This window comes from Saccoglossus kowalevskii, chromosome 15, assembly GCF_978046115.1.
Source record: "Saccoglossus kowalevskii chromosome 15, keSacKowa6.1, whole genome shotgun sequence".
NCBI lineage: Eukaryota > Metazoa > Hemichordata > Enteropneusta > Harrimaniidae > Saccoglossus > Saccoglossus kowalevskii.
The window spans coordinates 34,452,452-34,572,960 of record NC_140655.1 but is presented as its reverse complement, the minus strand read 5'-3'; the positions used below and the strand labels follow the sequence as shown (position 1 = coordinate 34,572,960).

At 39.1% G+C, this 120,509-nt stretch overlaps 4 protein-coding genes across 4 annotated transcripts; 1 reads left to right on the top strand and 3 right to left on the bottom strand.

Annotated features, from left to right (window-relative positions):
• Window positions 1-2,310: 2,310 nt before the first annotated feature.
• Window positions 2,311-3,447, bottom strand: LOC100377369 (tripartite motif-containing protein 2-like). Its single transcript, XM_002733110.2, has one exon. It carries the CDS (start codon window positions 3,445-3,447, stop codon window positions 2,311-2,313), a length of 1,137 nt encoding a protein of 378 aa, XP_002733156.2.
• A 20,244-nt stretch (window positions 3,448-23,691) lies between these two features.
• On the bottom strand, window positions 23,692-24,216 carry LOC144351344 (uncharacterized). The gene has a single exon (XM_078009060.2). It carries the CDS (start codon window positions 24,214-24,216, stop codon window positions 23,692-23,694), a length of 525 nt encoding a protein of 174 aa, XP_077865186.2.
• A 922-nt stretch (window positions 24,217-25,138) lies between these two features.
• LOC146734337 (uncharacterized) lies at window positions 25,139-26,473 on the bottom strand. Its single transcript, XM_085508582.1, has one exon. The coding sequence runs from the start codon at window positions 26,471-26,473 to the stop codon at window positions 25,139-25,141; it is 1,335 nt and encodes a 444-aa protein (XP_085364708.1).
• A 14,269-nt stretch (window positions 26,474-40,742) lies between these two features.
• Window positions 40,743-63,404, top strand: LOC144349047 (uncharacterized). Its single transcript, XM_085508581.1, has 25 exons — window positions 40,743-41,106; window positions 46,798-46,920; window positions 47,257-47,382; window positions 47,928-48,053; window positions 48,142-48,192; window positions 48,577-48,723; window positions 49,175-49,309; window positions 50,514-50,636; window positions 51,010-51,147; window positions 51,553-51,669; window positions 51,906-52,031; window positions 54,923-55,036; window positions 55,163-55,285; window positions 55,504-55,620; window positions 55,798-55,938; window positions 56,374-56,668; window positions 58,941-59,047; window positions 59,296-59,459; window positions 59,761-59,847; window positions 59,935-60,040; window positions 60,790-60,862; window positions 61,361-61,418; window positions 61,861-61,928; window positions 62,069-62,144; window positions 62,982-63,404. The coding sequence occupies exons 1-25, from the start codon at window positions 40,743-40,745 to the stop codon at window positions 63,162-63,164; spliced, it is 3,288 nt and encodes a 1,095-aa protein (XP_085364707.1). The 3' UTR covers window positions 63,165-63,404.
• The last annotated feature ends 57,105 nt before the right edge of the window (window positions 63,405-120,509 follow it).

The window sequence follows — 120,509 nt, the reverse complement described above, 5'->3', positions numbered from 1 at the left end:
GTTTGGTGGCAGATGAATTACATCTGACAGTAATGTTGTTTTTGCCTCTGGATCGGAGACGCGGTGATCCGGTATCAACTTATGAGCCCTACAAAGCAATTGAGCTGGTAGTTGTCAAGATGCAATTGTTGACAGGCAGCAACGGACAATTACCTATATGAAAAGCTCCTTTCTGTCATCTACAAAGACAGTACAGTGGGGTTAAAAATGAGGTTGACGTGTAAGAAAGTATGTACTCAATACACATGCGTATGCCAGTGTAAGCTTCCCAATTCCCAGCTAAAAGACTATAAATGGAAGGAGCACAAATAATAATCCTAGGCCTAACAGGTCCACCGTCACAGATGACATCGTTACCATATGCATGCAAGGCATACAACACAGTGAAGACAAGCAGAGTGTATAAATCAACAGGTTTAATATTGAGTAACATATCAGTCAAAATACACTTTATGCTTTACTCACATTACAACACTAGAGGGCGCACACACTTGAACCATGGAGGTAAAAAATGCTTGAACTGAGTTACCAAGGTGGCCGTCAAACACATGTTTGTTGTTTTGTTCTTTCAACCAAAAATCTCTCTCGCTCAACTGGCCACGCCTCCAACTGTGCCGAGCATTCCGTTGACCATTAGAATATTCGTAAATGGAGTCAATTTGTGTAGTTTTCTTGATTTATTATGCAGATATAGGTAAAATATAGATAAAGCTTTGGTTAAATTTGAAAGAGCAACTAATATTCTTCAAGCCGGTATTTTTTTTAGATTTTAGTTTTCATTTTTTCGTATGTTTTTTTCCAGTTTAAAAAATATTGGCTCACGGGAGCCTTCATCCCTTGTCTATTTCTTACACTGGATACCAGCCGTACCACCACCACCCCCCCCCCCCCCGCTCATAGAGACTGCGTACTACAGTTGATTATAGTTCCAGGGCTAGCTCTCTGTGCGTATACTAAGTCAAATAACGTCACATATGGCAGACGACGCTTCGTTGGTTTCAAATTTGAAGCGTTCACCTCAACTGGGAATTCGTGGCTATCGCAGTCAGCTCTTCGTCATCGAAGACCCAAAATGCCCGGAAAGTCTCCCTGTGCCTTTACCAACAAATAGCAGAACTGTTCTGTCAATGACTCGCGATTAAAAGCAAATTCATCGTAACTTTCTGAGCACCGTCCAAAACCATGTAACAGTCCCAAGCATGTCGATCTCTTCCTTCTGCGCATGCCCACTCAATCACGTTCCCGTAACGCGGGAAAGACAATTCCTCCCTCAAAGTACAGCTGACAGAATTCAAATAAAACACACTCAAATGTGAAAGTTTTTAAAAAATAAAAATTCCAGTAAAGGAACGATACTGTCTATAGCAAAATACAATACATAAAAATGTACGTCCAGACAATGACGTCATAGTTATTCTTAGAAACTCTCGCGCAGAAGCAAGGGTTGTACCAGTGTTTCAATCGGGGTAAAGAACGTACTCAGTACCTGGTTACACAAGCAATAACCGAGCTGCGCGAATATTTAATAAAACTGCCTAATTGTGTTTTAAGGTGAACATCGTCACCATGACAACGCACGTAGGTCTCAGGGCTACTATGGTTGCAGAACCCAAACAATATTGGGTTGGTTATATTATTATTTGTTTGACAACTTTAACAACCGTTTGCCTGAATAATATTATTGTCGCCATTTGGCGAACCGTCACGAGTAAATTGATTCATTAATCCCGATACACCGCTCGGTAAGGCCAACAAAAAAATTATGTTGCCCTTAAGTCAAAAATTTTAAAATTGGGTCGGTCGAAGAGTATCGTAAATAGCCAAGGTATATGGGCTTCATAGTATTCGGAACATGTCAGAGAAATACAGTTCAACCCGAGGTTCAAAGCCGCCACTTACGTGGACTCTGGGGATCAAACAACAGTCCGGAATACTTAATTTTTAGAGGAGACCATTTTTTACTGCTTAAAATGGTGAGTTTCTAATATTTGGGCCTATTAAAAAAAAATACGCGACGCGATATTTCATATTTTTCGGTCGGTCGCTGAGGGCAACAAAACATTTTTGTTTGGCCTAATGTAGACAATACCGAGATAATGAGCAATTAAAGATAAATTAATATATACTGACAGAATGAAACTATTTTGAATTTGTCTAATGAAATGTAATAATAATTATAATACTAAGATTTTAGGAAAAGTGTGGATGAAAAAAAAAAACAATGGAAAAAACAGAAATGATTAAAATATAAAGAATGTTGTCTCATACACATTATGTCGTGTAAAATACATTAAGAATATTCGATTTTCTTCAGGAAATAGTAGTAAAAAGGTTATCTACATCTATTTTTCCAATCATATTTTCAGATGCGCTAATGACGTTATGTACTAAAGCCACGTGCCCTAAAACTTTTAGCTCGTTGTCTTGATCAGCTAGGGGAGTCCTTTCCAATTCTTGCATCCGACTTGCAAGTTGCTTGTGTAATGACACTACTTCCCACTCAGTACCGACTTCCAATATATTCTCGGCTAACTCACATGCACTGTTCATTTTACACAATTCCATCTGAAGATGGTCGCCGATTGCTTGTAATTGTTTGTCTTTAATGTTGGCACTGTCTTCGAGTTGGCGTAGCAATTCGGCTTGGTTATTGTCTATTTTCTCTTTGATTTCAGCTGCTATTATTTCAATATCCTCCTTGCTTTTCTGACGATTTTCAGCAAGATGGTTGACAGCCTTCTCTACTTTCACCAAAGCTTCATCGAATGCTTTCACTTTCGTACTTGTTGACCCTAGTAATGCTTTGAGATCACTACGATGCTTTTCAACAGCGTCCTTGAGATTGATGAATGGGTGGTCTGGTTTCGGGTGATCCAGGACAGTACAATCACGGCAGATTGGCACCTCACACTTGGAACAGTAGAAGCGTAATATTTCTCCCTCATGTAGCTCGCACTTGAGGGGTTCCAGCTTAACTCGCAGCGAATCAACATGCTCACCAGCACGGATCTGTTCCAATGTCACAACCATATGATTACGGAACACTCGGAGTTGTTTATGAAGTGCCACACAGTTGTCACATAGAAAATCCAGGCATGTTAAACACCGAGAATTTGCGGCGTCTCTGGAACAACACCCAGAACAGACTGGCTGGTTGTTCTCATCCTCCACACTCTTCCAAGTTGACATGGATTCGGCTAGATCGGATATGAAAAAATTATCTTGCAGACCATGAATTCCGTTTTCCGGAAGTATCTCTTCTTGTCTGCATTTTGGACACTCGACAGTCTTACTCCCGTCTTTCACCAGTTTTTCCAGGCATTTCATACAGAATGAGTGTAGACATGGTAACACTTTGGGTTTCTCGCAGTGATCGAAACAAACTGGACATTTCAGAAATTCGTCGTTTATCTGGGAGAGAAATGCAGACGTACTAGAACCGGCCATTGTAGGAAATTCAATACGCCCAAGAGCCTTTGATGACCTTTGGCCAATGACGTCATAGTTATTCTTAGGAACTCTTGCTCAGAAGCAAGGGTTGTACCAGTGCAGTGTTTCAATCGGGGCAAGGACGTACTAAATACCTGGTTACACAAGCAATGACCGAGCTGCGCGAATATTTAATCAAACTGCCTAATTGTGTTTTAAGGTAAACATTGCCACCAGTACAGTGTGCGGTGTATATTTTCAAATAGCGTTGTCAAATTTTACTGTTGTACCGACGTGGTTTTGGTATCGTTGTTTTTGGAATTAATCATTAATATTCTCCTCGTTTTTCAGCTCTGTCAAAGGGAGTTAGCTATGGTTTGTTTTCACGCAACTGTCTCATTAAATTAAAATAAAAAATAATTACATTTAGGACAAACACCCAAATCACATAACAGGAGGTTCCAGTTCAGTTGCTTTCTCGAACGATACAAGAGTCACACAACTATAAATTTGAAGTGTCGTTCGGAATTTAACAATATACTACATCAGTTGTTTTTAATGGTTGTATAAACAAATGAAAAAAATAAGAACAAATAAGAGCAAGAGTAAACTAGAAACGTATACACAAAAATATATTACTTAAAGGACGAATAATAGCTACTATAAAGCACTAATACTACTTAGCTTGGTGGCGCTGTTACATGTATAATTCATCTCTGATTTTCATACCTGACTGGATAAATTGTGCAACATTGATAGAGCACTTCTTCATAATTTCAATAAATTGAACTTCAGAGGGCAATGTGTCGAATTATTCAATTTTGTTTTTACTCTGTAATATAAGTCTTTTACGACATTCAATATAATTACTACATTCCATCATGAAATGATATTCACTCTCAATTACATTACAGGTTTTGCATTTACGTTCTGCCCTTGGTATCCGCCTATGTCTGCCAGTCTCCATTAGCAACTTATGATCTGAGATACCGAATTTGCATAAAAGTTGTCCCAGTTTAATATTGTTGATCTCTGTTAAATAATTTTCTATTTTAAATTCAATTTTAAATTTTCTGTATGTGGCTAAATTAATTTGTCTCACCATTTATTCTAATTTCTTACGTCATTAAATAGTTCACATTTCCACTGTTCTGTGTACCTTTCTTTAAGTAAGACATTAAGTTTTTTTATTCAATAGATCTTTATCAGACTTTTCTCGTTGTCTGATATAACTATTTAAATTATTATTATCTGCAATGATTTTTTTTACTTTACAACCAAGTTTGCGTACTTGTGGAGTAGGATTCTTCGGATAATGACAAGATTATGGAAAGCCGTAGGGGACCCCCGATAAATATTTTTATTCAATTGAAAGGACACATATAAAGCAAAACTAACGACAGTCACCATTTGTCGAGAAAACTTCGTTTTTTTCAACATCCGATAAAAATTAATTTGTTCCCGGTAGCAGAAAATAAAAGCCGGAATTTCTTTTTCGGAGAAAGATCCATCGCCGAGAATATTATTTCACTAATGTGATTGTGACGAGATTTTATTTTTGTATGCCGAGATTTTACTCTTCCGTATCGGCCGAGCCGAGTTTATTTTCAAACAAATTCCCGTAATATAAACGTATTCATTCTGACCAATTGCCGAGATTTTATTTTTCAGCTATGCCGAAAAAAAAATATGCTAGCACGCTGTTGACGGCGCACGCGCAGTCACACTGATCATAAGCCGAGAAGTTTTTTTTTAGTCGTGCCGAGAAATTTTATTTTGCCGAGATTTTGTCCCCTAACGCATGCGCAATACAGCTGCGCGCGAGAACGCATGCGTCGTATTTATTATAGCGCGCGAGATCTAGAGTTATTTATAGTTATTTATAGTTATTTAGTTATTTAATTATTTAATAGTATTTTAAACACAAGACTAGTTTCATATCTAGAAAAAAATAATATCCTCTCGAATAAACAATTTGGATTCAGGAAAGACTGTCGGACAACAGACAATCTGTTTATCCTGCAAACTATTATTAATAAATACCTCCATCAGGACAAGGAGATCATCCATCAAGCAAATGATAAAAATAAATCGAAAACATCAAATAAAATTTATGCCTGCTTTGTAGACCTCAAAAAAGCCTTTGATAGTGTTTGGCATGAAGGTCTTTTTTATAAATTGTTGAAAAATGGTGTAAACGGTAATATGTATAAAATTATAAAAGATATGTATGGTGATATGAAATATAAGGTAAAAACAAGAAATGGTTTAACAGAATCATTTTGTTCAAATATCGGAGTAAAACAAGGATGCAACCTTAGCCCAAGTCTGTTTAATTTATTTATTAATGACCTGCCTGATATTTTTGATAATGATCATTGTGACCCTACACTGCTACACAACACACCCATTAATTGCCTTCTTTATGCAGATGATATTGTGATTCTTTCAAAATCCAAAAAGGGATTACAAAACTGTTTGGATAAATTATCAGCCTACACATCAAAATGGCAGTTGTCTGTCAACACAGATAAAACAAAAATAATGATATTCAATAAGTGTAACAGACTCCTTAACAAGGAAATATTCTTTTATGAAGGAAAAGAAATCAATATAGTTAAAGATTTCAATTATCTTGGCTTAACTATGAGCCCAAATGGTAAATTTAAAGATGCCATGAAAAACCTGAAAAGAAAAGGAATAAAAGCTTTATTCTCATTAAAGACCAAAATTGGATCTGGTAATCTGGACGTGTCCATACTACTGTCACTATTTGATAAACTTATCAGACCAGTTATTGTGTATGGGAGTGACATTTGGGGAGAAGAAAGTTCTACAAAATCAATTGTAGAGGATGTCCAGCTTACATACTATCGGTACATTCTTGGTATCTCAAAAAATACACCAATCATGGCAATATATAGTGAATTGGGAAAATTACCACTTGACTCTTTTATTAAGAAACAAATGATAAAATATGCCAATCGTATTGCAAATTCCACAAATACTCTACTTCAAGAAGCATACTATATATACAATAAAATTATTAAAAGTAAATGGTTTAAAAGACTTGATTTGATATTAAAAAATATAAACCATTCTTATCTTTTAAATGAAACAAATACTATCTCATTATCAAAACTAAAAACAATTGATGAGAAATTAAAAGAAGAGTTTACAACTGAGTGGAAAAATGAAATAAATAATGACAATAGGAAAAAAAATCAAATTCTAAAAATAAACTAAGAACCTACAAACTTTTTAAAACCAAAATTGAACAAGAAAACTACTTAACAATTATGAAAAACAATGAACTTCGCAAATCCTTAACAAAATTTAGACTTGGCAACCACCGTCTGAAAATTGAAACAGGCCGGCATATAGGTTTGGATTTTAAAGACAGAGTCTGCAATATGTGCGACAATGACCATGTTGAAGATGAACAACATTTTGTCATAAATTGTCCTCATTACAACGAAATAAGATCAAAACTTTACATTGTAGCTAATAAATGTATACCAAATTTTGACAAATTTAGTAATGAAAAAAAATACATATCATTACTAAGTAACGAGAAAATGTCAATTCCTTTAGCACAATATTTAAAAAACTGTTTTAATACAAGACAGCAGCACCTAAATAAACTAAGCCAGTAACACATTCCTCGTATACAAATTTATCTTTTTTTTTTTTAATGCTTTTTTGTTCCCTTACTTTTTATGTAGTTATTTTTCTTTTACTAATATTTGATTTGTAACCCTTTTCATCCCCTCCGGGGATGTTGTGTGTTAATAAATAAATAAATAAAATAGAGTTGCAGTGAAGTCCAGGCCGTCTTTGATACTCGTCAACGAATTCAGTCACTAGTCGATATCACGGTATTCTTCACAAAAAGAAAGGTAAGTTTCTTGAATATTGCTTTGAGTCATGTTGTTACAACAATATCGTTAACATAAACACGTATGGGGTGGCGATTGGTGAACATCTGACGTGTTGGACGGCGGGGGGGGGGCATTTTTTCACCTTGTAATCCAGATGACTACACAGCGGTCATGTTTTTGTTGACGTTATGACAACTACAATTGATATGACGATGATGTGCTGAGTTTAATACTGAAAACATAGCATATGCACTCAGCCTTGAGTCTCTGGCAGGCTATGCATGAAAGATTGATCTTGATATTTGAAGTACTTTTCCATTTATGTTAATGAGGTTCTTTCAATTCACTCTTGTCAGTTACATTTATATGCTGTACAATGGTAAATAGGCCTGATTTGTTTTGAGTATTACCAGTGTCTGATTTACTTAAAGTGTAACTGAATTGGGCCAATTGACTTTTTTGTGTGCAAAATTTATTTATGAACAACATTATGAAAAAAAATCAAGTGAAATGGGTATATAAATGGGACTGAAAATCGTCGACCTCAGTCTGGTTTACCTTATTTACCAACTTGCAAAACTGATTTGTATCTCAACCCTGTTTTTTTCTTTTTTTTAAACTGAGGTAAAATCCCATCCGTTTGTCAAAATATGTCGATGTTTTTCAGTGAATAATTGTGAAGCCTGTCGCAGCACAAAAAACTAAGTTAATCGACGCCGGGGATTGGATGGTACGACGACCCTTTAATTTGCATCAAATATGCTTTGTTACATCATCATTGATTGGCTGAGAGTCACCTGATCGGGGCACGACCTGGGTTACAGAACCACACAGAACCAAAGTTCCAACAGAACTTTGTGAGACAACCACACCCACATTTTTATCCATTTTTAGAGCGGAAGTTGCCAACAAATGTCGAAAAACTCGTGAATTTTATAGATTCGAATAAAATAAAGCTAGTGATTGGTGAGACTGGTAAATAATATATCCCCCAATGCTCTTCGCTTTTTTTTTATTTCAAGGTGAGAAATGGCTAGTTGAAATTCCATTGATTTCAAGGCGACTGTTCCACCGCGATAACTCTACGCACTGTTGTAGTTTCGCGAGGTAAAAAAAATATATAATATAGTACTTGTTCATTATTTGGTTTTACAGCCCGCAAATTACAGGACATGATCCTGGTGAATTGCTATAAATAAATGCTGATTGTGTTGAATGACGGACGTCGAGACCGTTTGGAGAAACCAACGGGGATCGATATTCCAAACAAATTATTGGGACACAGTCGGTGGACCTTTCAAACAAATGAAAATATCAACGAAAGACGATATTTTTCTAGATATTTACGAACAAATATATACCAAATATATGCAAAATTGACAAATACACAAAGAGGTGTAATATTAGGTTTTATTTTAGCCTTTATTTAATATTTTATTTCACTCAGTCCATGCGTGGGAGTTCTATTTAGCTTCATTGTCCTTCGGCTTGTCTTCTTTGGGGAAAACAACAATAATTCGAATTTACGACATCTGTCAGGAATCCAAAGTTTAATTTATTTCCAAGTATTACGCCCTCCCTGTTAGGCTTATAAGCTTTTAAATGCATACATGATTTACATAGAAAGGGGAATACTTTGTGACTTATTATAGGTGGAGAAATAAAGAAATACTTAATACATATATTGCATGCACGAATTGTTACATTCTTCGCAAGGGGAGCAGCCTGATTGGACGACAAAGAATTTACCTGGGGTGAGATTTGTCTCCAAATACTATGGTACCGAAGACTTGATTCCCGAGAATCAGAATGAATTTGAGGTCAATAAACTTTGGTGAATTTGGTTAGCCGTGTCAACAAACTCGGTTTTGCATTTCTGTCAGTTTGCATGACATTCCTGTCGCACCTGATGTGGTAGTTTCTCGCAATTCTTCTGGTTTCGACCAATTAGAAATGAGCAGTGTAAACAAAGGGGTGTCATCTTGATTTACATATGGGGCACAATAAATTGAACAAGAAAGCGTGCCTTGGTTGGCGTGTTGGACGATCCACCAGAAGTACGGTATAACACAGATAACGTCACCATTGAACTCCGGATTGAGAATTCACTCTCTGGTCGTCCTGGTGTCAGCTATAGTACTGTACAGCGTCCTCGTGATGTGAGCCACCCCTGGAAACCAAGCCATCTGAAGTTTGTCGCCACGTTTGTTGCTGCAGTTCGACATCGTTACGTCCGGTATAGTACATCTGCCTTACACGCACAAACAGCCAGGTTTCAGTTTCCCCTTGCCTTACCTGCATATTTCGACCGCGGTTACGTTATCGGAACCGTCTAAAATATTTAGGCAATGCAGTAATATTTAATTAGCAGATTTTGTGAAGCTATTTGTGTATTTACTGTCAAACTTTTGCTCTTTGTATTAAAGTGTGCGTACGCACATTGCAGTTAATTCAAATTTGGTGTCATTTAGTGCTGTGCGTGTATGATGAATGTGTTCGTTCCCTTATTTATAAATTCTCTATGGTTCTTATGTAATGCAGAAAATATGACACCAGGCAGATGTGAAGTCACCATGCGTTCTTTTAATTTCCAATATGAGCAACTATAAAAGTTAACACAACTGAAACCTACATAAATACAATAAATAGTCAAGATTAATACAATGTCATTGGAGGTATGGAGATCATAATTCCAAGTAGAAACCATGATATGTAAATGGAATAGTTTAGCTAATATGTAAGTACTGAATGTACGAAATACACAATAAACTGAATCATGTCTCTCAATAGACTTAAGTCGACGCATAGAGACTTCCTTTTTTCCATGAATATAAATAAATAACATAATGCGAGTCAAAGAAATAATATTGCACTCGAGTAGCGTATATAAACTCACCCCAACCAGTACAATTCAGTGACGCCCTATATGATTACATAGTTTCTTTTTACACGCAAACACACCTACAATAATTTATAACAAATAAACGAGTCGTGATAACTGCTAAACTTAAATCCTAACAATTCGCACATTTAAACAGTGCCACAAACTCGGACAGTTCTCATTTTAAAAAAAACTACAATTCCACAAATATATACATAAATATTACATAAATGTTACGCAAATACAATAAGAAAAATGAACAATTCATAATGAGTTTATGTATCCCGAATAACTAATTACCACTATGAACAAATGTAATGGGCTTTCAACGTTGTTCCGTACAAGCAATGGGTACACGTGGCGTACACGCTCCTACTCGTGTTTTACAAGTTAGCGAAATATACAATGTTTACACTAAATTTGCTACAAAATACGTTTGAAATATTAGCTATCCTCTTACCGAAAGTGAATTCATAAACGTGGAAAGTAGATGGGGAAGTACTGCACGGGTTGTCGTCCCTCAGTGGTTTCAAAGCGATGTTCACGCCGCAAATCTCAGTGACCAACTGACTGGATGTCAAGTTGAGCACCACTGCGCATGCGCAAAGTAAATTACAAGGCTAATTAGAATGTGAATACATTTGACCTGTCACACTTAGATGTCCAATTGTTATTGGCCTGAGATCATTGTCGTCTTGTAACGATAACCATCTTAATGATTTCCAATGACTTTATGGCCCGTGAAAAGAACCCACAACAAGTGTGATCTATATAGTTTAAGTTATACGAATCATCGTTTGGCATTCCCATTCGCTTCGTATGAATTCTTTCAGATTTAATACAAACATATATATAGACCTCTTGACAACATCAGTGGACCAAAGCCGTCAAGAACACCAGGAAATATTGGGATGGACCTTCTCCTTATAACGTTATCTGCAGTGCCAATTTTACACCCGAATCATTTATCAGTACAATTTCATTTGTTTCGATCTTGCAGTTGTAGGTATTCGTCCTACCGGAAATAGAACAGGCGATCTATCGGACGCACAAAAATGTACATGTTTAGATGGAGTTTAATAAAAATAACAACGTTAAGATTTTCGGTCACGATGTTCAAACATGTGCCTGTGCCTGAATCGTCATGGTCATTTTTGGGAGGTACACGGTCACCCACATCGCATACTTTTCTCGCAGGTTCAAACCTGTATGCGCCACTTTGTCCCTGGCACTCTAAAACAAAATCGTGACATCTCCCGTTGTCATCATATTCCTCAATCATACAACTCTCGTCAGACGATGATAAGATAGATTCCGTGTCTCTTTCCGAGCACTGCATGCATATAGCGGCCATTGTGAAACGATGACAAGTTCACCGCGCGACGTCACAAATCACCCTTGTATGCTAATTAGGTTCTCTAGCTGAAACCTCGTTCTGAGTCGGCCAAGAAATTGACGTGGATGTTTCCTTATCCAGAACATTATTATTGATAGTTTATTTAATTTATGTACATTTTTCACTTGATTTTTTTTTCATAATGTTGTTTATAAATAAATTTTGCACACAAAAAAAGTCAATTGTCCCAATTCAGTTACACTTTAACTTTAATACAATGTATATAATTTACTGTTATATAAAATATACACAATATTTGCTCTTTTAGAAGTGTATCTCATGTGAATGTACAGCAACATTTGCTTGTATCATTTGGTGATATTTGTCATAATGTCCAACAAAGACAAGACCTAATTTAAGGCCATATATTTCTGTTAAAAGACAGGGACTATGATTTTTTTTTTCATCTCCAGTATTAACAGATGTAGTACATATTGAGGCCTGTCTATGTATTTGTATGGGTATGTGCATGTATGTATGTCAGTGCCATAATGTATCACTGATATCTGGTCCAGTTAGAATTCAAGTTAAGAATATTACTCTATTTTCAGTGAACCTGGTTTGTATTTAGTGACATCTTTCTCTAAATTCAATAAACTTAATTTGTCTTCAAATATTTTGAATATTTAATACTACCCTCTGGTGGACCAAATTAAACATTTAATTTTCATTGTGTATGTGTTTTTTTCGATGGAGTCGTCAGTAATAGATACATCCCCACTTACTAGTTGGTAAGTATGAATGCCTTTATTTCATCTCATTTAGTAGTATTCAATATAAGAGCACAGTACTGTACTGGTCTAAGTACCACCAATTATTTCTGGTAAGTTTGGCAGCCTACATGGAAGCTGATCTAACTGGAATATTTACTATTATAAGACATGGTAAGAGCACAGTACTGTACTGGTCAAAGTGGCACCAATTATTTCTGGTAAGTTTGGCAGGCTACATCGAAGCTGATCTAACTGGAATATTTACTATTATAAGACATGGTAAGAGCACAGTAGTGTACTGGTCTAAGTACCACCAATTATTTCTGGTAAGTTTGGCAGGCTACATCGAAGCTGATCTAACTGGAATATTTACTATTATAAGACATGGTAAGAGCACACTACTGTACTGGTCTAAGTGGCACCAATTATTTCTGGTAAGTTTGGCAGTCTACATGGAAGCTGATCTAACTGGAATATTTACTATTATAAGACATGGTAAGAGCACAGTACTGCACTGGTCTAAGTACCACCAATTATTTCTGTTAAGTTTAGCAGTCTACATGGAAGCTGATCTAACTGGAATATTTACTATTATAAGACATGGTAAGAGCACAGTAGTGTACTGGTCTAAGTACCACCAATTATTTCTGTTAAGTTTGGCAGTCTACATGGAAGCTGATCTAACTGGAATATTTACTATTATAAGACATGGTAAGAGCACATTAGTGTACTGGTCTAAGTACCACCAATTATTTCTGGTAAGTTTGGCAGTCTACATGGAAGCTGATCTAACTGGAATATTTACTATTATAAGACATGGTAAGAGCACAGTACTGTACTGGTCTAAGTACCACCAATTATTTCTGGTAAGTTTGGCAGTCTACATGGAAGCTGATCTAACTGGAATATTTACTATTATAAGACATGGTAAGAGCACAGTAGTGTACTGGTCTAAGTACCACCAATTATTTCTGGTAAGTTTGGCAGGCTATATGGAAGCTGATCTAACTGGAATATTTACTATTATAAGACATGGTAAGAGCACAGTACTGTACTGGTCTAAGTACCACCAATTATTTCTGGTAAGTTTGGCAGTCTACATGGAAGCTGATCTAACTGGAATATTTACTATTATAAGACATGGTAAGAGCACAGTAGTGTACTGGTCTAAGTACCACCAATTATTTCTGGTAAGTTTGGCAGGCTATATGGAAGCTGATCTAACTGGAATATTTACTATTATAAGACATGGTAAGAGCACAGTACTGTACTGGTCTAAGTACCACCAATTATTTCTGGAAAGTTTGGCAGTCTACATGGAAGCTGATATAACTGGAATATTTATTATTATAAGACATGGTAAGAGCACACTACTGTACTGGTCTAAGTGGCACCAATTATTTCTGGTAAGTTTGGCAGTCTACATGGAAGCTGATCTAACTGGAATATTTACTATTATAAGACATGGTAAGAGCACAGTGCTCAATCTGATTAAAATCTGATGTAATGTACGGGCTTTAATTATTTTGGCTATAAACTTATTTTAATTTTATTTTTTTATTACATTTGTTATTAATGCCTTTTTATTTTATTATTTTACTTTGATTTTGATTTTGTGATTTTTTTTTTAATTTCGCCCTGCCTACATCTGATCCAACGCCTATGTAAGTCCCGTTCAAATCTCGCGTAAGTAACAGCCAATCACTGCCCCCCTTTTATACAGGCTGTCGGTTGTTTATTTTTCAGTGTATACGGGCAATCTTTCTGTACATTATATTTTGCCCACTTGAATAAACCATTAATAGAAAATTGCTAGTATATTTTTATTTACAAAAGAAACTCCACAGCATTTTACAATTTTTGTCATTACATTGAATATTTTTTTTCACTTCCAACAAATGTGTACACTTCCAGATACATAAGTATGTTAGTGACTTTGTTAATATGAGATTTCCAGTTCAAAGACGAATTTATATTGACACCCAAGTAAGATACTGATGTTACGCCCTCTAACGGTACATTATCAATTTCTAGGTATCCATTAATATGAACTTGTTTTTGTGGAGTTTTAATTACCATATAATTTGTTTTGTTGGCATTAATTGTTAGTTTGTTAGCTTTACACCAGTCAACGACTTTTTTAAATTCTGTATTAATAGTATTAAGATTAATTTGGTTAGATTTATGTGAGTTGAATAGGTTAGTGTCATCTGCAAATAAACGAAAATCAAAGGCATTGGTACTGGAGTTAATATGTAGAAGAAATAATAGAGGGCCAAGTATTGAACCCTGGGGAATTCCACATTTAACTTGGTTTGGGGGTGATACGGTACCATTGACATCCACTGTCTGGAGACGATTTTCTAGATAACTGTGAAACCATTTAAGTGGCAGGCCCCGAATCCCATAATGCTCTAATTTTTGTAATAACATAGTTGAACTCTGGTGACCTTGCCCTTTGTTATATAATATAATTCCTTTTATCATAGTTTGTTTCAATATAAATATGCATTGTCATAATTAATTTTGAATACAAACAAGTTTTGGGGTTGAACCAACAGTGGGGAATCAGTCTACAGAATGTCCTTAAAAGATGTAAATATCTTACAAAAACATTGGTGCCTTATTTGTTTAATTATTTTAAGGAACATAATTTCCAGCTTTATTGAAAGTAATTGAGATATTTAGAATAAAAACAAATGTCTCGTTGCAAAAAAAAGTGCTGCATTTAGATGTGAATAGATTCATAAAACATGCAAGATAACAGAAAAATTTAGCTGGCTTTAGTTCAAGTATTTTGTACAGGTGTCTGTCAAAAATGAATGATTCACTGAGACAAATATGAACTGCCTCATTGTGTGACTACTGTATTATATGAAAAGTAAAAAAACACCTTTTATGAATAGCTATCATGTTGCAAGCTCTGCTTTGTATGCAAATCAACTTAAATAGTTGGTGTCCAGTGGAGGGAAAAGTCAACAGTACTGTTGCCTCCTGAGAAACTACATCTTCAAACACTGCAATCTCTGAAGTGCGTTTTTAAACTAGTATTATAAAAACTCTATCATTCTGTTCTAATAGCTGAAACATATTCCTGTGAGTTTTCATTTGTCGAATGAACTGTTTGTCAAATACAGAATACATATATTTTAGAATAATTTTCTTTTTAAAATGCGAATGAAATGTTTTGCTTTTAATGTATTTTTTATGTATTGTTTTTGATTTGATAACTTTTGACTAAACAGATTTTCTATTAGCTTCAGATCTTGATCAAAGTTTGGCACCCAGTTCATAGCAGTGCTTATATTGATTTTCTGACATCTTGTTTTCTGTAAAGATTTTATTGGTAGGTTTGCAAATGTGTATCCGACTGTGCAATCTCTCCATGAGTTGGTTTTGAAACCCAGTATGGGATTCTGAGATACATTACCAAGGATATTATTACAAGATAAATCATTTGCTTCATTGAACACATACAACAATGCATATTTCCACTGAGATCAGTGACCTTTGATGTGTATCACCAGTGATCAGTCAAGTAGAAACAGTCAAAATATTTTATCAGATTTTCTCAATTTTTGCATGATATTTTCATACAGGACATCTGTTGTTCAAACTCAGGGAAGACATTATACTGATGAATAAGGTGACCAAGTTTGATAAAGTTTGGAATAGAATTAGTAAAGTTATTATGCACACAATAACAATTATTAACGACGACGACAACAACAACGACGACGACAACGCCGGACAAAATTTTTCCCTTAATATACCTTTCCCTTCCATCTTTGATGGTACGGGCAAGGTAAAAATGTGGTGGTCAATTGTATCGAATGCTTTCTTTAAATCTATAAATATACCAAATGTGATGTAACCTGCGTCCATTTTGTCTGTGATGTCAGTAATTAGATCTACAAGTGCATGTCGTGAACCGCTGTGAACCGCTCGTGCAAACTGTTCGTTTGCGTAAACTAGTAGTGAACATGTCGTGAACTACTCGAGAACTCGACGTGAGGTGTTCGTTAACTACTCGTGGCTGTTCGTGACAGTCGTGACATGGCGCGCTCTGGCACGCATCGCCCCCGACGAGTTCACGAACTGGTCGCTAAATTTCAAAATTCTCATCCCGGCATGGCACGCAGTCACGACGGGTTTACACACATTTCACGCCAGTTTACGACTTGTTATGCGCACTGGCACGACTCAACTCGTGCCAATGCGTGCCACAGAATCGTGCAAGTGTCAGCCTTGCTTAACTAGTGACTTGTGTCGTGCGCACACTCAATCAATAATTGAATTTTACTATTGGGAGTTTGTGTACATGTGGCATATTCGTTAACAACAACTTGATCCGAATGATGTCTTTTTAGATTTTCTTTGGAAAGAAGGGAATCGGAAGTTATATTAATCAAACGTGTGATTGATAGTGCCAGAGTCGACAGTTGTGTACTACATAAATATTTGAAGAGGTCTTCATCCATTATGTGCGGAACAACTGATTAAACTCAATTTCATGCATTCGAAGAACAAGAGAATTCCATATTGCATAACGTCTTTGCCGACATCCCCCAGATATATGATCTGAGCTACCAAATAAAATCATAGAATTTAACAGAAAACGTTCAATTCGTATTAATGGTGGGGTTATATTTTCGTTTTCACATTACAAGCGCGTTAGTTTATGAGAACAATAATATTTTACATTGCATATTTCTGATTCAAATATCACATTGCTTGATATTGATAATTAATTAAACATTACTCACTGGATTTCGATAATTTTATACTTTTCAGATTTCACGAGAAACAATCGGAGCGGACAAGACGATACTGCTAATATTCTGAATTATTTTTCCCTGTCAATATGGGTTATTGTTAGTTACTGTCCTCGCCAGAAGAACTTTGGTTAGGTAAATATATATGGATGTAGTGCATATATGTAGATTCGAGGATTGAATGTGGATGGGATCGAAATAAATGATATTAATGATTTTTTATTTGTCTCACTATTTTCCCCGGAAATTTGATGTGCCCAGAGAGACTGCATTCGAGACAACAAGGTTTGAATTTCAGTAAACACACTTTTTCAGCTGCACATAAGTCAAGAACTTAGGTCTGTTTTTTTAAATGTTACTCTCGAGTTGACTTATTAATGTTTATATTTTGGAATAAATACTTGATTATGTGATTTGTTTATCGTTTGTTATGATTACTGTACAATAGTGCAAAGTGCCTCATCATGACACGCATCATTTGATATATTTTGTTTTCCAAAATAATAATGCTAATGATTTTTTACAATGTATCAGTGTAAATACATTTTAAAACGTGTCGCTAATATGAGCACTTGTTAATATTCAATTTGAATTTTGTGTGAAAATACTTTTCAAAGTGTTTCGATGATAAACACTTTTTCAAAACATGTTTCTGGTGGAAACACTTTACAGAATGTGTATCTAGTATGTAATAATAACAGAACCCCACACCATCCCCGTGACTTCGCTCGTGAAAGTACGGCAGCAGGATACACCGCATCACTCGTGAAAATAACTTCCATACGTAATGAAAGCCACGGGGAGGGTATGGGGTTCTGTCATAATACTTCATTATCACTGAAAACATTTTCCCCCTGAAATAAATTCCAGTGAAAATGCCATTTCCCTCACACTCTATTGAGACACAGCACAATGAAAATTGGATTCACATGTAATGCTTGAAAACATGTCAGCAAAAATAAATTAAGTGAAATTCTACGTGACTTCATAAGAGTTGGAAATGAACAAATTACATCCGACCCTACCACTCCATACACAATGTAAACTACACCCCAAAACATCCTTTCGCCCATGGGTACTATTGTGCTTCACCTGTGTATTCTATTTGACTTCAGGAGAAATTGAAATAAACAAATTAATTATAATTTCAGTCTCTAGTTGAGCACTGATTAAATAAACTACCTGGTCTTTATGCCAATTTGAAGTTATTCATTGTCTACATCAGTGACTTCAAAATCTATGTTTCAATCCTAGGAATTTCACCCACTGTTAATTGCATGGGAGTGCCAGTCTTTCGTGAATTTATATTGTCATGTCAATTTCTTGCGATTACTCGGAACATGAAGCTGTAACCACAGACCGTCTAGGTGCTGTAACTAAATCATTGTATAAGCACTGGCTAGGCAGGCTTGAACTATGCATTTGAAGCCAGCTGAGAGGTATATTCAATCCTATAGATTTCTCGTTGTTTGGTAACTATTTGCTGCAAATGCAACAAAAATCAATATAAAAATATTACCCGCACAGCATTCTACAGGTTACTTGTTTCGAGTAGTAGTTGACCTAAGTATTCAATTGAATATTTTAATTAATTATTTGTTGATGACTGATATTTTTATCCATTAAACACATGTCCCCCTGGGAGTGTACATATAAAAATTGTAATTAATTTATCAATAAATGATAACGTTCTATATTTGTACACATTTTTGATTGGCTGAAGCTACAATTACCCCTTCCACGCATGACTATATCATGTAACATGTACTAAATTAAAAAAATATATATTATAAAACGAGTATATAGAATATATAATAAATATTGTCGAATTATAGGCTCACCTTCCTTGGAAGTTTTACGAACTTGTTTGAAGAAAGATTTGCTTAAGATAGAACTGGAGTTAGAACTCCACCCGCAAATATAACAGTGAGCGTTATAGTATTACATTTGTACTAGCGCGAAAGTAAAACCATACGATTGTTTTACAATTGTAACATGTATTACACAATATAGTCAAAGCAATGAGAAAGATACGGATTTTTTAAATAATCAGACAGTTCAGATGGTGATGTTCATCTTGCAATATGAAGTATTTGAGTATATGAGAAAAAGTTTCACATCTTTATGTACGTAGTCTACTGTGATACAATAGAAGCATGTGACATCTGTACTGTAGCAATCATCTCTACAGATGCATCTATGTTACGATATGTATTTATAATATCATTACCAAAATATATATGTTACGATATGTATTTATAATATCATTACCAAAATATATATGTTACGATATGTATTTATAATATCATTACCAAAATATATACATGTATGTTACGATATGTATTTATAATATCATTACCAAAATATATATGTTACGATATGTATTTATAATATCATTACCAAAATATATATGTTACGATATGTATTTATAATATCATTACCAAAATATATATGTTACGATATGTATTTATAATACCATTACCAAAATATATATGTTACGATATGTATTTATAATATCATTACCAACATATATATGTTACGATATGTATTTATAATATCATTACCAAAATATATATGTTACGATATGTATTTATAATATCATTACCAAAATATATAAGTTACGATATGTATTTATAATATCATTACCAAAATATATATGTTACGATATGTATTTATAATATCATTACCAAAATATATATGTTACGATATGTATTTATAATATCATTACCAAAATATATAAGTTACGATATGTATTTATAATATCATTACCAAAATATATATGTTACGATATGTATTTATAATACCATTACCAAAATATATATGTTACGATATGTATTTATAATATCATTACCAAAATATATAAGTTACGATATGTATTTATAATATCATTACCAAAATATATATGTTACGATATGTATTTATAATATCATTACCAAAATATATATGTTACGATATGTATTTATAATATCATTACCAAAATATATATGTTACGATATGTATTTATAATATCATTACCAAAATATATATGTTACGATATGTATTTATAATATCATTACCAAAATATATAAGTTACGATATGTATTTATAATATCATTGCCAAAATATATATGTTACGATATGTATTTATAATATCATTGCCAAAATATATATGTTACGATATGTATTTATAATATCATTACCAAAATATATATGTTACGATATGTATTTATAATATCATTGCCAAAATATATATGTTCAAAAACGTGCCTAATAAGATCCAATAAACAGTATGTTACAACAAACAATGGATAATTGTTATACTGCTTGTACCAAATTTAGAAGTATACATTATGTACTGTAGTTAACATATCAGTTTATATCGTGGTTGTTCAGTTATTCCCTTCTTCCACCAATACATTATTATTTATTTATTATAGTCAAATAGATGCGTGTATAACCCACAGTCACCCGTACTCCAGAAACATAGTTGTTGCTGCCACGGTTTGTTCATACAACTTAAACAATGGTATTACACGATGGCATGCAAATAAATACTACGTGCCTGTCACCGTAACACCACAAGTTATAACTATAACATGTCGTAATTTTGCGGTATTGCACTGGGAATTTCATCCTACCATATTAGGAAACGCGAATTCCAAATATGAAACGATTACGCGCATAAGCGTCCTCTAATAATAACAAACAAACATGGCTGCCCCCAGGGTTTGACCGGACCCCACACAAAGAAGATCGCTGAATCTGTTTTAAACGTTTTGGGTTTCGGCATTCCCATGATGTATTCCTGGCAGGAAAAGATTATCACGAGAATACTGCAAAGTATGCACTCAGACAGTACGCGATGACATAGACACCCGCTGCATGTCGGTCGATACTCCAACTGTACTGTCTTCGTGCATGCTTTGCAGTATACTGTAACGTCTGTATTGATAAATCGAGAAGCTCTGTTTTGGATAGACGTATATTTATTGACAACTGATGCGGCCTTGCAGTTCAGGTATCCCATAATGCTACAGAGTCATCACTATAGTAACATATCGTGTGATGTCAAAGGTCATGCATAAATAATGATATAGGACATTACATATACCTCATAATATCATGTATCATGCACTTTCGGTGTAATAACACCCGGGTGATATTTTTGGTATTACACACTTTGAAAGTGTCGTCACATTTTAAGTCTGTGATGTGATTGGCCAATACAGCTAATTTCACCATTGACCTAATCAGCAAAGTTAGTACTAAATTATGCAACACTTGTGATGAGGCAAATTTTAATGACAAATTATGTAGAAATTATTACATATTTACAGATTTTTAAATGCTATATAATCTCTGACTTTATCGCTGTTAAATAAACAAAATATTAAAGATATTAATCACAGTCTCAATTATCCCAACCCGAAAATAGTTCGGGCATGATAATGTTTCGTCTGCTGTCAAACGTACAAATTTGCATCTCAAAGTAAACAAACCTTCAGCTGATCGAACGTTCGAAATCACGATACATATGGGCGACTTAGTCAATACTTTTGATATAGACGTGACAGAATTTATGAATGATGAGCAAGAAAGACCGAGTGAAGGTACGTTTACGTTTTTTTTTTCGTCAGAACTGAGATCATGATCACTCGGCGTATTGTATGATCGCATATTGCACTGGGTAAAAATACATCACAATACTGCGAGTACTAAATAAAATGATTTCACAACATGAATTTATTTTTATATTTATAATAACAAATGTAACATTTCTTTTTGTCACAGAAAATGCTTCCTTGGGTGAAGCGACAGCACAGACCAATGACAGCGACGGCGCCGAGGCCGGGCCTTCACGACCATGTAGATTTGTGCCAGTCACTGATGACGATGTCAGAAGAACAATCGAAACTCAACAAAACAAAAACACAGCCAAGAAAACGCTATATGATATGAGATTACTGGGCCAATTTTTGAAGACACCAGAAATAAACGAAGCTAGAGAAATCCACGAAATACCTCCAAATGAACTGAAAACAATTCTATGCAAATTCTTTATCAGTGTCCGTAAACCAAGCGGTGATGACTACGAGCCTACTTCCTTACGATCTATGCTTTCTAGCTTTGAACGTCATCTGAAACGACACAAATACATGTATTCACTGATCAGTTGTATTGGGGGGGGGAACAATAAAAGCAAAACAGAAGAAATTAAAGAAAGATGGTAAGGGCAACCTACCGCGAACAGCTGAGGCGGCTACAGATGAGGAAATCGAAATTCTGTGGGAATCGGGACAGTTTGGGTCCCACAGTCCTGAAGCCATACAAAATACCATGTGGTTTTATAACACAGTACATTTTGGTCTGAGGGGTAATACCGAGCACCGTAACATGTGTTGGAGAGATGTGAGCCTATGTACTGATAGTAGCGGTCGTGAATATCTTGAGTTCTCTGAACGGCAAACTAAAACTCGGACTGGAGAAAATCCAAGGGATACCAGAAGAGTGAAGCCAAAGATGTGGGATCTCCCTGCGAATCCCAGAAGATGTCCAGTTGCTATTTTCAAAAAATACCTCAGTCTACGACCAGCGGGTTACACAAATAGTGACAACCCATACTACATCGCCATGCATTCTCGCGGACTGCCCAGACCGGGTGTAATGGCTACAGATGAACTTCTAACTTCTGATCTTTATTAGTCCATATATGGAGAATGATTAACTAAAATAAAGAAAATACAAACAATATAGGTATAGTCAAATAGAGCTATGAAAAGCCCTAACCCTACTTACAGTAAATATACAAAAAATAAAACCCTACATAACTTCTAATAAGCTGACTTAAAGCAACTAAATGAATGGTACAGTACATCGATAAATTACGAAATAAATGTATTAATATATGCAGTAAGATAGTCAGTATGATATCAGAAAATCAAATTGCACATGGAGTGACATACAGTAACGATGATAACTTGATGTCCGTAACAGGCAGGAATAGTCTGATTTTCAAAAGTACAACATTCATCATAAAAACTATTCAATGGAAGTAATGTACAATATTCTTATGTAATGACAATTTTCAGAGTTACTATTGAATAGACTGCTACACACGACGTACCAATAAATCGACCTTGTCAGAAACACAAAACACATGTGTCTAATTTTCCGACGGTCAGTAGATAGCATAAAACTAGAAATACACAAGTAAATAGATTCCTACCGTGATTTTAGACGACTCAAGCAGACCAGGCGCTATTTATCTACTGCTCTCTACTATTATAGTGTGTGGTAACTAACACAATTACCAAAACAAACACGTATTTGACCTTCCGGTCCCTAAAGCTCTGCAGCAGCCGCCATGTTTCGTCGGAGGGCCAAAAAACCTAACCAAAACCTGTCAATAGGTGGCCTATAACCAAAAGAGGCTATAATAAGTGTTTTTGGCCGTAACACTCCGGCCCTCTAATAGAGAGAAAACTTCTTTCGAACTATTACAAATAACTTATACATGTGAAGGACAAAAACCTACAAATATCTGATTAACCAAAGATGGTAATAAGAGTTCACTGTGCTCTATCTGAATCGGCCTCGAGTATCAGGCACAGCTTGTCCACTGGGCGTGTTAAAATGTTCACAGAAGAGTGCTTGAAGAAGAGTGTTCGAAGAAGAGTGTTCGAAGTGATTCATCAGATAGGTGGATAACCTGTTCCTTAAGAAGTGAGAAGAGGACTTTCCTAATTGTACGGATTTGCCGCTCCCACACTCCTCCAAAATGAGAAGCTGCTGGTGGGTTGAACTTCCAGGTTATTTCTTTCTGCTGTAGTGCTTTATCAATTTTTTTCTGATTCCATCTTTCGATTTCTTGACGTAGTTCTCGTTGAGCTCCTATGAAATTGGTGCCATTGTCAGATCTGATTACTTTCACCTGACCTCTCCTTGCTATGAATCTACGAAGACTGTTAATGAAAGAATCAGTGTCAAGTGAATTTGACATCTCTAGATGTATGACACGGGTAGCAAGACACGTGAAGATAGCACCATAACGCTCAACTGTAGTGCGTCCACGTTTAACTTCTAAGGGACCAAAATAGTCTACGCCGGTACGCATGAAGGGTGGTTCCTCGGGTGTAAGACGATCTACAGGAAGACTCGCCATCTTCTGTTCTCCAACTTGTGAGCGATACCGACAACATGTTACACAATTATTTATAATGCGTCTTATGGCTGCATTCACTCGTAGTATCCAGTATTTACTCCTTACTGTGGACAGCATTGTACCCCTACCTAGATGTCCAACGACCATATGAACATCTTCTAAGATTAATTTGGATACAAATGAGTCCTTGGGCAGGACTATCGGGTGCTTCTTTGGGATTGGCAGTGACGCACGCTCAAGACGCCCACCAACCCATGGTAGACCATCTTTCAGGATTGGATCTAATTTATACAGTGAGCTGGCTCTCTTCATCATTTTTTCCTTTATCAGAATGATAACTCTTCAACACTTCAAGTTCACTTGGGAAGTGTTGCTGCTGAACATGCCTCAATATTGACGTTTCTGCTGACCGCAACATTTCAAGGCTTAGGGTTACACGTTTGCCATTCCGAACTGACTTAAATTTCATCTTGTTCATCTTCTCCTGCACAAGTATATCTCTTTTTTGTTGGTTTACCTCTACTTCCATAAGTTTTTCTTGGAGGTCTTTACGATGCTTTACCCACTGCTGTAAAGTTACTCTGTAAGCTTCAAACCGAGCAACTGCCCTCTTTAGCTTTGACCATGAGGAGAAGTGTGTTAACAGCTTGTTCATCACCACTGATGCATCACTCACAACCATAGTGTGCACTTCCCTTTTCACCTCTGGATCTCCATCTGGAATAACTGTGGCCATTCACTCTCTATTTGCCATAAGAAACCAGGTCCTTCTAGCCATCTTTTGTTGCAGAGAATCTTATCAGCAGTCATTCGCTGGATTCTGACTTGTATCTATATACCTCCACTGCTGTGCTGTTGAACCTCCTAAGATGATGTTGACACGATTGGCCACGAAAGTGTGGAATCGTGCTGTCTGGTTAGATCAGTATCTCAAGACAGACATACTATCTGTCCAAAAGTAGCTGTTATGTATCTTGTAGTCAAGCTCCTTTTGTAGCATTTTATGCATGCGAACTGACATGGTTGCTGCTGTTAGTTCCATTCTAGGCATAGTAATCTTCTTTAAAGGTGCAACTCTTGACTTAGCTATCAACAAGGAACAAGGAATTTTCCCTAATTGATGGATGATACGAAGATAGGAAGCTGTTCCATAGCCTACTTCACTAGCGTCAGAGAAGTTGTGGATTTTACACAAACCAACATCTCCAGATCCTTCTGGCCTATAACATCTGGAAACAGCCAGTCTTTCTAGTGGTGGCAAGTCTGTCTGCCACCTTCTCCATCTTATTAAGTCTTTAGCTCCAATCTCCTGATTCCATCCAATAGTGCGACGACACATATCCTGAAGCAGGTTCTTTGCTGGCAATATAAACGGAGCAGCGAAACCTAGGGGGTCATAAACAGAGCTAACTGTTGACAGTATTCCCCTCCTAGTTGGGGGACGATCTTTATGAGTTATCTGGAATCCTAGTGTATCTGCATCTATTGACCAACCTACACCAAGCATTCGCTCATTTGGCAGATCCTCGCAGTCTAGCTGTACAGCTCTTACTCCCTTTGCCCTTTCTTCTTCCGGAATGGTCTGCATCAGTGCACGACTATTGCTTGCCCATTTAGTTAGGTGGAATCCACCCACATGGCAAATCTCTGTCAGATCTCTAACTAGCATTATAGCCCTTTCTTCATTGTCTTTGGATGCCAGACAATCATCCACATAAAATTTTCTCAGAATCGTGTCAACTATCTCAGGTCTGAACTTATCTTGATTATCAATAGCTGTCTTCCGCAAGGCAGTGTTGGAACAGCTAGGCGATGACACAGATCCAAACAAGTGAACTGTCATTCGATATGTCTCTGGAGCTTTATCTAATTCTCCATCTGTCCACCAGTAAAAACGTAAATGGTCACGATCCTCTGGAGGAACTTTAACCTGATAGAACATGGCTTCTATATCTCCCATTATTGCTACAGGTTTCTGTCTGAAACTGAGCAAGACACCCACTAAATTATTAGTCAAGTCTGGCCCTTGTAAAAGCAAATCATTAAGAGCCATTCCTTGACACCTAGCAGAGCAGTCAAACACTATCCTTATCTTCTGAGGCTTTTTCGGATGGTAGACCCCATGGTGTGGTATGTACCAGATTCTACCATTGTCTTTATCAGCCTCTTCCTTTGTAACCTTTTCTGCGTATCCTTTACCAATGATATCAGACATGAATGACTTGTAATCTTCAAAGAAGGAAGGATTCCTACGCATTTTGCGTTCTAAGGACTTGAGGCGATTCATTGCTTGTTGCCGATTATTGGATAGGTGTATATTCTCACTACGAAATGGTAGACCTATCTGGTAGTGACCCTCTGAGAATGATGTTGACTTATTTACCTTTTCTATGAACCTTCTATCTTCCTGAGAAGGCTCCCTTTTGTCATCTATGATATTTTCATTGGTTGGCTTGTCTACTTCTCTATGTTCCAAGGTATCCAACCAAGGCGTGTTCTTGAGGCATGTGGAGTACCACGAAGACCTGTTATGGTTTGTAGAGGGGTATAAGCATCTGGAACATTATTCCCGATTAACAATCCCACTTCTGCCTTGATCTCTGGCAGTTTAATATCTTGTAGGTGAGGCCACTGGGAAATATCTCCTTGTTTAGGAATATGATGCAATGAGACTGGTATAGACTCTTTTGTGTACACCTTCGGGAGAGTAATGACATCTCTGTTCTCAAGATCACAAACCTGCAAACCACTGATGATTGAGGTCTTCATAAAATAAGGAGTTTCCATTGTATCCAAGACTATTTCTGCTTGCTTTCCGTGGAGACCAAGTTTATTCACCAAACTTTCTCTGAAAAAGGTAACACTACTGCCTGAATCCAGAAATGCATAAGTCTCTACTGCAATATTCTTCGCTTTCACCATTACTGGTATGATAGCCAAAGTGCATTCCCCATCTCCGGCCCCCAAATGACACGAAACCTGCTCAGTGAGACTTGCACAAGCAGACAATGCACTTTGTCTGTCCCTTGGTATACCTTTAACTTTGTCTTCCTCACTTTTCAAAGGATTATAATTGTCATCATGTATGACTGTAGGGTGCTTTCGTTCACACTTTGTGCATGATGCCTTTATACGACAGTCTCTTCTCTGGTGACCTGCTTTTAGACACCCAAAACAGAAGCCATGGCTCTTCAAGAAATCCAATCTCTTGCTGATTAACTGCTGAGAAAATCCTCCACAAGCATCCATAGAATGATTATTTTTTCAACAGACAAGGCAGGGCCTGGTGGTTGCATTTTTAGCACACTGGTTATCAAGGGTGTAGCTATTTGCAGTGTTTTTATTATAATTAGTAGTTGGTTTGCTATGAGCTGCTGCCCCATCTTCTGGTTGCCAATGTGGCTGTGTAGTAGCGTAACTTCCCCTAGATCGGCTGGACTCTGTATTCTGTCGGCTATTTTTTCCGAAATTATCATCTCGGTCAGCATTCATTGCATCTTTACCATACACTGGGTCGTTAGCTTTCTTAGCTTCTAACTTTACCATATTCACCAAGTCACTAAATTCTACTACATCGTTTCTTTCTTTGATTGACAGAATTCTAGATCTCCACCTTTCATGAAGCTGGTATGGCAATTTACTGATAAGCTTTTTTATTGTATCAGGATAATCTAGAATCTTCATAGCCTCAATGCTTTTTACTGCATTTTCACATTCTGAGAGAAACATTGCATACTCATCCAGTCCCTTTGCATTACTTGCTGTGATAGAAGGCCACTTCATAGCCCTTTTAATATAGGCAACGGCTATTATTTCACTATTGCCATAGCGATCTTCTAATTCCTTTAATGCAGCTGGGTAGCCTCTACTTGCATCTAGATAACCAAATCCACTGACAATTTTATTTGTAGTATACTGTTTGAGATAGTTCATCCGTTCGTCATCAGTATCTGTATTTGCTACTTCTCTGGATTTAAACTGACGCATGAACTTTGTGTATTCCATGATGTCGCCACCAAAACATTTAATATCAGACTGCGGCTTTTTCAGCTCTCTCACTACGGATAGTATGGTTTCATTATGCGGTCTTCTGTCAGTAACTGAGCTCTCATTCTTATGAAGCATGTGTTGGTTATTGCCACCTGTCTGACCCCTTTGAAACCCACTTTGTTCAACACTTGGGGTAAACTCGGCCATGGAAGGGTTTAATACTGGCTCTGAATGTGGGTTACAGTGTGGTGCACTTGTTGAAGTAGGGTGACCAATACCATCAATAATATTTGCTGTTTCAGGCACAGTAAACTCATGAAGAGAACGGATAATATTCATATCATTCCCTAGCTGCTGATAGTGTTCATCACTCATATCTGCCAGCTGCTCGTCGATAACTTATTGCATCTGATACTGATATTTCTGTTGACAATTTCAACTGTTCTTCTTTTTGGTTCAGGGGCAGCTCCTTTTCCTCTATTTCTCTTTTTAACTGAAGTTTAGCATGTTGTATAAGCTGTTGTTGTTTCAGAGCAGCGGCCCTGGCTATTAACTCAGCCTTCTTCTGTTTTCTTTTGCCTTTGCTACAGAAAAGGAGCTGGCATGTGAATGAGTGGAACTGCACTGTGATTTACTTGACCTCTTTGAACTACTGGACACACTATCTTCCGGCTTTATTTGTGAATCAAAAAAGGTTGGATGTCTTATTTGTAGTTCAGCTCTCTGTATCCACTGATCTAGTCTGTCTTTAAAGTGAAGGAATGATTCATTGTTATCTTTGAACCAATCTGTATTATCTGTCTCTTGTTGTGTGATTGGAAGCAGTCTATTGGATGCATAATGTGCCTCACAGAACTGGTCATAAATAAACTTCCAGTCTGAATATCTCTGTATTATAATGTTCAACTCTCTACCATGTCCCACAAGCTCATCAATTTCTTGTGTCTTAGCGTTGAGATGGGTGCACACTGTATTACAGTTCTTTTGTTTAATTTCGAGTGTATATTCTAAACCTTTCTCTGTCATTTTTCGACTTCGTATATCAGGGTTTAGATCTGCTTTAGTCTAATTCGTTTCTGTCTTACTAGTTTCAGTATCTTGTACTTTATCTGCCATCTTGTTGTAACCAATATGTACAATCACGTTAATGTAATGTAATGGCTACAGATGAACTTCTAATCTTTATTAGTCCAAAAGTAACTATTTGCCCACTCAACGTGAGTCAATACATATGGAGAATGATTAACTAAAATAAAGAAAATACAAACAATATAGGTATAGTCAAATAGAGCTATGAAAAGCCCTAACCCTACTTATAGTACATATACAAAAAATAAAACCCTACATAACTTCTAATAAGCTGACTAAAAGCAACTAAATGAATGGCACAGTACATCGATAAATTACGAAATAAATGTATTAATATACGCAGTAAGATAGTCAGTACGATATCAGAAAATCAAAATGCACATGGAGTGCCATACAGTAACTTGATGCCCGTAACAGGCAGGAATAGTCTGATTTTCAAAAGTATAACATTCATCATAAAAACTATTCAATGGAAGTAATGTACAATACTCGTATGTAATAACAATTTTCAGTGTTACTATTGAATAGACTGCAACACACGAGGTACCAATAAATCGACGTTGTCAGAAACACAAAACACCTGTGTCTAATTTTCCGACGGTCAGTAGATAGCATAAAACTAGAAATACACAAGTAAATAGATTCCTGCCGTGATTTTAGAAGACTCAAGCAGACCAGGCGCTATTTATCTACTGCTCTCTACTATTATAGTGTGTGGTAACCACAGTCAGCTGGCGCACACATGATAATAAAATAAATACGATATTTAAGATATGGGGGCCGCTATCTTGAATGACGCATAAAACTAAATAAGAGACAAGTTGTGAAACGCGTTTTTCAGATTACTACAAATCAGGACAAAAATACCAATCTTTCACAAAAATACGGTCCGTTGGGGTTATATTAAGCCAACCGATAACAAAATTCGGCCGAATTCGTCGTTTTTGTGTGGAAAAATACCTAACTATAGCACATCAAACCCGTGCCAAACATCAATACCTTCTGTTATGCAACCTCAACCACAAAGTAACATCGCGTCCCAGTTGACATCAAGTGAACCAATATCAGCCATTATGCCTCGACCTAGCCCTGCGTACAGTGCTGTGTGTACGGGAACGCGTTCGGTTGATAGATGTCTCCACCACAGCCCTGCGAACTTCCATAGACAAAGTCCGGGACTTTGAAAAATATAACTTTTTTAATGAAATAACATGCCCAGCTACCAAAAATGATGATCGATTACCAGATATATCCAGAACTCCCAGTTCGGAGTCCAATTGTGGTTGAAATCGGCTACTTTGCCCTAAAAACAAACGCATTCTCTCGCGTGAATGAAATTAAAAATGGCGGCGTTTGGTGAATAATTCCTCCAGTACCTGCGCGTTTACAAGTTGTCCGTCTTTACTAGTCGCTTTTTAAAGACATTTCAGTTTCAGATAACTTTGTAATGGTTGTTACGGATAACTATCGTCATTTCAAAAGATTTCGACTGGGAAACTACTTATTTTTAACTTGCGCACCAATTACGGTGCGCTCCCGGACTTTGCCTATGGAGGTACGCAGGGCTGTGGTGGGGACATCTATCAACCGAACGCGTCCCCGTACACACAGCACTGTACGCAGGGCTAGCCTCGACCTTGAGTTAACAATCAACACCGATATTTGGTGGCCCCATTTCCGGCGGAGTATTTAATGTACACGTACATTACAACATTGCCAACAATGATGGTTCAACAATTCCACCGAAAAGCCGTCGGATATATGTGATTGATTTCTCTCAGTCATCAGATGAGAACTAAATAATAACTTTCAATCGACGCAGCGTTGACTTCCGTGTTTGATCTCGTGGACCATGTCAATGACGTCACGGAGTGACGGGGAAACCCCCGATAAATACTTGTAGTTCCTACAGCTTTTTGATGTATTTAATAGTTTTTACTGCTTTCGTTTTTCGCTTTAAGTGTTTAAGTTAAAAATAATGTAATTTGTTTATTTGTATTCTAACTAGTTTGGTGTTTGGACTTTTATTAAAGTTCTTTTTGATCGCTTTTGTCTCCTCAATGACTCTTCACTTTTACTTGTTCGACCGAATCAATGCGCTCAGTGTTTGCTTTGTCGATTTCGGCTGCCGACGACAGTGGAAACATTTGGCTTTGAATTACAACAAAAAAGAATACATGTGATAAATAGGATCACAAATTCGTGACCGTGTAATATCGGATTTATTAAACTCGCCAAAGGCTCGGAACATATGAAAATTACTACACTCGTTTAATAAATCCGATATTACACGGTCACTCATTGGAGATCCTCTATGTATTTTATACCTAAGGGGGGGGTCCCTCGTTACTACCCCATGTGCGTTCCAAATTTAGCGGGAAAGGGCGGTGTTTTCACCTTCTAAAGCAAGGCCCGTGTGGGAGGTAAATAGGCCCCCTTTAAAATGCTAATGTCTGCAATAGGCCCCAGGGAATAAACTCACAGGATTCATATGTGCCCGCTGCAGGTCCCCTCTTGCAACAAACACTCCCAGCCACCGCCCTAGGCCCCGAATTAGCGGACCCATAAAACAACGAATGACACCAACCGGAGTTGCATACACAGCAACCATAAGTAGCTTGATTGAGTTGATCACACTCCACTTGAGTGCAAAAAACGGCAGAGAATAATAATAATAATTTTATTCAACACGAAAATCTACTAAAGATAGTAAATTTATGGTTGTAAAACAAAAACAGAAATAATACTTCACACAACTAATATTACAAATAGCACATTAAACACATATAATTACAGAACGAGGAAAAAAACATAAGTACAGTTCACTTCACTAAAATCACGAATAAAACATTGAATAAATGTAATTAAGAGTGGAAGAAGAAAAAACATGAAAATTAGTATAACAATAAAACTACTAAATATGCCATTGCATTAAATCTACCTGCAGACTAATTTGATGGAGTTGCTATTTTTCATCTCTTAAGTTCATACTTGTATGTATGAATTGTGCAGTTTCTAATCATGCAAAGCTTGTCATAATTATTCGGAATTTTTCGTCTTCATTCATTTTCAAGAAGTCAGATTTTTTGCCCTGTATATATTTAAATAATTTATTTCGGGGTATGTCATATTTACTGCATCCTATTACGAAATGGTACTCGTCTTCAATTTTATCATCTGTGCAGAGTTTACATATTCTTTCGTTTCTAGGAATTTTCTTTTTTATATCATTTAAATATTTCTCCATATTTAAGGTAGTTTTTCTGTATGAAGTTAGTTTGTTTGTTGCTCCATTCATTCTGCTGTCATTAAATAATTCCCTTCTCCATATTTTTACGTAATTTTATCTGAGTACCTCCCCTATCTGTTTTTCATGTTGTTTTGATAATTCTGAAAGATTGTTGTTTTTAGTTATCTTTTCTATTCTTTCTACCCATCCTGGGGTATTTTTTGCTTCAAGATGTCTGGTTTAGGGGGTACTAAATTTACATTGAGTCCGCAATAGGGGTTCGGTATGGTTTGCCAATGTGCTGCCAGCCTTAGGGGCCTATTTTTATTTTATTTTTTAGCAAGAATGCACATGGTGTAAGGTTTTAATATAGGGTGACCCCCTGGGATTCCATATCCTATTCAATACGAATGGTCAATCAAGTGTACCATGTACAGATATTATTGTGCAAATTAGTAATTAATTAGTATGCGAAGTCAAACACACCCGACCAGTCAACTTGATCAACCAGAAGGAAGTACTAGTAATTATCAATTTAAAGGTTCGATATTCCAAGTGTTAGATATAAAAACGATATTCATGCCATACTATTATCGTTTACTACGAGGTGAAGTAAAGAATGCGTCGTGAGTTTATATGTTCGTATAGATGCCTGCAAATCCGATTTAAACAACGTTACTTATATGCACGTAATATGTTGGGAAGAAATGCTACAAATAGCGTGTCATTGTTTACAAACAGGCATCTACCCATGAGCCTTTGCGTTTTAGTGACGACCTTGCGACTTGCAAGTATCCGATATATTGGATCCTGAGTCGATGTTTGAAAACTACAATTGTTGTTACTTAACAAATTCTCCTCCTCAAACTAATTATGTTTAGGGCAGATTATATAATATCCCAATTACATTTATTACAGTTAAATTATCCATATAATTTTCGCACCGACGATAATCTATCGCGCCAGCCACCCAGCCACTATCACAGTTATTACAACTAATGCAAAACTTGAAGAGAGCAATAAATATTCATACTTAATAATTCATAGTCATTATTAGTTAATGAGGAATAAAACAATTGTTGGAACCAATTAAACTAAATATTCCCTTGTCTCGCAGAGTTTTCATCGCTGCCATACGAAATAAAAACAATTACTCACATGGTTACTAGTATTTTCAACACTACGATACGAGATAAAAACGATTACTAACATGGTTACTAGTATTTTCAACACTACGATACGAGATAAAAACGATTACTAACATGGTTACTAGTATTTTCAACACTACGATACGAGATAAAAACGATTACTAACATGGTTACTAGTATTTTCAACACAACGATACGAGATAAAAACGATTACTAACATGGTTACTAGTATTTTCAACACTACGATACGAGATAAAAACGATTACTAACATGGTTACTAGTATTTTCAACACAACGATACGAGATAAAAACGATTACTAACATGGTTACTAGTATTTTCAACACTACGATACGAGATAAAAACGATTACTAACATGGTTACTAGTATTTTCAACACTACGATACGAGATAAAAACGATTACTAACATGGTTACTAGTATTTTCAACACAACGATACGAGATAAAAACGATTACTAACATGGTTACTAGTATTTTCAACACTACGATACGAGATAAAAACGATTACTAACATGGTTACTAGTATTTTCAACACTGAGATACGAGATAAAAACGATTACTACCATGGTTACTATTGTTTTCAACACTGAGATACGAGATAAAAACGATTACTCACATGGTTACTATTGTTTTCAACACTGCGATACGAAAAAAAAATTACTCACGTGGTTACTAGTGTTTTCATCTCAGCGATACGAGATCAAAATGATTACTCACATGGTTACTATTGTTTTCAACACTGCGATACGAGATAAAAACGATTACTAACATGGTTACTAGTATTTTCAACACAACGATACGAGATAAAAACGATTACTAACATGGTTACTAGTATTTTCAACACTACGATACGAGATAAAAACGATTACTAACATGGTTACTAGTATTTTCAACACTACGATACGAGATAAAAACGATTACTAACATGGTTACTAGTATTTTCAACACAACGATACGAGATAAAAACGATTACTAACATGGTTACTAGTATTTTCAACACTACGATACGAGATAAAAACGATTACTAACATGGTTACTAGTATTTTCAACACTGAGATACGAGATAAAAACGATTACTACCATGGTTACTATTGTTTTCAACACTGAGATACGAGATAAAAACGATTACTCACATGGTTACTATTGTTTTCAACACTGCGATACGAAAAAAAAATTACTCACGTGGTTACTAGTGTTTTCATCTCAGCGATACGAGATCAAAATGATTACTCACATGGTTACTATTGTTTTCAACACTGCGATACGAGATAAAAACGATTACTAACATGGTTACTATTGTTTTCAACACTGCGATACGAAAAAAAATTACTCACATGGTGACTAGTGTTTTCATCACTGCGATACGAGATAAAAACGATTACTAACATGGTTACTGTTGTTTTCAACACTGCGATACGAGATAAAAACGATTACTAACATGGTTACTAGTATTTTCAATACTACGATACGAGATAAAAACGATTACTAACATGGTTACTAGTATTTTCAACACTACGATACGAGATAAAAACGATTACTACCATGGTTACTAGTATTTTCAACACTACGATACGAGATAAAAACGATTACTCACATGGTTACTATTGTTTTCAACACTGCGATACGAGATAAAAACGATTACTCACATGGTTACTATTGTTTTCAACACTGCGATACGAAAAAAAATTACTCACATGGTGACTAGTGTTTTCATCACTGCGATACGAGATAAAAACGATTACTCACATGGTTACTATTGTTTTCAACACTGCGATACCATAAAACGATTACTCACATGGTTACTATTGTTTTCATCACTGCGATACGAGATATCAACGATTACGCACATGGTTACTAGTGTTTTCATCACTGCAATACGCGATATCAACGATTACTCACATGGTTACTATTGTTTTCAACACTGCGATACCAAAAAAAATTACTCACATGGTGACTAGTGTTTTCATCACTGCGATACGAGATAAAAACGATTACTCACTTAGTGACTAGTGTTTTCATCGATGTGATACGAGATAAAAAAGGATTACTCACATGGTGACTAGTGTTTTCGTCACTGCGATACGAAATAAAAAAACATTTACTCACATGGTGACTAGTTTATCATCGATACGGTACGAAATAAAAACGATTACTCACAGAGTGACTAGTGTTTTTATCGCTGCAATACGAGTTAAAACGATTACTCACATGGTGACTAGTGTTTTCGTCGCTGCAAAACGAAATAAGAACAATACTAACGTGGTTACTAGTGTTTTTCATCACTACGATAGGAAATAAAAATAATTACTCGCATGGTGAATAGTGTTTTCATCGCTGCGCTAACGTTTTTACTCACATGGTGACTAGTGTATTCGTCGCTGCGATACGAGATAAAAACATTTACTCACATGGTGACTAGTGTTTTCTTCGCTACGATACGAGATAATAACGGTTACTCACATGGTGACTAGTGTTTTCATCACTGCGAGGTAAAAACAATTACTCGCAGGGTGACTAGTGTTTTCATCGTTGTGATACGAGATAAAAACAATTACTCACATGGTGACAAGTGTTTTCATCACTGCAATATGAGATAATAACGATTACTCAAATGGTGACTAGTGTTTTCCTCGCTACGATACAAGATAAAAACGATTACTCACATGGTTACTAGTGTTTTCATCGCTACGATACGAGATAAAAACGATTACTCACATGGTTACTAGTGTTTTCATCACTGCGAGGTAAAAACAATTACTCGCATGGTGACTAGTGTTTTCATCACTGCGAGGTAAAAACAATTACTCGCATGGTGACTAGTGTTTTCATCGTTGTGATACGAGATAATAACAATTACTCACATGGTGACAAGTGTTTTCATCACTGCAATATGAGATAATAACGATTACTCAAATGGTGACTAGTGTTTTCCTCGCTACGATACAAGATAAAAACGATTACTCACATGGTTACTAGTGTTTTCATCGCTACGATACGAAATAAAAACGATTACTCACATGGTTACTAGTGTTTTCATCGCTACGATATGAGATAAAACGATTATTCATATAGTGACTAGTGTTTTCATCACTGCAATACGAGACAAAAACGATTACTCACATGGTTACTAGTGTTTTCATCGCTGCGATACGAGATAAAAACGATTACTAACATGGTTACTAGTGTTTTCATCGCTACAATACGAGATAAAAACGATTACTCACATTGTGACTAGTGTTTTCATCACTGCAATACGAGATAAAAACGATTACTCACATGGTTACTAGTGTTTTCATCTCTGCGATACAAGATAAAAACGATTACTCACATGGTTACTAGTGTTTTCATCGCTACGATACGAGATAAAAACGATTACTCACAGAGTGACTAGTGTTTTCATCACTGCAATACGATAAAAAAACGATTACTAACATGGTTACTAGTGTTTTCATCGCTGCAATACAAGATAAAAACGATTACTAACATGGTTACTAGTGTTTTCATCGCTACGATACGAGATAAAACGATTACTCATATAGTGACTAGTGTTTTCATCACTGCAATACGAGATAAAAACGATTACTCACATGGTTACTAGTGTTTTCATCGCTGCGATACGAGATAAAAACGATTACTAACATGGTTACTAGTGTTTTCATCGCTACGATACGAGATAAGAACGATTACTCACAATGTGACTATGTTTTCATCGCAGCGATACAAGATAAAAACGATTACTCACATGGTTACTAGTGTTTTCATCGCTACGATACGAGATAAAAACGATTACTCACATAGTGACTAGTGTTTTCATCACTGCAATACGAGATAAAAACGATTACTCACATGGTTACTAGTGTTTTCATCTCTGCGATACAAGATAAAAACGATTACTCAAATGGTTACTAGTGTTTTCATCGCTACGATACGAGATAAAAACGATTACTCACAGAGTGACTAGTGTTTTCATAACTGCAATACGAGATAAAAACGAGTACTCACATGGTTACTAGTGTTTTCATCGCTGCGATACAAGATAAAAACGATTACTAACATGGTGATTAGTGTTTTCATCGCTACGATACAAGATAAAAATGATTACTCATAGAGTGACTAGTGTTTTCATCACTGCAATACGAGATAAAAACGATTACTCACATGGTGACGAGTTATTTCAACACTATGATACGAGATAAAACCGATTACTCATGGTTACTAATGTTTTCATCGCTACGATACGAGATAAAAACTATTACTCACAGAGTGACTAGTGTTTTCATCACTGCAATACGAGATAAAAACGATTACTCACATGGTTACTAGTGTTTTCATCGCTGCGATACAAGACAAAAACGATTACTAACATGGTTACTAGTGTTTTCATCGCTACGATACGAGATAAAAACGATTACTAACATGGTTACTAGTATTGTCAACACTACGATACGAGATAAAAACTATTACTAACATGGTTACTAGTATTTTCAACACTACGATACGAGATAAAAACGAATACTAACATGGTTACTGTTGTTTTCAACACTACGATACGAGATAAAAACGATTACTAACATGGTTACTGTTGTTTTCAACACTACGATACGAGATAAAAACGATTACTAACATGGTTACTAGTATTTTCAACACTACGATACGAGATAAAAACGAATACTAACATGGTTACTAGTATTTTCAACACTACGATCCGAGATAAAAACTAATACTAACATGGTTACTGTTGTTTTCAACACTACGATACGAGATAAAAACGAATACTAACATGGTTACTGTTGTTTTCAACACTACGATACGAGATAAAAACGATTACTAACATGGTTACTAGTATTTTCAACACTACGATACGAGATAAAAACGAATACTGACATGGTTACTAGTATTTTCAACACTACGATACGAGATAAAAACGAATACTAACATGGTTACTGTTGTTTTCAACACTACGATACGAGATAAAAACGAATACTAACATGGTTACTGTTGTTTTCAACACTACGATACGAGATAAAAACGATTACTAACATGGTTACTAGTATTTTCAACACTACGATACGAGATAAAAACGATTACTAACATGGTTACTAGTATTTTCAACACTACGATACGAGATAAAAACGATTACTCACATAGTGACTGGTGTTTTCATCACTGCGAGGTAAAAACAATTACTCGCATGGTGACTAGTGTTTTCATCACTGCGATACGAGATAAAAACAATTACTCACACGGTGACTAGTGTTTTCATCACTGCGATACGAGATAAAAACAATTACTCACATGGTGACTCGTGTTTTCATTGTTGTGATACGAGATAAAAACAATTACTCACATGGTGACTAGTGTTTTCATCGCGGCAATACGAGATAAAAAACGATTGCTCACATAGTGACTAGTGTTTTCATCTCTGCGATACGAGATAAAAACGATTACTCACATTGGCGACTAGTGTTTTCATCACTGCGAGGTAAAAACGAGTACTCACATGGTGACTAGTGTTTTCATCGTTGTGATACGAGATACAAACAATTACTCACATAGTGACGAGTGTTTTCATCACTGCGATACGAGATAAAAACGAATACTAACATGGTTACTGTTGTTTTCAACACTACGATACGAGATAAAAACGATTACTAACATGGTTACTAGTATTTTCAACACTACGATACGAGATAAAAACGAATACTGACATGGTTACTAGTATTTTCAACACTACGATACGAGATAAAAACGAATACTAACATGGTTACTGTTGTTTTCAACACTACGATACGAGATAAAAACGAATACTAACATGGTTACTGTTGTTTTCAACACTACGATACGAGATAAAAACGATTACTAACATGGTTACTAGTATTTTCAACACTACGATACGAGATAAAAACGATTACTAACATGGTTACTAGTATTTTCAACACTACGATACGAGATAAAAACGATTACTCACATAGTGACTGGTGTTTTCATCACTGCGAGGTAAAAACAATTACTCGCATGGTGACTAGTGTTTTCATCACTGCGATACGAGATAAAAACAATTACTCACACGGTGACTAGTGTTTTCATCACTGCGATACGAGATAAAAACAATTACTCACATGGTGACTCGTGTTTTCATTGTTGTGATACGAGATAAAAACAATTACTCACATGGTGACTAGTGTTTTCATCGCGGCAATACGAGATAAAAAACGATTGCTCACATAGTGACTAGTGTTTTCATCTCTGCGATACGAGATAAAAACGATTACTCACATTGGCGACTAGTGTTTTCATCACTGCGAGGTAAAAACGAGTACTCACATGGTGACTAGTGTTTTCATCGTTGTGATACGAGATACAAACAATTACTCACATAGTGACGAGTGTTTTCATCACTGCGATACGAGATAAAAACGATTACTCACATGGCGACGAGTGTCATCATCACTGCGAGGTAAAAACGATTACTCACATGGTGAAAATAACCATAACTCGGCTGAAGATTGAGTCCGCAAACCTCAGGCATAAATTGTGTATCTTCACTAATACCTCTGTCATATTGTACACCTTTAGCATACACACGTAAGTTTCCAAACACTTTTGAAAACCAAAGTGTGCCTAAAATAGTTTTGGCTACTCATGGAATTGACCCTATCAAATGATTGGTAAAAACTATATCTAGATTTTGAGGTATAAATAAAGTTATGGCAGCTACAAAAATACAATTGACTGGTACAAGTTTCGAAGGAAACCATCGTTAATAATTTACTGGGAGTCAATCAATAACAAGTTTTACTTCATTTGGCCAGTTGCATTGAATATGCATATTATCTACTCGTACTATCATTTCCTGTCAACAAATTTATGGCCCATTCAAGAACAAATGAGAGACAGACGAATTCAACCGTGGCTTTTGTACTCAACAAGACTGTTTAATTAGGTCGAACATGCATATTTAATTAAATACAAGTGATATAAAAAGGATAAGTGAGGTAATAATCGTAGCAGACCGATGTAAATTTGTCTGTGATATTGGTGCCATAGAAAACATGGCTAAAAAGAAGAGAAAAGGCGGGATAAAAGTTAGTGATCTGCTGAATGATTTCGCACAGCGGACGACAACTCACGGAGTAGCTCGAATCGCTGCGTCGAATACGTGCTTTCGACGAACAGCCTGGATTGTTGTAGTACTTGGCGCTTTTACTGGCTACAGTCTCCATGCAGGCTCTCTGATCGCGAGATTCCTACGATACGAAGTCGCTATAAAGATGGAAGTTGTATCTGAAGATTCGATCTATTTCCCAGCTGTCACTGTGTGCAATTCAAACAAGTTAAGATTGTCTGCTATTTTGAACAGTACGTACAAAGATCTTGCGCAAGTAAACGAACCACATTTCTCTTTCACGTATCGCGGTAAGTAGCGCTTGTAAACGTGTTATTTTATTAGTGAAATAATGCATTGCCTTAGTTTGTAATCCTACGAAATCACGGATGAAATGTAACAATATGCGCGTACACAAGCAATAAACTAACTTGAATTGTTTTTTGGGTAATAACGATCATCGGTAAAAGCCGTTAACCAGACTACACACATCCGTGTTATCGTTTATTCTGGCGTTCATTTTATTGTGAGTAATAGTGAAAATTGATTTAATTAAACCATAAATAAATGCCGAGTAATGGCAAATTAGACTGCTGACGATTGGAGTAATCTTTACACCTTTTTATTTCCACCATTAAACAACCTGCGTATTTATAATTGCACGTTTCGGTTTATCTATGTACAGTAGGTTGATTGAAATGGTGTGAAAACGACGCCAGGACATTTTCTTTATCGATTAAGAGTTCACATCTATGTATGTTCATTAGGCTATACCGATTTAATTTTATGGATGACATCCGCGCGCGCATTAGTTTTCGCCTGTTCTCAAAAAAAAAAAAAAATCTCCTACGACGAGTCTCCACAGATCGGTTTTCTGTCCGGAACTTGCCGACTCATATTGTCGCAAAGCGCCGACTTGTCGTAAAACTCGTTTTGGACTACCTCAAAACTTCGCTGGTTCCCGGCGTCCTTTGCGAATGGTAGGTAGGACGCAGGTAACTAGCAATCGCCATATTGTTCCATTTGGGCCGGTTTTCCGGCCGGAAGGCACGTGACTGGGTGACGTAATTTGAAAACATTCCAAGTTCCGTTCTGCGTAAATATGTCTATAATACTACAATAAAGTCATGCTCAAACATACTGCCTGCTTAGATTTACACATTTGAGATGTTTCTGACATTCCTCGCTGTTTCTGTGAAAATTTATAACAAAAGAAACAGTTTTTTATTCACCCAACTTTCGAAAGTAAAAGGAAACCCCTGAACGGCCACGAGCGTAAGCGCAGACGTCAGGTAACCAAGGGAAATAGAACAAGCAACAAGTAAGTGACGGACCAATCAGAATGCCGGATTCATTACTAGTTACCGACCTCTTGTGGCTTGGTACGCCATGACACTTGGGGCGGGAACCAGCTAACCTCAAAACCAAACTCCGCACAGTTAGATGCGCGTTACGTAAAGCGCAAAGACCTACGGGAAAGAGATTGCCCCAAAACATGCAAATTTTGCCATAAATGATCCAACATGGCGACCACACCACCAAAATACGTGAGCATAAAAGTTCAGAGGTGAAACGGAGGGATTGTTGTAGACTGGTACGCAATTGACATTGGCCAGGGAGACGTTTTTACAGCTATACGAGAGGTCGGTAGCGGCAAGCGAGTTTCGCCTAGACAACTTTGAGAACATATTGTCCAGAGTGGCTGTCCCGCGTTTTTTCTGCAATGATGAGAGAAATGGGAGAGGAGTGGAGGTGTATGGTGGCCTAAAAGTCGGTCAGGCGACAAATCAGTTCGGTTGCTTTGTCCGCATTGAAGTCGACAAAACTGCAACGAAAGCAGCAGAAGCTCCTTGGCCGAAGTCCCCTTACGGGGTGAAGAAAATTTCCTTCTTATTTTTTTTTCATTTTCTGATTCGGATAATTTGCTTGCACACACATTCAGAAATATTTTGATCATATGACGCATTTTCATCAAGATACATGTACATAATTTTCTGCATCCAAATTTCTGTTGACTCTCTGTTGGTGTTTTTTTTCAATATCGAGCCTCTTATAATTTGTTACATAGTTGAAGTAGTTCTTGAGCATTTGTGTTTACACTTAGTCGATCTGAAGTGTCACTTTAAAAGCTGTAGTTTGAATGTCAAAGAAGTTAATTTCCAGGTTGCTGTTGACAAACTTATTGTTCATTTTTAATTATTTTTTTTCAATACAACACAGTAAGTTTTTCTTTATTATTGAGTTGATGTATATGCCTTTGGCAAAGCTAACATGTGCCTTACCCTATTGCCTTTTCAAAATCAAAGGTGATGATACCTGTGACAGTAATACAGTACATCAGCATGTGCCTCCTACAAATAAAGACTTGTTGTTTTTTTGATACACTGTGGTTAAATTCGTAATAATAGCTCCGTAGTCCTGTGGTTTTAGCAGCATTTTTTTTTTTTTTTGCCGAAGTTTTTTTTCGCCCTCTCGCATTAGTTTTGGGGTCTTCAGAGGATGTCATCCATAAAATTAAATCAGTGTGGCCTTACCCTTTCTAACCTAATTCGGAACATTTATTGAAGCGTGGTGATAGTGTCTGGTGAATGTGTGTGTTCACCAACTCACTGCTAAACTCCAAAGGCATAACTAATTAAGTTGATAACAGCGATAATATGCCATTAATTATTAAATAATAAGTTTACACATGAATAGCTCGCTTGAAATTTAATTATTTGTAATTAGAAAGAAAATTCTCTTGAGAAATAATTGTTAACATCGCACAAGAAATTGATTACAAGGAATTTTAAGAATGTAGTAGAGGTTTTCGGGAATTAATATTCACACTAATTATTTTTATAGAAGAATTGTTTTAAATCATAGCTATATATTCTACAAATCACAGCAGTTAAAAATCGATGTTACCTTAAACGAAAATATGACGTGACTGCAAAGTCTATGTTGTTAGATAGTTTGCATTTACTTACAAGGTCGCCATAGAAGTCGATTGGTATTGGAGAAACAGCTTTTAATTGTAATGGATTTGTTTTTCATTTGGTAAACCTTGTGTTTAATATTCCATTGTAATTCCCAACTTTACAAGATTTATAATTCACTATTTTGTCAGATTTGTAATTCTATTTTGAAGCAAGTTCACTGATCATGTGACCGTGGTTGATTAGCAAACACCAACACATTTTCAGCAAAGATGAAGATGATACTGTGATATGATAAAACACTGTATTGTCATCATTGATGAAAAACCATAGAAAGTGCCGTACAGGAGCGTACCACAGCACCAATGTGGAGAGGTAAGGGATTACCTTCAGAAAGCCCTACAGCAGATAGTTTTCTAGGATCCTTCAAGCCCATATGCCACGCCAGTAGTGCTTGTGAAAAAGAAGATGGTAAGCTCAGACTCTGCGTCAATTACCATGCCCTGAATACGTACAAAGATGCCTACCCTCTACCAAGAGTGAATGAAGCACTGGATGTTCTGAAAGGTGCTAAATATTTTGTAGTTTAGAATTGGCACATGGCTATCACCAACTTCTTATGGGGGAGAGTGATATCCCAAAAACAGCATTTAGAACAGAGACTTCACTGACTTCATTCGTATGCCGTTTGGCTTATGTAATGCAAGTAGCACGTTTATGCGCCGTACGGACGATGCCACCGGGGACCTTAAGTCTTTTAGTATATCTAGTATATCAACATTCGATGAAACATTATCCAGATTGGATGTTGTGCTTTCTCTTTCAAGTTGTCTTAATCTAAAGGTCAAACCTGAGAAATATCAGAAAGAAACGAGATACTGAGGCATATTGTTTCTAGAGATGGAACCTCTACTGACCCAGAGAAGCTCTGTGCAGTCCGTGGATGGACTCTTCCTGAGACAGAGGAGTGCACTTAAAGGGTTTCCGGGTGTCTTTAGTTATTATACAACATTTGTGTCAAGATTGCTGCCCCTTACACAACCTGCTGAAGAGAGAGAAAAGTAGTATAAGAGGGAAATCAACTAAGGAGAATATCAGTTATGTATACAGACAACAACCCGCTAAAGTTGTCTTCAGGCCTTAGTTAAGTTGAAAGCAACAGAAATAAGTTGGGCTGCAGAACTAGCACAGTTCTGGTAAAAGCAACCGGAATGTAGATGCATTGAGTAGGAAGGGAACACATGGTAAGGGACCTAGAACAGTCAGATTCGAAGAGACGAGTTGCTGTGTATTTTGTGAAGTTGTAACTAATAACTTTACATCTGTCCAACTACCGAAAACCATTAGTGCAACAGTTAATCAGGTAATGAGTAGTACACATGTCAGTGAGGTGAGGACAAGGTCAAGTTGAGTCGTACCATACTCATTGACTACCTATCCCTGAAGTAAAGCAACTTTTTCTACCAGTCTAATTGAAGTATACAAACTGCATCAGCCGACTAACAAATAATAGCGGACATTATAAAATCAAATACGTTGTTTATGCAGTTTTTTGCCAAGGAAAACTAATAATGGTTAAAGTTGTTATTGTAATGAGACATATCCAGCTTATTGAGTTCACTTATGTTAACATGGTTGTTGGGGAGTGTGTAACATGTGGAAATACTGATTTGATTACTGTATTGCCGTTTAATAATACATTACTCTCAACATTGCAAAGCTTCTACTTCCTATAAGTCTATATAATTATTGAGTAATTTGTATGTAGTTAGACAGTATGTAGTTAGATATCCTCGTGTTGGGGGTGAGTTCTAAGTTAAAACTTTCCCCATTCACATACTTTGCAATGAGTGAATGAGCCTACATCATTGTAATGTAATGTAATGTAATGCAATGTAATGTAATGTAATGTAATTTACCGGTAATGAATGTAATTTAATTCGAAAATGAAATGAAGTCTTGTTTGCATTTATACTCCATCACGGGTATTTCTGGCGGACGAGTACTTGTATCAAATGTTTTTCATGGCCTTCTTGGATTACAAAGAACTTTGTAGATTTCAACTATTAGTCTGGTGGCCTGTTTTTGTTTTGGTAGATATTATTAAATTTAAGGATATTGTACTATGTGTTTGTTTGTTTTTTAAATCCAGATAGTGGAATCTTTAGAATGCGTCAATTTAATAGCAATCGGTGATTAGGTATTGTTCATATATATAATTTTACAATATCAAAAACATAGTGAACAAATCTGATTCTACGGAATAGTATTCATTTGATTGATCATTTTAATATCAGAATTAAAAATATACACTAATTACTGCATTGAAATTTACTGTGATCAATATATTGATATACAGTAAAATGTAGATGATTGGAAAGCATCTAAACATGTTTCAAAATTATATTCATTATGTGATTTATTAATCAATTTATAATACCTGCGAATATGCACATTTATTCATTACGACAATGCGAGTTGTTAATTTTGACCAATGTTTTATGTAGATTTTATTTATGATAGAGCTCTGAAATATTCATAGAATATAAATAGACATGTGCAAAGAAAACTCTACTACATACTCAGTCATGCGATAATACTAACACATTGGTCATACTATCAAGACAATATCACACATGATACAAATATTTATATCCAGATTTTTGTACTATGAATGTTCGGAACTTTTGAACACCTTTTTTCTCATAATTGTTCTAAATTATAAATTAATAAAATTAATCAATTATAAAGTTTTAAACAGTTCACGTGACATCGGATGATATTGTGTATTATTCGTGAATATTCATGAGTGGATCATTATGTAATATTCTGTATACGAACAAACTGCCTTACTCGTTACTCCGGATCCCAACACTAGACATCTATGGGAAATTCCATATTTTTTAAAGCGAGGTTTCAGGTCAAATTGCGTGATCAGTGATAAGGCAATTAATAAAACTGAATAAATCAATGCATTGAGATGGTATGTATATTAACAAGATGTAAGCCATCATCCAGTCACTGCTTTGAGTTTCTAATTGTTATAACACTTGCGATGTTTGTTTTTGTTATTCGGAATTACAGGACCGTGTATGCCAGGTGACATGTCATGTGATGAAGAGAATACACTATGTATAAAACAATACATGTGGTGTAACGGTGAGGTTGACTGTCCCAATGCTGTTGATGAACTCCACTGTCAGCAAGGTAAATCCCTTACTATGTTAGTCATCTATATATTATGAGTATTTTTACTACGTTACATATTACGATGATGTTTTGATGGAAAAGCGTACGGGCAGATGGACATACAGTGTTTATACCCCGAGTTAATAGTTGTAGTTAATAGTATTTTTCTGTGTGAACCACCAAATTCAATAGCCTATGGCTTATTTGTATATTTTATTTTTAAACGGGCCAGGGGCTTCAAGATGACGCAGCTAAATGTTTTAGGTTACAACTTGTAAGTAACATTAGGGGATTTAGAAGATATTCTGTGTTTTTTGTAAAACATTGACAATTTTATGCTAACTTGTCATTTAGGAAACTGTTTATCAAATCAATTCAAGTGTAAAAACGGGAAGTGTCTTCCTTTGTCACTGAATTGTAACTACAGAGATGACTGTGGCGATAACAGTGACGAACTCGATGAGGGCGCCTGTCAAATTAGTAAGTAGTAGTGTTTCGCGCACAATCATTAATCATAGTGTACATAAGTATAACTCCTCTTTATATTCATTGATCGTTCTAGCTCACATTGAATATCATCGTTATTTAACATTAATTATAACAATTATGTTATTCTTTATGAATTCATATTAGAAAATTATAACATAACCAATTGGTTATTGTTGTCATAATTACTTATGTAACGAAACTTGTCTCAGAAAATATGAAGACTTATTAACGACTATTCTTCACTTTCGTATTTGTTTACGGTGATGTGACATCACTGATAACACTACACGACAGGTTAATTTCTCTATATACCTTGGTGTAGTTGGTGGGACTGTAATCACTGACTTAATAAAATAGTTTACTAGCGTGTCCGCCATTCATCAGGGAGATTGGTGAGTCAGACGAGAACACCCTTCATTTCCCTTAAAAAGTCATAGGCAGGTCGAAATGAACCGAAATGTTCGTCGAATCAAAAAGAGAATCCATTAAACACAGAATCCATATATTATATAACAATATTGTTTTTATTTACTCAGGATCCTGTGTTATTGGTGAATTCATGTGTGCTTCACATGAATGTATACCTATATATCAGTTGTGCGATGACAAACCAGATTGTGCTGATGGCACAGATGAAATGTTTATGTGCGAGAAGTACAAAGGTGAGCTTTATCTTAAATATGTATAAGTGTCTACTCAATATATCATAATTAACATTATCAATTACTTGTGTATAATTTGTTTTTGCAGCTGGTTTTTGTTATTATGACGTCAGAGTTCAGAATTGGGGATGTACAGGGCGTGAGTAAAAAACATTATTATGTGTAACTTTATTCTAAGATTATTTTATGGGTTGTTTACATGGCTAGTTTGTATGTTTAAATTGGCAAAATCTAAAACATTTCTCACACAAACGTAGATTTGTTAATTCCTTCACTGAATGTTTTTTTAATTGTGCCGAATATATTATCCGTTTACGTTATTAATCAGCCATATATGTAGAATATGACTTGGTAAACATGTAATTCTAATGTATTATACCACAGTGTAACTACAATGTGTTTTTGATTTTATATTTGTTGTTGTGGTATTTTGGTCATAGCTAAAAGAGTAGTTTTGATTCTAAGTCACTACTACTTTCAATCGATTAATGTACGTACGAATACAATGTTTCCATATCTTTAGCACCACTTATACGTATGGCCTGTGATGGCGGGCTCATATCATCGTGTCAGTACGGCAGCAATCAGGACGAGTGTATACACCCAACTGATAAATGCAATGGTGCAGTGGATTGTTTTGATGGATTTGACGAATTAAACTGCGAAACACGTGAGTAATACGTTTTTGTTTTCAATACAGATGCGAAAATGATCAATTATAACCATTGTATTTAGTAAGTATTACAATCTAATTAGGTACACAAAATAATTATGCAAACAATCTGTTGTGTGTTTTCAACTACGCAAAAACAATGTACAATTGCGACACTGTTTTAATACAAAAAACGAATTTTGATGAGTAACTTTAAAGCCATTTGTGTTCCTTCTAGTTCTTTGTTCAAATTATTGAGACATATGTAGCTTAGAGTGCCTAAATATGTCTTGAAAAGTCTTTCTCATAGATTCAGTTATTCGTGATTATTCCATTAACACAATAAAATATTCTCAGCAGCCACGTTTCTTAATTAATTCTGTGTTTATCAACCATTTTCAGATATGCACGAATTTGAAGAAGTACAACAAATATTTAATATTGAATCTAATTCTATTTAATTCTTCAGATTATTGGAAATGCCCTTACGGTCAGTTCAAATGTGGAACTGGCCATTGTATCTTGCATGAATTGAAATGTAATGGAATAATGGATTGCAAAGACGGAAGTGACGAAATGGAGTGCGGTGATAATACGCTCGCAGGTATATCAAAACACATTGCAACATTTGACAAATTGACGGGACAACGCATCTGAGCGTGGGCAATGGCGATAAAGCTATTTCACCTACATAATGAAATCAATATAGCGTGATACATACGGGCGAAGCGTTTTCCAAATGTATCATTTTGTAATTTAACGATATATAATTTTTGTATTTTGGCCAATGTATTTCAAAATTTGTGGGGATTTTGAGTTTTAAATACATTATACGAAAGTCCGACATAACATTAATTTGACAAATCGAAATGTAGCAATGTTACACACAAATAACACCGTGATGTGGACTGTGTATTGAAATGATCGTGTAACATAATTTCATGTCACTGACGACTGGTGCAACAAATACGCAATATGTGAATCGTGGGGAGGGGGGTTGGTTGGTCATATATACGAATAAGCATTCTGATTTTCACGGCGTGTTTTTGTTAACATGTCGACGCAAAGCATAACATTTTTAAATTCCATTGGAGTGTGTAAATGAGTGCGAATTTAAAAAAAAATACAAATGTCTACATACTGTTCGTGGTGGCGCCCTTTCATGCGCGTTTTTCGTATAGAGTCAATTCTGGTCCTCAAAATACGAAATATTTAATCACAGATATACGATGCGAAAATATTTAACCGCCATTTTCTATTGTGGAGTTCCATCAACATATACACCGCAAATGACACATTTTACCTGCTATTGAATATTTAAAATAAATACAACTAAATTTCGAAATTGAGGTTATTAGGTTGACGATCAAATTGACAATCCTGAAATACCTAAATAAATAATATAAAAATAATAAAAACACTGAATAAGAACATAAGAATATGCTAGCATGTTGAATCGCAATTATCCATTAATGCCTAGTCGTCATTTACCACGGAATAAGAACACGTGAATGTAGTAAGTTGCCACTGCATGTGTCAATACTACAAACTAATCTGGTTAAATAGCGTATATATAAAGACACTATTGACGCACCATTTTAAAAAAACGCACTAGACTTATGTTAAAGTTTTATACTTAATAGTTTCAAATAAAAAAAAACAGTTATTGACATTTTCCAGTCCGGTCTAAAGACGGTGTACATCATCGACCATATACAGTGTATCTGTGAGTGTTATGAAACAATGCCTTGTCTGCACTGTGAACACATTTGTCATTTATGCAGAATTGTTCATCTATGTTCATGTAGGTCTATTCTCCTTCGAAAATATGTGGACATGTAATGATGGTAGTATGGAGATTCCGAGTCAATTAAGATGTAATGGTTATCTCAACTGTGTAGATGAAAGTGACGAACTTGACTGCAAAAAATGTACGTTTTACAATAAAGTGTGATTTTTTCACAATAGAATTTAAATGAAAATATTATGTTAACTGGTGCTGTTTGATATTGCAGCATATTTGATTATGAGTTACATTATTTAATCGAACATACTAGTATATGAAGCTATGTACTTTAATACATCGTTTCATAAAACGAATTGCAGTATTTAATCGAACGAATAGTAAGTTGTGTTTAGTTTACGGTGAATAACAAAAATAATTCAATGTGTTCATCAACATGCAGTATGGAGCCTTATATGGTTCTTATCTATATGTACATATACTGCAGTAATACAAAAAATAATAAAGTGAAAGAATCAGACATTTTTAGGGTTGTTGTATGTTTTTTCTAAATTTTGCAGACCAATGTCCAAAGACCATGGTGAAATGTGCAGAAACACATTTTTGCATTGACCAATCAAAGACATGCGATGGGTCATATGACTGCACATCAAATGATATGGGACAAGACCTTACGGATGAAAAGAGTTGTGAAGAAAGTACGTTACTCTTTATATTCACTTTAAAGGGGCACTGTGGGTGCTATATGACGTCCATTAAAAACATGCTTGTAAAGTTATTCTATATCACACAAAGTAAGAGTGTTATCATCAAAATCCTTGAACTATGATCAAGTTCCACACATAATTGGTTTTAGTAAGACTAGTAGTTTGTATTTACTAGCTTGACTAGTTTTATCCGTTCGCTGGAAACTGATCGTCACCCTTGTACTGTATCCCCCTTCTCACTAGCGCACATTCTCGCTGACGACAGTGTCTCCATAACATGTCAAGTTGTTTTTTGCTAAATCCTCTATATCTAAAATAAATGTACATAATATTAAAAGTAGCAATGTAATTTCACATTTAAACTAAATTATTCCTGTTTTATTTTGTCTATTGCAGGTGTGTGTCCCCCTGATCGATTCCGGTGTGGAAACGGACAATGTATAGATATGAAACATAGATGTGATTATCATTATCATTGTCTAGACCGTAGTGATGAAATGAACTGTACACTAGGTACGTCAAGAAAATACTTCAGAATTCCGATTGATAGAAGTGTATTACGGATGTTGAATTATCGTATTCAATTATACAGATTAAAATGAAGACAATACTCGAGACGATTTCTTTACTCTGAAAAACATAACTTTGTGTTGACGGGCGACCTCCGATCAAAAACAACATCGGTGATTCGAGGCTCCAGTAAGGCACGTATAGGAGCATTATATTATCTTTATCATTTGTGCCTTTAGATGAGTGTGCCCCGAATGAAAAGCTGTGTTCGATAAATAAGGAAGACTATTACTGTATGGATGACACCCAATGGTGCGACGTTCACGTGGATTGTTATCATAAAGAAGACGATGAATGTGATGCATGTACGTATCATACAAATATAGTACTATTTTACCCAGGGGTAATTGGTGCAGTTACCATGCCTATGTTTGTATATATATATATATATATATATATATATATATATATATATATATATATATATATATATCAGTAATTTTAATGAAAAAAAAGTACATTTATCTTAGTAATAGTGACACCTGTTGTTTAGTGTGATGAACCCCCACGGTTGGGTACAGGAGCATAAAAGTTTTTAATTAAAATTGTTTTCCATAAGAAAAATGAAACCATCATACATGGCCTTATAAACAGCCTTTTAGTTCATAGTGGGGTGGGTGGAGTAAAGCTGTGATTATTTTTATTACTTTCTGACCATCTAGTTTGCCATTTACCATGTCCATATAAACTAAAGCTCCAGCCAATATCAGATTTGACTACTTGTTTCAAGCTATGGCACTTGGAAATGAGTGTTGTGACATGTGGCAAATGTCCAACTGTCTTGGTTAATAAGATTGGCTATATTTCAACTAATAATAATAATAATGTTTATTTGCCATAGATTACATAAAAAATAACAATACAGCAATAAATAATAACTAATAAATATTGATAAATAATAATAATATTAATCTATGGCTGGGAAACAGAAATTAGCTCATGCAGAGCTAGTCTAGTCTATTTCCCATCAAAATATATTTGTAAATAGCTATTTATTAAAAAGGGCAATCAAGTAGACAGAAAAAACTTATTTACAATGGTTTGCTTACACACCGATACATGTTTGTATGCATCTATATATACATATTGGAATATAACTATGAATGATTACAGTGGATTAAATAGTCTTTCACTTCTTTTTTAAAATTTGCTCGAATACGAATCAATTGGATATCCAGGGGTAAGCTATTCCAAATTTTAGTTCCCTGGTAATCGACTGAAAACTGACCCAAATTTGTCTTTTTCATTGGTAGAAGAAAGTTTGAATTATCCCTTGACCTAGTGTGATAATGGTGAGTATGGAAATTGAAATAGTAATTAAGGTCACGTGGCAATCTGTGAAATTGTAGGTCATGTATAAATGTACATAGCTGATACTTAAATTGGTCATATATATTGAGAATACGTAGTGACTGAAAAAGAGGTTTACTATGTGCACAGTAGTCTTTAAATAGCATGATACGAACAAGCTTTTTTTGTTGTTTATATATAGGGTCCAGAAATGTGCGATACGTACTACCCCATACTTCTAAACCATAGGAGATATGAGGAAGAATTAGAGAATTATACAGAAGGATAAGAACGTATTTGGGAAGTGTATGTCTGAGTTTAGCAATTAAGCCAATTAAAGGAGTTATCTTTGCTAAAACTCTATTAATATGCGGCTTCCATGTGAGATGTTTATCTATCACCACACCAAGATAAGTAGTAGTATCGACTTCCTGGAGAACTGCATTGTTTAAATGTATGTTTTGTTTGTTTACCAGCTGTTTCTTAGAGGAAAACAGCGTGTAATTAGTTTTGTTGGTATTAATTGTAAGTTTATTAGTGTTGCACCATGTGTTCACCATATCTAAATGTAAATCAACTTCAGCGCTGGGTATATTGTTACTGGAAAATGAATGAAAAAGATTTGAGTCATCAGCAAATAATTTAATTTGGAAGTAAGTTGATGATGCAGGAATATCGTTTATATAAATTAGAAAAAGTAACGGTCCAAGGATGGAACCTTGTGGCACACCATAATTAATTGAAACAGGTAAACCAGTATACCTGTATGTACGAAGCCAGTGAATGTTATTCAAGCCAAAGAAACTGCACCTATTTATATAAATACACATGGACAGAGAATATTTTCTTGGAGCACTAAATGTGACAATTGCCCTACTGTCTGTGATAAATATACCACACCAGCTACATAGTGCCCGACGAGGAGTTGGGTAGGTAGTGAAGAAAAACATTGATTGAAGCCTGGCAGAGGACTGAATTGTTGTCAACAGCAACAAACATACTGGGAAAGTCAAAGACAGTGAAAAAACAAACAAAAAAAAACACACAGGCATATAAATACTAACTTTCTAGGATCTTTATTGACTCCAAGTAATCCAGAGTAGAACGAGATGAATCAACGCTATACTCCGCCATCTTTATTTTAATATTAGATGCAACCATTATTCTGTAGGGGACAACGGGTCATAACTTGAGGGGAGTTAACACCCATGATTTTTAAAATGCCTTGATCAATAAGAGTCTAAGTTACAGGGAACATTATTTTCATTTTTCAGTGGACCAATAAATGCATTTGACAGGAAAATAGAAAAACTCTACCACAACAGCAATTAGAACAGCTTGCTGCATTATAAGTATCACTTCCCTGTCAAATTAGTGGTTCATGCTTATTTGAATCTGAACATAACAGGCCAATTCTATCACACCTTGCTAGGCTTGAACTTCCATCCAATCAGAGCATTCCAAATGAACATGATTCTCCACAAAACTAGAGGGCGCTCTGACCAAAAAATTGCCATGATCTAAATAAAAAGAACTGATATATATATATATATATATATATATATATATATATATATATATATATATATATATATATATATATATATATATATATATATATTTATACATTTTCGTGAGTTTCAGTGTTTCCACATTGGGTAAACCCATACTCTCAACTACAGTTGTCGGATGAAGGTGGCGTGTTTGAATTTTGGGTTATATTAGCAAATATAAATACTCTAGTAAAAGCATGAGTATATTACCGTTAGTTTAAACATATTTTGTTCAGAAGAATCACACCTTGATCTACGACTAAATTAAGGTGGTCCCGAACTATCAATTGGGAAACCAAATTTAAAATTAACTTGCTGAATTTATTTTGTTAATAATATTAATTTATTCATAGATACATGTCCATCTCATATGATTGTTTGTGGTCTACGCTGTGCTGGAATAGAAGAACGGTGTGATCTAAGTGCGAACTGTGCTGGGGGTAACGATGAAGTTGACTGTGAAAATCGTAACTATACAAATGACTTTCCTCCTCTAACACTACTGTGGTTCGAAATGTTTTATACTCGTCTTCATTAGCACTGTAAACTTACATCTCTAAAAAACAGTCAAAATATTATGCTTATATCTGTAGACATGTGCCCTGATGATAGTTATTTCCGATGTCGTAATGGTCAGTGTATACCTTGGTATCTGTACTGCGATGAACCAATACGACCTGACTGTGCTGATGGCAGTGACGAACTTTTCTGTAACAGTGAGTAAAATAAACTGTCCAGCAAACAAACTGTCCGTTGATAATGTGGTATGCATAATTCCAATCAACATGTGTATATAATATGACATTAATATTCCCACACTTTACTATACTTCCTGTAATTTGTGACATGACCAATTATATATAACAGTGTATTAATTGTGCGTAGAACAAAAATCAATCATGTAAACAGAAAACAACCTTTCCATTACAAACAGATATCTGTGCTGATAGTGAATTTCAGTGTGTCAGTGGTTGGTGTATCAATGCTACATATACGTGCGATGGTGTCAATGATTGCGGTGATAACAGTGATGAAGACAACTGCCCTCAATGTACGTAAATTATGTCCATAATTTAAGATGTTCACACTTTGTGGTACTTTTGAGTAACACTAAGAAAGTACTATAGTTCAAATAAAATATACAACATACCACATGCTTTTGTCAAATTAAAATCAGTGACACAAAGCAAAAAAACTACGTTCAAATAAAATATATATTATATTACAGATTGTGGGGAAGACGAATATGAGTGCAATGGTCTCATAGATGGCGGTGTTCGCATAACTTCAAAATGTATCAAATGGGACCGTCGGTGTGATCGATTTGTGAACTGTTACCAAGGAGACGACGAAGCTGATTGCCAGTATAGTAAGTACCAGTAATTACCACATTAAAGGGCGGTAGTCGTCATGCCGCGTCTTTTTCGATATGGGACTCATAGCGACGTATACAACGCGTGTAAAATACATTGTTTATATACATGAAATTCGAACACGCGCTACGCGACGACCACCGCGCTTTACAATTATGCCCTGTGTATAATAATGAGTTTAATTTTGTCCCATATTTTGATTCATGGATATGAAATTGATATGATAATGTTAGGTGGGAGTATCGTCCAACGCATAGCAAAGTTTGGTGTGACAAACACATAGCAAAGTTTGGTGTAACCAACACATAGCAAAGTTTGGTGTAACCGACACATAGAAAAGTTTATTTATTTATTTATTTATTTATTTATTTATTTATTTATAATATTTATTCATTTATTTATTTATTTAAATGTCTTGGCTTATTTCACAGAGGTTCATGACGTCACCGCAGAAGAAAATTGGTATGATCAATATATTGATTTATCTGGCGACAAAACCCTGTATGAGGAATTCCGTCAGGATGTCTTCGTAAATCGTCCAATTGACTTCATCCCCAGAGAACACCCTCCATTATGGGAGCACTTTCTTGTGTCTAGTAACACGCCGGATTTCAGTGATCTTAAACATGTGCTTCATCTTAATCAAGGTGAGATTAGAGAGCTTGGACACCAGGGCGAAGATTTGATCTTACAGTGCACTTATGACCAACGAGAATGTGGAATCTCGTAAGTAATATTTGTAGAAATCTCGCACAGTGATTTGAGTAAAATTAGATTGAAGAACACCCATATAACACCATACAGTGATTTGAGTAAAATTAGATTGAAGAACACCCATATAACACCATACAGTGATTTGAGTAAAGTTAGATTGAAGAACACCCATATAACACCATACAGTGATTTGAGTAAAATTAGATTGAAGAACACCCATATAACACCATACAGTGATTTGAGTAAAGTTAGATTGAAGAACACCCATATAACACCATACAGTGATTTGAGTAAAGTTAGATTGAAGAACACCCATATAACACCATACAGTGATTTGAGTAAAATTAGATTGAAGAACACCCATATAACACCATACAGTGATTTGAGTAAAATTAGATTGAAGAACACCCATATAACACCATACAGTGGTTTGAGTAAAATTAGATTGAAGAACACCCATATAACACCATACAGTGATTTGAGTAAAGTTAGATTGAAGAACACCCATATAACACCATACAGTGATTTGAGTAAAATTAGATTGAAGAACACCCATATAACACCATACAGTGATTTGAGTAAAATTAGATTGAAGAACACCCATATAACACCATACAGTGATTGGAGTAAAATTAGATTGAAGAACACCCATATAACACCATACAGTGATTTGAGTAAAATTAGATTGAAGAACACCCATATAACACCATACAGTGATTTGAGTAAAATTAGATTGAAGAACACCCATATAACACCATACAGTGATTTGAGTAAAATTAGATTGAAGAACACCCATATAACACCATACAGTGATTTGAGTAAAGTTAGATTGAAGAACACCCATATAACACCATACAGTGATTTGAGTAAAATTAGATTGAAGAACACCCATATAACACCATACAGTGATTTGAGTAAAGTTAGATTGAAGAACACCCATATAACACCATACAGCGATTTGAGTAAAATTAGATTGAAGAACACCCATATAACACCATACAGTGATTTGAGTAAAATTAGATTGAAGAACACCCATATAACACCATACAGTGATTTGAGTAAAATTAGATTGAAGAACACCCATATAACACCATACAGTGATTTGAGTAAAATTAGATTGAAGAACACCCATATAACACCATACAGTGATTTGAGTAAAATTAGATTGAAGAACACCCACATAACACCATACAGTGATTTGAGTAAAATTAGATTGAAGAACACCCATATAACACCATACAGTGATTTGAGTAAAGTTAGATTGAAGAACACCCATATAACACCATACAGTGATTTGAGTAAAATTAGATTGAAGAACACCCATATAACACCATACAGTGATTTGAGTAAAATTAGATTGAAGAACACCCATATAACACCATACAGTGATTTGAGTAAAATTAGATTGAAGAACACCCATATAACACCATACAGTGATTTGAGTAACATTTGATTGTCGAACAAAGTAAACTTTGGTGTAAATACAGTGATTTGAGTGAGACTTGATTGTAGTATACTCAGATTCGAGTAATCTTTGTTGTAGGAAACTAATATAGTGATTCTAGAAACACGATTTCAGAACACCATACATTGATCCGAGTAACATTTTATTGTACAACACCCATTCAGTGATTCGAGTAGCATTTGAATTTAGAACACCCATATAGTGATTTGAGTTAATATTTGATTGTAGCGTACTCAGATTTCAATAATATTGTATTGTCGAACACCATATAGTTATTCGAGTGAGATTTGATTATAGAACATCCCTACAGTGATTCGAATAAAATGTGATCGTAGCATAGCTAGATTCGAGTAATGCTTGATTGTAAAGCATCCATACAGTGATTCGAGTAACAAGATTTTAGAACACTCATACACTGATTAGAGTAACAGTTGATCGTCGCATACCCACATTCGAGTAATGCTTGATTGTAGAACACTCTTACTCAGATTCGATTAACATTTGATTGTCGATTCTATTGATTGGAACATTAACAAACACATTATTAGTTACGACACTTTGTATCAAGTCAACAAGAGTACATATTATTTATTCCGTATATCTTTCTCTCACTGACTAGACGAGTTATCTCACTTCGCGGAGTATGAGTCTCGGTCACATGTGGTGTAATTTACGCATTTCTTGTTGAAATCGTACCTCAACATTTTGTATTTGAATTAAACTAAACTATTTTGTAGCAATATTGATCTACTTTATCATTCGTGCATTATTATTGCCACTATACCAGAGAATAAAACAAATTGTATATCATAATTTCAGAGATTTTCACCAATTTCAAGATGATGTATATGGCAACTGTTATACTTTCAATCATGGGCTAGATCAAAACGCCTTAAAAACAGCCTCCAATACCGGGTCAGAATTTGGTAAAAGACATTATTATCATTATATTATTTACCATCAATCATATTATTATAATAATATTATTATAGCAATGGTTGTATATCAAATGTGCTAGTTATTATTTTTGTATTAAAACATTACTGTATGCCATCTATGCAATTGATTGAAATCTTCTACGACTACAACAATTCATAATTTATATGATGCTGTTACACTAACACGTGTATATTAAAAGTATATGCACGTCGTAATTTATATTGTGTTTTTGTAGGACTGAAATTAACACTGTTCACAGAACAATCTGAATATATTAGCATTTTTGGTCAGGAGTCCGGTGTGAGGTTCATGGTGCATGATCCCTTCACACCTCCGTTTTTAGAAGACGAGGGGATTGACGCAAAGACCGGGACAGCAACTTCAGTCATACTTAAACAGGTAAGTTTGAGTGTTTAGTTTTTAAATCTGTTATAAATATGTTCAGTAGTCATCGCTATTTATAACTATATATATCAATGACACTCACTCACTGTATGTATGTGTGCATGTGATTGTGTTATTTAACGATGCGGACGTGAAATACACTTTACCGACGACGAAAATGTTGAATGAATACAGTTTTTGGAACATAGTTGTGGTGTGTTTACCACCATGTTGATTACACTTATGCATACGCTCAATTACGCCCTATTAATAGAGCTATAATTTAAAAATTAATGCTATTGTACGTGTTTTTCAGAGAGAAGAAAAACGAACCTCTCCACCATGGGGCAATTGCACCGATGACGAATATGTTGATTCTGGTGAATATCGTTACTCGCTTATTGTAAGTACGCTCCTATGAGTAAATTTATCAAATGCATTATAATGATGTCAGTGGATATTTTCACCTGCATACGTATTTTTCTTACAGGCATGTCAGAAAGACTGTTTACACTCGCGTATGTATGAATATTGTGGATGTGTCGACACGTTTTACCAGAATAAACGTCAGTGTGATGTCTTTAATAAAACACAAGGTGAGCAAAACGATATTAAACATCTGTATGCAAGATTTTCGTGCATGTATATCATTGACAGGCAGGTGTCATACGATTTTTAAAGAAAAAGTAATGACCCCTCAAGAAGAGGCTCCACAAATCTAGGAGAATAAAATTTACACTTGTTTAACACTTTTCATTCTCCACATATTAAACTTTTCATCAGTATTATGTAGTCAGCCATCTTGATTCTCAAGCAAAGGATTATGGGTAAAGTATGACATCATATGAAATCATTTTCTCAATTTTCTCAGTAAATTCTTGAAAAGTTGAATATCTAGGGAATGAAAAGCGATATAAAAAAAATAATGTGAATTGCATTTTTTTACATTTGCCGAGTTCTTTTAACTGGGAATATTAGATTGTTAGCCTTGACTTTTTTTTTAATTTGTCATTGTATAGCTTGCAAATCTGTACGGATAAATATACATAGCAACATTGATTGACGAGGTACCTGCTTTCACACTCAGGAACAACTCGCAAAGTATTATATTATTGTTAAAATTGCATCTTTATTACAACATATTAAGGAAGTATGTTTCTGCGTAACTGTTAATATAATTAAAATTGCTCCGACATGTTACGTCCAATATGTCACATTTATTCGTCAAACAAAACCCATACATAATTATTTGGTTTAAACCTGGTTACATATGTGTGCTCAATATATATCCAGGTTAGCGGAATAAAAGAATTGGTGCAATGATAATTTTCATTTCACATTACAGATGTCTGTGCTCAACTAATGTATTTTTTCTACCAGAAAGGAAAGCTTGGGTGTATGTGTCAACAACCATGCAGGTATATATACATATACTTTACTAGACCAAGTAGTTATCATCTATCGGCACACATTATCATATCATTTACGTGTTATCGTTGTTAGTTATAGTGAACCACGTATTAAGTTGTTATTCCATTCACTATACTAAATCCCGTCATGCATTGCTGTTTCCCGTTTTGCTATGATGCACACTGAATACAACTAACCTAGGAAGTACGTAATGTTCGGTATTCAAATTCCTTTTGTAATGGCAACATAAGTAAAATTGACACCCTTAAATTCTCAAGGGTGGGTGTTAATGGTGCATCTCTGACCAATGACAATCTGTCACTGAACACTGAATTAATCCTCAGTCATTCACAAAGACTCTCCTAACCCGGACATCTTGTCTATTTTATTTAATTTACCATGTGACACAAACATGCATTGCAGGTACAAAAATAAAAACGTAATACAGCCTTACCATTCAGATTTAAACACCTGAAACTGCATTCTTTTCACTTTCATTTTATCAGTGTTACCCAATACCAGAAAATGTTGTCGTTGACTTCATGGCCATCTAGTACGTTTTCGGTAAGATACAGATTACAGATTTACAGATTTGTATATCATGAACACATCTACGTTTACCCATACGATACACTTTGGGAGTTACCAGTAACTCTGAAGACATGATTGCTCCCAGACTGAATTAGTTATTCAACGACTCGTTGTATTTGAAGAAAAAGGCGTGTAACTATGTTTGCAAAGATCATGTCTTAGACTAAGTTCTTATCATCAAAATATTTTCGATTCCCCAATGATAAGTAGCACGTACATTTACAGTCTATGTATCTGAATACGACTATACCATCCTAAAACAAATGCGATCCAGATATTCCAAGCTTCCATGTAAGGTGTAGTTATTGCTTTCTGTCGATATACACCTCTAAAACAGAACAGAAGTATTATTAAACTTTCAAACGAGAGTTTTACTGCTTTTTAACATAAATTCATCTTTGACTCGTGATTTCAGCCTCGTTTACTCAGTAGCCTAATGGCTGTTAATCCAAAGATTCGAACACTATCTGGATATGATGTGAGGTAATCAACAATTTTATCAATCATGCTACACTGTTTACTGTAATTGAACTACTAAACATAATTCAACACATGCATGTAACTGTCATCTCACCGGCCATTAACACATGTTCTCGGAATTGTCTATGCGTCCAATTTTTCAGCATGAACCTGGCACGTATTAAGATTTATTTTGAGTCTCTGAATTTTGAACGAGTATTAGAAGTAGAAGATTACCCGGTAAGTTTGCTTTATTGTTTAAATTCATTCCTTTTAGTGAGAAAAATTATCACAAAAAATAAAACTGACAATGTTCCTTGACCTGTTATCCTCATGGCGTTGGGTTGTAACTTTATTGGCCACCTTCAGTTTCACCTTCATGTCGCTCATTGGTATTACAATATTACAGCTCAAGGGTTCTTTTAGGGTACCCTGCCAATCATGACGGTTCATGTTATAAATGAAAATCTTTGCGGTTCTATAATCCTTACAAGGATATAGATTATGCATCCTGCTATCTGATTGGTGGAAACAGCTTATTCATGTTAACATTGCCTCATGTTCTCGTTTGTTTCGTGATAACATGGCGAACAATACACGAAGTGTTGTTTTACGACTCTGTTCTACGTTGATAACCTGGTAGACTTGGGGTAGACTGGCGCAGCCCTGACAGCTGTATTGTTATGTATGATAGTTCTTGATTAACAATTATTTTGAAAAGATACTGTTGGCTTTATTGTGTAAATTCATTCTTTTTAGTGAAGGGAATTATCACAAAAAAATAAAATTGACAATGTTTCTTGACCTGTTATTCTCATGGCGTTGGATTGTAACTGCATTGGCCACCTTCAGTTTCACTTTCACGTCGCTCAGTAGTGTTACAATATTACAGCTCATTGCCCAATTTCAAGTTTTAGGGTACCCTGCCAATCATGACGGTCCATGTAATAAATGAAAATCTTTGCGGTTATATAATCTTTACGAGAATATAGATTATGAATCCTGCTATCTGATTGGTGGAAACAGCTTAGTCATGTTAATATTGCCTCATGTTTTCGTTTGTTTGTTTCGTGACAGTACACTCAACTCATGGCGGACATAGGTGGCGCTCTCGGGCTCTGGGTTGGTCTGTCTATAATCACCGTAGTGGAGTTTGCCGAATTTATATATGAAATAATATTGTCACTCATTAAGAAACGTTCTAAAAGGGAAGATGTGAGCAACGACGTCACCGGGTTATCTGAATGTGTTAGTTTATAAAATAGCGTAGCATTGTATTAAAGAAGAAACAAGTGTAAACTGTTAAGCATTGATATGTAAATCAGATATTCTTTAAATGTTAAACATGCTACTGCAACAACCTATAAATCAATACTTTAACATTAGCTTATATTCTCATTGGTTATCATATCAATTCATTATCTGTGTTATTTTGTATCAACATTTTTAGAACATTAGTTTATGTTTCATAGAAAGTGTTATTGAAATGATTCTACTAACATTGTGCTTGCGTCATAGTGGTGTAATGTGTATAAGGGTAATGTCAATTTCCTTAATTGTGTTATAAATCCGCCAACAAGAATTCATGAACAAATATTATGCAATCAATTTCTCATGGGCAAGGCATTCATATTTGTGCTGTGTTTTGATTTTGTATTAGGCCAAGGGAAAAAAAGTAAATGTGTTTTGGGGCGAAATTATGCAAATCGTCCATGTTCCAGCGAAATTATTTTGTTCTCTACTTCCATTGATAAGGATTAAATTACTGTTTAGAAAATCAACTATTATGACTAACTGCAATCAGTGGTCATTTTTACTTAATCTTAAATCTGTGCATAATTAATTAATGCATAATTGTGATAGAAATAACCTGTAAAAATAAACTATATCTGAAATAAACAACCCGAAATGCCTACTCAATATTTTGCCCGTCATTGAAAACACAACTGGAACTTGTTTTCTTCATTATTAAATATTGAATCTTTTTGTCATTGTTTTTGCTACTTATACAAAAATACTTTTTCAAATAGTAATATATCTTGGTAATTCAGTTCTTACATACTAGTATATAAACATAACATCATTTTGGTGTGTAATACAGTACCTATAGAGATTTATATCTTCTTAATAACGCATTAAAATGTTGACACATGCGCAATTATTCATTATAAATTTAGCATACATTGTGATGTCCATAATTGTCGAGTATTGAGCCCCCAACATTGACATATTTTCTGGATTTCACGCCAGAATTTGACTATACGCCTTTGTTTTAGAGCATGATATAGTCTGGTTTATTCTACATGCATCTGGCAATTATAGGAAAAATTAAAGCATGTTTCTTGTATTTTCAGTATTTTCTATATAACACCAACAGACAAATACAATTTTGGTTGATGTTTTAAAATTATTTGTTTATGTTGCAAATAAAAAGAAAATATCATTAAACCTATGAAGATAACATTTGATTTGAAGCCATTCGACAAATTAGTCCAGAACTACATCTACGAGTAGGTTCTATGCCTTTCAAGCCAAGAAATTCGAACACAAAATATAGAACTCCCATTGTACGGTTCAAATTGCTAAAACGATGTATTTGAACTCTTGTGTATCATAATATATTTGAAAACGTGGTATTCCGTTATTTCTGTTATTTCAATGATAATTCTTTGCAGCACCTCGTGTGACAGTAATGTAATCTAAGAAAATATTTTAGAACGACAACACGCACGTTTTGTTGCATATTTCATACAACCTCTAAATAATGTTTATTGGCGCAAATTGAAGTGACCTAGTCATTCTATTAGTATGCATTTGTTTACTAATTTTTAATTCATTACATTGTATTATTCATGTATTATAATAGTCCTAACAGCCAATCAGATTCGCGCATTGGCGGTCGATATATTCAAAGACGTAATTTTTCGCTTTCTGTGCCTGTGCAGACGTTACGATCTAAAAAACGCTGATTCATCGTTGTGGTTTGTCGGCGTTTTCTCGGAAAATCGAACCACTATATCATTTTCGGCACTACAAGGTATCTTATATTACTTGAGCCAATTCAGTGTGAATACACTAGTAACCGGGAGATAATCTTCGAACAACACGTTTATATCGGTTGATCCGACCATAGTAGCCGCACAGTTTACGTAGCTAGCGCTGATTACTTGAATTTCGCCCGACATTCCTGGATTTGTTGACGTCGTATACCAACGTTTAGTGTTTCTATTTATTTCATCAATGTAATTTTATTACCCGTTGTGTGTCGTACATGCATGTAGGTTTCATTAAATTGTTCATTTAAACGGAAATATGTTGTTATAGTGCGTTTATTTAGGTCCGATCGGGGTCACAGTGTAGTTCGCTGTTTTTGTTTGTGTGCGCGCGTCTTGTATAAACATCTTCAGAAATGTCAGACAGTCGTCCGTATGTAGTTGATACCTACAACAATTCTAAATGTGACAGTAATTTCGGAAGAGATTACGTAATATCAATACATACGAACCATGTGAAGCGTGATGAAACACCTACTTGCCAATGGAAACATTGATGTTGTCATTAAAAACTTGGGCAGGACAGGTACTCGCATCACAGATTAAAACCGTGGCGGCGTGTAGGCTTTGCGCTGATTCACCCAGAATCAAGAAGAGAAGGTCTATATTCGTTGACACGTTTCCAAAATTTCTTATTCCGACGTTGAAAATTGTTTATGAAAAAGTGAGTGAGGACGATGAAATGTATAAATATTTGTGCAAACTGTGTTTTAGTAAACTGTCGAAACTGATAAAATATCGACTTGCCCGATTCGGTCTTCGTTGCAACACAGTCGAGGGACTGTGTTTGCAAAAACACGTCATTTTCCTCAGACATAGCACTTTCTTTTGATGATAAGTAAGCTCGTTCAGAGAAAAAGCTAGCAATTCCGCCATTTTAATTTTACCAAGTAATGTGTAGTTTCTTTAGCTAGTTCTGATTGGGTGATGCAAATGAGTCGAAGTGAATTTTATAATCGTTTGAGGGCGTGCGACATACAGTAAATCGCGGTGAAATCCGCCAAGGGTTAATGTTGAGGCTACAACCGAATAAATGTCCTCGGCTGGCGAAGATGACTATACCACTATCTTGCAAAGTTCCATGCCACCATACGCCATCGAATGAATACACATTTATGAGTTATTGAGAACAAAAAACAAGGAGAATAAAAATACATTTAACTGTGAAACAAAAATGAAGGCTATTATATTTTAACGTAATTACTATTCAATCATAAAATAACAAGACAACTTATACTGTACCGAATACTGACATCATTGTTATACATATATTACTATGGAGAAAGATGTCTCTATTATTCGATGTGTTCAACAGCAGGCCGTGTTCACGTTCCAGTACATCAACCAACATCTATAAAAACAGATATTCATCAACGTCAATTATGTACCTATAATTCACGGTCTTTAACTTGAGCAATGCATCACAATGTCAGACAGCTTCCTTACATCAGTGTTACATTCATTCATTATTATTTAAATATGTTAAATATCAGCCGTAAATCACCAATTGTATAATGAAGAGTTAAAATGTCTCGCAAAAAATGGTATATTACGCTTTTGAATTGATGGTACGTACCAATAAGCCAATGCGCATGGGCAATTGCACAGTGTATTATTTTATGAAACTACTACTATTTGGGTTGATTGTAACAATGTTTCACGATACATCGAAAACAGATTATAAATAGCAAGTCCATATTATCATTTGATAGTATAAGTGTTTTAATACAGATGAACAGGGTGACAGTTTATTTATAGTTATTTTATTATAGTTTATAATCATACATACATACATATATATTGGATTGTATACTTTGCCTCAGTTGAAAGACAAGAACAGTCGTCCTGACAAATATCTGCTACATCAACACATTCATCATCACAAAGGATTGTAACATCAGAACAAACTGAAATATAATCATTGACGTGTCCTGTCACAGAAGCTACACACTGTTAAAATATTTATGAACGCATTTTTTTCAAATGAAACCACATCAAATAAAGCAAGACAGAATAAATTCTGTGATTATTTGTCATCTTGCATCGGAATTGAAACAATTATGTGTGCAGAATCAACCATAATACAAGAAAATGTAAATTTAGTTGTATGAAACGAATGGTATTTTGTGCCATTATATTTCTCATGATATATTGAATAAAAACAATGACAAGCACATCCACATAACACCGTGTAATTACGATATTAATTATAACTTACATAACACCAACCAACACCAAGTAACACCAAACTCTATCAATAAATACGTCCTTCTAATATTTTCTGGTAATGTTAAGTGTTACTTTGTTCTATAATCTTTCTGATAGACCCATAAAGGGAACAGTGAATGTCTACATATTTGTCCATCCTCGCATTCCAATTACCAGATGACAAACACTCAATTTTAAACAAACATCTTTGTAACAAGATACAATATCGACACAAGTATTATTATAATTGGCAATCTCGGCACAGTTTTCAAACTTGTAACCACACTTCAGTCGATAGGGTGGGCAATCGTCTACAGAACATACAAGCACACATGTTTGTGTAAATAAATATGATGAGCTATCAGTAGTCTCTCTAAATACATAGCACACAGATCAAGTCAGAAATTTACATTTGTTTCTCTCGAGTCCTATGGAGCAATTTTGTCATCGGCATACACGTGCAAATTCCAAGATCAAAAATATTACCTGTAGCCTCTCTTGGTACAAAAGCCTGCATGAACATTATCTCAAACACAGTTTCATCGTCAACTGGAAACAATTCCTGTAATGTGAAAATTAATTTAAATATGTTTCCTTAGTGTCAGATAGCATTCGCTTATAAACTAAGATACATATGACCACGTGCAGCCTGCTATCAGACGACAACCAGACGATACGTGAGGTCAATACACAACGTATATATTCATTAATTGATTTACGATTTAACGGATTAAAAATGAATTTACCCATTTATACTATCTATAATTTCTTGTCGACATGTTCGGGGTCCAAATAAGGACCCGGAACTGAGAGCAGCACATATTATACAAGTGGCCGCGGCATTACGTGCACACTACTGTGTGTGTAGCTGACCATACGAGTACACACTACTGTGTATGTAGCTGACCATAAGAGTGCACACTACTGTGTGTGTAGCTGACCTTAAGAGTGCACACTACTGTGTGTGTAGCTGACCATAAGAGTACACACTACTGTGTATGTAGCTGACCATAAGAGTACACACTACTGTGTGTGTAGCTGACCATACGAGTACACACTACTGTGTATGTAGCTGACCATAAGAGTGCACACTACTGTGTGTGTAGCTGACCTTAAGAGTGCACACTACTGTGTGTGTAGCTGACCATAAGAGTGCATACTACTGTGTATGTAGCTGACCATAAGAGTGCACACTACTGTGTATGTAGCTGACCATAAGAGTGCACACTACTGTGTATGTAGCTGACCATAAGAGTGCACACTACTGTGTATGTAGCTGACCATAAGAGTGTACACTACTGTGTATGTAGCTGACCATAAGAGTGCACACTACTGTGTGTGTAGCTGACCATAAGAGTGCACACTACTGTGTGTGTAGCTGACCATAAGAGTGCACACTACTGTGTATGCAGTTGACCATAAGAGTGCACACTACTGTGTGTGTAGCTGACCATAAGAGTGCACACTACTGGGTGTGTAACTGACCATAGGAATGCACACTACTGTGCGTGTAGCTGATTATAAGAGTACACACTACTGTGTATGTAGCTGACCATAAGAGTGCACACTACTGTGTGTGTAGCTGACTATAAGAGTGCACACTACTGTGTATGTAGCTGACCATAAGAGTGCACACTACTGTGTGTGTAGCTGACCATAAGAGTGCACACTACTGTGTGTGTAACTGACCATAGGAATGCACACTACTGTGCGTGTAGCTGATTATAAGAGTACACACTACTGTGTATGTAGCTGACCATAAGAGTAAACACTACTGTGTGTGTAGCTGACCATAAGAGTGCACACTACTGTGAATGTAGCTGACCATAAGAGTGCACACTACTGTGTGTGTAGCTGACCATAAGAGTGCACACTACTGTGTGTGTAGCTGACCATAAGAGTGCACACTACTGTGTGTGCAGCTGACCATAAGAGTGCACACTACTGTGTATGTAGCTGACCATAAGAGTGCACACTACTGTGTATTTAGCTGACCATAAGAGTGCACACTACTGTGTGTGTAGCTGACCATAAGAGTGCACACTACTGTGTGTGTAGCTGACCATAAGAGTGCACACTACTGTGAATGTAGCTGACCATAAGAGTGCACACTACTGTGTGTGTAGCTGACCATAAGAGTGCACACTACTGTGTGTGTAGCTGACCATAAGAGTGCACACTACTGTGTGTGCAGCTGACCATAAGAGTGCACACTACTGTGTATGTAGCTGACCATAAGAGTGCACACTACTGTGTATTTAGCTGACCATAAGAGTGCACACTACTGTGTGTGTAGCTGACCATAAGAGTGCACACTACTGTGTGTGTAGCTGACCATAAGAGTGCACACTACTGTGTATTTAGCTGACCATAAGAGTGAACACTACTGTGTGTGTAGCTGACAATAAGAGTGCACACTACTGTGTATGTAGCTGACCATAAGAGTGCACACTACCGTGTGTGTAGCTAACCATAAGAGTGCACACTACTGTGTATGTAGCTGACCATAAGAGTGCACACTACTGTGTGTGTAGCTGATCATAAGAGTGCACACCACTGTGTGTGTAGCTAACCATAAGAGTAAACACTACTGTGTATTTAGCTGACCATAAGAGTGCACACTACTGTGAATGTAGCTGACCATAAGAGTGCACACTACTGTGTATTTAGCTGACTATAAGAGTGTACACTACTGTGAATGTAGCTGACCATAAGAGTGCACACTACTGTGTGTGTAGCTGACCATAAGAGTGCACACTACTGTGTGTGTAGCTGACCATAAGAGTGCACACTACTGTGTGTGTAGCTGACCATAAGAGTGCACACTACTGTGTGTGCAGCTGACCATAAGAGTGCACACTACTGTGTATTTAGCTGACCATAAGAGTGCACACTACTGTGTGTGTAGCTGACCATAAGAGTGCACACTACTGTGTATGTAGCTGACCATAAGAGTGCACACTACTGTGAATGTAGCTGACCATAAGAGTGCACACTACTGTGTGTGTAGCTGACCATAAGAGTGCACACTACTGTGTGTGTAGCTGACCATAAGAGTGCACACTACTGTGTGTGTAGCTAACCATAAGAGTGCACACTACTGTGTATGTAGCTAACCATAAGAGTGCACACTACTGTGTATGTAGCTGACCATAAGAGTGCACACTACTGTGTATGTAGCTGACCATAAGTGTGCACACTACTGTGTATTTAGCTGACCATAAGAGTGCACACTACTGTGTGTGTAGCTGACCATAAGAGTGCACACTACTGTGTGTGTAGCTGACCATAAGAGTGCACACTACTGTGTATTTAGCTGACCATAAGAGTGCACACTACTGTGTGTGTAGCTGACCATAAGAGTGCACACTACTGTGTATGTAGCTGACCATAAGAGTGCACACTACTGTGTGTAGCTAACCATAAGAGTGCACACCACTGTGAATGTAGCTGACCATAAGAGTGCACACCACTGTGTGTGTAGCTGACCATAAGAGTGCACACTACTGTGTATTTAGCTGACTATAAGAGTGCACACTACTGTGAATGTAGCTGACCATAAGAGTGCACACTACTGTGTGTGTAGCTGACCATAAGAGTGCACACTACTGTGTGTGTAGCTGACCATAAGAGTGCACACTACTGTGTGTGTAGCTGACCATAAGAGTGCACACTACTGTGTGTGCAGCTGACCATAAGAGTGCACACTACTGTGTATTTAGCTGACCATAAGAGTGCACACTACTGTGTGTGTAGCTGACCATAAAAGTGCACACTACTGTGTATGTAGCTGACCATAAGAGTACACACTACTGTGTGTGTAGCTGACCATAAGAGTGCACACTACTGTGAATGTAGCTGACCATAAGAGTGCACACTACTGTGTGTGTAGCTGACCATAAGAGTGCACACTACTGTGTGTGTAGCTGACCATAAGAGTGCACACTACTGTGTGTGCAGCTGACCATAAGAGTGCACACTACTGTGTATGTAGCTGACCATAAGAGTGCACACTACTGTGTATTTAGCTGACCATAAGAGTGCACACTACTGTGTGTGTAGCTGACCATAAGAGTGCACACTACTGTGTGTGTAGCTGACCATAAGAGTGCACACTACTGTGTATTTAGCTGACCATAAGAGTGAACACTACTGTGTGTGTAGCTGACAATAAGAGTGCACACTACTGTGTATGTAGCTGACCATAAGAGTGCACACTACCGTGTGTGTAGCTAACCATAAGAGTGCACACTACTGTGTATGTAGCTGACCATAATAGTGCACACTACTGTGTATGTAGCTGACCATAAGAGTGCACACTACTGTGTGTGTAGCTGACCATAAGAGTGCACACCACTGTGTGTGTAGCTAACCATAAGAGTGCACACTACTGTGAATGTAGCTGACCATAAGAGTGCACACCACTGTGTGTGTAGCTGACCATAAGAGTGCACACTACTGTGTATTTAGCTGACTATAAGAGTGTACACTACTGTGAATGTAGCTGACCATAAGAGTGCACACTACTGTGTGTGTAGCTGACCATAAGAGTGCACACTACTGTGTGTGTAGCTGACCATAAGAGTGCACACTACTGTGTGTGTAGCTGACCATAAGAGTGCACACTACTGTGTGTGCAGCTGACCATAAGAGTGCACACTACTGTGTATTTAGCTGACCATAAGAGTGCACACTACTGTGTGTGTAGCTGACCATAAGAGTGCACACTACTGTGTATGTAGCTGACCATAAGAGTGCACACTACTGTGAATGTAGCTGACCATAAGAGTGCACACTACTGTGTGTGTAGCTGACCATAAGAGTGCACACTACTGTGTGTGTAGCTGACCATAAGAGTGCACACTACTGTGTGTGTAGCTAACCATAAGAGTGCACACTACTGTGTATGTAGCTGACCATAAGAGTGCACACTACTGTGTATGTAGCTGACCATAAGAGTACACACTACTGTGAATGTAGCTGACCATAAGAGTGCACACTACTGTGTATGTAGCTGACCATAAGAGTGCACACTACTGTGTATGTAGCTGACCATAAGAGTGCACACTACTGTGTGTGTAGCTGACCATAAGAGTGCACACGACTGTGTGTGTAGCTAACCATAAGAGTGCACACTACTGTGTGTGTAGCTAACCATAAGAGTGCACACTACTGTGTATGTAGCTAACCATAAGAGTGCACACTACTGTGTGTAGCTGACCATAAGAGTGCACAATACTGTGTATGTAGCTGACCATAAGAGTGCACACTACTGTGTATGTAGCTAACCATAAGAGTGCACACTACTGTGTATGTAGCTGACCATAAGAGTGCACACTACTGTGTGTGTAGCTGACCATAAGAGTGCACACTACTGTGTATTTAGCTGACCATAAGAGTGCACACTACTGTGTATGTAGCTGACCATAAATGTGCACACTACTGTGAATGTAGCTTACCATAAGTGTGCACACTACTGTGTGTGTAGCTGACCATAAGAGTGCACACTACTGTGTGTGTAGCTGACCATAAGAGTGCACACTACTGTGTGTAGCTGACCATAAGAGTGCACACTACTGTGTGTGTAGCTGACCATAAGAGTGCACACTACTGTGTGTGTAGCTGACCATAAGAGTGCACACTACTGTGTGTGTAGCTGACCATAAGAGTGCACACTACTGTGTATGTAGCTGACCATAAGTATGCACACTACTGTGTGTGTAGCTAACCATAAGAGTGCACACTACTGTGTATGTAGCTGACCATAAGAGTGCACACTACTGTGTATGTAGCTGACCATAAGTGTGCACACTACTGTGTATTTAGCTGACCATAAGAGTGCACACTACTGTGTGTGTAGCTGACCATAAGAGTGCACACTACTGTGTGTGTAGCTGACCATAAGAGTGCACACTACTGTGTATTTAGCTGACCATAAGAGTGCACACTACTGTGTGTGTAGCTGACCATAAGAGTGCACACTACTGTGTATGTAGCTGACCATAAGAGTGCACACTACTGTGTGTAGCTAACCATAAGAGTGCACACCACTGTGAATGTAGCTGACCATAAGAGTGCACACCACTGTGTGTGTAGCTGACCATAAGAGTGCACACTACTGTGTATTTAGCTGACTATAAGAGTGCACACTACTGTGAATGTAGCTGACCATAAGAGTGCACACTACTGTGTGTGTAGCTGACCATAAGAGTGCACACTACTGTGTGTGTAGCTGACCATAAGAGTGCACACTACTGTGTGTGTAGCTGACCATAAGAGTGCACACTACTGTGTGTGCAGCTGACCATAAGAGTGCACACTACTGTGTATTTAGCTGACCATAAGAGTGCACACTACTGTGTGTGTAGCTGACCCTAAAAGTGCACACTACTGTGTATGTAGCTGACCATAAGAGTACACACTACTGTGAATGTAGCTGACCATAAGAGTGCACACTACTGTGTGTGTAGCTGACCATAAGTGTGCACACTACTGTGTGTAGCTGACCATAAGAGTGCACACTACTGTGTGTGTAGCTAACCATAAGAGTGCACACTACTGTGTATGTAGCTGACCATAAGAGTGCACACGACTGTGTGTGTAGCTGACCATAAGAGTGCACACTACTGTGTATTTAGCTGACCATAAGAGTGCACACTACTGTGTATGTAGCTGACCATAAAAGTGCACGCTACTGTGAATGTAGCTGACCATAAGAGTGCACACTACTGTGTGTGTAGCTGACCATAAGAGTGCACACTACTGTGTATTTAGCTGACCATAAGAGTGCACACTACTGTGTGTGTAGCTGACCATAAGAGTGCACACTACTGTGTATTTAGCTGACCATAAGAGTGCACACTACTGTGTGTGTAGCTAACCATAAGAGTGCACACTACTGTGTGTGTAGCTGACCATAAGAGTGCACACTACTGTGTGTGTAGCTGACCATAAGAGTGCACACTACTGTGTATGTAGCTGACCATAAGAGTGCACACTACTGTGTGTAGCTAACCATAAGAGTGCACACCACTGTGAATGTAGCTGACCATAAGAGTGCACACCACTGTGTGTGTAGCTGACCATAAGAGTGCACACTACTGTGTATTTAGCTGACTATAAGAGTGCACACTACTGTGAATGTAGCTGACCATAAGAGTGCACACTACTGTGTATGTAGCTGACCATAAGAGTGCACACTACTGTGTGTGTAGCTGACTATAAGAGTGCACACTACTGTGTGTGTAGCTGACCATAAGAGTGCACACTACTTTGTGTGCAGCTGACCATAAGAGTGCACACTACTGTGTATTTAGCTGACCATAAGAGTGCACACTACTGTGTGTGTAGCTGACCATAAAAGTGCACACTACTGTGTATGTAGCTGACCATAAGAGTACACACTACTGTGAATGTAGCTGACCATAAGAGTGCACACTACTGTGTGTGTAGCTGACCATAAGAGTGCACACTACTGTGTGTGTAGCTGACCATAAGAGTGCACACTACTGTCTGTGTAGCTAACCATAAGAGTGCACACTACTGTGTATGTAGCTGACCATAAGAGTGCACACTACTGTGTGTGTAGCTGACCATAAGAGTGCACACTACTGTGTATTTAGCTGACCATAAGAGTGCACACTACTGTGTATGTAGCTGACCATAAAAGTGCACACTACTGTGAATGTAGCTGACCATAAGAGTGCACACTACTGTGTGTGTAGCTGACCATAAGAGTGCACACTACTGTGTATTTAGCTGACCATAAGAGTGCACACTACTGTGTGTGTAGCTGACCATAAGAGTGCACACTACTGTGTGTAGCTAACCATAAGAGTGCACACTACTGTGTGTGTAGCTGACCATAAGAGTGCACAATACTGTGTGTGTAGCTAACCATAAGAGTGCACACTACTGTGTGTGTAGCTGACCATAAGAGTGCACAATACTGTGTATGTAGCTGACCATAAGAGTGCACACTACTGTGTGTGTAGCTAACCATAAAAGTGCACACTACTGTGTGTGTAGCTGACCGTAAGAGTGCACACTACTGTGTGTGTAGCTGACCAAAAGTGTGCACACTACTGTGTGTGTAGCTGATCATAAGAGTGCACACTACTGTGTATGTAGCTGACCATAAGAGTAAACACTACTGTGTATGTAGCTGACCATAAGAGTGCACACTACTGTGTATGTAGCTGACCATAAGAGTGCACACTACTGTGTGTGTAGCTGACCATAAGAGTGCACACTACTGTGTGTGTAGCTAACCATAAGAGTGCACACTACTGTGTGTGTAGCTAACCATAAGAGTGCACACTACTGTGTATGTAGCTGACCATAAGAGTGCACACTACTGTGTGTGTAGCTGACCATAAGAGTGCACACTACTGTGTATTTAGCTGACCATAAGAGTGCACACTACTGTGTATGTAGCTGACCATAAAAGTGCACACTACTGTGAATGTAGCTGACCATAAGAGTGCACACTACTGTGTGTGTAGCTGACCATAAGAGTGCACACTACTGTGTATTTAGCTGACCATAAGAGTGCACACCACTGTTTGTGTAGCTGACCATAAGAGTGCACACTACTGTGTGTAGCTAACCATAAGAGTGCACACTACTGTGTGTGTAGCTGACCATAAGAGTGCACAATACTGTGTATGTAGCTGACCATAAGAGTGCACACTACTGTGTGTGTAGCTGACCATAAGAGTGCACAATACTGTGTATGTAGCTGACCATAAGAGTACACACTATTGTGTATGTAGCTGACCATACGAGTGCACACTACTGTGTGTGTAGCTGACCATAAGAGTGCACAGTACTGTGTGTGTAGCTGACCATAAGAGTACACACTATTGTGTATGTAGCTGACCATAAGAGTGCACACTACTGTGTGTGTAGCTGACCATAAGAGTGCACACTACTGTGTGTGTAGCTGACCATAAGAGTACACACTATTGTGTATGTAGCTGACCATACGAGTGCACACTACTGTGTGTGTAGCTAACCATAAGAGTGCACACTACTGTGTGTGTAGCTGACTGTAAGAGTGCACACTACTGTGAATGTAGCTGACCATAAGAGTGCACACTACTGTGTGTGTAGCTGGCCATAAGAGTGCACACTACTGTGTTTGTAGCTGACCATATGTGTGCACACTACTGTGTGTGTAGCTGACCATAAGAGTGCACACTACTGTGTGTGTAGCTGACCATAAGAGTGCACACTACTGTGTATGTAGCTGACCATAATTATGCACACTACTGTGTGTGTAGCTAACCATAAGAGTGCACACTACTGTGTATGTAGCTGACCATAAGTGTGCACACTACTGTGTATGTAGCTGACCATAAGTGTGCACACTACTGTGTGTGTAGCTGACCATAAGTGTGCACACTACTGTGTGTGTAGCTAACCATAAGAGTGCACACTACTGTGTGTGTAGCTGACCATAAGAGTGCACACTACTGTGTGTGTAGCTGACCATAAGAGTGTACACTACTGTGTGTGTAGCTCACCATAAGAGTGCACACTACTGTGTGTGTAGCTGACCATAAGAGTGCACACTACTGTGTGTGTAGCTAACCATAAGAGTGCACACTACTGTGTGTAGCTGACCATCAGACTGCACACTACTGTGTGTGTAGCTGACCATAAGTGTGTACACTACTGTGTGTGTAGCTGACCATAAGAGTGCACACTACTGTGTATGTAGCTGGCCATAAGAGTGCACACTACTGTGTGTGTAGCTGACCATAAGAGTGCACACTACTGTGTGTGTAGCTGACCATAAGTGTGCACACTACTGTGTGTGTAGCTGACCATAAGTGTGCACACTACTGTGTGTGTAGCTGACCATAAGTGTGCACACTACTGTGTGTGTGGCTGACCATAAGAGTGCACACTACTGTGTGTGTAGCTAATCATAAGAGTGCACACTACTGTGTGTGTAGCTGACCATAAGAGTGCACACTACTGTGTGTGTAGCTGACCATAAGAGTGCACACTACTGTGTATGTAGCTGACCATAAGAGTGCACACTACTGTGTATGTAGCTGACCATAAGAGTGCACACTACTGTGTGTGTAGCTGACCATAAGAGTGCACACTACTGTGTGTGTAGCTGACCATAAGAGTGCACACTACTGTGTGTGTAGCTGACCATAAGAGTGCACACTACTGTGTGTGTAGCTGACCATAAGAGTGCACAATACTGTGTATGTAGCTGACCATAAGAGTGCACACCACTGCGTGTGTAGCTGACCATAAGAGTAAACACTACTGTGTGTAGCTGACCACAAGAGTGCACACTACTGTGTGTGCAGCTGACCATAAGTGTGCACACTACTGTGTGTGTAGCTGACCATAAGAATGCACACCACTGTGAGTGTAGCTGACCATAAGTGTGCACACTACTGTGTGTGTAGCTGACCATAAGTGTGCACACTACTGTGTGTGTTGCTGACCATAAGAGTGCACACTACTGTGTGTGTAGCTGACCATCAGAGTGCACACTACTGTGCGTGTAGCTGACCATAAGAGTGCACAATACTGTGTATGTAGCTGACCATAAGAGTGCACACTACTGTGTGTGTAGCTGACCATAAGAGTGCACACTACTGTGTATGTAGCCGACCATAAGAGTGCACACTACTGTGTGTGTAGCTGACCATAAGAGTACACACTACTGTGTATGTAGCTGACCATAAGAATGCACACTACTGTGTGTGTAGCTGACCATAAGAATGCACACTACTGTGAGTGTAGCTGACCATAAGTGTGCACACTACTGTGTGTGTAGCTGACCATAAGTGTGCACACTACTGTGTGTGTAGCTGACCATAATAGTGTACACTACTGTGTGTGTAGCTGACCATAAGAGTACACACTACTGTGTGTGTAGCTGACCATAAGAGTACACACTACTGTGCATGTAGCTGACCATAATAGTGTACACTACTGTGTATGTAGCTGACCATAAGAGTGCACACTACTGTGTGTGTAGCTGACCATAAGAGTACACACTATTGTGTATGTAGCTGACCATAAGAGTGCACACTACTATGTATGTAGCTGACCATAAGAGTACACACTACTGTGTATGTAGCTGACCATAAGAGTGCACACTACTGTGTGTGTAGCTGACCATAAGAGTGCACACTACTGTGTATGTAGCTGACCATAAGAGTGCACACTACTGTGTATGTAGCTGACTATAAGAGTGCACACTACTGTGAATGTAGCTGACCATAAGAGTGCACACTACTGTGTGTGTAGCTGACCATAAGAGTGCACACTACTGTGTGTGTAGCTAACCACAAAAGTGCACACTACTGTGTGTGTAGCTGACCATAAGAATGCACACTACTGTGTATGTAGCTGACCATAAGAGTGCACACTACTGTGTGTGTAGCTGACCATCAGAGTGCACACTACTGTGCGTGTAGCTGACCATAAGAGTGCACAATACTGTGTATGTAGCTGACCATAAGAGTGCACACTACTGTGTGTGTAGCTGACCATAAGAGTGCACACTACTGTGTATGTAGCCGACCATAAGAGTGCACACTACTGTGTGTGTAGCTGACCATAAGAGTACACACTACTGTGTATGTAGCTGACCATAAGAATGCACACTACTGTGTGTGTAGCTGACCATAAGAATGCACACTACTGTGAGTGTAGCTGACCATAAGTGTGCACACTACTGTGTGTGTAGCTGACCATAAGTGTGCACACTACTGTGTGTGTAGCTGACCATAATAGTGTACACTACTGTGTGTGTAGCTGACCATAAGAGTACACACTACTGTGTGTGTAGCTGACCATAAGAGTACACACTACTGTGCATGTAGCTGACCATAATAGTGTACACTACTGTGTATGTAGCTGACCATAAGAGTGCACACTACTGTGTGTGTAGCTGACCATAAGAGTACACACTATTGTGTATGTAGCTGACCATAAGAGTGCACACTACTATGTATGTAGCTGGCCATAAGAGTGCACACTACTGTGTGTGTAGCTGACCATAAGAGTACACACTATTGTGTATGTAGCTGACCATAAGAGTACACACTACTGTGTATGTAGCTGACCATAAGAGTGCACACTACTGTGTGTGTAGCTGACCATAAGAGTGCACACTACTGTGTATGTAGCTGACCATAAGAGTGCACACTACTGTGTATGTAGCTGACTATAAGAGTGCACACTACTGTGAATGTAGCTGACCATAAGAGTGCACACTACTGTGTGTGTAGCTGACCATAAGAGTGCACACTACTGTGTGTGTAGCTAACCATAAAAGTGCACACTACTGTGTGTGTAGCTGACCATAAGAATGCACACTACTGTGTATGTAGCTGACCATAAGAGTGCACACTACTGTGTGTGTAGCTGACCATCAGAGTGCACACTACTGTGCGTGTAGCTGACCATAAGAGTGCACAATACTGTGTATGTAGCTGACCATAAGAGTGCACACTACTGTGTGTGTAGCTGACCATAAGAGTGCACACTACTGTGTATGTAGCCGACCATAAGAGTGCACACTACTGTGTGTGTAGCTGACCATAAGAGTACACACTACTGTGTATGTAGCTGACCATAAGAATGCACACTACTGTGTGTGTAGCTGACCATAAGAGTACACACTACTGTGTATGTAGCTGATTATAAGAGTGCACACTACTGTGTTTGTAGCTGACCATAAGAGTGTACACTACTGTGTATGTAGCTGACCATAACAGTGCACACTACTGTGTATGTAGCTGACCATAAGAGTACACACTACTGTGTATGTAGCTGACCATAAGAGTGCATACTACTGTGTGTGTAGCTGACCATAAGAGTGCACACTACTGTGTATGTAGCTGACCATAAGAGTGCACAGTACTCTGTATGTTGCTGACCATAAGAGTGCACACTACCGTGTGTGTAGCTGACCATAAGAGTGCACACTACTGTGTGTGTAGCTGACCATAAGTGTGCACACTACTGTGTGTGTAACTGACCATAAGAATGCACACTACTGTGCGTGTAGCTGATTATAAGAGTACACACTACTGTGCATGTAGCTGACCATAATAGTGTACACTACTGTGTGTGTAGCTGACCATAAGAGTACACACTATTGTGTATGTAGCTGACCATAAGAGTGCACACTACTATGTATGTAGCTGACCATAAGAGTGCACACTACTGTGTGTGTAGCTGACCATAAGAGTACACACTATTGTGTATGTAGCTGACCATAAGAGTGCACACTACTGTGTATGTAGCTGACCATATGAGTGCACACTATTGTGTATGTAGCTGACCATAAGAGTGCACACAACTATGTATGTAGCTGACCATAAGAGTGCACACTACTGTGTGTGTAGCTGACCATAAGAGTACACACTATTGTGTATGTAGCTGACCATAAGAGTGCACACTACTGTGTATGTAGCTGACCATAAGAGTGCACACTACTCTGTATGTTGCTGACCATAAGAGTGCACACTACCGTGTGTGTAGCTGACCATAAGAGTGCACACTACTGTGTGTGTAGCTGACCATAAGTGTGCACACTACTGTGTGTGTAACTGACCATAAGAATGCACACTACTGTGCGTGTAGCTGATTATAAGAGTACACACTACTGTGCATGTAGCTGACCATAATAGTGTACACTACTGTGTGTGTAGCTGACCATAAGAGTACACACTATTGTGTATGTAGCTGACCATAAGAGTGCACACTACTATGTATGTAGCTGACCATAAGAGTGCACACTACTGTGTGTGTAGCTGACCATAAGAGTACACACTATTGTGTATGTAGCTGACCATAAGAGTACACACTACTGTGTATGTAGCTGACCATAAGAGTGCACACTACTGTGTGTGTAGCTGACCATAAGAGTGCACACTACTGTGTATGTAGCTGACCATAAGAGTGCACACTACTGTGTATGTAGCTGACTATAAGAGTGCACACTACTGTGAATGTAGCTGACCATAAGAGTGCACACTACTGTGTGTGTAGCTGACCATAAGAGTGCACACTACTGTGTGTGTAGCTAACCATAAAAGTGCACACTACTGTGTGTGTAGCTGACCATAAGAATGCACACTACTGTGTATGTAGCTGACCATAAGAGTGCACACTACTGTGTGTGTAGCTGATCATAAGAGTACACACTACTGTGTGTGTAGCTGGCCATAAGAATGCACACTACTGTGTATGTAGCTGACCATAAGAGTGCACACTACTGTGTGTGTAGCTGATCATAAGAGTGCACACTACTGTGTGTAGCTGACCATAAGAGTGCACACTACTGTGTGTGTAGCTGATCATAAGAGTGCACACCACTGTGTGTAGCTGATCATAAGAGTGCACACTACTGTGTGTGTAGCTGGCCATAAGAGTGCACACTACTGTGTATTTAGCTGACCATAAGAGTGCACACTACTGTGTATGTAGCTGACCATAAAAGTGCACACTACTGTGAATGTAGCTGACCATAAGAGTGCACACTACTGTGTGTGTAGCTGACCATAAGAGTGCACACTACTGTGTATTTAGCTGACCATAAGAGTGCACACTACTGTCTGTGTAGCTGACCATAAGAGTGCACACTACTGTGTGTAGCTAACCATAAGAGTGCACACTACTGTGTGTGTAGCTGACAATAAGAGTGCACAATACTGTGTATGTAGCTGACCATAAGAGTGCACACTACTGTGTGTGTAGCTAACCATAAAAGTGCACACTACTGTGTGTGTAGCTGACCGTAAGAGTGCACACTACTGTGTGTGTAGCTGACCGTAAGAGTGCACACTACTGTGAATGTAGCTGACCATAAGAGTGCACACTTCTGTGTGTGTAGCTGACCAAAAGTGTGCACACTACTGTGTGTGTAGCTGATCATAAGAGTGCACACTACTGTGTATGTAGCTGACCATAAGAGTAAACACTACTGTGTATGTATCTGACCATAAGAGTGCACACTACTGTGTATGTAGCTGACCATAAGAGTGCACACTACTGTGTGTGTAGCTGACCATAAGAGTGCACACTACTGTGTGTGTAGCTAACCATAAGAGTGCACACTACTTTGTGTGTAGCTAACCATAAGAGTGCACACTACTGTGTATGTAGCTGACCATAAGAGTGCACACTACTGTGTGTGTAGCTGACCATAAGAGTGCACACTACTGTGTATTTAGCTGACCATAAGAGTGCACACTACTGTGTATGTAGCTGACCATAAAAGTGCACACTACTGTGAATGTAGCTGACCATAAGAGTGCACACTACTGTGTGTGTAGCTGACCATAAGAGTGCACACTACTGTGTATTTAGCTGACCATAAGAGTGCACACCACTGTGTGTGTAGCTGACCATAAGAGTGCACACTACTGTGTGTAGCTAACCATAAGAGTGCACACTACTGTGTGTGTAGCTGACCATAAGAGTGCACAATACTGTGTATGTAGCTGACCATAAGAGTGCACACTACTGTGTGTGTAGCTGACAATAAGAGTGCACACTACTGTGTGTGTAGCTGACCGTAAGAGTGCACACTACTGTGAATGTAGCCGACCATAAGAGTGCACACTACTGTGTTTGTAGCTGACCATATGTGTGCACACTACTGTGTGTGTAGCTGACCATAAGAGTGCACACTACTGTGTGTGTAGCTGACCATACGAGTGCACACTACTGTGTGTGTAGCTAACCATAAGAGTGCACACTACTGTGTGTGTAGCTGACTGTAAGAGTGCACACTACTGTGTGTGTAGCTGACCATAAGAGTGCACACTACTGTGTGTGTAGCTGACCATACGAGTGCACACTACTGTGTGTGTAGCTAACCATAAGAGTGCACACTACTGTGTGTGTAGCTGACTGTAAGAGTGCACACTACTGTGTGTGTAGCTGACTGTAAGAGTGCACACTACTGTGTGTGTAGCTGACCGTAAGAGTGCACACTACTGTGAATGTAGCTGACCATAAGAGTGCACACTACTGTGTTTGTAGCTGACCATATGTGTGCACACTACTGTGTGTGTAGCTGACCATAAGAGTGCACACTACTGTGTGTGTAGCTGACCATAAAACTGCACACTACTGTGTATGTAGCTGACCATAAGTATGCACACTACTGTGTGTGTAGCTAACCATAAGAGTGCACACTACTGTGTATGTAGCTGACCATAAGTGTGCACACTACTGTGTATGTAGCTGACCATAAGTGTGCACACTACTGTGTGTGTAGCTGACCATAAGTGTGCACACTACTGTGTGTGTAGCTAACCATAAGAGTGCACACTACTGTGTGTGTAGCTGACCATAAGAGTGCACACTACTGTGTGTGTAGCTGACCTTAAGAGTATACACTACTGTGTGTGTAGCTCACCATAAGAGTGCACACTACTGTGTGTGTAGCTGACCATAAGAGTGCACACTACTGTGTGTGTAGCTAACCATAAGAGTGCACACTACTGTGTGTAGCTCACCATAAGTGTGCACACTACTGTGTGTGTAGCTGACCATAAGAGTGTACACTACTGTGTGTGTAGCTGACCATAAGAGTGCACTACTGTGTATGTAGCTGACCATAAGAGTGCACACTACTGTGTGTGTAGCTGACCATAAGAGTGCACACTACTGTGTGTGTAGCTGACCTTAAGAGTGCACACTACTGTGAATGTAGCTGACGTAAGAGTGCACACTACTGTGTGTGTAGCTGACCATAAGTGTGCACACTACTGTGTGTGTAGCTGACCATAAGTGTGCACACTACTGTGTGTGTAGCTGACCATAAGTGTGCACACTACTGTGTGTGTAGCTGACCATAAGAGTGCACACTACTGTGTGTGTAGCTAACCATAAGAGTGCACACTACTGTGTGTGTAGCTGACCATAAGAGTGCACACTACTGTGTGTGTAGCTGACCATAAGAGTGCACACTACTGTGTATGTAGCTGACCATAAGAGTGCACACTACTGTGTATGTAGCTGACCATAAGAGTGCACACTACTGTGTGTGTAGCTGACCATAAGAGTGCACACTACTGTGTGTGTAGCTGACCATAAGAGTGCACACTACTGTGTGTGTAGCTGACCATAAGAGTGCACACTACTGTGTGTGTAGCTGACCATAAGAGTGCACAATACTGTGTATGTAGCTGACCATAAGAGTGCACACCACTGCGTGTGTAGCTGACCATAAGAGTAAACACTACTGTGTGTAGCTGACCACAAGAGTGCACACTACTGTGTGTGCAGCTGACCATAAGTGTGCACACTACTGTGTGTGTAGCTGACCATAAGAATGCACACTACTGTGACTGTAGCTGACCATAAGTGTGCACACTACTGTGTGTGTAGCTGACCATAAGTGTGCACACTACTGTGTGTGTTGCTGACCATAAGAGTGCACACTACTGTGTGTGTAGCTGACCATAAGAGTGCACACTACTGTGTGTGTAGCTGACCATAAGAGTGCACAATACTGTGTATGTAGCTGACCATAAGAGTGCACACTACTGTGTGTGTAGCTGACCATAAGAGTGCACACTACTGTGTATGTAGCCGACCATAAGAGTGCACACTACTGTGTGTGTAGCTGACCATAAGAGTACACACTACTGTGTATGTAGCTGACCATAAGAATGCACACTACTGTGTGTGTAGCTGACCATAAGAGTACACACTACTGTGTATGTAGCTGATTATAAGAGTGCACACTACTGTGTTTGTAGCTGACCATAAGAGTGTACACTACTGTGTATGTAGCTGACCATAAGAGTGCACACTACTGTGTATGTAGCTGACCATAAGAGTACACACTACTGTGTATGTAGCTGACCATAAGAGTGCATACTACTGTGTGTGTAGCTGACCATAAGAGTGCACACTACTGTGTATGTAGCTGACCATAAGAGTGCACACTACTGTGTATGTTGCTGACCATAAGAGTGCAAACTACCGTGTGTGTAGCTGACCATAAGAGTGCACACTACTGTGTGTGTAGCTGACCATAAGAGTGCACACTACTGTGTGTGTAACTGACCATAAGAATGCACACTACTGTGCGTGTAGCTGATTATAAGAGTACACACTACTGTGCATGTAGCTGACCATAATAGTGTACACTACTGTGTGTGTAGCTGACCATAAGAGTACACACTATTGTGTATGTAGCTGACCATAAGAGTGCACACTACTGTGTATGTAGCTGACCATAAGAGTACACACTACTGTGTATGTAGCTGACCATAAGAGTGCACACTACTGTGTGTGTAGCTGACCATAAGAGTACACACTATTGTGTATGTAGCTGACCATAAGAGTGCACACTACTGTGTATGTAGCTGACCATAAGAGTGCACACTACTGTGTGTGTAGCTGACCATAAGAGTGCACACTACTGTGTGTGTAACTGACCATAAGAATGCACACTACTGTGCGTGTAGCTGATTATAAGAGTACACACTACTGTGCATGTAGCTGACCATAATAGTGTACACTACTGTGTGTGTAGCTGACCATAAGAGTACACACTATTGTGTATGTAGCTGACCATAAGAGTGCACACTACTGTGTATGTAGCTGACCATAATAGTGTACACTACTGTGTGTGTAGCTGACCATAAGAGTACACACTATTGTGTATGTAGCTGACCATAAGAGTGCACACTACTGTGTATGTAGCTGACCATAAGAGTGCACACTACTGTGTGTGTAGCTGACCATAAGAGTACACACTATTGTGTATGTAGCTGACCATAAGAGTACACACTACTGTGTATGTAGCTGACCATAAGAGTGCACACTACTGTGTGTGTAGCTGACCATAAGAGTGCACACTACTGTGTATGTAGCTGACCATAAGAGTGCACACTACTGTGTATGTAGCTGACTATAAGAGTGCACACTACTGTGAATGTAGCTGACCATAAGAGTGCACACTACTGTGTGTGTAGCTGACCATAAGAGTGCACACTACTGTGTGTGTAGCTAACCATAAGAGTGCACACTACTGTGTGTGTAGCTGACCATAAGAATGCACACTACTGTGTATGTAGCTGACCATAAGAGTGCACACTACTGTGTGTGTAGCTGATCATAAGAGTGCACACTACTGTGTGTGTAGCTGGCCATAAGAATGCACACTACTGTGTATGTAGCTGACCATAAGAGTGCACACTACTGTGTGTGTAGCTGATCATAAGAGTGCACACTACTGTGTGTAGCTGACCATAAGAGTGCACACTACTGTGTGTGTAGCTGATCATAAGAGTGCACACCACTGTGTGTAGCTGATCATAAGAGTGCACACTACTGTGTGTGTAGCTGGCCATAAGAGTGCACACTACTGTGTATGTGGCTGACTATAAGAGTATACACTACTGTGAATGTAGCTGACCATAAGAGTGCACACTACTGTGTGTGTAGCTGACCGTAAGAGTGCACACTACTGTGTATGTAGCTGACCATAAGAGTGCACACTACTGTGTGTGTAGCTGACCATAAGAATGCACACTACTGTGTATGTAGCTGACCATAAGAGTACACACTACTGTGTATGTAGCTGACCATAAGAGTGCACACTACTGTGTGTGTAGCTGACCATAAGAATGCACACTACTGTGTATGTAGCTGACCATAAGAGTGCACACTACTGTTTGTGTAGCTGATCATAAGAGTGCACACTACTGTGTGTAGCTGACCATAAGAGTGCACACTACTGTGTGTGTAGCTGATCATAAGAGTGTACACCACTGTGTGTAGCTGACCATAAGAAAGCACACTACTGTGTGTGTAGCTGACCATAAGAGTGCACACTACTGTGTGTGTAGCTGATCATAAGAGTGCACACCACTGTGTGTAGCTGACCATAAGAATGCACACTACTGTGTGTGTAGCTGACCATAAGAGTGCACACTACTGTGTGTGTAGCTGACCATAAGTGTGCACACTACTGTGTGTATAGCTGACCATAAGAGTGCACACTACTGTGTGTGTAGCTGACCATAAGAGTGCACACTACTGTGTGTGTAGCTGACCATAGGAGTGCACAATACTGTGTATGTAGCTGACCATAAGAGTGCACACTACTGTGTGTGTAGCTGACCATAAGAGTGCACACTACTGTGTATGTAGCTGACCATAAGAGTGCACACTACTGTGTATGTAACTGACCATAAGAGTGCACACTACTGTGTGTGTAGCTGACCATAAGAGTGCACACTACTGTGTGTGTAGCTGACCATAAGAGTGCACACTACTGTGTGTGTAGCTGACCATAAGAGTGCACACTACTGTGTGTGTAGCTGACCATAAGAGTGCACAATACTGTGTATGTAGCTGACCATAAGAGTGCACACCACTGCGTGTGTAGCTGACCATAAGAGTAAACACTACTGTGTGTAGCTGACCACAAGAGTGCACACTACTGTGTGTGCAGCTGACCATAAGTGTGCACACTACTGTGTGTGTAGCTGACCATAAGAATGCACACTACTGTGAGTGTAGCTGACCATAAGTGTGCACACTACTGTGTGTGTAGCTGACCATAAGTGTGCACACTACTGTGTGTGTTGCTGACCATAAGAGTGCACACTACTGTGTGTGTAGCTGACCATAAGAGTGCACACTACTGTGTGTGTAGCTGACCATAAGAGTGCACAATACTGTGTATGTAGCTGACCATAAGAGGGCACACTACTGTGTGTGTAGCTGACCATAAGAGTGCACACTACTGTGTATGTAGCCGACCATAAGAGTGCACACTACTGTGTGTGTAGCTGACCATAAGAGTACACACTACTGTGTATGTAGCTGACCATAAGAATGCACACTACTGTGTGTGTAGCTGACCATAAGAGTACACACTACTGTGTATGTAGCTGATTATAAGAGTGCACACTACTGTGTTTGTAGCTGACCGTAAGAGTGTACACTACTGTGTATGTAGCTGACCATAAGAGTGCACACTACTGTGTATGTAGCTGACCATAAGAGTACACACTACTGTGTATGTAGCTGACCATAAGAGTGCACACTACTGTGTGTGTAGCTGACCATAAGAGTGCACATTACTGTGTATGTAGCTGACCATAAGAGTGCACACTACTGTGTATGTAGCTGACTATAAGAGTGCACACTACTGTGAATGTAGCTGACCATAAGAGTGCACACTACTGTGTGTGTAGCTGACAATAAGAGTGCACACTACTGTGTGTGTAGCTAACCATAAGAGTGCACACTACTGTGTGTGTAGCTGACCATAAGAATGCACACTACTGTGTATGTAGCTGACCATAAGAGTGCACACTACTGTGTGTGTAGCTGATCATAAGAGTGCACACTACTGTGTGTGTAGCTGGCCATAAGAATGCACACTACTGTGTATGTAGCTGACCATAAGAGTGCACACTACTGTGTGTGTAGCTGATCATAAGAGTGCACACTACTGTGTGTAGCTGACCATAAGAGTGCACACTACTGTGTGTGTAGCTGACCATAAGAGTGCACACCACTGTGTGTAGCTGATCATAAGAGTGCACACTACTGTGTGTGTAGCTGGCCATAAGAGTGCACACTACTGTGTATGTAGCTGACTATAAGAGTATACACTACTGTGAATGTAGCTGACCATAAGAGTGCACACTACTGTGTGTGTAGCTGACCGTAAGAGTGCACACTACTGTGTATGTAACTGACCATAAGAGTGCACACTACTGTGTGTGTAGCTGACCATAAGAATGCACACTACTGTGTATGTAGCTGACCATAAGAGTACACACTACTGTGTATGTAGCTGACCATATGAGTGCACACTACTGTGTGTGTAGCTGACCATAAGAATGCACACTGCTGTGTATGTAGCTGACCATAAGAGTGCACACTACTGTTTGTGTAGCTGATCATAAGAGTGCACACTACTGTGTGTAGCTGACCATAAGTGTGCACACTACTGTGTGTGTAGCTGATCATAAGAGTGCACACCACTGTGTGTAGCTGACCATAAGAAAGCACACTACTGTGTGTGTAGCTGACCATAAGAGTGCACACTACTGTGTGTGTAGCTGATCATAAGAGTGCACACCACTGTGTGTAGCTGACCATAAGAATGCACACTACTGTGTGTGTAGCTGACCATAAGAGTGCACACTACTGTGTGTGTAGCTGACCATCAGTGTGCACACTACTGTGTGTGTAGCTGACCATAAGAGTGCACACTACTGTGTGTGTAGCTGACCATAAGAGTGCACACTACTGTGTGTGTAGCTGACCATAGGAGTGCACAATACTGTGTATGTAGCTGACCATAAGAGTGCACACTACTGTGTATGTAGCTGACCATAAGAATGCACACCACTATGCGTGTAGCTGACCATAAGAGTACACACTATTGTGTATGTAGCTGACCATAAGAGTGCACACTACTGTGTATGTAGCTGACCATAAGAGTAAACACTACTGTGTGTGTAGCTGACCATAAGAGTGCACACTACTGTGTGTGCAGCTGACCATATGTGTGCACACTACTGTGTGTGTAGCTGACCATAAGAGTGCACACTACTGTGAGTGTAGCTGACCATAAGTGTGCACACTACTGTGTGTGTAGCTGACCATAAGTGTGCACACTACTGTGTGTGTAGCTGACCATAAGAGTGCACACTACTGTGTGTGTAGCTGACCATAAGAGTGCACACTACTGTGTGTGTAGCTGACTATAAGAGTGCACACTACTGTGTGTGTAGCTGACCATAAGAGTGCACAATACTGTGTATGTAGCTGACCATAAGAGTGAACACTACTGTGTGTGTAGCTGACCGTAAGAGTGCACACTACTGTGTATGTAGCCGACCATAAGAATGCACACTACTGTGTGTGTAGCTGACCATAAGAGTACACACTACTGTGTATGTAGCTGACCATAAGAATGCACACTACTGTGTGTGTAGCTGACCATAAGAGTACACACTACTGTGTATGTAGCTGATTATAAGAGTGCACACTACTGGTGTGTAGCTGACCATAAGAGTGCACACTACTGTGTGTGTAGCTGACCATAAGAGTGTACACTACTGTGTATGTAGCTGACCATAAGAGTAAACACTACTGTGTATGTAGCTGACCATAAGAGTGCACACTACTGTGTATGTAGCTGACCATAAGAGTAAACACTACTGTGTATGTAGCTGACCATAAGAGTGCACACTACTGTGTTTGTAGCTGACCATAAGAATGCACACTACTGTGTATGTAGCTGACCATAAGAGTGCACACTACTGTTTGTGTAGCTGATCATAAGAGTGCACACTATTGTGTGTAGCTGACCATAAGAGTGCACACTACTGTGTGTGTAGCTGATCATAAGAGTGCACACCACTGTGTGTAGCTGACCATAAGAATGCACACTACTGTGTGTGTAGCTGACCATAAGAGTGCACACTACTGTGTGTGTAGCTGACCATAAGTGTGCACACTACTGTGTGTGTAGCTGACCATAAGAGTGCACACTAATGTGTGTGTAGCTGACCATAAGAGGCAAACTACTGTGTATGTAGCTGACCATAAGAATGCACACTACTATGCGTGTAGCTGACCATAAGAGTACACACTATTGTGTATGTAGCTGACCATAAGAGTGCACACTACTGTGTATGTAGCTGACCATAAGAGTAAACTCTACTGTGAGTGTAGCTGACCATAAGAGTGCACACTACTGTGTGTGCAGCTGACCATAAGTGTGCACACTACTGTGTGTGTAGCTGACCATAAGAGTTCACACTACTGTGAGTGTAGCTGACCATAAGTGTGCACACTACTGTGTGTGTAGCTGACCATAAGTGTGCACACTACTGTGTGTGTAGCTGACCATAAGAGTGCACACTACTGTGTGTGTAGCTGACCATAAGAGTGCACACTACTGTGTGTGTAGCTGACCATAAGAGTGCACACTACTGTGTGTGTAGCTGACCATAAGAGTGCACAATACTGTGTATGTAGCTGACCATATGAGTGCACACTACTGTGTGTGTAGCTGACCAAAAGAGTGCACACTACTGTGTATGTAGCCGACCATAAGAATGCACACTACTGTGTGTGTAGCTGACCATAAGAGTACACACTACTGTGTATGTAGCTGACCATAAGAATGCATACTACTGTGTGTGTAGCTGACCATAAGAGTACACACTTCTGTGTATGTAGCTGATTATAAGAGTGCACACTACTGGTGTGTAGCTGACCATAAGAGTGCACACTACTGTGTGTGTAGCTGACCATAAGAGTGTACACTACTGTGTATGTAGCTGACCATAAGAGTAAACACTACTGTGTATTTAGCTGACCATAAGAGTGCACACTACTGTGTATGTAGCAGACCATAAGAGTGAACACTACTGTGTATGTAGCTGACAATAAGATTGCACACTACTGTGAATGTAGCTGACTATAAGAGTGCACACTACTGTGTGTGTAGCTGACCATAAGAGTGCACACTACTGTGTGTGCAGCTGACCATAAGTGTGCACACTACTGTGTGTGTAGCTGACCATAAGAGTGCACACTACTGTGAGTGTAGCTGACCATAAGTGTGCACACTACTGTGTGTGTAGCTGACCATAAGTGTGCACACTACTGTGTGTGTAGCTGACCATAAGAGTGCACACTACTGTGTGTGTAGCTGACCATAAGAATGCACACTACTGTGTATGTAGCTGACCATAAGAGTGCACACTACTGTGTGTGTAGCTTATCATAAGAGTGCACACTACTGTGTGTGTAGCTGGCCATAAGAATGCACACTACTGTGTATGTAGCTGACCATAAGAGTGCACACTACTGTGTGTGTAGCTGATCATAAGAGTGCACACTACTGTGTGTAGCTGACCATAAGAGTGCACACTACTGTGTGTGTAGCTGATCATAAGAGTACACACCACTGTGTGTAGCTGATCATAAGTGTGCACACTACTGTGTGTGTAGCTGGCCATAAGAGTGCACACTACTGTGTATGTAGCTGACTATAAGAGTGTACACTACTGTGAATGTAGCTGACCATAAGAGTGCACACTACTGTGTGTGTAGCTGACCGTAAGAGTGCACACTACTGTGTATGTAGCTGACCATAAGAGTGCACACTACTGTGTGTGTAGCTGACCATAAGAATGCACACTACTGTGTATGTAGCTGACCATAAGAGTACACACTACTGTGTATGTAGCTGACCATAAGAGTGCACACTACTGTGTGTGTAGCTGACCATAAGAATGCACACTACTGTGTATGTAGCTGACCATAAGAGTGCACACTACTGTTTGTGTAGCTGATCATAAGAGTGCACACTACTGTGTGTAGCTGACCATAAGAGTGCACACTACTGTGTGTGTAGCTGAACATAAGAGTGCACACCACTGTGTGTAGCTGGCCATAAGAAAGCACACTACTGTGTGTGTAGCTGACCATAAGAGTGCACACTACTGTGTGTGTAGCTGATCATAAGAGTGCACACCACTGTGTGTAGCTGACCATAAGAATGCACACTACTGTGTGTGTAGCTGACCATAAGAGTGCACACTACTGTGTGTGTAGCTGACCATAAGTGTGCACACTCCTGTGTGTGTAGCTGACCATAAGAGTGCACACTACTGTGTGTGTAGCTGACCATAAGAGTGCACACTACTGTGTGTGTAGCTGACCATAGGAGTGCACAATACTGTGTATGTAGCTGACCATAAGAGTGCACACGACTGTGTATGTAGCTGACCATAAGAATGCACACCACTATGCGTGTAGCTGACCATAAGAGTACACACTATTGTGTATGTAGCTGACCATAAGAGTGCACACTACTGTGTATGTAGCTGACCATAAGAGTAAACACTACTGTGTGTGTAGCTGACCATAAGAGTGCACACTACTGTGTGTGCAGCTGACCATATGTGTGCACACTACTGTGTGTGTAGCTGACCATAAGAGAGCACACTACTGTGAGTGTAGCTGACCATAAGTGTGCACACTACTGTGTGTGTAGCTGACCATAAGTGTGCACACTACTGTGTGTGTGTAGCTGACCATAAGAGTGCACACTACTGTGTGTGTAGCTGACCATAAGAGTGCACACTACTGTGTGTGTAGCTGACCATAAGAGTGCACACTACTGTGTGTGTAGCTGACCATAAGAGTGCACAATACTGTGTATGTAGCTGACCATAAGAGTGAACACTACTGTGTGTGTAGCTGACCATAAGAGTGCACACTACTGTGTATGTAGCCGACCATAAGAATGCACACTACTGTGTGTGTAGCTGACCATAAGAGTACACACTACTGTGTATGTAGCTGACCATAAGAATGCACACTACTGTGTGTGTAGCTGACCATAAGAGTACACACTACTGTATATGTAGCTGATTATAAGAGTGCACACTACTGGTGTGTAGCTGACCATAAGAGTGCACACTACTGTGTGTGTAGCTGACCATAAGAGTGTACACTACTGTGTATGTAGCTGACCATAAGAGTAAACACTACTGTGTATGTAGCTGACCATAAGAGTGCACACTACTGTGTATGTAGCTGACCATAAGAGTGCACACTACTGTGTATGTAGCTGACCATAAGAGTAAACACTACTGTGTATGTAGCTGACCATAAGAGTGCACACTACTGTGTTTGTAGCTGACCATAAGACTGCACACTACTGTGTATGTAGCTGACCATAAGAGTGCACACTACTGTTTGTGTAGCTGATCATAAGAGTGCACACTACTGTGTGTAGCTGACCATAAGAGTGTACACTACTGTGTGTGTAGCTGATCATAAGAGTGCACACCACTGTGTGTAGCTGACCATAAGAATGCACACTACTGTGTGTGTAGCTGACCATAAGAGTGCACACTACTGTGTGTGTAGCTGACCATAAGTGTGCACACTACTGTGTGTGTAGCTGACCATAAAAGTGCACACTACTGTGTGTGTAGCTGACCATAATAGTGCAAACTACTGTGTATGTAGCTGACCATAAGAATGCACACTACTATGCGTGTTGCTGACAATAAGAGTACACACTATTGTGTATGTAGCTGACCATAAGAGTGCACACTACTGTGTATGTAGCTGACCATAAGAGTAAACACTACTGTGTGTGTAGCTGACCATTAGAGTGCACACTACTGTGTGTGCAGCTGACCATAAGTGTGCACACTACTGTGTGTGTAGCTGACCATAAGAGTGCACACTACTGTGAGTGTAGCTGACCATAAGTGTGCACACTACTGTGTGTGTAGCTGACCATAAGTGTGCACACTACTGTGTGTGTAGCTGACCATAAGAGTGCACACTACTGTGTGTAGCTGACCATAAGTGTGCACACTACTGTGTGTGTAGCTGACCATAAGAGTGCACACTACTGTGTGTGTAGCTGACCATAAGAGTGCACAATACTGTGTATGTAGCTGACCATATGAGTGCACACTACTGTGTGTGTAGCTGACCATATGCGTGCACACTACTGTGTATGTAGCCGACCATAAGAATGCACACTACTGTGTGCGTAGCTGACCATAAGAGTACACACTACTGTGTATGTAGCTGACCATAAGAATGCACACTACTGTGTGTGTAGCTGACCATAAGAGTGCATACTACTGTGTATGTAGCTGATTATAAGAGTGCACACTACTGGTGTGTAGCTGACCATAAGAGTGCACACTACTGTGTGTGTAGCTGACCATAAGAGTGTACACTACTGTGTATGTAGCTGACCATAAGAGTAAACACTACTGTGTATGTAGCTGACCATAAGAGTGCACACTACTGTGTATGTAGCAGACCATAAGAGTAAACACTACTGTGTATGTAGCTGACCATAAGAGTGCACACTACTGTGTGTGTAGCTGACCATAACAATGCACACTACTGTGTATGTAGCTGACCATAAGGAGTGCACACTACTGTTTGTGTAGCTGATCATAAGAGTGCACACTACTGTGTGTAGCTGACCATAAGAGTGCACACTACTGTGTGTGTAGCTGATCATAAGAGTGCACACCACTGTGTGTAGCTGACCATAAGAATGCACACTACTGTGTGTGTAGCTGACCATAAAAGTGCACACTACTGTGTGTGTAGCTGACCATAAGTGTGCGCACTACTGTGTGTGTAGCTGACCATAAGAGTGCACACTACTGTGTGTGTAGCTGACCATAAGAGTGCACACTACTGTGTGTGTAGCTGACCATAAGAGTGCACAATACTGTGTATGTAGCTGACCATAAGAGTGGACACTACTGTGTATGTAGCTGACCATAAGAATGCACACTACTATGCGTGTAGCTGACCATAAGAGTACACACTATTGTGTATGTAGCTGACCATAAGAGTGCACACTACTGTGTATGTAGCTGACCATAAGAGTAAACACTACTGTGTGTGAAGCTGACCATAAGAGTGCACACTACTGTGTGTGCAGATGACCATATGTGTGCACACTACTGTGTGTGTAGCTGACCATAAGAGTGCACACTACTGTGAGTGTTGCTGACCATAAGTGTGCACACTACTGTGTGTGTAGCTGACCATAAGTGTGCACACAACTGTGTGTGTAGCTGACCATAAGAGTGCACACTACTGTGTGTGTAGCTGACAATAAGAGTGCCACACTACTGTGTGTGTAGCTGACCATAAGAGTGCACACTACTGTGTGTGTAGCTGACCATAAGAGTGCACAATACTGTGTATGTAGCTGACCATAAGAGTGCACACTACTGTGTGTGTAGCTGACCATAAGAGTGCACACTACTGTGTATGTAGCCGACCATAAGAATGCACACTACTGTGTGTGTGTAGCTGACCATAAGAGTACACACTACTGTGTATGTAGCTGATTATAAGAGTGCACACTACTGGTGTGTAGCTGACCATAAGAGTGCACACTACTGTGTGTGTAGCTGACCATAAGAGTGTACACTACTGTGTATGTAGCTGACCATAAGAGTAAACACTACTGTGTATGTAGCTGACCATAAGAATGCACACAACTGTGTATGTAACTGACCATAAGAGTAAACACTACTGTGTATGTAGCTGACCATAAGAGTAAACACTACTGTGTATGTAGCTGACCATAAGAGTGCACACTACTGTGCGTGTAGCTGACCATAAGAGTGCACATTACTGTGTTTGTAGCTGACCATAAGAGTAAACACTACTGTGTATGTAGCTGACCATAAGAGTGCACACTACTGTGTATGTAGCTGGCCATAAGAGTAAACACTACTGTGTATGTAGCTGACCATAAGAGTAAACACTACTGTGTATGTAGCTGACCATAAGAGTGCACACTACTGTGTATGTAGCTGACCATAAGAGTAAACACTACTGTGTATGTAGCTGACCATAAGAGTAAACACTACTGTGTATGTAGCTGACCATAAGAGTGCACACTACTGTGTATGTAGCTGACCATAAGAGTAAACACTACTGTGTATGAAGCCGACCATAAGAGTGCACACTACTGTGTGTGTAGCTGATTATAAAAGTGCACACTACTGTGTGTGTAGCTGACCATAAGAGTGCACACTCCTGTGTGTGTAGCTGACCATAAGAGTGCACACTACTGTGTGGGTAGCTGATCATAAAAGTGCACACTACTGTGTATGTAGCTGACCATAAGAGTGCACACTACTGTGTGTGTAGCTGATCATAAAAGTGCACACTACTGTGTGTGTAGCTGACCATAAGAGTGCACACTACTGTGTGTGTAGCTGATCATAAAGGTGCACACTACTGTGTGTGTAGCTGACCATAAGAGTGCACACTACTGTGTGTGTAGCTGACCATAAGAAAGCACACTACTGTGTATGTAGCTGAATATAAGAATGCACACTGCTGTGTATGTAGCTGACCATAAGAATGCATAATACTGTGTGTGTAGCTGACCATAAGAGTGCACACTACTGTGTATGTAGCTGACCATAAGAGTGCACACTGCTGTGTATGTAGCTGACCATAAGAGTGCACACAACCGTGTGTGTAGCTGACCATAAGAGTGCACACTACTGTGTGTGTAGCTGACCATAAGAGTGCACACTACTGTGTGTGTAGCTGACCATAAGTGTGCACACTACTGTGTTTGTAACTGACCATAAGTATGCACACTTCTGTGCGTGTAGCTGATTATAAGAGTACACACTACTGTGCATGTAGCTGACCATAATAGTGTACACTACTGTGTGTGTAGCTAACCATAATAGTACACACTATTGTGTATGTAGCTGACCATAAGAATGCACACTACTGTGTGTGTAGCTGACCATAAGAGTGCACACTACTGTGTTTGTAACTGACCATAAGTATGCACACTACTGTGCGTGTAGCTGATTATAAGAGTACACACTACTGTGCATGTAGCTGACCATAATAGTGTACACTACTGTGTGTGTAGCTGACCATAAGAGTACACACTACTGTGTATGTAGCTGACCATAATAGTGCACACTACTGTGTGTGTAGCTGACCATAAGAGTACACACTACTGTGTATGTAGCTGACCATAAGAATGCACACTACTGTGTGTGTAGCTGACCATAAGAGTACACACTACTGTGTATGTAGCTGACCTTAAGAGTGCACACTACTGTGTATGTAGCTGACCATAAGAGTAAACACTACTGTGTATGTAGCTGACCTTAAGAGTGCACACTACTGTGTATGTAGCTGACCATAAGAGTAAACACTACTGTGTATGTAGCTGACCATAAGAGTAAACACTACTGTGTATGTAGCTGACCATAAGAGTGCACACTACTGTGCGTGTAGCTGACCATAAGAGTGCACATTACTGTGTATGTAGCTGACCATAAGAGTGCACACTACTGTGTATGTAGCTGACCATAAGAGTGCACACTACTGTGTATGTAGCTGACCATAAGAGTAAACACTACTGTGTATGTAGCTGACCATAAGAGTAAACACTACTGTGTATGTAGCTGACCATAAGAGTGCACACTACTGTGTGTGTAGCTGACCATAAGAGTGCACAATACTGTGTATGTAGCTGACCATAAGAGTGGACACTACTGTGTATGTAGCTGACCATAAGAATGCACACTACTATGCGTGTAGCTGACCATAAGAGTACACACTATTGTGTATGTAGCTGACCATAAGAGTGCACACTACTGTGTATGTAGCTGACCATAAGAGTAAAGACTACTGTGTGTGAAGCTGACCATAAGAGTGCACACTACTGTGTGTGCAGATGACCATATGTGTGCACACTACTGTGTGTGTAGCTGACCATAAGAGTGCACACTACTGTGAGTGTTGCTGACCATAAGTGTGCACACTACTGTGTGTGTAGCTGACCATAAGTGTGCACACAACTGTGTGTGTATCTGACCATAAGAGTGCACACTACTGTGTGTGTAGCTGACAATAAGAGTGCACACTACTGTGTGTGTAGCTGACCATAAGAGTGCACACTACTGTGTGTGTAGCTGACCATAAGAGTGCACAATACTGTGTATATAGCTGACCATAAGAGTGCACACTACTGTGTGTGTAGCTGACCATAAGAGTGCACACTACTGTGTATGTAGCCGACCATAAGAATGCACACTACTGTGTGTGTGTAGCTGACCATAAGAGTACACACTACTGTGTATGTAGCTGATTATAAGAGTGCACACTACTGGTGTGTAGCTGACCATAAGAGTGCACACTACTGTGTGTGTAGCTGACCATAAGAGTGTACACTACTGTGTATGTAGCTGACCATAAGAGTAAACACTACTGTGTATGTAGCTGACCATAAGAATGCACACAACTGTGTATGTAACTGACCATAAGAGTAAACACTACTGTGTATGTAGCTGACCATAAGAGTAAACACTACTGTGTATGTATCTGACCATAAGAGTGCACACTACTGTGCGTGTAGCTGACCATAAGAGTGCACATTACTGTGTATGTAGCTGACCATAAGAGTAAACACTACTGTGTATGTAGCTGACCATAAGAGTGCACACTACTGTGTATGTAGCTGGCCATAAGAGTAAACACTACTGTGTATGTAGCTGACCATAAGAGTAAACAAAACTGTGTATGTAGCTGACCATAAGAGTGCACACTACTGTGTATGTAGCTGACCATAAGAGTAAACACTACTGTGTATGTAGCTGACCATAAGAGTAAACACTACTGTGTATGTAGCTGACCATAAGAGTGCACACTACTGTGTATGTAGCTGACCATAAGAGTAAACACTACTGTGTATGAAGCCGACCATAAGAGTGCACACTACTGTGTGTGTAGCTGATCATAAAAGTGCACACTACTGTGTGTGTAGCTGACCATAAGAGTGCACACTCCTGTGTGTGTAGCTGACCATAAGAGTGCACACTACTGTGTGGGTAGCTGATCATAAAAGTGCACACTACTGTGTGTGTAGCTGACCCTAAGAGTGCACACAACTGTGTGTGTAGCTGATCATAAAAGTGCACACTACTGTGTGTGTAGCTGACCATAAGAGTGCACACTACTGTGTGTGTAGCTGATCATAAAAGTGCACACTACTGTGTGTGTAGCTGACCATAAGAGTGCACACTACTGTGTGTGTAGCTGACCATAAGAAAGCACACTACTGTGTATGTAGCTGAATATAAGAATGCACACTGCTGTGTATGTAGCTGACCATAAGAGTGCATAATACTGTGTGTGTAGCTGACCATAAGAGTGCACACTACTGTGTATGTAGCTGACCATAAGAGTGCACACTACTGTGTATGTAGCTGACCATAAGAGTGCACACAACCGTGTGTGTAGCTGACCATAAGAGTGCACACTACTGTGTGTGTAGCTGACCATAAGAGTGCACACTACTGTGTGTGTAGCTGACCATAAGTGTGCACACTACTGTGTTTGTAACTGACCATAAGTATGCACACTACTGTGCGTGTAGCTGATTATAAGAGTACACACTACTGTGCATGTAGCTGACCATAATAGTGTACACTACTGTGTGTGTAGCTGACCATAATAGTACACACTGTTGTGTATGTAGCTGACCATAAGAATGCACACTACTGTGTGTGTAGCTGACCATAAGAGTGCACACTACTGTGTTTGTAACTGACCATAAGTATGCACACTACTGTGCGTGTAGCTGATTATAAGAGTACACACTACTGTGCATGTAGCTGACCATAATAGTGTACACTACTGTGTGTGTAGCTGACCATAAGAGTACACACTACTGTGTATGTAGCTGACCATAATAGTGCACACTACTGTGTGTGTAGCTGACCATAAGAGTACACACTACTGTGTATGTAGCTGACCATAAGAATGCACACTACTGTGTGTGTAGCTGACCATAAGAGTACACACTACTGTGTATGTAGCTGACCTTAAGAGTGCACACTACTGTGTATGTAGCTGACCATAAGAGTAAACACTACTGTGTATGTAGCTGACCTTAAGAGTGCACACTACTGTGTATGTAGCTGACCATAAGAGTAAACACTACTGTGTATGTAGCTGACCATAAGAGTAAACACTACTGTGTATGTAGCTGACCATAAGAGTGCACGCTACTGTGCGTGTAGCTGACCATAAGAGTGCACATTACTGTGTATGTAGCTGACCATAAGAGTGCACACTACTGTGTATGTAGCTGACCATAAGAGTACACACTACTGTGTATGTAGCTGACCATAAGAATGCACACTACTGTGTGTGTAGCTGACCATAAGAGTACACACTACTGTATATGTAGCTGATTATAAGAGTGCACACTACTGGTGTGTAGCTGACCATAAGAGTGCACACTACTGTGTGTGTAGCTGACCATAAGAGTGTACACTACTGTGTATGTAGCTGACCATAAGAGTAAACACTACTGTGTATGTAGCTGACCATAAGAGTGCACACTACTGTGTATGTAGCTGACCATAAGAGTGCACACTACTGTGTATGTAGCTGACCATAAGAGTAAACACTACTGTGTATGTAGCTGACCATAAGAGTGCACACTACTGTGTTTGTAGCTGACCATAAGAATGCACACTACTGTGTATGTAGCTAACCATAAGAGTGCACACTACTGTTTGTGTAGCTGATCATAAGAGTGCACACTACTGTGTGTAGCTGACCATAAGAGTGCACACTACTGTGTGTGTAGCTGATCATAATAGTGCACACCACTGTGTGTAGCTGACCATAAGAATGCACACTACTGTGTGTGTAGCTGACCATAAGAGTGCACACTACTGTGTGTGTAGCTGACCATAAGTGTGCACACTACTGTGTGTGTAGCTGACCATAAAAGTGCACACTACTGTGTGTGTAGCTGACCATAAGAGTGCAAACTACTGTGTATGTAGCTGACCATAAGAATGCACACTACTATGCGTGTTGCTGACAATAAGAGTACACACTATTGTGTATGTAGCTGACCATAAGAGTGCACACTACTGTGTATGTAGCTGACCATAAGAGTAAACACTACTGTGTGTGTAGCTGACCATTAGAGTGCACACTACTGTGTGTGCAGCTGACCATAAGTGTGCACACTACTATGTGTGTAGCTGACCATAAGAGTGCACACTACTGTGAGTGTAGCTGACCATAAGTGTGCACACTACTGTGTGTGTAGCTGACCATAAGTGTGCACACTACTGTGTGTGTAGCTGACCATAAGAGTGCACACTACTGTGTTTGTAGCTGACCATAAGAGTGCACACTACTGTGTGTGTAGCTGACCATAAGAGTGCACACTACTGTGTGTGTAGCTGACCATAAGAGTGCACAATACTGTGTATGTAGCTGACCATATGAGTGCACACTACTGTGTGTGTAGCTGACCATATGAGTGCACACTACTGTGTATGTAGCCGACCATAAGAATGCACACTACTGTGTGTGTAGCTGACCATAAGAGTACACACTACTGTGTATGTAGCTGACCATAAGAATGCACACTACTGTGTGTGTAGCTGACCATAAGAGTACACACTACTGTGTATGTAGCTGATTATAAGAGTGCACACTACTGGTGTGTAGCTGACCATAAGAGTGCACACTACTGTGTGTGTAGCTGACCATAAGAGTGTACACTACTGTGTATGTAGCTGACCATAAGAGTAAACACTACTGTGTATGTAGCTGACCATAAGAGTGCACACTACTGTGTATGTAGCTTACCATAAGTGTGCACACTACTGTGTTTGTAACTGACCATAAGTATGCACACTACTGTGCGTGTAGCTGATTATAAGAGTACACACTACTGTGCATGTAGCTGACCATAATAGTGTACACTACTGTGTGTGTAGCTGACCATAAGAGTACACACTACTGTGTATGTAGCTGACCATAATAGTGCAAACTACTGTGTGTGTAGCTGACCATAAGAGTACACACTACTGTGTATGTAGCTGACCATAAGAATGCACACTACTGTGTGTGTAGCTGACCATAAGAGTACACACTACTGTGTATGTAGCTGACCTTAAGAGTGCACACTACTGTGTATGTAGCTGACCATAAGAGTAAACACTACTGTGTATGTAGCTGACCTTAAGAGTGCACACTACTGTGTATGTAGCTGACCATAAGAGTAAACACTACTGTGTATGTAGCTGACCATAAGAGTAAACACTACTGTGTATGTAGCTGACCATAAGAGTGCACACTACTGTGCGTGTAGCTGACAATAAGAGTGCACATTACTGTGTATGTAGCTGACCATAAGAGTGCACACTACTGTGTGTGTAGCTGACCATAAGAGTGCACAATACTGTGTATGTAGCTGACCATAAGAGTGGACACTACTGTGTATGTAGCTGACCATAAGAATGCACACTACTATGCGTGTAGCAGACCATAAGAGTACACACTATTGTGTATGTAGCTGACCATAAGAGTGCACACTACTGTGTATGTAGCTGACCATAAGAGTAAACACTACTGTGTGTGAAGCTGACCATAAGAGTGCACACTACTGTGTGTGCAGATGACCATATGTGTGCACACTACTGTGTGTGTAGCTGACCATAAGAGTGCACACTACTGTGAGTGTTGCTGACCATAAGTGTGCACACTACTGTGTGTGTAGCTGACCATAAGTGTGCACACAACTGTGTGTGTATCTGACCATAAGAGTGCACACTACTGTGTGTGTAGCTGACAATAAGAGTGCACACTACTGTGTGTGTAGCTGACCATAAGAGTGCACACTACTGTGTGTGTAGCTGACCATAAGAGTGCACACTACTGTGTGTGTAGCTGACCATAAGAGTGCACAATACTGTGTATGTAGCTGACCATAAGAGTGCACACTACTGTGTGTGTAGCTGACCATAAGAGTGCACACTACTGTGTATGTAGCCGACCATAAGAATGCACACTACTGTGTGTGTGTAGCTGACCATAAGAGTACACACTACTGTGTATGTAGCTGATTATAAGAGTGCACACTACTGGTGTGTAGCTGACCATAAGAGTGCACACTACTGTGTGTGTAGCTGACCATAAGAGTGTACACTACTGTGTATGTAGCTGACCATAAGAATGCACACAACTGTGTATGTAACTGACCATAAGAGTAAACACTACTGTGTATGTAGCTGACCATAAGAGTAAACACTACTGTGTATGTAGCTGACCATAAGAGTGCACACTACTGTGCGTGTAGCTGACCATAAGAGTGCACATTACTGTGTATGTAGCTGACCATAAGAGTAAACACTACTGTGTATGTAGCTGACCATAAGAGTGCACACTACTGTGTATGTAGCTGGCCATAAGAGTAAACACTACTGTGTATGTAGCTGACCATAAGAGTAAACACTACTGTGTATGTAGCTGACCATAAGAGTGCACACTACTGTGTATGTAGCTGACCATAAGAGTAAACACTACTGTGTGTGTAGCTGACAATAAGAGTGCACACTACTGTGTGTGTAGCTGACCATAAGAGTGCACACTACTGTGTGTGTAGCTGACCATAAGAGTGCACACTACTGTGTGTGTAGCTGACCATAAGAGTGCACAATACTGTGTATGTAGCTGACCATAAGAGTGCACACTACTGTGTGTGTAGCTGACCATAAGAGTGCACACTACTGTGTATGTAGCCGACCATAAGAATGCACACTACTGTGTGTGTGTAGCTGACCATAAGAGTACACACTACTGTGTATGTAGCTGATTATAAGAGTGCACACTACTGGTGTGTAGCTGACCATAAGAGTGCACACTACTGTGTGTGTAGCTGACCATAAGAGTGTACACTACTGTGTATGTAGCTGACCATAAGAATGCACACAACTGTGTATGTAACTGACCATAAGAGTAAACACTACTGTGTATGTAGCTGACCATAAGAGTAAACACTACTGTGTATGTAGCTGACCATAAGAGTGCACACTACTGTGCGTGTAGCTGACCATAAGAGTGCACATTACTGTGTATGTAGCTGACCATAAGAGTAAACACTACTGTGTATGTAGCTGACCATAAGAGTGCACACTACTGTGTATGTAGCTGGCCATAAGAGTAAACACTACTGTGTATGTAGCTGACCATAAGAGTAAACACTACTGTGTATGTAGCTGACCATAAGAGTGCACACTACTGTGTATGTAGCTGACCATAAGAGTAAACACTACTGTGTATGTAGCTGACCATAAGAGTAAACACTACTGTGTATGTAGCTGACCATAAGAGTGCACACTACTGTGTATGTAGCTGACCATAAGAGTAAACACTACTGTGTATGAAGCCGACCATAAGAGTGCACACTACTGTGTGTGTAGCTGATCATAAAAGTGCACACTACTGTGTGTGTAGCTGACCATAAGAGTGCACACTCCTGTGTGTGTAGCTGACCATAAGAGTGCACACTACTGTGTGGGTAGCTGATCATAAAAGTGCACACTACTGTGTGTGTAGCTGACCATAAGAGTGCACACTACTGTGTGTGTAGCTGATCATAAAAGTGCACACTACTGTGTGTGTAGCTGACCATAAGAGTGCACACTACTGTGTGTGTAGCTGATCATAAAAGTGCACACTACTGTGTGTGTAGCTGACCATAAGAGTGCACACTACTGTGTGTGTAGCTGACCATAAGAAAGCACACTACTGTGTATGTAGCTGAATATAAGAATGCACACTGCTGTGTATGTAGCTGACCATAAGAGTGCATAATACTGTGTGTGTAGCTGACCATAAGAGTGCACACTACTGTGTATGTAGCTGACCATAAGAGTGCACACTACTGTGTATGTAGCTGACCATAAGAGTGCACACAACCGTGTGTGTAGCTGACCATAAGAGTGCACACTACTGTGTGTGTAGCTGACCATAAGAGTGCACACTACTGTGTGTGTAGCTGACCATAAGTGTGCACACTACTGTGTTTGTAACTGACCATAAGTATGCACACTACTGTGCGTGTAGCTGATTATAAGAGTACACACTACTGTGCATGTAGCTGACCATAATAGTGTACACTACTGTGTGTGTAGCTGACCATAATAGTGCACACTATTGTGTATGTAGCTGACCATAAGAATGCACACTACTGTGTGTGTAGCTGACCATAAGAGTGCACACTACTGTGTTTGTAACTGACCATAAGTATGCACACTACTGTGCGTGTAGCTGATTATAAGAGTACACACTACTGTGCATGTAGCTGACCATAATAGTGTACACTACTGTGTGTGTAGCTGACCATAAGAGTACACACTACTGTGTATGTAGCTGACCATAATAGTGCACACTACTGTGTGTGTAGCTGACCATAAGAGTACACACTACTGTGTATGTAGCTGACCATAAGAATGCACACTACTGTGTGTGTAGCTGACCATAAGAGTACACACTACTGTGTATGTAGCTGACCTTAAGAGTGCACACTACTGTGTATGTAGCTGACCATAAGAGTAAACACTACTGTGTATGTAGCTGACCTTAAGAGTGCACACTACTGTGTATGTAGCTGACCATAAGAGTAAACACTACTGTGTATGTAGCTGACCATAAGAGTAAACACTACTGTGTATGTAGCTGACCATAAGAGTGCACACTACTGTGCGTGTAGCTGACCATAAGAGTGCACATTACTGTGTATGTAGCTGACCATAAGAGTGCACACTACTGTGTATGTAGCTGACCATAAGAGTACACACTACTGTGTATGTAGCTGACCATAAGAATGCACACTACTGTGTGTGTAGCTGACCATAAGAGTACACACTACTGTATATGTAGCTGATTATAAGAGTGCACACTACTGGTGTGTAGCTGACCATAAGAGTGCACACTACTGTGTGTGTAGCTGACCATAAGAGTGTACACTACTGTGTATGTAGCTGACCATAAGAGTAAACACTACTGTGTATGTAGCTGACCATAAGAGTGCACACTACTGTGTATGTAGCTGACCATAAGAGTGCACACTACTGTGTATGTAGCTGACCATAAGAGTAAACACTACTGTGTGTGTAGCTGACCATAAGAGTGCACACTACTGTGTGTGTAGCTGACCATAAGTGTGCACACTACTGTGTTTGTAACTGACCATAAGTATGCACACTACTGTGCGTGTAGCTGATTATAAGAGTACACACTACTGTGCATGTAGCTGACCATAATAGTGTACACTACTGTGTGTGTAGCTGACCATAATAGTGCACACTATTGTGTATGTAGCTGACCATAAGAGTAAACACTACTGTGTATGTAGCTGACCATAAGAGTGCACACTACTGTGTTTGTAGCTGACCATAAGAATGCACACTACTGTGTATGTAGCTGACCATAAGAGTGCACACTACTGTCTGTGTAGCTGATCATAAGAGTGCACACTACTGTGTGTAGCTGACCATAAGAGTGCACACTACTGTGTGTGTAGCTGATCATAAAAGTGCACACCACTGTGTGTAGCTGACCATAAGAATGCACACTACTGTGTGTGTAGCTGACCATAAGAGTGCACACTACTGTGTGTGTAGCTGACCATAAGTGTGCACACTACTGTGTGTGTAGCTGACCATAAAAGTGCACACTACTGTGTGTGTAGCTGACCATAAGAGTGCAAACTACTGTGTATGTAGCTGACCATAAGAATGCACACTACTATGCGTGTTGCTGACAATAAGAGTACACACTATTGTGTATGTAGCTGACCATAAGAGTGCACACTACTGTGTATGTAGCTGACCATAAGAGTAAACACTACTGTGTGTGTAGCTGACCATTAGAGTGCACACTACTGTGTGTGCAGCTGACCATAAGTGTGCACACTACTGTGTGTGTAGCTGACCATAAGAGTGCACACTACTGTGAGTGTAGCTGACCATAAGTGTGCACACTACTGTGTGTGTAGCTGACCATAAGTGTGCACACTACTGTGTGTGTAGCTGACCATAAGAGTGCACACTACTGTGTGTGTAGCTGACCATAAGAGTGCACACTACTGTGTGTGTAGCTGACCATAAGAGTGCACACTACTGTGTGTGTAGCTGACCATAAGAGTGCACAATACTGTGTATGTAGCTGACCATATGAGTGCACACTACTGTGTGTGTAGCTGACCATATGAGTGCACACTACTGTGTATGTAGCCGACCATAAGAATGCACACTACTGTGTGTGTAGCTGACCATAAGAGTACACACTACTGTGTATGTAGCTGACCATAAGAATGCACACTACTGTGTGTGTAGCTGACCATAAGAGTACACACTACTGTGTATGTAGCTGATTATAAGAGTGCACACTACTGGTGTGTAGCTGACCATAAGAGTGCACACTACTGTGTGTGTAGCTGACCATAAGAGTGTACACTACTGTGTATGTAGCTGACCATAAGAGGAAACACTACTGTGTATGTAGCTGACCATAAGAGTGCACACTACTGTGTATGTAGCAGACCATAAGAGTAAACACTACTGTGTATGTAGCTGACCATAAGAGTGCACACTACTGTGTGTGTAGCTGACCATAAGAATGCACACTACTGTGTATGTAGCTGACCATAAGAGTGCACACTACTGTTTGTGTAGCTGATCATAAGAGTGCACACTACTGTGTGTAGCTGACCATAAGAGTGCACACTACTGTGTGTGTAGCTGATCATAAGAGTGCACACCACTGTGTGTAGCTGACCATAAGAATGCACACTACTGTGTGTGTAGCTGACCATAAGAGTGCACACTACTGTGTGTGTAGCTGACCATAAGTGTGCGCACTACTGTGTGTGTAGCTGACCATAAGAGTGCACACTACTGTGTGTGTAGCTGACCATAAGAGTGCACACTACTGTGTGTGTAGCTGACCATAAGAGTGCACAATACTGTGTATGTAGCTGACCATAAGAGTGGACACTACTGTGTATGTAGCTGACCATAAGAATGCACACTACTATGCGTGTAGCTGACCATAAGAGTACACACTATTGTGTATGTAGCTGACCATAAGAGTGCACACTACTGTGTATGTAGCTGACCATAAGAGTAAACACTACTGTGTGTGAAGCTGACCATAAGAGTGCACACTACTGTGTGTGCAGATGACCATATGTGTGCACACTACTGTGTGTGTAGCTGACCATAAGAGTGCACACTACTGTGAGTGTTGCTGACCATAAGTGTGCACACTACTGTGTGTGTAGCTGACCATAAGTGTGCACACAACTGTGTGTGTAGTTGACCATAAGAGTGCACACTACTGTGTGTGTAGCTGACAATAAGAGTGCACACTACTGTGTGTGTAGCTGACCATAAGAGTGCACACTACTGTGTGTGTAGCTGACCATAAGAGTGCACAATACTGTGTATGTAGCTGACCATAAGAGTGCACACTACTGTGTGTGTAGCTGACACACAGAGTGCACACTACTGTGTATGTAGCCGACCATAAGAATGCACACTACTGTGTGTGTGTAGCTGACCATAAGAGTACACACTACTGTGTATGTAGCTGATTATAAGAGTGCACACTACTGGTGTGTAGCTGACCATAAGAGTGCACACTACTGTGTGTGTAGCTGACCATAAGAGTGTACACTACTGTGTATGTAGCTGACCATAAGAGTAAACACTACTGTGTATGTAGCTGACCATAAGAATGCACACAACTGTGTATGTAACTGACCATAAGAGTAAACACTACTGTGTATGTAGCTGACCATAAGAGTAAACACTACTGTGTATGTAGCTGACCATAAGAGTGCACACTACTGTGCGTGTAGCTGACCATAAGAGTGCACATTACTGTGTATGTAGCTGACCATAAGAGTAAACACTACTGTGTATGTAGCTGACCATAAGAGTGCACACTACTGTGTATGTAGCTGGCCATAAGAGTAAACACTACTGTGTATGTAGCTGACCATAAGAGTAAACACTACTGTGTATGTAGCTGACCATAAGAGTGCACACTACTGTGTATGTAGCTGACCATAAGAGTAAACACTACTGTGTATGTAGCTGACCATAAGAGTAAACACTACTGTGTATGTAGCTGACCATAAGAGTGCACACTACTGTGTATGTAGCTGACCATAAGAGTAAACACTACTGTGTATGAAGCTGACCATAAGAGTGCACACTACTGTGTGTGTAGCTGATTATAAATGTGCACACTACTGTGTGTGTAGCTGACCATAAGAGTGCACACTCCTGTGTGTGTAGCTGACCATAAGAGTGCACACTACTGTGTGGGTAGCTGATCATAAAAGTGCACACTACTGTGTATGTAGCAGACCATAAGAGTGCACACTACTGTGTGTGTAGCTGATCATAAAAGTGCACACTACTGTGTGTGTAGCTGACCATAAGAGTGCACACTACTGTGTGTGTAGCTGATCATAAAAGTGCACACTACTGTGTGTGTAGCTGACCATAAGAGTGCACACTACTGTGTGTGTAGCTGACCATAAGAAAGCACACTACTGTGTATGTAGCTGAATATAAGAATGCACACTGCTGTGTATGTAGCTGACCATAAGAGTGCATAATACTGTGTGTGTAGCTGACCATAAGAGTGCACACTACTGTGTATGTAGCTGACCATAAGAGTGCACACTACTGTGTATGTAGCTGACCATAAGAGTGCACACAACCGTGTGTGTAGCTGACCATAAGAGTGCACACTACTGTGTGTGTAGCTGACCATAAGAGTGCACACTACTGTGTGTGTAGCTGACCATAAGTGTGCACACTACTGTGTTTGTAACTGACCATAAGTATGCACACTACTGTGCGTGTAGCTGATTATAAGAGTACACACTACTGTGCATGTAGCTGACCATAATAGTGTACACTACTGTGTGTGTAGCTGACCATAATAGTACACACTATTGTGTATGTAGCTGACCATAAGAATGCACACTACTGTGTGTGTAGCTGACCATAAGAGTGCACACTACTGTGTTTGTAACTGACCATAAGTATGCACACTACTGTGCGTGTAGCTGATTATAAGAGTACACACTACTGTGCATGTAGCTGACCATAATAGTGTACACTACTGTGTGTGTAGCTGACCATAAGAGTACACACTACTGTGTATGTAGCTGACCATAATAGTGCACACTACTGTGTGTGTAGCTGACCATAAGAGTACACACTACTGTGTATGTAGCTGACCATAAGAATGCACACTACTGTGTGTGTAGCTGACCATAAGAGTACACACTACTGTGTATGTAGCTGACCTTAAGAGTGCACACTACTGTGTATGTAGCTGACCATAAGAGTAAACACTACTGTGTATGTAGCTGACCTTAAGAGTGCACACTACTGTGTATGTAGCTGACCATAAGAGTAAACACTACTGTGTATGTAGCTGACCATAAGAGTGCACACTACTGTGTATGTAGCTGGCCATAAGAGTAAACACTACTGTGTATGTAGCTGACCATAAGAGTAAACACTACTGTGTATGTAGCTGACCATAAGAGTGCACACTACTGTGTATGTAGCTGACCATAAGAGTAAACACTACTGTGTATGTAGCTGACCATAAGAGTAAACACTACTGTGTATGTAGCTGACCATAAGAGTGCACACTACAGTGTATGTAGCTGACCATAAGAGTAAACACTACTGTGTATGAAGCCGACCATAAGAGTGCACACTACTGTGTGTGTAGCTGATCATAAGAGTGCACACTCCTGTGTGTGTAGCTGACCATAAGAGTGCACACTACTGTGTGGGTAGCTGATCATAAAAGTGCACACTACTGTGTGTGTAGCTGACCATAAGAGTGCACACTACTGTGTGTGTAGCTGATAATAAAAGTGCACACTACTGTGTGTGTAGCTGACCATAAGAGTGCACACTACTGTGTGTGTAGCTGATCATAAAAGTGCACACTACTGTGTGTGTAGCTGACCATAAGAGTGCACACTACTGTGTGTGTAGCTGACCATAAAAAAGCACACTACTGTGTATGTAGCTGAATATAAGAATGCACACTGCTGTGTATGTAGCTGACCATAAGAGTGCATAATACTGTGTGTGTAGCTGACCATAAGAGTGCACACTACTGTGTATGTAGCTGACCATAAGAGTGCACACTACTGTGTATGTAGCTGACCATAAGAGTGCACACAACCGTGTGTGTAGCTGACCATAAGAGTACACACTACTGTGTATGTAGCTGACCTTAAGAGTGCACACTACTGTGTATGTAGCTGACCATAAGAGTAAACACTACTGTGTATGTAGCTGACCTTAAGAGTGCACACTACTGTGTATGTAGCTGACCATAAGAGTAAACACTACTGTGTATGTAGCTGACCATAAGAGTAAACACTACTGTGTATGTAGCTGACCATAAGAGTGCACACTACTGTGCGTGTAGCTGACCATAAGAGTGCACATTACTGTGTATGTAGCTGACCATAAGAGTGCACACTACTGTGTATGTAGCTGACCATAAGAGTGCACACTACTGTGTATGTAGCTGACCATAAGAGTAAACACTACTGTGTATGTAGCTGACCATAAGAGTAAACACTACTGTGTGTGTAGCTGACCATAAGAGTGCACACTACTGTGTGTGTAGCTGACCATAAGAGTGCACAATACTGTGTATGTAGCTGACCATAAGAGTGGACACTACTGTGTATGTAGCTGACCATAAGAATGCACACTACTATGCGTGTAGCTGACCATAAGAGTACACACTATTGTGTATGTAGCTGACCATAAGAGTGCACACTACTGTGTATGTAGCTGACCATAAGAGTAAACACTACTGTGTGTGAAGCTGACCATAAGAGTGCACACTACTGTGTGTGCAGATTACCATATGTGTGCACACTACTGTGTGTGTAGCTGACCATAAGAGTGCACACTACTGTGAGTGTTGCTGACCATAAGTGTGAACACTACTGTATGTGTAGCTGACCATAAGTGTGCACACAACTGTGTGTGTAGCTGACCATAAGAGTGCACACTACTGTGTGTGTAGCTGACAATAAGAGTGCACACTACTGTGTGTGTAGCTGACCATAAGAGTGCACACTACTGTGTGTGTAGCTGACCATAAGAGTGCACAATACTGTGTATGTAGCTGACCATAAGAGTGCACACTACTGTGTGTGTAGCTGACCATAAGAGTGCACACTACTGTGTATGTAGCCGACCATAAGAATGCACACTACTGTGTGTGTGTAGCTGACCATAAGAGTACACACTACTGTGTATGTAGCTGATTATAAGAGTGCACACTACTGGTGTGTAGCTGACCATAAGAGTGCACACTACTGTGTGTGTAGCTGACCATAAGAGTGTACACTACTGTGTATGTAGCTGACCATAAGAGTAAACACTACTGTGCGTGTAGCTGATTATAAGAGTACACACTACTGTGCATGTAGCTGACCATAATAGTGTACACTACTGTGTGTGTAGCTGACCATAAGAGTACACACTACTGTGTATGTAGCTGACCATAATAGTGCACACTACTGTGTGTGTAGCTGACCATAAGAGTACACACTACTGTGTATGTAGCTGACCATAAGAATGCACACTACTGTGTGTGTAGCTGACCATAAGAGTACACACTACTGTGTATGTAGCTGACCTTAAGAGTGCACACTACTGTGTATGTAGCTGACCATAAGAGTAAACACTACTGTGTATGTAGCTGACCTTAAGAGTGCACACTACTGTGTATGTAGCTGACCATAAGAGTAAACACTACTGTGTATGTAGCTGACCATAAGAGTAAACACTACTGTGTATGTAGCTGACCATAAGAGTGCACACTACTGTGCGTGTAGCTGACCATAAGAGTGCACATTACTGTGTATGTAGCTGACCATAAGAGTGCACACTATTGTGTATGTAGCTGACCATAAGAGTACACACTACTGTGTATGTAGCTGACCATAAGAATGCACACTACTGTGTGTGTAGCTGACCATAAGAGTACACACTACTGTATATGTAGCTGATTATAAGAGTGCACACTACTGGTGTGTAGCTGACCATAAGAGTGCACACTACTGTGTGTGTAGCTGACCATAAGAGTGTACACTACTGTGTATGTAGCTGACCATAAGAGTAAACACTACTGTGTATGTAGCTGACCATAAGAGTGCACACTACTGTGTATGTAGCTGACCATAAGAGTGCACACTACTGTGTATGTAGCTGACCATAAGAGTAAACACTACTGTGTGTGTAGCTGACCATAAGAGTGCACACTACTGTGTGTGTAGCTGACCATAAGTGTGCACACTACTGTGTTTGTAACTGACCATAAGTATGCACACTACTGTGCGTGTAGCTGATTATAAGAGTACACACTACTGTGCATGTAGCTGACCATAATAGTGTACACTACTGTGTGTGTAGCTGACCATAATAGTGCACACTATTGTGTATGTAGCTGACCATAAGAGTAAACACTACTGTGTATGTAGCTGACCATAAGAGTGCACACTACTGTGTTTGTAGCTGACCATAAGAATGCACACTACTGTGTATGTAGCTGACCATAAGAGTGCACACTACTGTCTGTGTAGCTGATCATAAGAGTGCACACTACTGTGTGTAGCTGACCATAAGAGTGCACACTACTGTGTGTGTAGCTGATCATAAAAGTGCACACCACTGTGTGTAGCTGACCATAAGAATGCACACTACTGTGTGTGTAGCTGACCATAAGAGTGCACACTACTGTGTGTGTAGCTGACCATAAGTGTGCACACTACTGTGTGTGTAGCTGACCATAAAAGTGCACACTACTGTGTGTGTAGCTGACCATAAGAGTGCAAACTACTGTGTATGTAGCTGACCATAAGAATGCACACTACTATGCGTGTTGCTGACAATAAGAGTACACACTATTGTGTATGTAGCTGACCATAAGAGTGCACACTACTGTGTATGTAGCTGACCATAAGAGTAAACACTACTGTGTGTGTAGCTGACCATTAGAGTGCACACTACTGTGTGTGCAGCTGACCATAAGTGTGCACACTACTGTGTGTGTAGCTGACCATAAGAGTGCACACTACTGTGAGTGTAGCTGACCATAAGTGTGCACACTACTGTGTGTGTAGCTGACCATAAGTGTGCACACTACTGTGTGTGTAGCTGACCATAAGAGTGCACACTACTGTGTGTGTAGCTGACCATAAGAGTGCACACTACTGTGTGTGTAGCTGACCATAAGAGTGCACACTACTGTGTGTGTAGCTGACCATAAGAGTGCACAATACTGTGTATGTAGCTGACCATATGAGTGCACACTACTGTGTGTGTAGCTGACCATATGAGTGCACACTACTGTGTATGTAGCCGACCATAAGAATGCACACTACTGTGTGTGTAGCTGACCATAAGAGTACACACTACTGTGTATGTAGCTGACCATAAGAATGCACACTACTGTGTGTGTAGCTGACCATAAGAGTACACACTACTGTGTATGTAGCTGATTATAAGAGTGCACACTACTGGTGTGTAGCTGACCATAAGAGTGCACACTACTGTGTGTGTAGCTGACCATAAGAGTGTACACTACTGTGTATGTAGCTGACCATAAGAGGAAACACTACTGTGTATGTAGCTGACCATAAGAGTGCACACTACTGTGTATGTAGCAGACCATAAGAGTAAACACTACTGTGTATGTAGCTGACCATAAGAGTGCACACTACTGTGTGTGTAGCTGACCATAAGAATGCACACTACTGTGTATGTAGCTGACCATAAGAGTGCACACTACTGTTTGTGTAGCTGATCATAAGAGTGCACACTACTGTGTGTAGCTGACCATAAGAGTGCACACTACTGTGTGTGTAGCTGATCATAAGAGTGCACACCACTGTGTGTAGCTGACCATAAGAATGCACACTACTGTGTGTGTAGCTGACCATAAGAGTGCACACTACTGTGTGTGTAGCTGACCATAAGTGTGCGCACTACTGTGTGTGTAGCTGACCATAAGAGTGCACACTACTGTGTGTGTAGCTGACCATAAGAGTGCACACTACTGTGTGTGTAGCTGACCATAAGAGTGCACAATACTGTGTATGTAGCTGACCATAAGAGTGGACACTACTGTGTATGTAGCTGACCATAAGAATGCACACTACTATGCGTGTAGCTGACCATAAGAGTACACACTATTGTGTATGTAGCTGACCATAAGAGTGCACACTACTGTGTATGTAGCTGACCATAAGAGTAAACACTACTGTGTGTGAAGCTGACCATAAGAGTGCACACTACTGTGTGTGCAGATGACCATATGTGTGCACACTACTGTGTGTGTAGCTGACCATAAGAGTGCACACTACTGTGAGTGTTGCTGACCATAAGTGTGCACACTACTGTGTGTGTAGCTGACCATAAGTGTGCACACAACTGTGTGTGTAGTTGACCATAAGAGTGCACACTACTGTGTGTGTAGCTGACAATAAGAGTGCACACTACTGTGTGTGTAGCTGACCATAAGAGTGCACACTACTGTGTGTGTAGCTGACCATAAGAGTGCACAATACTGTGTATGTAGCTGACCATAAGAGTGCACACTACTGTGTGTGTAGCTGACCATAAGAGTGCACACTACTGTGTATGTAGCCGACCATAAGAATGCACACTACTGTGTGTGTGTAGCTGACCATAAGAGTACACACTACTGTGTATGTAGCTGATTATAAGAGTGCACACTACTGGTGTGTAGCTGACCATAAGAGTGCACACTACTGTGTGTGTAGCTGACCATAAGAGTGTACACTACTGTGTATGTAGCTGACCATAAGAGTAAACACTACTGTGTATGTAGCTGACCATAAGAATGCACACAACTGTGTATGTAACTGACCATAAGAGTAAACACTACTGTGTATGTAGCTGACCATAAGAGTAAACACTACTGTGTATGTAGCTGACCATAAGAGTGCACACTACTGTGCGTGTAGCTGACCATAAGAGTGCACATTACTGTGTATGTAGCTGACCATAAGAGTAAACACTACTGTGTATGTAGCTGACCATAAGAGTGCACACTACTGTGTATGTAGCTGGCCATAAGAGTAAACACTACTGTGTATGTAGCTGACCATAAGAGTAAACACTACTGTGTATGTAGCTGACCATAAGAGTGCACACTACTGTGTATGTAGCTGACCATAAGAGTAAACACTACTGTGTATGTAGCTGACCATAAGAGTAAACACTACTGTGTATGTAGCTGACCATAAGAGTGCACACTACTGTGTATGTAGCTGACCATAAGAGTAAACACTACTGTGTATGAAGCTGACCATAAGAGTGCACACTACTGTGTGTGTAGCTGATTATAAAAGTGCACACTACTGTGTGTGTAGCTGACCATAAGAGTGCACACTCCTGTGTGTGTAGCTGACCATAAGAGTGCACACTACTGTGTGGGTAGCTGATCATAAAAGTGCACACTACTGTGTATGTAGCTGACCATAAGAGTGCACACTACTGTGTGTGTAGCTGATCATAAAAGTGCACACTACTGTGTGTGTAGCTGACCATAAGAGTGCACACTACTGTGTGTGTAGCTGATCATAAAAGTGCACACTACTGTGTGTGTAGCTGACCATAAGAGTGCACACTACTGTGTGTGTAGCTGACCATAAGAAAGCACACTACTGTGTATGTAGCTGAATATAAGAATGCACACTGCTGTGTATGTAGCTGACCATAAGAGTGCATAATACTGTGTGTGTAGCTGACCATAAGAGTGCACACTACTGTGTATGTAGCTGACCATAAGAGTGCACACTACTGTGTATGTAGCTGACCATAAGAGTGCACACAACCGTGTGTGTAGCTGACCATAAGAGTGCACACTACTGTGTGTGTAGCTGACCATAAGAGTGCACACTACTGTGTGTGTAGCTGACCATAAGTGTGCACACTACTGTGTTTGTAACTGACCATAAGTATGCACACTACTGTGCGTGTAGCTGATTATAAGAGTACACACTACTGTGCATGTAGCTGACCATAATAGTGTACACTACTGTGTGTGTAGCTGACCATAATAGTACACACTATTGTGTATGTAGCTGACCATAAGAATGCACACTACTGTGTGTGTAGCTGACCATAAGAGTGCACACTACTGTGTTTGTAACTGACCATAAGTATGCACACTACTGTGCGTGTAGCTGATTATAAGAGTACACACTACTGTGCATGTAGCTGACCATAATAGTGTACACTACTGTGTGTGTAGCTGACCATAAGAGTACACACTACTGTGTATGTAGCTGACCATAATAGTGCACACTACTGTGTGTGTAGCTGACCATAAGAGTACACACTACTGTGTATGTAGCTGACCATAAGAATGCACACTACTGTGTGTGTAGCTGACCATAAGAGTACACACTACTGTGTATGTAGCTGACCTTAAGAGTGCACACTACTGTGTATGTAGCTGACCATAAGAGTAAACACTACTGTGTATGTAGCTGACCTTAAGAGTGCACACTACTGTGTATGTAGCTGACCATAAGAGTAAACACTACTGTGTATGTAGCTGACCATAAGAGTAAACACTACTGTGTATGTAGCTGACCATAAGAGTGCACACTACTGTGCGTGTAGCTGACCATAAGAGTGCACATTACTGTGTATGTAGCTGACCATAAGAGTGCACACTACTGTGTATGTAGCTGACCATAAGAGTGCACACTACTGTGTATGTAGCTGACCATAAGAGTAAACACTACTGTGTATGTAGCTGACCATAAGAGTAAACACTACTGTGTATGTAGCTGACCATAAGAGTGCACACTACTGTGTGTGTAGCTGACCATAAGAGTGCACAATACTGTGTATGTAGCTGACCATAAGAGTGGACACTACTGTGTATGTAGCTGACCATAAGAATGCACACTACTATGCGTGTAGCTGACCATAAGAGTACACACTATTGTGTATGTAGCTGACCATAAGAGTGCACACTACTGTGTATGTAGCTGACCATAAGAGTAAACACTACTGTGTGTGAAGCTGACCATAAGAGTGCACACTACTGTGTGTGCAGATGACCATATGTGTGCACACTACTGTGTGTGTAGCTGACCATAAGAGTGCACACTACTGTGAGTGTTGCTGACCATAAGTGTGCACACTACTGTGTGTGTAGCTGACCATAAGTGTGCACACAACTGTGTGTGTAGCTGACCATAAGAGTGCACACTACTGTGTGTGTAGCTGACAATAAGAGTGCACACTACTGTGTGTGTAGCTGACCATAAGAGTGCACACTACTGTGTGTAGCTGACCATAAGAGTGCACAATACTGTGTATGTAGCTGACCATAAGAGTGCACACTACTGTGTGTGTAGCTGACCATAAGAGTGCACACTACTGTGTATGTAGCCGACCATAAGAATGCACACTACTGTGTGTGTGTAGCTGACCATAAGAGTACACACTACTGTGTATGTAGCTGATTATAAGAGTGCACACTACTGGTGTGTAGCTGACCATAAGAGTGCACACTACTGTGTGTGTAGCTGACCATAATAGTGTACACTACTGTGTATGTAGCTGACCATAAGAGTAAACACTACTGTGTATGTAGCTGACCATAAGAATGCACACAACTGTGTATGTAACTGACCATAAGAGTAAACACTACTGTGTATGTAGCTGACCATAAGAGTAAACACTACTGTGTATGTAGCTGACCATAAGAGTGCACACTACTGTGCGTGTAGCTGACCATAAGAGTGCACATTACTGTGTATGTAGCTGACCATAAGAGTAAACACTACTGTGTATGTAGCTGACCATAAGAGTGCACACTACTGTGTATGTAGCTGGCCATAAGAGTAAACACTACTGTGTATGTAGCTGACCATAAGAGTAAACACTACTGTGTATGTAGCTGACCATAAGAGTGCACACTACTGTGTATGTAGCTGACCATAAGAGTAAACACTACTGTGTATGTAGCTGACCATAAGAGTAAACACTACTGTGTATGTAGCTGACCATAAGAGTGCACACTACAGTGTATGTAGCTGACCATAAGAGTAAACACTACTGTGTATGAAGCCGACCATAAGAGTGCACACTACTGTGTGTGTAGCTGATCATAAGAGTGCACACTCCTGTGTGTGTAGCTGACCATAAGAGTGCACACTACTGTGTGGGTAGCTGATCATAAAAGTGCACACTCCTGTGTGTGTAGCTGACCATAAGAGTGCACACTACTGTGTGTGTAGCTGATAATAAAAGTGCACACTACTGTGTGTGTAGCTGACCATAAGAGTGCACACTACTGTGTGTGTAGCTGATCATAAAAGTGCACACTACTGTGTGTGTAGCTGACCATAAGAGTGCACACTACTGTGTGTGTAGCTGACCATAAAAAAGCACACTACTGTGTATGTAGCTGAATATAAGAATGCACACTGCTGTGTATGTAGCTGACCATAAGAGTGCATAATACTGTGTGTGTAGCTGACCATAAGAGTGCACACTACTGTGTATGTAGCTGACCATAAGAGTGCACACTACTGTGTATGTAGCTGACCATAAGAGTGCACACAACCGTGTGTGTAGCTGACCATAAGAGTACACACTACTGTGTATGTAGCTGACCTTAAGAGTGCACACTACTGTGTATGTAGCTGACCATAAGAGTAAACACTACTGTGTATGTAGCTGACCTTAAGAGTGCACACTACTGTGTATGTAGCTGACCATAAGAGTAAACACTACTGTGTATGTAGCTGACCATAAGAGTAAACACTACTGTGTATGTAGCTGACCATAAGAGT

Coding starts and splice junctions, on each gene's coding strand:
- LOC100377369 (XM_002733110.2), bottom strand. CDS start 3,447: ATGGCCGGTTCTAGTACGTCTGCATTTCTCTCCCAGATAAACGACGAA.
- LOC144351344 (XM_078009060.2), bottom strand. CDS start 24,216: ATGGCGAGTCTTCCTGTAGATCGTCTTACACCCGAGGAACCACCCTTC.
- LOC146734337 (XM_085508582.1), bottom strand. CDS start 26,473: ATGCGTAGGAATCCTTCCTTCTTTGAAGATTACAAGTCATTCATGTCT.
- LOC144349047 (XM_085508581.1), top strand. CDS start 40,743: ATGGCTAAAAAGAAGAGAAAAGGCGGGATAAAAGTTAGTGATCTGCTG. Junction 46,921..47,256: donor TGAACTCCACTGTCAGCAAG/GTAAATCCCTTA, acceptor CTTGTCATTTAG/GAAACTGTTTATCAAATCAA. Junction 60,863..61,360: donor ATGTGTCAACAACCATGCAG/GTATATATACAT, acceptor TCATTTTATCAG/TGTTACCCAATACCAGAAAA.